Source organism: Haematobia irritans, chromosome 2 (assembly GCF_050003625.1).
Source record: "Haematobia irritans isolate KBUSLIRL chromosome 2, ASM5000362v1, whole genome shotgun sequence".
Classification (NCBI taxonomy): Eukaryota; Metazoa; Arthropoda; class Insecta; order Diptera; family Muscidae; genus Haematobia; species Haematobia irritans.
Window position 1 is genome coordinate 185,093,110 of NC_134398.1, and position 129,974 is coordinate 185,223,083.

At 30.9% G+C, this 129,974-nt stretch overlaps 5 protein-coding genes and 3 long non-coding RNA genes across 10 annotated transcripts; 4 read left to right on the top strand and 4 right to left on the bottom strand.

Annotated features, from left to right (window-relative positions):
* Positions 1-12,744: 12,744 nt before the first annotated feature.
* On the bottom strand, positions 12,745-13,691 carry LOC142224402 (uncharacterized). Its single transcript, XR_012719147.1, has 3 exons — positions 13,396-13,691; positions 13,060-13,301; positions 12,745-12,992 (listed from the first exon to the last, which is right to left on the bottom strand). It is a non-coding gene; the product is annotated as an uncharacterized LOC142224402 (long non-coding RNA).
* Positions 13,692-71,277: 57,586 nt separating this feature from the next.
* On the top strand, positions 71,278-77,648 carry Plap (phospholipase A2 activator protein). Its single transcript, XM_075297011.1, has 7 exons — positions 71,278-72,522; positions 72,578-72,764; positions 72,829-73,031; positions 73,096-73,250; positions 73,317-73,392; positions 76,565-76,707; positions 76,780-77,648. The coding sequence occupies exons 1-7, from the start codon at positions 71,480-71,482 to the stop codon at positions 77,343-77,345; spliced, it is 2,373 nt and encodes a 790-aa protein (XP_075153126.1). The 5' UTR covers positions 71,278-71,479; the 3' UTR covers positions 77,346-77,648.
* On the bottom strand, positions 77,509-78,654 carry LOC142226795 (uncharacterized). Its single transcript, XM_075297012.1, has 2 exons — positions 78,159-78,654; positions 77,509-77,818 (listed from the first exon to the last, which is right to left on the bottom strand). The coding sequence occupies exons 1-2, from the start codon at positions 78,573-78,575 to the stop codon at positions 77,654-77,656; spliced, it is 582 nt and encodes a 193-aa protein (XP_075153127.1). The 5' UTR covers positions 78,576-78,654; the 3' UTR covers positions 77,509-77,653.
* Positions 78,655-80,662: 2,008 nt separating this feature from the next.
* LOC142226796 (uncharacterized) lies at positions 80,663-88,674 on the top strand. Its single transcript, XM_075297013.1, has 6 exons — positions 80,663-81,867; positions 84,165-84,700; positions 84,757-85,091; positions 85,186-85,696; positions 85,755-86,018; positions 88,321-88,674. The coding sequence occupies exons 1-6, from the start codon at positions 80,727-80,729 to the stop codon at positions 88,585-88,587; spliced, it is 3,054 nt and encodes a 1,017-aa protein (XP_075153128.1). The 5' UTR covers positions 80,663-80,726; the 3' UTR covers positions 88,588-88,674.
* Positions 88,589-91,282, bottom strand: IntS14 (integrator complex subunit 14). The gene is made up of 3 exons (XM_075297014.1): positions 91,160-91,282; positions 90,486-91,104; positions 88,589-89,982 (listed from the first exon to the last, which is right to left on the bottom strand). Exons 2-3 carry the CDS (start codon positions 91,033-91,035, stop codon positions 88,712-88,714), a joined length of 1,821 nt encoding a protein of 606 aa, XP_075153129.1. The 5' UTR covers positions 91,036-91,104; positions 91,160-91,282; the 3' UTR covers positions 88,589-88,711.
* Positions 91,283-91,956: 674 nt separating this feature from the next.
* Positions 91,957-92,439, top strand: LOC142224403 (uncharacterized). Its single transcript, XR_012719148.1, has 2 exons — positions 91,957-92,184; positions 92,242-92,439. It is a non-coding gene; the product is annotated as an uncharacterized LOC142224403 (long non-coding RNA).
* Positions 92,440-93,845: 1,406 nt separating this feature from the next.
* Sfmbt (Scm-related gene containing four mbt domains) lies at positions 93,846-120,824 on the top strand. 2 transcript variants are annotated; one of them, XM_075297015.1, is made up of 10 exons: positions 93,846-93,980; positions 99,064-99,319; positions 99,831-100,734; positions 105,588-106,535; positions 106,615-107,058; positions 107,121-107,370; positions 107,434-107,623; positions 107,693-108,023; positions 108,087-108,511; positions 114,736-120,824. In XM_075297015.1, exons 2-10 carry the CDS (start codon positions 99,182-99,184, stop codon positions 115,060-115,062), a joined length of 3,957 nt encoding a protein of 1,318 aa, XP_075153130.1. In that variant the 5' UTR covers positions 93,846-93,980; positions 99,064-99,181; the 3' UTR covers positions 115,063-120,824. The 2 variants fall into 2 exon arrangements, with proteins under 2 accessions (XP_075153130.1, XP_075153132.1); XM_075297017.1 differs by having other exon boundaries at positions 108,087-108,421.
* LOC142226799 (uncharacterized) lies at positions 111,909-113,214 on the bottom strand. Of its 2 annotated transcripts, XR_012719752.1 has the most exons (3): positions 112,715-113,214; positions 112,280-112,651; positions 111,909-112,114 (listed from the first exon to the last, which is right to left on the bottom strand). It is a non-coding gene; the product is annotated as an uncharacterized LOC142226799 (long non-coding RNA). The 2 variants fall into 2 exon arrangements; XR_012719751.1 differs by having other exon boundaries at positions 112,280-113,214.
* Positions 120,825-129,974: the final 9,150 nt, after the last annotated feature.

A 129,974-nucleotide genomic window follows, 5' to 3' on the forward strand; every position in this document is an offset into this window, starting at 1 on the left:
AGCCTTGAAAATTTGAAATTTTTATATGAAAAACTTATTTTGGCAATATCTCCTTAAATATGCGTCCTAGAGCGAAAAGGACGATAGTTCGTGACTACCCCTCAAAAATCAAAATTTTGGTGAAGATCCTTGAAAAATTGAAATTTTTATATGAAAAACTTATTTTGGCCATATCTCCTTTAATATGCGTCCTAGAGCGAAAAGGACGATAATTCGTGACCACCCCCCAAAAATCAAAATTTTGGTGGAAATTTCTCAAAAAAATTAAATTTTTATATGAAAAACTTATTTTGGCCATATCTCCTTAAATATGCGTCCTAGAGCGAAAAGGACGATAATTCGTGACCACCCCTCAAAAATCAAAATTTTGGTGAAATTCCTTGAAAAATTGAAATTTTTATATGAAAAACTTATTTTGGCCATATCTCCTTTAATATGCGTCCTAGAGCGAAAAGGACGATAATTCGTGACCACCCCCCAAAAATCAAAATTTTGGTGGAAATTTCTCAAAAAAATTAAATTTTTATATGAAAAACTTATTTTGGCCATATCTCCTTAAATATGCGTCCTAGAGCGAAAAGGACGATAATTCGTGACCACCCCTCAAAAATCAAAATTTTGGTGAAAATCCTTGAAAAATTGAAATTTTTATATGAAAAACTTATTTTGGCCATATCTCCTTAAATATGCGTCCTAGAGCGAAAAGGACGATAATTCGTGACCACCCCTCAAAAATCAAAATTTTGGTGAAATTCCTTGAAAAAATGAATTTTTTATATGAAAAACTTATTTTGGACATATCTCCTTAAATATGCGTCCTAGAGCGAAAAGGACAATAATTCGTGACCACCCCTCAAAAATCAAAATTTTGATGAAAATCCTCAAAAAATGAATTTTTTATATGAAAAACTTATTTTGGACATATCTACTTAAATATGCGTCCTAGAGCGAAAAGGACGATAATTCGTGACCACCCCCCAAAAAAACAAAATTTTGGTGAAATTCCTTGAAAAATTGAAATTTTTATATGAAAAACTTATTTTGGCCATATCTCCTTTAATATGCGTCCTATAGCGAAAAGGACGATAATTCGCGACCACCCCCCAAAAATCAAAATTTTGGTGAAAATCCTTGAAAAATTGAAATTTTTATATGAAAAACATTTTGGCCATATCTCCTTAAATATGCGTCCTAGAGCGAAAAGGACGATAATTCGTGACCACCCCCAAAAATCAAAATTTTGGTGAAAATCCTTGAAAAATTGAAATTTTTATATGAAAAACTTATTTTGGCCATATCTCCTTAAATATGCGTCCTAGAGCGAAAAGGAAGATAATTCGTGACCACCCCCCAAAAATCAAAATTTTGATGAAAATCCTCAAAAAAATTAAATTTTTATATGAAAAACTTATTTTGGCCATATCTCCTTAAATATGCGTCCTAGAGCGAAAAGGACAATAATTCGTGACCACCCCTCAAAAATCAAAATTTTGATGAAAATCCTCAAAAAAAATGAATTTTTTATATGAAAAACTTATTTTGGCCATATCTCCTTAAATATGCGTCCTAGAGCGAAAAGGACGATAATTCGTGACCACCCCCCAAAAATCAAAATTTTGGTGAAATTACTTGAACAATTGAAATTTTTATATGAAAAACTTATTTTGGCCATATCTCCTTAAATATGCGTCCTAGAGCGAAAAGGATGATAATTCGTGACCACCCCCCAAAAATCTAAATTTTGATGAAAATCCTCGAAAAAATGAATTTTTGATATGAAAAACTTATTTTGGCCATATCTCCTTAAATATGGGTCCTAGAGCGAAAAGGACGATAATTCGTGACCACCCCTCAAAAATCAAAATTTTGGTGAAGATCCTTGAAAAATTGAAATTTTTATATGAAAAACTTATTTTGGCCATATCTCCTTAAATATACGTCCTAGAGCGAAAAGGACGATAATTCGTGACCACCCCCCAAATATCAAAATTTTGATGAAAATCCTCAAAAAAATTAAATTTTTATATGAAAAACTTATTTTGGCCATATCTCCTTAAATATGCGTCCTAGAGCGAAAAGGACGATAATTCGTGACCACCCCTCAAAAATCACAATTTTGGTGAAATTCCTTGAAAAATTGAAATTTTTATATGAAAAACTTATTTTGGCCATATCTCCTTTAATATGCGTCCTAAAAGGACGATAATTCGTGACCACCACCCAAAAATCAAAATTTTGGTGAAAATCCTTGAAAAATTGAAATTTTTATATGAAAAACTTATTTTGGCCATATCTCCTTAAATATGCGTCCTAGAGCGAAAAGAACGATAATTCGTGACCACCCCTCAAAAATCAAAATTTTTATGAAAATCCTTGAAAAATTGAAATTTTTATATGAAAAACTTATTTTGGCCATATCTCCTTAAATATGCGTCTTAGAGCGAAAAGGATGATAATTCGTGACCACCCTCCAAAAATCAAAATTTTGATGAAAATCCTCAAAAAAATGAAATTTTTATATGAAAAACTTATTTTGGCCATATCTCCTTTAATATGCGTCCTAGAGCGAAAAGGACGATAATTCGTGACCACCCCTCAAAAATCAAAATTTTGGTGAAATTCCTTGAAAAATTGAAATTTGTATATGAAAAACTTATTTTGGCCATATCTCCTTAAATATGCGTCCTAGAGCGAAAAGAAGGATAATTCGTGACCACCCCTCAAAAATCAAAATTTTTATGAAAATCCTTGAAAAATTGAAATTTTTATATGAAAAACTTATTTTGGCCATATCTTCTTAAATATGCGTCCTAGAGCGAAAACGACTTTAATTCGTGACCACCCCCAAAAAATTTAAAAATCCACCCAAAACCTAAAAAAATGAAATTTTTATATGAACAACTTCTTTTGCCCATATCTCCTAAACTAAGCGTCCTAGAGCGAAAAGGACTTCAATTTGTGACCACTCCCAAAAAATCGAAAAATCCACCCAAACCAAAAAAAATTTTAATTTTTATATGAAAAACTTATTTATTTATTTATTAAATTTAACTTAGCTTATATAAATATAAGGCAAGTATAAAGAAAAAAAGAAATAGCATTAGCTACAAAGGCTATCAGCTAATCGAAAAACTTATTTTGCCCATATCTTCTAAACTAAGCGTCCTAGAGCGAAAAGGACTTCAATTCGTGACCACCACCAAAAAATTGCAAAATCCACCCAAAACCTAAAAAAATGAAATTTTATATGAAAAAATCTTTTGCCCATATCTCAACTAAGCGTCCTAGAGCGAAAAGGACTTCAATTCGTGACCACCCCCAAAAAATTGAAAAATCCACCCACAACCTAAAATAAAAATTAAATTTTTATATGAAAAATTGAAAAATCCACCCAAAACCTAAAAAAATTGAAATTTTTATATGAAAAGCTTCTTTTGCCCATATCTCCTTAAATATGCATCCTAGAGCGAAAAGGACTTTAATTCGTGACCACCCCCAAAAAATTTAAAAATCCAACCAAAACCTAAAACAATGAAATTTTTATATGAAAAACTTCTTTTGCCCATATCTCCTAAACTAAGCGTCCTAGAGCGAAAAGGACTTCAATTTGTGACCACTCCCAAAAAATCGAAAAATCCACCCAAACCAAAAAAAATTTAAATTTTTATATGAAAAACTTCTTTTGCCCATATCTCCTAAACTAAGCGTCCTAGAGCGAAAAGGACTTCAATTCGTGACCACTCCCAAAGAATCGAAAAATCCACCCAAAACCTAAAAAAATTTAAATTTTTATGTGAAAAATTTATTTTGGCCATATCTCCTTAAATATGCACCCTAGAGCGATAAGGACGATAATTCGTGACCACCCCTCAAAAATCAAAATTTTGGCGATATTCTTTGAAAAATTGAAAATTTTATATGAAAAACTTATTCTGGCCATATCTCCTTAAATATGCGTCCTAGAGCGAAAAGGATGATAATTCGTGACCACCCCTCAAAAATCAAAATTTTGGTGAAATTCTTTGAAAAATTGAAATTTTTATATGAAAAACTTGTTTTGCCCATATCTCCTGAAATCCACCCAAATCCTACAAAAAAAATTAAAATTTAAAAAAAAATTAATTTTTATATGAAAAAAAATTTAATTTGTACTTGAAAAAAATTAATTTTCATATGCTAACTTGTTTTCCCAATATCTCCTAAACTAAGTGGCCTAGAGCGAAAAGGACCTAAAATTGAAATTTTTATATAAAAAAATTCTTTTTTCCCATATCTCCTAAACTAAGCGCCCTAGAGCGCAAAGGGCGTTAATCTGTGACCACCCCTAAAAAATCAAAATTTATATGAAAAACTTATTGTTGGCCATATCGAATTGAACCAAATGCCGTGTAATTTGTGTAATAATAAATTCGATGTTCTTCTTCGTAATTTTATCCCCTACCTAAATATTTGCAGCACAAGAAAATAATAAATGAGGTAACCATATTTTACTCAAATAAGAAATTTATTTTTTGAACAATAAATATTCAACAAAGAAAATCAAAAGGGATATCTACGATGGTTTATAATGGGAAATGGAAGACAAAAGAAAAAGGATACAACATTTTTCATTTTGACTAACAACAAGCCCAGCGGCGTAAGAGACCGCGTACAAGAATTTTAATAGATTTTAGAAAGCGAACAATATCACACACAAATGCAAAATGTGTTTCAAAATTCCCTTGGGTGGAATTGGCACCAGCGTTAAAATCGAGGATTTCTAAAAAGTGGCACCAAAAGAGTAACTCGTCATAAAAGCTGGTGCACTAATCTGATTTTATAAAATTGCCATACTTTTCATATAGAAAAAGTAGTAACGAAACGCCTTTAAGTGTTATATATAAAAATCTGAAATAGCCTTTTTTCTATTTAGATTCTCACTAACCTAATAATCATTTTACATCGATTGAAACCCCTTCTTTGAAATTTTTATACAGGGTATTAATTATCCGATATAATGATTTTTCGTTGCATACTCTTAGGAGGTACACGTGTCTATTTAATACATTATGGTAACAACAGAAAAAAATGCTCGCAAATATATTTATACATCAGTTTAAAACTGTCTTACCTGTTTCATCGCATTGTATAAAAACATGGGTTTTCAGATGCTCCTCAAGAATGTCTTATAGTAAAGTTCCTTCAAAGGCAAGAATTTTCTGTTTCCACTTTGTAAAATAGCTTTCAGGTTCTTCCGTAAGATTTCTGATTGCACTTCCAAAGGGCCAGTTTGACCATTGGGATTTCCATTAGAATTGCTTTCATTGGAATACAATTACATTGTATTTTCGCCTTGTAGTTCCTGCTTCTATTGCTCAATGTGGAATTTGTAAAATATGTTCTACTGATGGGAACTTCTGGTGCCCGTGTCTCTAGTGGGTTTTCAGCAGTGTTACTGTTGACAATTTCTAAAAATTGGCAAAAAAAGTATCACTCAGAGGCAGTACATTCAGTGGCATAAAAAGTGGCACAATTTTTTTAAAAGAAAAAATAAGATTTAAAGAATCTTTTATTGAGGGTTTTGATTTTTGTTATGCAGAATTTTGAAATGTTTTTTTTTTTAATCAAATTGCCTACCATAAAATATTTCCTTCGCATACTTTTAGGTCATTCAAGCTTAAACTTGACGGTGGCATAAAAAGTGACACATTTTTTTTCAAAAGAAAAACTACGAATTATATAATCTTTTATTGTCTGTTTTGATCTTTTTTGTAAAGACTTTTGAAATGTTTTTTAGAATTAGATTTAAACTAATCTAACAAAATTTTTTTCTCTATTTCATCGAAAATCAAATTGCCCACCACAGAACATTTTCTTTGCATACATTTAGGTCATTCAAGCTGAAACTCAATTAATGACATCAGTAATTTTAACGGGATTTGCAGTTAAAATTTATAAAAAAAAAGCTTGAGGCAATACAAGAGATTTTAAAATTTTCTACAGAAAATTTTTTAAAAATTTTATTTCTATAGAAAATTTTTGTCAAAATTTTATTTCGATATAAAATTTTATCAAAAATTTTTTCTATAGAAAATGTTGTCAAAATTTTATTTGTATAGAAAATTTTATCAAAATTTTTTTTCTATAGAAAATTTTATCAAAATTTTATTTCGATAGAAAATTTTATCAAACATTTTTTTCTATAGAAAATGTTATCAAAATTTTATTTCTACAGAAAATTTTTTAAATTTTTTTTATAGAAAATTTTGTCAAAATTTTATTTCTATGAAACATTTTATCAAAATTTTTTTCAACATTTTATTTGTATAGAAAATTTTATCCAAAATTTTTTTCTATAGAAAATTTTATCAAAATTTTATTTCTATACAAAATTTTGTCAAAATTTTATTTCGATAGAAAAATTTTTTCAAATATTTTTTTTTATAGAAAATGTTATCAAAATTTTATTTCTACGGAAATTTTTTTAAAAATTTTGTTTCTATAGAAAATTTTGTCAAAATTTTATTTGTATAGAAAATTTTATCAAAAATTTTTATCAAAATTTTATTTCTATAGAAAATTTTGTCAAAATTTTATTTCGATAGAAAATTTTATCAATCATTTTTTTCTATAGAAAATGCTATCAAAATTTTATTTCTACAGAAAATTTTTTAAATTTTTTTTCTACAGAAAATTTTTTAAAATTTTTTGTTCTATAGAAAATTTTGTCAAAATTTTATTTCTATAGAACATTTTATCAAAAAAATTTTTTGTATAGAAAATTTTATCAAAATTTTATTTCTACAGAACATTTTGTTAAATTTTTTTTCTACAGAAAATTTTGTCAAAATTTTTTTTTCTATCGTTTTGTTTTGTTATTGTTGTTTTCTTTTCCTTTTAATCATTGTTGTTCTTTTTTATTTCAGCTTAAAACCATGCATTGTCTAAACTACAAGTGTAGCTTAACCAACAGAGGAAAAGAATGTTTGTCAAAATTATTTGGGCAAAGCCCTATAGACTGCAAGATGGTTGGATGGACGCACATTTCGGAATTACCACATTCCTCATCAGCATCCTCTACTTGCAGCAAAACTATCAACCCATTATCAGAATAAATTCAGGCAGTTCACTAAACCCAAAAGTAAACCACACTTGAACCTTCCGAAAAAAGGTTTTTGACATGATAGCCGGCTTATGCCGAAATAAATTCGTACAAACATATCTCATTTCCTTTGCCACCGTCAAATCATCGATTTGAGTGCAGTTGGTTGGGTTTATTTTGAGCGTGCTTCCTCTTTTTTTCATTCGTTTTGTTTTGTTTTGTTATTGTTGTTTTTTTTTCTTTTAATCATTGTTGTTGTTTTTTTTTTTTATTTCAGCCTAAAACCATGCATTAACTAAACTACAAGTGTAGTTTAACCAACAGAGGAAAAGAAGAAGAGGAATAGACTGCAAGATGGTTGGATGGACGCACGTTTCGGAATTACCACATTCCTCATCAGCATCCTCTACTTGCAGCAAAACTATCAACCAATTATCAGAATAAATTCAGGCAGTTCAATAAACCCAAGGTGAACCACACTTGAACCTTCGAAAAAAAGGTTTACACGATAGCCGGCTTATGCCGAAATAAAAAAAGAGGAAGCACGCTCAAAATAAACCCAGCCAACTGCACTCAAATCGATGATTTGATGGTGGCAAAGGAAAAGAGAAATGTTTGTATGAATTTATTTCGGCATAAGCGGGCTGTCATAAACCTTTTTTCGGAAGGTTCAAGTGTGGTTCACCTTGGGTTTATTGAACTGCCTGAATTTATTCTGATAATTAGTTGATACACGCAGAGAAGGAACATGATTGTCACAATCATATTCGAAGAGCAAAATAATATGATAGGAGCTATTTTTGCGGCGACCATGTAACATTTTCAATTGCAACAATGTTGGTTCAGTGAACATGGTTCTAAGAAAAATAAAATTGTTCTCATCTAAAATTTTATTTTTTATTGATAAAAAAGAATTTTGTTCGAATCAAAAGACAATGGTCACGATTTAAAATGTTATGGTATTCATCAAAAATGTTTTTCTTCCAGTTAAAAGAACATGGTCGCAAACTAAAATGTTTTGATCTTTATGAAAAAACTTTTTTCGTCTTCGAAAAAAGAACGCCACTTGAGAGAAGAAAACACAAAATAAACTTTATTTATTTTTTTATTTATTTATAAAATAATTCATTGTTTATTTGTATTTATAATGCCGAGCAAGCAAATATCACATATTTTTACACACTCTATTTTGGTTCAATTTAAACAATAAGTATTTATTCCATATTTACTTCGTGCCCATCAAATGTACACACGCAGAAATCATGTAACAGCAAATCAAAGATAAAGATATAACAGGTTGGCTGATAAGTCCCCGGTCTGACACATAGATGGCGTCGCTAGTATTAAATGCATATTATTTTTATATAGTACCAACCTTCAAATGATTCGTGTCAAAATTTGACGTCTGTCAAATTTTTGACGTCAATTAGTTTGTGAGATAGAGCGTCTTTTGTGAAGCAACTTTTGTTATTGTGAAAAAAGGAATTTCGTGTTTTGATAAAATACTGTTTTCTGAAGGGGAAAAAATACGGTGGAAGCAAAAACTTGGCTTGATAATGAGTTTCCGGACTCTGCCCCAGTGAAATCAACAATATTGATTGGTATGCAAAATTCAAGCGTGGTGAAATGAGCACGGAGGACGATGAACGCAGTGGGCGCCCGAAAGAGGTGGTTACCGACGAAAACAGCAAAAAAAATCCACAAATTGATTTAGAATGACCGTAAAATGAAGTTGATCGATATAGCAGATGCCTTAAAGATATCAAAGGAACGTGTTGGTCGTATCATTTATAAATATTTCGATATGCGAAAGCTCCGTGCAAAATGGGTGCCGCGCGAGCTCACATTTGACCAAAAACAACAACGTGTTGATGATTCTGAGCGGTGTTTGCAGCTGTTAACTCGTAATACACCTGAGTTTTTCCGTCGATATGTGACAATGGATGAAACATGGCTCCATCACTACACTCCTGAGTCCAATCGACAGTCGGCTGAGTGGACAGCGACCGGTGAACCGTCTCCGAAGCGTGGAAAGACTCAAAAGTCCGCTGGCAAAGTAATGGCCTCTGTTTTTTGGGATGCGCATGGAATAATTTTTATCGATTATTTTGAGAAGGGAAAAACCATCAACAGTGACTATTATATGGCGTTATTGGAGCGTTTGAAGGTCGGAATCGCGGCAAAACGGCCCCATATGAAGAAGAAAAAAGCGTTGTTCCACCAAGACAACGTACCGTCCCACAAGTCATTGAGAACGATGGCAAAAATTCATGAATTGGGTTTCGAATTGCCCATCGTATTCTCCAGATCTGGCCCCCAGCGATTTTTTCTTTCGAAATCGCGGCAAAACGGCCCCATATGAAGAAGAAAAAAGTGTTGTTCCACCAAGACAACGCACCGTGCCACAAGTCATTGAGAACGATGGCAAAAATTCATGAATTGGGCTTCGAATTGCTTCCCCACCCACCGTATTCTCCAGATCTGGCCCCCAGCGACTTTTTCTTGTTCTCAGACCTCAAAAGGATGCTCGCAGGGAAAAAATTTGGCTGCAATGAGGAGGTGATCGCCGAAACTGAGGCCTATTTTGAGGCAAAACCGAAGGAGTACCACCAAAATGGTATCAACAAATTGGAACGTCGTTATAATCGTTGTATCGCTCTTGAAGGGAACTATGTTCAACAATAAAAACGAATTTTGACAGAAAATGTGTTTTTCTTTGTTAGACCGGGGACTTATCAGCCAACCTGTTAGCATAATGCAGAACAAACAAGTAAGGAAAGTCTAAAGTCTGCACCACTTTGTACATCTAAATTTTCGATACCATATCACATCCGTCAAATGTGTTGGGTGCTATATATAAAGGTTTGTCCCAAATACATATATTTAAATATCACTCGATTTGGACAGAATTTGATAGACTTTTACAAAATCTATAGACTCAAAATTTAAGTTGGCTAATGCACTAGGGTGGAACACAATTTTAGTAAAAAATATGGGAAACATTTAAATCTGAAGCAATTTTAAGGAAACTTCGCAAAAGTTTATTTATGATTTGTCGCTCGATATATATGCATTAGAAGTTCAGGAAAATTAGAGTCATTTTTACAACTTTTCGACTAAGCAGAGGCGATTTAACAAGGAAAATTTTGGTATTTTGACCATTTTTGTCGAAATCAGAAAAACATATATATGGGAGCTGTATCTAAATCTGAACCGATCTCAACCAAATTTGGCACGCATAGCTACAATGCTAATTCTACTCCCTGTGCAAAATTTCAACTAAATCGGAGTGAAAAATTTGCCTCTGTGGTCATATGAGTGTAAATCGGGCGAAAGCTATATATGGGAGATATATCTAAATCTGAACCGATTTCAACCAAATTTGGCACGCATAGCTACAATGCTAATTCTACTCCCTGTGCAAAATTTCAACTAAATCGGAGCAAAAAATTGGCCTCTGTGGTCATATGAGTGTAAATCGGGCGAAAGATATATATGGGAGCTATATCTAAATCTGAATCGATTTCAACCAAATTTGGTACGCATAGCTACAATGCTAATTCTACTCTCTGTGCAAAATTTCAACTAAATCGGAGCAAAAAATTGGCCTCTGTGGTCATATGAGTGTAAATCGGGCGAAAACTATATATGGGAGCTATATATAAATCTGAACCGATCTCAACCAAATTTGGCACGCATAGCTACAATGCTAATTCTACTCCCTGTGCAAAATTTCAACTAAATCGGAGTGAAAAATTTGCCTCTGTGGTCATATGAGTGTAAATCGGGCGAAAGCTATATATGGGAGATATATCTAAATCTGAACCGATTTCAACCAAATTTGGCACGCATAGCTACAATGCTAATTCTACTCCCTGTGCAAATTTTCAACTAAATCGGAGCAAAAAATTGGCCTCTGTGGTCATATGAGTGTAAATCGGGCGAAAGATATATATGGGAGCTATATCTAAATCTGAATCGATTTCAACCAAATTTGGTACGCATAGCTACAATGCTAAATCTACTCCCTGTGCAAAATTTCAAACAAATTGGGCCAAAACTCTGGCTTTTAGGACCATATAAGTCCATATTGGGCGAAAGATATATATGGGAGCTATATCTAAATCTGAACCGATTTCAATCAAATTTTGCACACTCGACTATACGACTAAGTGTTATGTTTGTACAAAATTTCAAGCAAATCGGTTTAAAACTCTGGCTGCTGGGTCCATATTAGTGCATATCGGGCGAAAGATATATATGGGAGCTATATCTAAATCTGAACCGATTTCTTCCGAAATCAATAGGGTTCTATTCTGACCCAAATTAGGAACATGTGCCAAATTTGAAGGCGATTGGACTTAAATTGCGACCTAGACTTTGATCACAAAAATGTGTTCACAGACAGACGGACATGGTTATATCGACTCAGGGGCCCACCCTGAGCATTATTGCCAAAGACACCATGTGTCTATCTCGTCTCCTTCTGGGTGTTACAAACATATGCACTAACTTATAATACCCTGTTCCACAGTGTGGCGCAGGGTATAAAAACAGGTACATTTTTTCAATTACACTTCTCTTTTTTGTGTTCACATAAAACCACGTGCCATTTCTGAATAAATGAATTAATACAAAACACAGTAATTCCATGACTGACGCGCAATATGAAAACCGTATGTACCTACTCAATGTTTTTATAAAATTCGTTTCGCTGGAAGAAAGTTAAAAAATTATATGGTCACGAAAAAAAATGTACATGGTCTTTATGGCCATGTAATGGTTCTAGACATATCTATACCCAACCTATAAAAATACTTTTATCCCTGCAAAAAAGTCGAAAAATTGAATGGTCAGATACATGATTTTCCCGACCATGTAATGGTCTCAAATTCTATCATTTAAATAATATAACATGTTTACGACATTTGAGAACCATTTAAATGCTTATTGCCAGCATAAATTTTTCTCTGCTCGAAAACTATTTTTACAAAGACAAAATACATGGTTTTCGCGACAATTACATGCTCTAGATAAGCATTAAATGGATGCGGTAACCATGCCCGTGAGGTTTTAAGCTGAAATCAAAAACAACAACAATTTTTTTTTTTTCGATAGAAAATTTTGCCAAAATATTATTTGGATAGAAACTTTTGTCAAAATTTTATTTGGATAGAAACTTTTGTCAAAATTTTATGTCTATCGAAAGATTTTTCAAAATTTTATTTCTATCGAAAGTTTTGTTAAAAATTTTATATCTACACACAAAAAAATTTTTTTTGATTTCAATCACGAAAATCGCGGATTCAATCATTTTTTTAATTGAAATGTCTTCAATCACGAAAATGATAGTATCAATCACCCATTTTGATTGAAAACCAACACGATTTTTGATTAAAAATTTAATTGACTTTTGTCACGGAATCAATTAATTGTGTGATTGAATCAATTAAAAACGTGATTGATTTTTAACATAAAATTCAATCACAGTTTTAATTGAATCAATTAAAATTTTAATTAATTTCGCGACAACAATCAATCAACTATTTAATTCATTCAATTAAATAATTAATTGAAATTTGCTATAAATTTCGATCAACAAATTTATATATTGCGACCCCAAAATCGTATTTAGTTTTATTTGAAATAAAAGAAAATGTGTGTTTCTCATAAAACATATTTAATATTTTATTATTTTTTGAATTATGCAATAGACAAATAAATTTGGTTCTTGTCATTTGTGTTTTGTTCTAACATAACTTACAAATACAATTACTATCAATAACAACTATAGGGTGAAAAAATAAATTATATAAATCACTATCTTCCTTATAATAATAACCATGTTAGCATGTTCCTTCTAATATGTAGATGCGCCTAGATTTCCAATAAATCAGCAGCCTTAGTTTTTCTGAAAGTAAACAAAATAATTCGAATTTAATTTTGTTCAATTAAAAGTTAATTTTGTTAAACATTACCTGCATAGAATATCAAGTTCAATTCTTAGTTCCAGGTTGCAGATTTATAATCTTCTTTTGCAGTGGTAGTCTTTTAGCAAAAAAAGGTGTATTAAGGAGCTCGGTAATTTAATTTTAGTAACAATTCCTTTCCAAAATTTCCACACATTGAAATCGTCTATTAAAATTTGAACCACTCAAAGACAAAAATAATGGGAAAGCAATGTAATATTTGGTATTATATTGATGATACTTTGCAAATTCTGGAAATAGGAAAAATATAAATGGAAAATACATATTTTTATTATTTTCGGATATTTTTCATTTTTTTAAATCCAAAAGAAAGAACTTTTTTACCATTACATAATTCAGCTCATTAGTTTATATATCAGATATACTGCTCTCTATTTGGGTTCAAACTGAAAAAGGCAGGTAAAACAAAAATGCAATTTAATGCCAACGCCACTTCGCAACTTCAAGGTGAATCTTCCAACAAACCCATACCGCTCTTGGTTTTAAGAACTAGGAGTGAAAAAAATTTATAATTTTAAGAGATCAATACGGTACCTACTTTTTTATTGCAAACATATTCTTATATATTATAATTGATAAAATGAGGGATTTGATTGGATTGATTGGTCAATTTCACGAAATAAAATTGGTCACTAAAAGAAATGAATAAAAAAATATATTATTTTAGTCCGTTTAATGTAAACAGGCTTTAATGAAAAACGGTATTCACATTTCACAATTTCTTACCAATAAACGTAGATTGTTTTCCATTTTTACAATACCACAAAACACAAACAAAGGTAATTTCAAATGCATTTTCTCATATATTTTTTTCAAACCTTTACCACGTGGCCGTTTGTTGTTGCACACTTTATTTATTTCAACCCTTTGCTATGATTTGTTGTTGCGTTCAAAATATTTATGCACACATTTTGAATGCAGCAGACAGAATGTCGCCAATCATGTTTTTCAATTTACGCGAACAACAAAAACCCGATCGTTCGTTACGAGTTACTTCCACAGACTGATCTCTCCATTATACATTGTTGAATAAATACCCGTTCTCTTGTTCTCTTTTCGCTCTTTCCATCGCTCAAAATTATTCAATTTCAATCACAAAGGTGATTGGATCAATCACATGTGTAATTGGAAACGGGAAAATTTTCAATCACGTTTGTAATTCAAAATTATTTCCGAATTGATTAAAAAAAAAAAATTTTGGTGATAATTTTTTGTGTGTTAGCTTATATATCAGATATACTGCTCTCTACTTGGGTTCAAACTGAAAAAGGCAGGTAAAGCAAAAATGCAATTTAATGCCAACGCTACTTCGCAACTTCAAGGTGAATCTTCCAAAAAACTCATACCGCTCTTGTTTTTAAGGAAGAAATTTATAATTTTAAAAGATCAATACGGTACCCACCTTTTGATTACAAACATATTCTTATATTCTAATATATTTGATAAAATGATGGAGTTGATGGGATTGATTGGTCATTTTTACGAAATAAAATTGGTCACTAAAAGAAATGAATAAAAAATATATTATTTTAGTCCGGTTAATGTAAACAGACTTCAATGGAAAACGGTATTCACATTTCACAATTTCTTACCTTCGATACAAGTAGATTGTTTTTCATTTTTACAATACCACAAAACACAAACACAGCTAATTTCAAATGCGTTCTTTCATATATTTTTTCAAACCTTTACCACGTGGACATTTGTTGTTGCACACTTTATTTATTTCAACCCTTTGCTATGATTTGTTGTTGCGTTCAAAATATTTATGCACACATTTTTAATGCAGCAGACATAATGTCGCCAATAATGTTTTTCAATTTACGCGAAAAACAAAAACCCGATCGTTCGTTACGAGTTACTTCCACAGACTGATCTCTCCATTATACATTGTTGAATAAATACCCGTTCTCTTGTTCTCTTTTCGCTCTTTCCATCGCTCAAAATTATTCAATTTCAATCACAAAGGTGATTGGATCAATCGCATGTGTAATTGGAAACGGAAAATTTTTCAATCACGTTTGTAATTGAAAATTATTTCCGAATTGATTAACACATTGATTGAATCAACTAATATTTTAATTGGAAACGTAACAAATATCAATCATTTTTTTAATTGGTTTTTATTCGGATTTGATTAAATAATTAATTGAATCAATTAACATATTAATTGAATCCGATTCCAAATTCAATTAAGTGTTTAATTGAAAAAATTTTGGTGATAATTTTTTGTGTGTATAGAAAATTTTGTCAAAATTTTATTTCTATAGATAATTTGATCAAAATTTTATTTCTATAGAAAATTTTGTCAAAATTTTATTTCTACAGAAAATTTACGCAATAATTTATTTCTACAGGATTTTTTTATCGAAAATTTATTTATATAGGAAATTTGGTCAGAATTTTATTTATTTAGAAAATTGAAGTACCTCTTAGTTGGAGAGGAATGTTTTGAAAAATCTATCAAAACATCAAGAATTCTACCAATCCAACCAAACAGTAAAACAAGTATATACGGCCGTAAGTTCGGCCAGGCCGAATCTTATGTACCCTCCACCATGGATTGCGTAGAAACTTCTACGAAAGACTGTCATCCACAAATTTCAAAACACATGGTTGTTAAATATCATATACTACCACCACGTACCAAATTTCAACCAGATCGGATGAATTTTGCTTCTCCAAAAGGCACCGGAGGTCAAATCTGGGGATCGGTTTATATGGGAGCTATATATAATTATGGACTGATAGGAACCAATTCCTGCATGGTTGTTGGATACCCTATACTAACATCACATACAAAATTTCAACCGAATGGGAAGAATTTTGCTCTTCCAAGGTGCTCCGGAGGTCAAATCTGGGGATCGGTTTATATGGGGCCTATATATAATTATGGACCGATATCGACCAATTTTTGCATGGGTGTTTGAGGCCATATATTAACATCACGTACAAAATTTCAACTGAATCAGATAAATTTTGGTCTTCCAAGAGGCTCCGTAGGTCAAATCTGGTGATCGGTTTATATAGGGGCTATATATAATTATGGACCGATATGGACCAATTTTTGCATGGTTGTTCGAGACCATATACTAACACCATGTACCAAATTTCAGCCGGATCGGATGAAATTTGCTTCTCTTAGAGGCTCCGCAAGCCAAATCGGGGGATCGGTTTATATGGGGGCTACATATAATTATGGACCGATGTGAACCAATTTTTGCATGGTTGTTAGAGACCATATACTAACATCATGTACCAAATTTCAGCCGGATCGGATGAAATTTGCTTCTCTTAGAGGCTTCGCATGCCAAATTTGGGGGTGTGGCATGCTTTTCTTAACAATACACGTCTCCAAAATGAGAAATCGTTTGAACTGAGTTTCTACGAATCAACATCAGTTTCCGATGTAGAAGTCAATAATTATTCACTGCATTGAATTGTCTAATAATAATGCCTTACGTAGATGACTACCTAATATTTTAGCCTGCAAACAAATATTACAAATAGATATTTTGAAATATCTTCTACATAGAGTAAGTTGTGATTGAATTGTATTCGATTGCTGTAGGAATGAATATTTCAGGCCTTAATTATAAGGGCCCCATGTATTTTCCCTACTTGGAATCTAGTGAACCCAAAGACACCCACGTATATTTTTTATTATTACAAATCATAAATTATATTTCCCAGTCAAAGCTTCATATCCTTAAGGTAGAAAGGATAGAAATCAAAATAGAAATAGAAGTGAGAAAAACAATACATAAGCCACTAACACCACTTTAAAATCTTACCCATTTTACGATAAACTGTCAAGTTTTTTGGTGTGTGGTTTGGAATGTTTGTCATCTGTCTTATCGAGAAAAAAATAAAAAAAAATATGTCACTTTCCTTCCAATTGATAAATGGATTAACTTGTCTCTCCAAATATTGCCATTTCCGCATCATCACAAAATTTTGAAGATTGACTTCAACCTTTTTGGCTGTATTCATACAAAGTCACATATTTTATAATTTTTCTAGGTACATAGGTAGGTTTGTTTTATATTATGAAACAAATATGTCACCTGATAGGTTGGTGCTGTGGTTGCCCCCATATACTCAGATGGAATGAAAAGGTTGATCTGAGTGTATTTGAGTTTTTCGATAAACTTCAATAGTAGAGAATGTGAAAGGGTGCAAAAATTTAATTAAGATAAAAATAAACTAAGTGAAAAGAAAAGGAAACAATGAATGGAGCTTTGACGTGGTATCATCGTCAATTGTCATTCCCAATATATATGATAACATGTGGCTGTCTAAAGGATTTTGAGTATAATTACTTGTTCATAATAATAATATCAAAATGGACTAATTCTATAAGAGAGACTAATTCATTAAGCTGCCACTACAGCCTAATCTAATCCATATAACATACAATTGCCCTTTTGAGGCCTCAAAATGAAGCTTCAAGTCTGAGAATTCTCCTTTCACACACAGAAAACAGATAGGTTGAAAATCGATTATTGTAACGAAAATTGTACATTTACAATCAAATCACAGTTGTGTCATTCATTTTACTTTATTTGCAATCGTTATTTCGTTCCTTCTACCATTTGTTGTTTGTAATACAAGACAATTAGTTGTCTAAACTAGGTTAGATTAGGTTAGGTGGCAGCCCGATTAGACTATTCAGTCCATTGTGATACCTCTCTCTCTCTCTTATCACTGCCCGATTCCATGTTAAGATCAATGACAAGGGACCTCTTTTTTGTAGCCGAGTCCGAACGGCGTTCCACATTACAGTGAAACCACTTGGAGAAGCTTTGAAACCCTCAGAAATGTCACCAGCATTACTGAGGTGGGATAATCCCCCGCTGAAAAACTTTTTGATGTTCGATCGAAGCAGGAATCTAACCCACGACCTTGTGTATGCACGGCGGGCATGCTAACCATTGCACCACGGTGACTCTTGTCTAAACTAAATGCCTCTCTTTTGAAAAATTTTGATCGAATTCGATAGGCACAACCAACCTTATAAAACCTTTGTATATTAACTGTCATTTAGTAGTCAGCACTTTCGTTTGGTACTCACACCCGAATTCCTTTGAATATATTTTTGAAATGTCAATGAAATTACCATCAACGTTGAAGTATAGTGTGTTTTTTTTAATATCAAATAACTAAAGGGGGATACGGTCAAAATTTGGTCAAGGGAAAACGCGTGTAAATCGGTGAAATCGTTTATTTAAAAAATCAAATTAATTTTCTTTTTCAAGTTAAATTAGTATAAAATTCAGGAAAAATATTCAGTTAGGCTTTCGCTTTTCCAAATCCGAATTGCCGGGCCTCACGCTTCATACCTGCCATCAGATTTTGTACAGCCACCTTGTCCACCTTCTTTGCCGCAGAAAGCCAGTTTGCCTTGAACTGCTGCTCGTTCTTAGCAGTTTTTTTGGTCTTCTTTAGGTTCCGATTGACAATAGCCCAGTATTTCTCAATTAGGCGGAACTCTGGCGTGTTGGGAGGGTTCTTGACCTTGGGAACCACCTGCACGTTGTTGGCGGCGTACCACTCCATGGCCTTTTTACCGTAATGGCAAGATGCCAAATCCGGCCAAAACAGTACGGAACAACCGTGTTTCTTCAGGAAAGGCAGCAGACGTTTATTCAAACACTCTTTCACGTAAATTTCTTAGTTGACAGTCCCGGAAGCTATGAAAATGCTGCTTTTCAAGCCACAGGTACAGATGGCTTGCCAAACCAGATATTTCTTTGCGAACGTTGACAGTTTTATGTGCTTGAAAATATCTGCTACCTTTCCCCCTCCTTTTGCCGTATAAAACTCCTGTCCCGGAAGCTGCTTGTAGTCGGCTTTGACGTAGGTTTCGTCGTCCATTACCACGCAGTCAAACTTTGTCAGCATCGTCGTGTAATGCCTCCGGGATCGTGCTTTGGCCGTCGTATTTTGTTTATCATCGCGATTTGGAGTCACTACCTTCTTGTAAGTCGATAGTACGGCTCGTTTTTTGGCTCGATGCACGGTTGTAGACGATACACCCAGCTTATTTGCGGCATCTCGGAGAGAGAGGTTAGGGTTTCGCTTGAAACTACCGGCAACTCTCTTTGTCGTCCCAGCGGCTTCCGGTTTTCGATTTCCCCCCGATCCAGACTTCCTGGCTGTCGACAAACGTTCCCCAAACACTTTAATTACATTTGTAACGGTTGATTTGGCAACTTTTAGCGATTTTGCCAGCTTTGCGTGCGAGTAGCTCGGATTTTCGCGATGCGCGAGCAAAATTTTGATACGCTGCTCTTCTTGCTTGGACGGCATTTTGACAACTGAAGAGTGAATTCCAAAATCAAAATAGGAGCAACATTCTACACACACACACCTTCAAAATGAGAGGTGTTCAGGTTTTTTAAATGCAAAATTGAAAGAAATACGTCAAGTTTATATTGACCAAATTTTGACCGTATCACCCTTTATATACATTTTTTGATTGAAATTTATTGCCCACCACTTAGAGAAGCTTTGAAACCCTCAGAAATGTCACCAGCATTACTGAGGTTGGATAATCCACCGCTGAAAAACTTTTTTGTGTTCGGTCGTAGCAGGAATCGAACCCACAACCTTGTGTATGCAAGGCGGGCATGCTAAGCATTGCACCACGGTGGCTCCAGTCTTTAGTAGATGGATTGATTGATTGAATTTTTGATGTTTTGGAAGATTTTGCAAAGAGGTACTTCATAAATTTTCTATAGAAAAAAAATTTTGACAAAATTTTCTGTAGAAATAAAATGTTGAAAACAATTTCTATAGAATTAAAATTTTGACAAAATTTTTTGTATTGATAAATAAAATGTTGACAAAATTTTCTATATATAAATAAAATTTTTACAAAATTTTCTATAGAAATAAAATTTTGACAAAATTTTCTATATAGTAATACAATTTTGTCACAATTTTCTATAGAAATAAAATATTATAAAAAAAGATTCAACCTATTTCTCGAAAAAAATCCCCACAAAAATCCCCAAATTTATGGAAATTCCCCACCAAATCCCCAAGTGCCCAACTTAGAAATGTCATCCACATTCACGAAAAAATATCCCCAATTTGGGGAAAATCCTCCATACTGGCAACCCTGCTCAGGAATTTCCAAAATTGAGGCCTCATTTCGACGTGCTCTGATATTTCAATGTACGCGCACTTTCAATGGCCCTCTCACTCTCTTTTAATTACTTCCATTCACTCCCTCCCGCTGACTTCGACTAACAGTTATTTTACTGAGACTTTTTGTTTGCCATGGATTTCATCCAGAAACATTCATTTTCGTATGAGTTCAACAGTGAAAAGTTAGTTTACTATTTTTCCGTTAAATCTACGGGATGTAGTTCACTTATTCGCGCAAAGATATTTTATGCAAAATTCGAAATAAAATTTTTTCAATGCGGTAAACGCCGTATTGGATCATCTGATTCTCCTCAAGAGTAAAGTTCTTTAAGGGGCAATATTTTTAAGTTCTCACTCTGAAAAATAGCTTTTAAGTCATCCATAAGATTTACGATAGCAGTTCCACAGTGTCAGTTTGGCCATTGGAATTTCGATTTATAGTTTTTGCATTGGAACTTTTGGTTGCATGTAATATTTTCGCATATAATTTAATTTGCAGTTCCTTCTTCTATTGCTTAAGGTGCAGTTTCAAAAATATATTTCGTTAATGAGAAATAGGGGTGTCCGTTTCTCTAATAGGGTTTCGGCTGCCTTATGCTGGAGAATTTCTGAATAGTGGTCAAAAAATAGGTTACACGCAATAAGAGGTCATACGCTCATTTTAAGCATGTGACACAAAAAGTGGTATAATTTTTCAAAAGAAAAAATATGAATTAAATGATTTTTATTATTATCATTGATTTTTTACTGAAGAAATGTGAATTGGATTTTATTTCCATTTAATCGAAAATCACTCCTTAAAATGGACAATTCGTGAGTGTAGCAGAGTATTCCAGAATATTTTCTTTGCATACTTTTAGGCAATTCAAGCGAGTGGGTTATTACCAGATAAATTAATTTAAAAGCTGTACTACATAATAAAAAAAGTGTCACAAAAATGCAAAAAGTATGACACAAGGTGTCAATGCCTTAAAAACGTACGTGATGTGAGTGGGGTACCGGCAATGCTGGTCTTCGGTTCGCACTTTCTGTACTCAAATATTATTTAAAAAAAAAAAAACAGCCTTTTTATTTTTCCAATACCCTTAAACAATAACCCCTTACTCTATACTAAATTTAAATTTAATAATATACTCTGCCTTGATGTATGCTACAAATTTTTTAATTACTGTTCTCTATAAAAATAAATCCTTTATACTCTTCAAAAATAAAACCAATTTTAATGGCAAACGGGAGATGGGAAAAAATTTTCACGTCAAAAATTAAGATTAAAATCAGCCTGATACTTCAAAATGTCTGAGTAAGCCTAGACACGCAAAGTTTTGTTAATATTTATTGTTACCATTATTGCTTTATGCCGTAATCGAGTTCATGAAGGAATAAACCAGCGTAAAACAAAAAGAAAAATCTCTCGGAACATTCGTTAACTCACCCATTCAAAATGCTCAGCACCATCGTAAAATATGCCATGCAAGCTTAAACCTTAATCAGCCTAAAAGTATGCAAAGAATAATTTACTTATATATATCTGGGCAAATATTTCAGCAAAGGAAGCGAAGAGAAAAATGCGTTGGTTGTTTGGTTATTTAAATTGAAACACACAAACATACACCCACACAAAATAAATGCTTGTAATGAAATCTTTATATGTAAAAATGTTGGTAGGTATTTAAGTTCATATGAAGATATTTGTACATATTTTTCTCAAAATTACGAAAATGCCTCATAGCACGCATCCATTAATCAACTGTTGCGAGAATTGTAACAATTCAACACTAACTTTCAATTACAGCCCATAATCATTCATTAAATAAGGAAAGGGGAAGATGAGTTGCGTTTTATTTTGTCTTTTTTTAAGAGCTCTCCATATTCCAATGGAAACCTTAAAATTTAGCAAAGTCATAGAAACACCTACGCTCCAACATTTTGTTCTAGGGATTCCATAAAAATTTAACCTTAATAAGAAAACTTTATGCAACATATTGGGAATAATGCTATATCATGGAGAATTCAATAAGAAAAAATAGTCTTTCCATGGTCACCTAATTGCAAATTTCTCTGCGGTATATGATTGCCAGTCATGATAGGCATATGGAGTATGTAAAAGGGTATTCGATATTTTATGAGCAACTATAAGGTTATGTTCCAGAATGTTTTATAAAATAGTCAGATGACATGCATTTCGCACTGCTTTTAGAGACAGTTCAATGACTCGGAGTTTTTCAAAATTTGAAGAGAGTTCTATTAACTGGAAATTATTGCCATAATTTCACAACTAATAAAAATGGCACTGAGTTTGATTACCATAAGGTTTATGACCACGGTTACCAAAGTTCCTAGAATTCCACCAAGAAATTAAATTTTTTACTGTTTGGTAGAATTATTGATATTTTGGTAGATTTTGGAAAAATATTGCCATAATTTCACAACAAATAAAAATGGCACTGAGTTTGATTACCATAAAGTTTATGACCACGGTTACCAAAGTTCCTAGAATTCCACCAAGAAATTAATTTTTTTACTGTTTGGTAGAATTATTGATATTTTGGTAGATTTTGGAAAATTTTCCCCTTCAACTAAGATATACTTAAATTTTTATAGAAAAACAATTTTTTCCATAGAAATAAATTTTGTCTTTTGAGATATAAAATGTTGGCAAAATTTTCTATAGATATAAAATTTTGACAAAATTTTCTAGAGTAATAAAATTTTTTAAAATAGAATTTTGACAAAAATTTCTATAGAAATACAATTTTATTAATTTTCTTTTTATTCGATCTTTATCAATACCCAGCAAAAAATCCAAAGGCACAACTTTAAAAGCAATTGCAGAAGATGCACTCCCAATAAAGGATGATACCGTCAAAATTTGGTCAAGGGAAAACGCGTGTAAATCGGTGAAATCGGTTATTTAAAAAATCAAATTAAATTTCTTTTTCAAGTTCAATTATTATAAGATTCAGGAAAAATATTCAGTTAGGCTTTCGCTTTTCCAAATCCGAATTGCCGGGCCTCACGCTTGACACCTGCCATCAGATTTTGTACAGCCACCTTGTCCACCTGCTTTACCGCAGAAAGCCAGTTTGCCTTGAACTGCTGCTCGTCCTTAGCAGTTTTTTTGGTCTTCTTTAGGTTCCGCTTGACAATAGCCCAGTATTTCTCAATTGGTCGGAGCTCTGGCGTGTAGGGAGGGTTCTTGTCCTTGGGAACCACCTGCACGTTGTTGGCGGCGTACCACTCCATGGCCTTTTTACCGTAATGGCAAGATGCCAAATCCGGCCGAAACAGTACGGAACAACCGTGTTTCTTCAGAAAAGGCAGCAGACGTTTAATCAAACACTCTTTCACGTAAATTTCTTGGTTGACAGTCCCGGAAGCTATGAAATGCTGCTTTTCAAGCCACAGGTACAGATGGCTTGCCAAACCAGATATTTCTTTGCGAACTTTGACAGTTTTATGTGCTTGAAAATATCTGCTACCTTTCTCCTTCCTTTTGCCGTATAAAACTCCTGTCCCGGAAGCTGCTTGTAGTCGGCTTTGACGTAGGTTTCGTCGTCCATTACCACGCAGTCAAACTTCGTCAGCATCGTCATGTACAGCCTCCGGGATCGCGCTTTGGCCGTCGTATTTTGTTTATCATCGCGATTTGGAGTCACTACCTTCTTGTAAGTCGATAGTCCGGCTAGTTTTTTGGCTCGATGCACGGTTGTAGGCATCTCGGAGAGAGAGGTTAGGGTTTCGCTTGAAACTACCGGCAACTCTCTTTGTCGTCTCAGCGGCTTCCGATTTTCGATTTCCCCCCGATCCAGACTTCCTGGCTGTCGACAAACGTTCCCCAAACACTTTAATTACATTTGTAACGGTTGATTTGGCAACTTTTAGCGATTTTGCCAGCTTTGCGTGCGAGTAGCTCGGATTTTCGCGATGCGCGAGCAAAATTTTGATACGCTGCTCTTCTTGCTTGGACGGCATTTTGACAACTGAAGAGTGAATTCCAAAATCAAAATAGGAGCAACATTCTACACACACACACCTTCAAAATAAGGGTGTTCAGGTTTTTTAAATGCAAAATTGAAAGAAATGCGTCAAGTTTATATTGACCAAATTTTGACCGTATCACCCTTTATGTTCTTTATTTTAAAAGAACTTCCTGGGTATCTTTTAATTCAATTTTTTATAACTACGTTTTTTCATACTTTTAATGATTAATTTTAACTTTTTTTGTTTCAAATAGGTTAAAAACAGAATAAGAATTCATAAAATGGTAGAAATCATTTAAATTTTGTCGAAAAAAATTCTAATTCCAATCTGAAAAAATTGTGCATTTTTGAAAGTATTTGTAGTCAAACGTTTCCGACAAGTGTTAGAATCCATTAAAATTATAAAAAAAACCAGTAAGGAAAGTCTAAAGTCGGGCGGGGCCGACTATATTATACCCTGCACCACTTTGTAGATCTAAATTTTCGATACCATATCACATCCGTCAAATGTGTTGGGGGCTGTATATAAAGGTTTGTCCCAAATACATACATTGAGATATCACTCGATTTGGACAGAATTTGATAGACTTCTACAAAATCTATAGACTCAAAATTTAAGTCGGCTAATGCACTAGGGTGGAACACAATGTTAGTAAAAAAACCAGTAAGGAAAGTCTAAAGTCGGGCGGGGCCGACTATATTATACCCTGCACCACTTTGTAGATCTAAATTTTCGATACCATATCACATCCGTCAAATGTGTTGGGGGCTGTATATAAAGGTTTGTCCCAAATACATACATTGAGATATCACTCGATTTGGACAGAATTTGATAGACTTCTACAAAATCTATAGACTCAAAATTTAAGTCGGCTAATGCACTAGGGTGGAACACAATGTTAGTAAAAAAAATATGGGAAACGTTTAAATCTGAAGCAATTTTAAGGAAACTCCAAAAAAGTTTATTTATGATTTATCGCTCGATATATATGTATTAGAAGTTTAGGAAAATTAGAGTCATTTTTACAACTTTTCGACTAAGCAGTGGCGATTTTACAAGGAAAATGTTGGTATTTTGACCATTTTTGTCGAAATCAGAAAAACATATATATGGGAGCTATATCTAAATCTGAACCGATTTCAACCAAATTTGGCACGCATAGCTACAATGCTAATTCTACTCCCTGTGCAAAATTTCAACTAAATCGGAGTTAAAAATTGGCCTCTGTGGTCATATGAGTGTAAATCGGGCGAAAACTTTATATGGGAGATATATCCAAATCTGAACCGATTTCAAACAAATTTGGCACGCATAGTTACAACGCTAATTCTACTCCCTATGCAAAATTTCAACTAAATCGGGGCAAAAAATTGGCCTCTGTGGGCAAATGAGTGTAAATCGGGCGAAAGCTATATATGGGAGCTATATCTAAATCTGAACCGATTTTGCTGATATTTTGCAAGTTTTTCGAGACTCATAAAATATTCGTATGTACGGAATTTGAGGAAGATCGGTTGATATACACGCCAATTATGACCAGATCGGTGAAAAATATATATGGCAGCTATATCTAAATCTGAACCGATTTTTTCCAAAATCAATAGGGATCGTCTTTGAGCCGAAACAGGACTCTATACCAAATTTTAGGACAATCGGACTAAAACTGCGAGCTGTACTTTGCACACAAAAATACATCAACAGACAGACAGACAGACAGACAGACAGACGGACAGACAGACGGACAGACAGACAGACGGACATCGCTAAATCGACTCAGAATTTAATTCTAAGCCGATCCGTATACTAAAAGGTTGGTCTATAATTACTCCTTCTTGGCGTTACATACAAATGCACAAACTTATTATACCCTGTACCACAGTAGTGGTGAAGGGTATAAAAATTATAAAAATTATTTATTTGACAAAATATAACACAATTTATTTAATTACATCCAAAACATTGAATTCGGAAGTGATGCAAATTCAGTGCAACGGCTGTTGAAAGGGAGGACTTCCGTCCTATGACAAGCCCATTTTAAATTCATCGCTTCTGCGTCAATTTTGCACCACTTCCGGATCCAAAAAGAACATTTTCATTACTTTTTTGCGACGCTTTTTTTGCTGGGTATATAATGATATGAAATCATATCAGAAATAAAATATTCTATAGAAATAAAAGTTTGACAAAATTTTCTATAGAAATAAAATGTTGACAAAATTATCTACAGAAATAAAATTTCGACAAAATTTTCTATAGAAATAAAATTTTGACTAAATTTTCTGTAGAAATAAAATGTTGACAAAATTAGCTATAGAAATAAAATTTTGACACAATTTTCTATAGAAATAAAATTTTGACACAATTTTCTATAGAAATAAAATTTTGACAATATTTTCTATAGATTTAAAATTTTGACAAAAATTTCTATAGAAATAAAATTTTGACAACATTTTCTAGAGTATAGAATTTTGACAAAAATTTCCATAGAAATAAAATGTTGACAAAGTTTTCTATCGAAAACACATTTTAACAAAATTTTAATTAGAAATAAAATTTTGACAAAATTTTCCATAGAAATAAAACTTTGACAAAATTTTCTATAGAAATAAAATTTTGTCAAAATTTTCTGTACAAATAAAATTTTGAAAAAAAAAAATGTCTATAGAAATAAAATTTTGACAAAATTATCTATAGAAATAAAATTTTGACACAATTTTCTATAGAAATAAAATGTTGACAATATTTTCTATAGATTTAAAATTTTGACAAAATTTTCTATAGAAATAAAATTTTGACAATATTTTCTATAGAAATAACATTTTGACAATATTTTCTATAGAAATAACATTTTGACAAAATTTTCTAGAGTATAGAATTTTGACAAAGTTTTCTATAGAAAACACATTTTAACAAAATTTTCCATAGAAATAAAATTTTGACAAAATTTTCCATAGAAATAAAACTTTGACAAAATTTTCTATAGAAATAAAATTTTGTCAAAATTTTGTGTACAAATAAAATTTTGAAAAAAAAAATATTTCTATAGAAATAATATTTTGACAAAATTATCTATAGAAATAAAATTTTGACAAAATTTTCTATAGAAATGAAATTTTGACAAAATTTTCTGTAGAAATAACATTTTGACAAATTTTTTATAGAAATAAAATTTTGACAAAATTTTCTATAGAAATAAAATTTTGACAAAATTCTCTATAGAAACAAAATTCTCTATAGAAATAAAATTTTGACAAAATTTTCTATAGAAATAAAATTTTGACAAAATTCTCTATAGAAATAAAATGTTGACAAAATTTCCTATAGAAATAAAATTTTGACTAAATTTTCTATAAAAATAAAATTTTCCATAGAAATAAATTTTTCCATAGAAATAAAATTTTGGCAAAATTTTCCATAGAAATAAAATTTTAACAAAACTTTCAATAGAAATAAAATTTTGGCAAAATTTTCCATAGAAATAAAATTTCCATATAAATAAAGTTTTGACAAAATTTTCTATAGAAAAAAAAATTTGACAAAATTTTCTATAGAAAAAAAAATTGACAGAGTTTTCTATAGAAAAAAATGACAAAATTTTCTATAGAATTAACATGTTGACAAAATTTTCTATAGTCAAACAATGTTAAAAAAATGTTCTATAGAAATAAATTTTTGACAAAATTTTCTATAGCAATAAAATTTTCCATAGAAATAAAATTTTGACAAAATTGTCCATAGAAATAAAATTTTAACAAAACTTTCCATAGAACTAAAATTTTAACAAAATTTTCCATAGAATTTTGACAAAATTTTCTATAGAAATAAAATTTTGACAATATTTTCTATAGAAATAACATTTTGACAAAATTTTCTAGAGTATAGAATTTTGACAAAGTTTTCTATAGAAAACACATTTTAACAAAATTTTCCATAGAAATAAAATTTGGACAAAATTTTCCATAGAAATAAAACTTAGAATTTTGACAAAAATTTCCATAGAAATAAAATGTTGACAAAGTTTTCTATAGAAAACACATTTTAACTAAATTTTCCATAGAAATAAAATTTTGACAAAATTTTCCATAGAAATAAAATTTTGTCAAAATTTTCTGTACAAATAAAATTTTGAAAAAAAAAAATATTTCTATAGAAATAATATTTTGACAAAATTATCTATAGAAATAAAATTTTGACAAAATTTTCTATAGAAATGAAATTTTGACAAAATTTTCTGGAGAAAAAAAATTGACAAAATTTTCAATAGAAATAACATTTTGACAAATTTTTTATAGAAATAAAATTTTGACAAAATTTTCTATAGAAATAAAATTTTGACAAAATTCTCTATAGAAATAAAATGTTGACAAAATTTCCTATAGAAATAAAATTTTGACTAAATTTTCTATAAAAATAAAAATTTCCATAGAAATAAAATTTTCCATAGAAATAAAATTTTGGCAAAATTTTCCATAGAAATAAAATTTTAACAAAACTTTCCATAGAAATAAAATTTTGGCAAAATTTTCCATAGAAATAAAATTTCCATATAAATAAAAATTTGACAAAATTTTCTAGAGAAATAAAGTTTTGACAAAATTTTCTATAGAAAAAAAATTGACAGAATTTTCTATAGAAAAAAAATGACAAAATTTTCTAAGGATGTTAATTCTATAGAAAATTTTGTCATTTTTTTTTATAGAAAATTTAAAATTTCCATATAAATAAAAATTTGACAAAATTTTCTAGAGAAATAAAGTTTTGACAAAATTTTCTATAGAAAAAAAAAAATTTGACAAAATTTTCTATAGAAAAAAAAATTGACAGAATTTTCTATAGAAAACCAGTAAGGAAAGTCTAAAGTCGGGCGGGGCCGACTATATTATACCCTGCACCACTTTGTAGATCTAAATTTTCGATACCATATCACATCCGTCAAATGTGTTGGGGGCTGTATATAAAGGTTTGTCCCAAATACATACATTGAGATATCACTCGATTTGGACAGAATTTGATAGACTTCTACAAAATCTATAGACTCAAAATTTAAGTCGGCTAATGCACTAGGGTGGAACACAATGTTAGTAAAAAAACCAGTAAGGAAAGTCTAAAGTCGGGCGGGGCCGACTATATTATACCCTGCACCACTTTGTAGATCTAAATTTTCGATACCATATCACATCCGTCAAATGTGTTGGGGGCTGTATATAAAGGTTTGTCCCAAATACATACATTGAGATATCACTCGATTTGGACAGAATTTGATAGACTTCTACAAAATCTATAGACTCAAAATTTAAGTCGGCTAATGCACTAGGGTGGAACACAATGTTAGTAAAAAAAATATGGGAAACGTTTAAATCTGAAGCAATTTTAAGGAAACTCCAAAAAAGTTTATTTATGATTTATCGCTCGATATATATGTATTAGAAGTTTAGGAAAATTAGAGTCATTTTTACAACTTTTCGACTAAGCAGTGGCGATTTTACAAGGAAAATGTTGGTATTTTGACCATTTTTGTCGAAATCAGAAAAACATATATATGGGAGCTATATCTAAATCTGAACCGATTTCAACCAAATTTGGCACGCATAGCTACAATGCTAATTCTACTCCCTGTGCAAAATTTCAACTAAATCGGAGTTAAAAATTGGCCTCTGTGGTCATATGAGTGTAAATCGGGCGAAAACTTTATATGGGAGATATATCCAAATCTGAACCGATTTCAAACAAATTTGGCACGCATAGTTACAACGCTAATTCTACTCCCTATGCAAAATTTCAACTAAATCGGGGCAAAAAATTGGCCTCTGTGGGCAAATGAGTGTAAATCGGGCGAAAGCTATATATGGGAGCTATATCTAAATCTGAACCGATTTTGCTGATATTTTGCAAGTTTTTCGAGACTCATAAAATATTCGTATGTACGGAATTTGAGGAAGATCGGTTGATATACACGCCAATTATGACCAGATCGGTGAAAAATATATATGGCAGCTATATCTAAATCTGAACCGATTTTTTCCAAAATCAATAGGGATCGTCTTTGAGCCGAAACAGGACTCTATACCAAATTTTAGGACAATCGGACTAAAACTGCGAGCTGTACTTTGCACACAAAAATACATCAACAGACAGACAGACAGACAGACAGACAGACGGACAGACAGACGGACAGACAGACAGACGGACATCGCTAAATCGACTCAGAATTTAATTCTAAGCCGATCCGTATACTAAAAGGTTGGTCTATAATTACTCCTTCTTGGCGTTACATACAAATGCACAAACTTATTATACCCTGTACCACAGTAGTGGTGAAGGGTATAAAAATTATAAAAATTATTTATTTGACAAAATATAACACAATTTATTTAATTACATCCAAAACATTGAATTCGGAAGTGATGCAAATTCAGTGCAACGGCTGTTGAAAGGGAGGACTTCCGTCCTATGACAAGCCCATTTTAAATTCATCGCTTCTGCGTCAATTTTGCACCACTTCCGGATCCAAAAAGAACATTTTCATTACTTTTTTGCGACGCTTTTTTTGCTGGGTATATAATGATATGAAATCATATCAGAAATAAAATATTCTATAGAAATAAAAGTTTGACAAAATTTTCTATAGAAATAAAATGTTGACAAAATTATCTACAGAAATAAAATTTCGACAAAATTTTCTATAGAAATAAAATTTTGACTAAATTTTCTGTAGAAATAAAATGTTGACAAAATTAGCTATAGAAATAAAATTTTGACACAATTTTCTATAGAAATAAAATTTTGACACAATTTTCTATAGAAATAAAATTTTGACAATATTTTCTATAGATTTAAAATTTTGACAAAAATTTCTATAGAAATAAAATTTTGACAACATTTTCTAGAGTATAGAATTTTGACAAAAATTTCCATAGAAATAAAATGTTGACAAAGTTTTCTATCGAAAACACATTTTAACAAAATTTTAATTAGAAATAAAATTTTGACAAAATTTTCCATAGAAATAAAACTTTGACAAAATTTTCTATAGAAATAAAATTTTGTCAAAATTTTCTGTACAAATAAAATTTTGAAAAAAAAAAATGTCTATAGAAATAAAATTTTGACAAAATTATCTATAGAAATAAAATTTTGACACAATTTTCTATAGAAATAAAATGTTGACAATATTTTCTATAGATTTAAAATTTTGACAAAATTTTCTATAGAAATAAAATTTTGACAATATTTTCTATAGAAATAACATTTTGACAATATTTTCTATAGAAATAACATTTTGACAAAATTTTCTAGAGTATAGAATTTTGACAAAGTTTTCTATAGAAAACACATTTTAACAAAATTTTCCATAGAAATAAAATTTTGACAAAATTTTCCATAGAAATAAAACTTTGACAAAATTTTCTATAGAAATAAAATTTTGTCAAAATTTTGTGTACAAATAAAATTTTGAAAAAAAAAATATTTCTATAGAAATAATATTTTGACAAAATTATCTATAGAAATAAAATTTTGACAAAATTTTCTATAGAAATGAAATTTTGACAAAATTTTCTGTAGAAATAACATTTTGACAAATTTTTTATAGAAATAAAATTTTGACAAAATTTTCTATAGAAATAAAATTTTGACAAAATTCTCTATAGAAACAAAATTCTCTATAGAAATAAAATTTTGACAAAATTTTCTATAGAAATAAAATTTTGACAAAATTCTCTATAGAAATAAAATGTTGACAAAATTTCCTATAGAAATAAAATTTTGACTAAATTTTCTATAAAAATAAAATTTTCCATAGAAATAAATTTTTCCATAGAAATAAAATTTTGGCAAAATTTTCCATAGAAATAAAATTTTAACAAAACTTTCAATAGAAATAAAATTTTGGCAAAATTTTCCATAGAAATAAAATTTCCATATAAATAAAGTTTTGACAAAATTTTCTATAGAAAAAAAAATTTGACAAAATTTTCTATAGAAAAAAAAATTGACAGAGTTTTCTATAGAAAAAAATGACAAAATTTTCTATAGAATTAACATGTTGACAAAATTTTCTATAGTCAAACAATGTTAAAAAAATGTTCTATAGAAATAAATTTTTGACAAAATTTTCTATAGCAATAAAATTTTCCATAGAAATAAAATTTTGACAAAATTGTCCATAGAAATAAAATTTTAACAAAACTTTCCATAGAACTAAAATTTTAACAAAATTTTCCATAGAATTTTGACAAAATTTTCTATAGAAATAAAATTTTGACAATATTTTCTATAGAAATAACATTTTGACAAAATTTTCTAGAGTATAGAATTTTGACAAAGTTTTCTATAGAAAACACATTTTAACAAAATTTTCCATAGAAATAAAATTTGGACAAAATTTTCCATAGAAATAAAACTTAGAATTTTGACAAAAATTTCCATAGAAATAAAATGTTGACAAAGTTTTCTATAGAAAACACATTTTAACTAAATTTTCCATAGAAATAAAATTTTGACAAAATTTTCCATAGAAATAAAATTTTGTCAAAATTTTCTGTACAAATAAAATTTTGAAAAAAAAAAATATTTCTATAGAAATAATATTTTGACAAAATTATCTATAGAAATAAAATTTTGACAAAATTTTCTATAGAAATGAAATTTTGACAAAATTTTCTGGAGAAAAAAAATTGACAAAATTTTCAATAGAAATAACATTTTGACAAATTTTTTATAGAAATAAAATTTTGACAAAATTTTCTATAGAAATAAAATTTTGACAAAATTCTCTATAGAAATAAAATGTTGACAAAATTTCCTATAGAAATAAAATTTTGACTAAATTTTCTATAAAAATAAAAATTTCCATAGAAATAAAATTTTCCATAGAAATAAAATTTTGGCAAAATTTTCCATAGAAATAAAATTTTAACAAAACTTTCCATAGAAATAAAATTTTGGCAAAATTTTCCATAGAAATAAAATTTCCATATAAATAAAAATTTGACAAAATTTTCTAGAGAAATAAAGTTTTGACAAAATTTTCTATAGAAAAAAAATTGACAGAATTTTCTATAGAAAAAAAATGACAAAATTTTCTAAGGATGTTAATTCTATAGAAAATTTTGTCATTTTTTTTTATAGAAAATTTAAAATTTCCATATAAATAAAAATTTGACAAAATTTTCTAGAGAAATAAAGTTTTGACAAAATTTTCTATAGAAAAAAAAAAATTTGACAAAATTTTCTATAGAAAAAAAAATTGACAGAATTTTCTATAGAAAACCAGTAAGGAAAGTCTAAAGTCGGGCGGGGCCGACTATATTATACCCTGCACCACTTTGTAGATCTAAATTTTCGATACCATATCACATCCGTCAAATGTGTTGGGGGCTGTATATAAAGGTTTGTCCCAAATACATACATTGAGATATCACTCGATTTGGACAGAATTTGATAGACTTCTACAAAATCTATAGACTCAAAATTTAAGTCGGCTAATGCACTAGGGTGGAACACAATGTTAGTAAAAAAAATATGGGAAACGTTTAAATCTGAAGCAATTTTAAGGAAACTCCAAAAAAGTTTATTTATGATTTATCGCTCGATATATATGTATTAGAAGTTTAGGAAAATTAGAGTCATTTTTACAACTTTTCGACTAAGCAGTGGCGATTTTACAAGGAAAATGTTGGTATTTTGACCATTTTTGTCGAAATCAGAAAAACATATATATGGGAGCTATATCTAAATCTGAACCGATTTCAACCAAATTTGGCACGCATAGCTACAATGCTAATTCTACTCCCTGTGCAAAATTTCAACTAAATCGGAGTTAAAAATTGGCCTCTGTGGTCATATGAGTGTAAATCGGGCGAAAACTTTATATGGGAGATATATCCAAATCTGAACCGATTTCAAACAAATTTGGCACGCATAGTTACAACGCTAATTCTACTCCCTATGCAAAATTTCAACTAAATCGGGGCAAAAAATTGGCCTCTGTGGGCAAATGAGTGTAAATCGGGCGAAAGCTATATATGGGAGCTATATCTAAATCTGAACCGATTTTGCTGATATTTTGCAAGTTTTTCGAGACTCATAAAATATTCGTATGTACGGAATTTGAGGAAGATCGGTTGATATACACGCCAATTATGACCAGATCGGTGAAAAATATATATGGCAGCTATATCTAAATCTGAACCGATTTTTTCCAAAATCAATAGGGATCGTCTTTGAGCCGAAACAGGACTCTATACCAAATTTTAGGACAATCGGACTAAAACTGCGAGCTGTACTTTGCACACAAAAATACATCAACAGACAGACAGACAGACAGACAGACAGACGGACAGACAGACGGACAGACAGACAGACGGACATCGCTAAATCGACTCAGAATTTAATTCTAAGCCGATCCGTATACTAAAAGGTTGGTCTATAATTACTCCTTCTTGGCGTTACATACAAATGCACAAACTTATTATACCCTGTACCACAGTAGTGGTGAAGGGTATAAATATGGGAAACGTTTAAATCTGAAGCAATTTTAAGGAAACTCCAAAAAAGTTTATTTATGATTTATCGCTCGATATATATGTATTAGAAGTTTAGGAAAATTAGAGTCATTTTTACAACTTTTCGACTAAGCAGTGGCGATTTTACAAGGAAAATGTTGGTATTTTGACCATTTTTGTCGAAATCAGAAAAACATATATATGGGAGCTATATCTAAATCTGAACCGATTTCAACCAAATTTGGCACGCATAGCTACAATGCTAATTCTACTCCCTGTGCAAAATTTCAACTAAATCGGAGTTAAAAATTGGCCTCTGTGGTCATATGAGTGTAAATCGGGCGAAAACTTTATATGGGAGATATATCCAAATCTGAACCGATTTCAAACAAATTTGGCACGCATAGTTACAACGCTAATTCTACTCCCTATGCAAAATTTCAACTAAATCGGGGCAAAAAATTGGCCTCTGTGGGCAAATGAGTGTAAATCGGGCGAAAGCTATATATGGGAGCTATATCTAAATCTGAACCGATTTTGCTGATATTTTGCAAGTTTTTCGAGACTCATAAAATATTCGTATGTACGGAATTTGAGGAAGATCGGTTGATATACACGCCAATTATGACCAGATCGGTGAAAAATATATATGGCAGCTATATCTAAATCTGAACCGATTTTTTCCAAAATCAATAGGGATCGTCTTTGAGCCGAAACAGGACTCTATACCAAATTTTAGGACAATCGGACTAAAACTGCGAGCTGTACTTTGCACACAAAAATACATCAACAGACAGACAGACAGACAGACAGACAGACGGACAGACAGACGGACAGACAGACAGACGGACATCGCTAAATCGACTCAGAATTTAATTCTAAGCCGATCCGTATACTAAAAGGTTGGTCTATAATTACTCCTTCTTGGCGTTACATACAAATGCACAAACTTATTATACCCTGTACCACAGTAGTGGTGAAGGGTATAAATATGGGAAACGTTTAAATCTGAAGCAATTTTAAGGAAACTCCAAAAAAGTTTATTTATGATTTATCGCTCGATATATATGTATTAGAAGTTTAGGAAAATTAGAGTCATTTTTACAACTTTTCGACTAAGCAGTGGCGATTTTACAAGGAAAATGTTGGTATTTTGACCATTTTTGTCGAAATCAGAAAAACATATATATGGGAGCTATATCTAAATCTGAACCGATTTCAACCAAATTTGGCACGCATAGCTACAATGCTAATTCTACTCCCTGTGCAAAATTTCAACTAAATCGGAGTTAAAAATTGGCCTCTGTGGTCATATGAGTGTAAATCGGGCGAAAACTTTATATGGGAGATATATCCAAATCTGAACCGATTTCAAACAAATTTGGCACGCATAGTTACAACGCTAATTCTACTCCCTATGCAAAATTTCAACTAAATCGGGGCAAAAAATTGGCCTCTGTGGGCAAATGAGTGTAAATCGGGCGAAAGCTATATATGGGAGCTATATCTAAATCTGAACCGATTTTGCTGATATTTTGCAAGTTTTTCGAGACTCATAAAATATTCGTATGTACGGAATTTGAGGAAGATCGGTTGATATACACGCCAATTATGACCAGATCGGTGAAAAATATATATGGCAGCTATATCTAAATCTGAACCGATTTTTTCCAAAATCAATAGGGATCGTCTTTGAGCCGAAACAGGACTCTATACCAAATTTTAGGACAATCGGACTAAAACTGCGAGCTGTACTTTGCACACAAAAATACATCAACAGACAGACAGACAGACAGACAGACAGACGGACAGACAGACGGACAGACAGACAGACGGACATCGCTAAATCGACTCAGAATTTAATTCTAAGCCGATCCGTATACTAAAAGGTTGGTCTATAATTACTCCTTCTTGGCGTTACATACAAATGCACAAACTTATTATACCCTGTACCACAGTAGTGGTGAAGGGTATAAATATGGGAAACGTTTAAATCTGAAGCAATTTTAAGGAAACTCCAAAAAAGTTTATTTATGATTTATCGCTCGATATATATGTATTAGAAGTTTAGGAAAATTAGAGTCATTTTTACAACTTTTCGACTAAGCAGTGGCGATTTTACAAGGAAAATGTTGGTATTTTGACCATTTTTGTCGAAATCAGAAAAACATATATATGGGAGCTATATCTAAATCTGAACCGATTTCAACCAAATTTGGCACGCATAGCTACAATGCTAATTCTACTCCCTGTGCAAAATTTCAACTAAATCGGAGTTAAAAATTGGCCTCTGTGGTCATATGAGTGTAAATCGGGCGAAAACTTTATATGGGAGATATATCCAAATCTGAACCGATTTCAAACAAATTTGGCACGCATAGTTACAACGCTAATTCTACTCCCTATGCAAAATTTCAACTAAATCGGGGCAAAAAATTGGCCTCTGTGGGCAAATGAGTGTAAATCGGGCGAAAGCTATATATGGGAGCTATATCTAAATCTGAACCGATTTTGCTGATATTTTGCAAGTTTTTCGAGACTCATAAAATATTCGTATGTACGGAATTTGAGGAAGATCGGTTGATATACACGCCAATTATGACCAGATCGGTGAAAAATATATATGGCAGCTATATCTAAATCTGAACCGATTTTTTCCAAAATCAATAGGGATCGTCTTTGAGCCGAAACAGGACTCTATACCAAATTTTAGGACAATCGGACTAAAACTGCGAGCTGTACTTTGCACACAAAAATACATCAACAGACAGACAGACAGACAGACAGACAGACGGACAGACAGACGGACAGACAGACAGACGGACATCGCTAAATCGACTCAGAATTTAATTCTAAGCCGATCCGTATACTAAAAGGTTGGTCTATAATTACTCCTTCTTGGCGTTACATACAAATGCACAAACTTATTATACCCTGTACCACAGTAGTGGTGAAGGGTATAAAAATTATAAAAATTATTTATTTGACAAAATATAACACAATTTATTTAATTACATCCAAAACATTGAATTCGGAAGTGATGCAAATTCAGTGCAACGGCTGTTGAAAGGGAGGACTTCCGTCCTATGACAAGCCCATTTTAAATTCATCGCTTCTGCGTCAATTTTGCACCACTTCCGGATCCAAAAAGAACATTTTCATTACTTTTTTGCGACGCTTTTTTTGCTGGGTATATAATGATATGAAATCATATCAGAAATAAAATATTCTATAGAAATAAAAGTTTGACAAAATTTTCTATAGAAATAAAATGTTGACAAAATTATCTACAGAAATAAAATTTCGACAAAATTTTCTATAGAAATAAAATTTTGACTAAATTTTCTGTAGAAATAAAATGTTGACAAAATTAGCTATAGAAATAAAATTTTGACACAATTTTCTATAGAAATAAAATTTTGACACAATTTTCTATAGAAATAAAATTTTGACAATATTTTCTATAGATTTAAAATTTTGACAAAAATTTCTATAGAAATAAAATTTTGACAACATTTTCTAGAGTATAGAATTTTGACAAAAATTTCCATAGAAATAAAATGTTGACAAAGTTTTCTATCGAAAACACATTTTAACAAAATTTTAATTAGAAATAAAATTTTGACAAAATTTTCCATAGAAATAAAACTTTGACAAAATTTTCTATAGAAATAAAATTTTGTCAAAATTTTCTGTACAAATAAAATTTTGAAAAAAAAAAATGTCTATAGAAATAAAATTTTGACAAAATTATCTATAGAAATAAAATTTTGACACAATTTTCTATAGAAATAAAATGTTGACAATATTTTCTATAGATTTAAAATTTTGACAAAATTTTCTATAGAAATAAAATTTTGACAATATTTTCTATAGAAATAACATTTTGACAATATTTTCTATAGAAATAACATTTTGACAAAATTTTCTAGAGTATAGAATTTTGACAAAGTTTTCTATAGAAAACACATTTTAACAAAATTTTCCATAGAAATAAAATTTTGACAAAATTTTCCATAGAAATAAAACTTTGACAAAATTTTCTATAGAAATAAAATTTTGTCAAAATTTTGTGTACAAATAAAATTTTGAAAAAAAAAATATTTCTATAGAAATAATATTTTGACAAAATTATCTATAGAAATAAAATTTTGACAAAATTTTCTATAGAAATGAAATTTTGACAAAATTTTCTGTAGAAATAACATTTTGACAAATTTTTTATAGAAATAAAATTTTGACAAAATTTTCTATAGAAATAAAATTTTGACAAAATTCTCTATAGAAACAAAATTCTCTATAGAAATAAAATTTTGACAAAATTTTCTATAGAAATAAAATTTTGACAAAATTCTCTATAGAAATAAAATGTTGACAAAATTTCCTATAGAAATAAAATTTTGACTAAATTTTCTATAAAAATAAAATTTTCCATAGAAATAAATTTTTCCATAGAAATAAAATTTTGGCAAAATTTTCCATAGAAATAAAATTTTAACAAAACTTTCAATAGAAATAAAATTTTGGCAAAATTTTCCATAGAAATAAAATTTCCATATAAATAAAGTTTTGACAAAATTTTCTATAGAAAAAAAAATTTGACAAAATTTTCTATAGAAAAAAAAATTGACAGAGTTTTCTATAGAAAAAAATGACAAAATTTTCTATAGAATTAACATGTTGACAAAATTTTCTATAGTCAAACAATGTTAAAAAAATGTTCTATAGAAATAAATTTTTGACAAAATTTTCTATAGCAATAAAATTTTCCATAGAAATAAAATTTTGACAAAATTGTCCATAGAAATAAAATTTTAACAAAACTTTCCATAGAACTAAAATTTTAACAAAATTTTCCATAGAATTTTGACAAAATTTTCTATAGAAATAAAATTTTGACAATATTTTCTATAGAAATAACATTTTGACAAAATTTTCTAGAGTATAGAATTTTGACAAAGTTTTCTATAGAAAACACATTTTAACAAAATTTTCCATAGAAATAAAATTTGGACAAAATTTTCCATAGAAATAAAACTTAGAATTTTGACAAAAATTTCCATAGAAATAAAATGTTGACAAAGTTTTCTATAGAAAACACATTTTAACTAAATTTTCCATAGAAATAAAATTTTGACAAAATTTTCCATAGAAATAAAATTTTGTCAAAATTTTCTGTACAAATAAAATTTTGAAAAAAAAAAATATTTCTATAGAAATAATATTTTGACAAAATTATCTATAGAAATAAAATTTTGACAAAATTTTCTATAGAAATGAAATTTTGACAAAATTTTCTGGAGAAAAAAAATTGACAAAATTTTCAATAGAAATAACATTTTGACAAATTTTTTATAGAAATAAAATTTTGACAAAATTTTCTATAGAAATAAAATTTTGACAAAATTCTCTATAGAAATAAAATGTTGACAAAATTTCCTATAGAAATAAAATTTTGACTAAATTTTCTATAAAAATAAAAATTTCCATAGAAATAAAATTTTCCATAGAAATAAAATTTTGGCAAAATTTTCCATAGAAATAAAATTTTAACAAAACTTTCCATAGAAATAAAATTTTGGCAAAATTTTCCATAGAAATAAAATTTCCATATAAATAAAAATTTGACAAAATTTTCTAGAGAAATAAAGTTTTGACAAAATTTTCTATAGAAAAAAAATTGACAGAATTTTCTATAGAAAAAAAATGACAAAATTTTCTAAGGATGTTAATTCTATAGAAAATTTTGTCATTTTTTTTTATAGAAAATTTAAAATTTCCATATAAATAAAAATTTGACAAAATTTTCTAGAGAAATAAAGTTTTGACAAAATTTTCTATAGAAAAAAAAAAATTTGACAAAATTTTCTATAGAAAAAAAAATTGACAGAATTTTCTATAGAAAACCAGTAAGGAAAGTCTAAAGTCGGGCGGGGCCGACTATATTATACCCTGCACCACTTTGTAGATCTAAATTTTCGATACCATATCACATCCGTCAAATGTGTTGGGGGCTGTATATAAAGGTTTGTCCCAAATACATACATTGAGATATCACTCGATTTGGACAGAATTTGATAGACTTCTACAAAATCTATAGACTCAAAATTTAAGTCGGCTAATGCACTAGGGTGGAACACAATGTTAGTAAAAAAAATATGGGAAACGTTTAAATCTGAAGCAATTTTAAGGAAACTCCAAAAAAGTTTATTTATGATTTATCGCTCGATATATATGTATTAGAAGTTTAGGAAAATTAGAGTCATTTTTACAACTTTTCGACTAAGCAGTGGCGATTTTACAAGGAAAATGTTGGTATTTTGACCATTTTTGTCGAAATCAGAAAAACATATATATGGGAGCTATATCTAAATCTGAACCGATTTCAACCAAATTTGGCACGCATAGCTACAATGCTAATTCTACTCCCTGTGCAAAATTTCAACTAAATCGGAGTTAAAAATTGGCCTCTGTGGTCATATGAGTGTAAATCGGGCGAAAACTTTATATGGGAGATATATCCAAATCTGAACCGATTTCAAACAAATTTGGCACGCATAGTTACAACGCTAATTCTACTCCCTATGCAAAATTTCAACTAAATCGGGGCAAAAAATTGGCCTCTGTGGGCAAATGAGTGTAAATCGGGCGAAAGCTATATATGGGAGCTATATCTAAATCTGAACCGATTTTGCTGATATTTTGCAAGTTTTTCGAGACTCATAAAATATTCGTATGTACGGAATTTGAGGAAGATCGGTTGATATACACGCCAATTATGACCAGATCGGTGAAAAATATATATGGCAGCTATATCTAAATCTGAACCGATTTTTTCCAAAATCAATAGGGATCGTCTTTGAGCCGAAACAGGACTCTATACCAAATTTTAGGACAATCGGACTAAAACTGCGAGCTGTACTTTGCACACAAAAATACATCAACAGACAGACAGACAGACAGACAGACAGACGGACAGACAGACGGACAGACAGACAGACGGACATCGCTAAATCGACTCAGAATTTAATTCTAAGCCGATCCGTATACTAAAAGGTTGGTCTATAATTACTCCTTCTTGGCGTTACATACAAATGCACAAACTTATTATACCCTGTACCACAGTAGTGGTGAAGGGTATAAAAATGACAAAATTTTCTATAGAATTAACATGTTGACAAAATTTTCTATAGTCAAAAAATTTTAAAAAAATTTTCTATAGAAATAAATTTTTGACAAAATTTTCTATAGCAATAAAATTTTCCATAGAAATAAAATTTTGACAAAACTGTCCATAGAAATAAAATTTTAACAAAACTTTCCATAGAAATAAAATTTTAACAAAATTTTCCATAGAAATAAAATTTTCTACAGAAATAAAATTTTTTAAAAATGTTATGCTCAAAATCGAAAATTTTCCATAGAAATAAAATTTTGACTAAATTTTCTATAAAAATAAAATTTTCCATAGAAATAAAATTTTGGAAAAATTTTTCATAGAAATAAAATTTTAACAAAACTATCCATAGAAATAAAATTTTGGCAAAATTTTCCATAGAAATAAAATTTCCATAGAAATAAAATTTTGACAAAATTTTGTAGAGAAATAAAGTTTTGACAAAATTTTCTATAGAAAAAAAAACATGTTGACAAAATTTTCTATAGTCAAAAAATTTTGAAAAAATTTTCTATAGAATTAACATGTTGACAAAATTTTCTATAGTCAAAAAATTTTGAAAAAAATTTCTATGTTAATTCATGTTGACAAAATTTTCTATAGCAATAAAATTTTCCATAGAAATAAAATTTTGACAAAATTGTCCATAGAAATAAAATTTTAACAAAACTTTTCATAGAAATAAAATTTTAACAAAATTTTCCATAGAAATAAGATTTTGACAAAATTTTCTACAGAAATAAAATTTTTTAAAAATTTTATGCTCAACATCGAAATTTGCGAAAAACTGTAGAGGCTCATAACACACGAACGGCAACCAATCTAGCAAAATCGAGAAATTACTTTTCTCCTCTCATCGAGAACATTCGGCTGGGATAAGTGATTTTTTGTGTTGCAATGTGTTGAAGGGTATAATACAATGAGCTTCGTCCGACTTTGAACTTTCTTTACTTGTTTATAAATACATGTACTGAAAACTGTTGGTATCTGCTCGTATTGTGATGGGTATTTATATCATAATTTAATTTATTAAACATAGGACCCACATTTGAATAATAGAATTCAGTTGGCATCAAATGTGCAATTAAGATCGTTTTTGCACCCATCAATAATTACAATAATTTATATCGATCCATTTATGGCATCCCCCACGATAGAACTACAAATTAGTGGTATTAAAATGAGATGTAGTTATATTACTCGGAGTCGACTCTAGAGTAGGAGTCTAGGCTAATGAAAAATGCTGGAGTCGGAGTCGAGCAAAATTGGCTCGACCTCACAGCCCTGATCTTACCACGATTCTATAGAACTGACAATTATATTTCGAGATTTTCCACGAAATAAAATTTCTGGAGAAAAAACATTTAATTTTGCCGCAACTCCAAAATAGGTACGTTGAAAAATAACCAGTTAATTTTAGCATATGATCTCTTTACCCTTAAAACCCCTTGAATTCAAATTCCAATGCCATATTTAAGCCTAACATTCAATGGTTGGCTATTTCACACAATCACCTAAAATTAATTCCAGCATCCATCATTTTCTGTCATCATTTCAACATTTGGTGTAAGCCATAAAGTCTGTTACAGACGAGATATAATAAATCATCCACATTGTATGTTACATAAAGTGAAGAACAAATTAATATCGGTCTCCTAATGGTAGGCAACACTTAACTCATTTTCATTATATACACAGAGACATTAAGGGATTTCATTCCAGAAGAATGTTTATTGTTCATAAGCATTTCAAGATTTAATGTTAAATACTTTCCTCAATTTTCCCTAATCGTTGCCACCAACAAGTTAAATAACATAAACACCTAAGGCCCATAAAAAACAATACAGAAGAGGATTCTTGCAAAGAGTTGTACAAAAACATCCTTTAAATTTTATTAAATGCCATGAAACCTGAACCCTTTTCAAAATACCCAAAAGGCATGAGTGCCTTTCAAAATGGGAGAAAAAACAACCTAGATGGTCTCCACAAATAAAGCATATTTCAAAATTAAACGGAACCATTGGCTATCACAAAATCACACAAATGAAAAAGTAGGCTATGAACATTTTTATGGTCATATGATAGAATAACTTAATACGTGGTACGAGGGTTGCCTTTTATATATCAGGATTGGAGGACAAAAACAAATATTAAGCATCGAAAGTCGCTTTATTCATTTTCAAAATATAACGCATTAAGATCTAATCTTTTTTGCATGCGTTTGAACCAATTGTCACTCTGATTGAGGTATCTACAGAGCATGCATTATGAACGCATCAACCGCTCCTTCCGGTGTCGAAAACTTTAACCTCTCAGTTTATTTTTTACGTGCGGAAATAAAAGGAAGTCATTCGGTCAGGACATAAAATCAATGTTATGAGTGCTCAAAAATTCAATAACCTTAAAATGGTTAAACTCTACGATAAGATAGAGGCGTCGGTTGGCAGATAGCAACACCCGGGTTGTCCAATTGCGAAATATAAAAGGCAATCCACGTAGTTTTCAAACAAAAAGGGTAAACAAATTATAACATTTGCCCTTTGGAATAACAATAAAAGGCAATAATAGGCGCCTTAACATAGAGTGCTTGTATTTCATTGAAACCCCTAGAGAGTAGGCTATGCTTTTGGGCTAAAGAAGGAGTGTATGCATTAAAAATATATCCTATAAAATTTTTTCAAACCCCTAAAAAGTATGAAATGCTCTTTTTTATTTCTTCGAAAGCTCTAAAAGAAAAAAACCGTTGCTTAAATCAAATATAATTGCAATCGTCTGATCCTTTACAACTATTTAAATGTTAAAACCCCTAAAAGTATGTAATGATTTCTTGTTTTTGTTTCCTTTTGAAATATTTGAAATTATGTTATGTTTATTGACTAAATGATACAATCACATTTTAACAAGAATTTCAAATGAAAATAATTTATTGTTTGAATTGTTCATTCAAAATGATGTGCAAGGAATTTTTGCGTTCACACAAAAAAATTTCACGAAAAATTTTCCAATTAAAATTTTAATTGAGTTTTAAAAAATATTCAATTAAAAATTTAATTGATTCAACAAATTCTTTAATTGAAACAAAAATCAATCACAAAAATAATAGTATCAATTAATTTTTTAATTGGATCAATTAACTTTTTAAGTGACCTTCAATTAATTTTTTAATTGATACTATCATTTCTGTGATTGAAGACATTTCAATTAAAAATTAATTGGAACAATTAATTTCGTGATTGAATCAGAAAAAATTTTTTTTGTGTGTTTCTTCAAAAACTCTAAAACCAAAAAGCTATTACTTAAATCAAATATTCAAAATTTCAAAATTTCAATTGCTTGAACCTTTCCAACTATTTAAGTCTTAAACCCCCAAAAAGGTATAACGAAAAAAATTTCACGAAAAATTTTCCAATTAAAATCTTAATTGAGCTTGAAAAAATATTCGATTAAAAATTTAATTGATTCAACAATTTTTTTAATTGAAACAAAAGTCAATCACAAAAATTAATAGTATCAATTAATTTTTTAATTAGACCAGTTAATTATACCCTGCGCCACACTGTGGAACAGGGTATTATAAGTTAGTGCATATGTTTGCAACAGAAGGAGGAAGGAGACGAGATAGACACATGGTGTCTTTGGCAATAATGCTCAGGGTGGGTCCCTGAGTCGATCTAGCCATGTCCGTCCGTCCGTCCGTCCGTCTGTCTGTGAACACATTTTTGTGATCAAAGTCTGGGTCGCAGTTTAAGTCCAATCGCCTTCAAATTTGGCACAAGTTTCTGTTCAGAATTGAACCGAATTGATTTTGGAAGAAATCGGTTGAGATTTAGATATAGCTCCCATATATATATATTTCGTCCGATATGCACTTATATGGATCCAGAAACCAGAGTTTTACCCTGTTTGCTTGGAATTTTCACCAGGAGAACAATAAGTACTATAGTCAGGTGTGCCAAATTTGATTGAAATCGGTTCAGATTGAGATATAGCTCTCATATACATTTTTCGCCCGATATAGACTTATATGGCCCCAGAAGCCAGAGTTTTAGCCCAATTTGGTTGAAATTTTGCACTAGGAGTACAATTAGTAGTGTAGTCAAGTGTGCTAAATTTTATTGATATCGGTTTAGATTTAGATATAGCTCCCATATATATCTTTCGCCCGATTTTCCGACATAAGACCAAAGAGTTCAAAGTTGTAGTCCGATTTACGTGAAATTTTGCACAGGGAGTAGAATTAAAATACTAAGTATGCATGTCAAATTTGATTGAAATCGGTTCAGATTTCTATATAGCTTCCATATATATGCTTTTTCGATTTGGGCAAAAATTACCAAAATACCCACATTTTCCTTATAAAATCGCCACTGCTAAGTCGAAAACTTGTAAAAGTGACTCACATTTTCCTTTATTTCTAATGCATATCTATCGACCGATAAATCATAAATACACTTTTGCGAAGTTGCCTCAAAATTGGTTCAGATTAAAATGTTTCCCGACTTAAATTTTAAGTCTATCTCCGATCTACTTGAAATTTACAGGGACGTGGCAGGAGGTGATTAAATTTATACATAATTTTTAAATTACTATATGATTTTCTGATATCTGGTTGGGGAAGGGGAAAATTGAAATAAACTTTATCGATTTACTTCGATAGAATTTATAGGGACCATTGAGTAGTTGCGAAATTAGTATAGGGTACGTGATAGTCCGATATCAGGTCGGAGTGGAGCGAAGGTGGGGAGAGGGTTCCCTTTTGTCCGTTTTTTTTTCTTAAATTGAAAGTAGAGGGTTGTCCGTAAATGGGAACTCGGTACATAATTTTATGATTTTTGCACAGGCTTCTGCCAGACTTCTTTTTAGTCTTCTTTTTAGTAAAGAGAGGGTTCCCTTTTGTCCGTTTTTTTTTTTTCTTAAGTTGAAAGTAGAGGGTTGTCCGTAAATGGGAACTCGGTACATAATTTTATGATTTTTGTACAGGCTTCTGCCAGACTTCCTTTTAGTAAAGAACTTAAATTTACATGAAATTGGCAGCCAACGTAGAGGGTGCATCATTTTCCAACATTTTAGCAAATGTTAATGTGGTAAAATTTTTTACTACTTTTGCTTTTTCCGATTTATTGGATGGGAAACAGTAATTCTTTGTAGGTTATTATAATATAGTGCTAAATTTTCAGATATGTTGAGGAGAAGGATACCTTTCCTTGACAAACCCCACTTAAAATTCACAAGAAATATAGAAGATTGTCCAACTACTTGAATACAGAACATTATTAAAAAAATTTGGAGGAAAGGGTACACCCTCTCCCGCCGTATTTGTACCTATAAACGAAAAATCAAGTAGTCCGATTTGTTTAAAAGAATTGAAATCTTTTCGAATTTGTTTTCAGCACGAAGGATATAGTTGACTAAGTTAATGCAAAATGTTCACAGAAAAAAGTGAATGCTTGAATCAAATACAAAAATTGTGATTTCAATCATTTTTGTATTTGATTTTCAGCTTATTACGAAAATCATAAATACAATTACCCAAATTGTAAGGTTGTCGTAAAATTATTTTCAAATGAAGGGGTATTTGTGTTGAGTATAAAGGTAATTGGAATTTGTCAAAATTTCCAAATGATTCAGTACTCAATCCAAATACATTGGTATTTAAAATATATAAAGTTTTTCAATTACAGTCGTAATTGAACTGAGTACAATGTTTATAAAATTTTGTAACCTATACAATTACTGTCGTAATTGTGTTTATTACGATGGTAATCAATATAATCTTTGTACTATATGTTATAATCTATATTGGTTTAAGAAAATTATGAAAATACACTCTGAAAAGAGGTTTTATGCTTTTTATTGTAAAAAATGTTAAAAATATATATAACTGAAAATATGGCAGAGTACATGTTTGGAAAAAATACAGAATATTCCTTATAAACGACATATTTAACAGGCTCACTTACAAAGAATAAACAGTTTTTGAATTATCTGTACCACCTGTTGGAATTGGGCTTCCCAAATCTCATTTCTATGTGATTCGTCGTCTTGCTCTTCTGTAATGCGATCAATGTAGAAGCCTCTATTAATTTCAAAATTTTAAAAAGATTTAAAAAAATTTTATATAATTTTACCTTCTGTTGAAGAATTCTGAGAAGAATTGAAGCACGAACTTCCCGTTTTCAAACTAAACACATTTTCCTCTAGGCCACATTTTTGGCAGTCGTCTTTTATCCATTCATAGACCAGTTTGACGCGTACACATCCTAAATGTAAAAACAAAATATAAAGAGTGAATATATCAAAGCATTTTCGCAAGTTTTTGAGTGGCCCAATTCAGGATGTGTGTAAGTTTATACAACGAAAGAATTCATTTACAAATTTTATTAAAGTTTTCAACGAATTTTGAAAATTTTACGAACAACTTTTTACGAATATACGAAATATATACTAAATATATTATATTAACTTTCCATTCTAAAAAGTTCGTGCTGTGAAACATTCGTGATTCGTCGTGATCCCGACTAATAGTCGAAGTCACGAACAATTATTGTGAATCTTTAATCGTATTTGCGAAAACATACATGGATGTGCTTGAGAGAGAGAGAGAGAGAGAGAGAGTTCTTCACACACGATACACTCACAACGAAACTGTTAATTTTTAGGAAGAGAATTCTTTCAGAGTAGTTTCCACAAAAGTTCGCTTGTCAAAAAAAAAAAAACTCGGATTTAGATAAAAGTATATAACATACTTACCTACGATAAAAATAAAATATGATGCGTTATTAATATTTAAACATTTGGAATCGCGATACCGATAGCAATTTTTATTTGCGCGACCATGTACTTAGAAAGTTTCCTAATAATAATAATAATAAATGATATTTTATTGTTTGTATTTATTTATTTTCCGTTACTTAGCAACGTCATAATCAGTTTTGTCTGGCAATTACGCATTATAATTAAATCAATAACTTTTACACTTGGTCCAATTGAACATAGTAATTGATGTGTTGTAAATTCAATAATCGGGGAATTTGGATATTTTTTCCAGTTTTCCATTCAACCAATTATTTTTCTATTTGACTTAATAAAAATCGTACTTGATATAATTTTTTCATTCAATTATGCCAGTAATTGATTTTTATTCTGCTTCATTTTTTTCTGTGTTCCTCCAAATACGCTTCGGAAGGCGCAGCGAAGCGGGCCGGGTTACGCTAGTAGATTATAAATTTTGTCAGATTTACCTAACACATTTGACGGATTTGATATAGTATCGAAAATGTGGATTTACAAAGTGGTGGAGGGTATAATATAGTCGGCCCCGCCTGACTTTAGACTTTCCTTACTTGTTTTTAAATTAACTTTCAATTATATTTTTAATTGATACTATAATTTCTGTGATGGAAGGCATTTCAATTAAAAATTAATTGGATAAATTGATTTCGTGAGTGAAAACAAAATATATTTTAGGCAATGATTTTTTGTATATTTTTTTTTTAATTTTTGTAATTATATTGATTGACCCCCATTTTCATAAAGCTCCGTTAGTGTTCCGTTAACTAACCAACTTTTAAATTGTATTATGGAAGAAGCTGCCATTTTGCATATATATTCCATATGCCAGTTAGGAACTTAACTGACGAAAATTTTCCAGTTAAAGTTAACTGGAGAGAAGATATTTGCAATTTACTTTCTGTTACCTGGCAGTTAAAGCCTAACGGAGCTACATGAAAATGGCCGTGAGTCTTTTTTCGTATCTTTTACGAAAATTTAACAAGAAATTCTTAAGACTTTAATGTATCGTTTTAATTGTTCATTCAAACCCCTAAAAGGTATGCAATATTTTTTTGTATTTCTTGGAAAACTCTAAAACAAAAACAAACAAATCTTTATAATTTCAATCTTCTGACCCTTTACTCTTAATGGGAGACATTCGATTAATCACCCTTGTAACATACATGTCTAGGAAAAGCTTACCAATTTTGGTTAACTAATAATTACTTAGGTCTAAGAAAATTTAATCAACTACACCCCTAGTTGTTGAAGTAGGTGGAGAAACGCAGTTGGCAATTTCAATTTAAATGGAAACCATTAATTAGAGTTTTTCTATTTGAATATATAATTTTTTGCCCAAAATGGTTTCCGTCTACTCGACAGCAGGCATTAACAAAATTTTCATAAAATTTCCATTTAAGAAAAGACTCAAACAGCTGGGAATGTAAAGTTATTTCCTTTAACCGAAAATGCTTCTGGGAGGTCGAAGGATATAAATCACATTTATAAATAACATAAACACACACACACATACATACACACACACAAATATAAGGAAAAATGGTAAAGGGTCGATGGCAGGCTTCTTTACAAGAGGCATAATTTTTGTAATTTAATTGCAACGGGCTCCGTGGTAAGATTAGCGAGATCGTAGACTTTATGAATCGGAAAAGGATCAGGGTCGCTGCGATCCAGTAAACTAAGCTGAATCCCACCTGCATCCTACGCCATTGTGATGTATACAATGTGCTACGAAAGGATCGCACAAGAAATGGAGGTGGTGGCCTGGCTTTCATATTACACCGTTCCGTGCACTATAGACCTATCTCGCTTGTGCCAGACGCTAGTGACCCGTATATAGAATGTATGGGGGTAGCATTCAAGTCTGGAGCTGCCGAGGTAGAGATATACAATGTGTATATACTGCCGGTTGGTAGCTGAGTACTTGACCAGACTCCTCAATTTGTCCTTAGAATCGCACATTATACCCGATGTCTGGAAAATGGGTAGGGTGATTCCACTACTGAAACCAGGCAAAGACTGAAACAAGGCTGAATCGTACAGACCGATTTCCCTTCTCTCGCCAGTAGCCAAGACAATTGAGGCACTACTCCTCTCGAGCCTTGTGGAGAATTTTCCAGCTGCTAGTCATCAACATGGATTCCGCAAAGTACACAAAACGACAACGGCTTTGCATGTCATTTCAGCATTTATAAATAGGGGACTCAATCCAAACCGTGTCACAGGACGGACCTCGTGGCGCTTGACCTATCGAAGGCATTCGATACGGTGCCAGACTTTTAAAGGACATCGAGAACACGCCCCTACCTGCAGAAACCAAAGGTTTGGTTATCTGTGCGGGCGCCAGTCGTACGTCGAATTTAGGGATAGGAAATCAAGACCCCGTAGAGTGAAACAGGGAGTTCCCCAGAGTGGGGTGATATCTCCGGCACTGCTTAACCTCTACCTATGACATCTGCCATCGATTAAACGTCTACCTCGCTAACCTCATCAGTTATTTCACTGCGAGAAACTTGAGGATATCCCCCACCAAATCCTCAGCCACACTATTTACTACATGGGCGGCAGAAGTACGCAGCAAGTTGAATATTAGTGTCGATGGCGAAATGATTCCGACCACAAATTACCCCAGGGTGTCTCCGCAGCACACCCTTGGATCACCTTTATGTGGAGACAAAGATCATCCCTGTGCGTAGACACATCTACATGCAGTATATCCTTACATCCCAGGAACGTAAGGGTTGATATACGCGAGATCCAGCGCTCCAAAGGGGAGCCTCTAGATCAAGCAGCTTACCAGACAGGTTTGAACAGGATTCATGAGGATACTGTAGCTGAAGCGGTGAGAAGCTACAAGGTTAATCCTGTTGTCGGAGTCCGACCACCGCCCTTAGCACCGGAGGAAAGAGAGCTCCCAAGGCAGACTAGGGTAGTTTGGCCCAATTAAGATCAGGCAAGTGCAGCCGCCTCAATTCCTACTTATCAGTGATTGATAACAGCGTAGCTGACGTATGTCCAATTTGCAACCAAGGGCCACACGACACGGGTCATCTTTTCTCTTGCTTAGCTAACCCAACCTGACTTACCACCAGATCACTCTGGACACATCCCACCTTAGTCGCAGAGTTCCTCGATCTGGATACAAGCTGAAATGCCAAAGCGCATAACATAAAAATGGATGAAATCACAATACACTGTTACAACAACAAGGAGTTTAAAAATATTTCAAAACTGAGTAAAGGAGTATTTTAAATTTCATGTCATAGAACATCTAGAAATTATAAAAAAATATGGAAAATTAAAATTTTTGATTTTCAAAATCTATACCTACATTATAATAGGGTTTTATTGAATTGAATTCCCAAGCAAAATAAGAAGTAAAGCTTACTTTTAAGCAATAAAAGGTTTTGCGGGAAGTTTTCAAACAGCTATTCCAAAACAAATAAAAATAATTCTGCATACTTTTAGGCAGCTACTGTTTTATTCCTTAACCATTTAGTTCTTCTTTGTTTTAATTAAGTTCTACAAAATACTGCATTAATTATCTTAACACCCTCTCCATAGGAGGCAATAAAAAACCCAAATGAAAAAATAAATTTGCAAGTACTACTTGTTATACGGTTTGCTTAAGAAGCATACGTACATATGCCACGAGTTATTGAACCATTTCAAAAAATTAACCTTGAACTTGAACTATGGTTTGGAGGAGGAACACAATACAACTGTCAATTACAACGCAAAAATATCGTTTGGAGAAGACAGCAATGCACATTGGGGGATTTTTGTTTGAATTTTGTGAAATATTAGGAGGTATAGAAATATAAGCAGATGGGTTCACACAAAAAAAATTCTGATTCAATCACGAAATTAATTGGTCCAATTAATTTTTTAATTGAAATGTCTTCAATCACAGAAATGATAGTATCAATTAAAAAATTAATTGACAGTCAATTAAAAAATTATTTGATCCAATTAAAACATTAATTGATACTTTTAATTTGTGTGATTGATGTTTATTTCAATTAAAAAATTTGTTGATTCAATTAAATTTTTAATTGAGTATTTTTTAAAACTCAATCACGAAATTAATTGATTTAATTAATTTTTTACTTAAAATGTCTTCAATCACGAAAATGATAGAATCAATAACAGTTTTAATTGGACACGAAAAAAATACTGGATTAAATAATTGATTTCTTAAGCAAGTTTCAATTAATTTGTTAATTGATCCAATTAAAAATTTAATGGATGTTAATTGCAAACGTAAATTATTTTTTAATTAAAAACATAACTATTATCAATTACTTTCTTAAATGACTTAGTGTTTTTAGTTTGATTAAAGGAAATAAATTTTTATTTAAAAATTAAAAAAAATCATCGCTTTTTTAAATGACTTAGTCTTCCGACTTTGATTAAAAAGTTTATTGTATCAATTAATTTTTTTATTAAAAATTAATTTTTTAATTAAAATTTTAATTTAAAAATTTCAATCATTGACTTAATTAGCTTAATGTTTCCATCTTGATTGAAAAGTTAATTGTATCAATTAATTCATTAATTGAAAAAATTTTCAACTTCAATCAACTTTTTAATTGGAAATATTTTTGTGATATTTTTTTCTGCACACAATTGATCCAATTAATTTTTTAATTGAAATGTCTTCAATCACGAAAATGATTGTATTATAATCATTTCATTAAAAATTAATTAATTTGTTTAGAAAATTTCAATTAATTTTTTAATTGATTCAATTAATAATTTTATTGATAAATGACTGCAAAACTGAATTAATTTTTTGAATTAAAAACGTAACTATTTTCAATTAAAAAATTGATTGTTTGAAATACATTTTTATTTAAAAATTTTAAATATTTCCATCACTTTTTTAACTGTCTTACTCTTCCGAGTTTGATCCCGGCAAAGCCATCAATAACACGCTGCACGAAAGTGACTCTGCAGTATTTCGGTCCATTTCCGTCAAAGAGATGATCGACACTTTGATATTTTATAGTGCCAACTTTACAAATGGCCCAGGCATAAAAGTCCAACGGATTGAGATCCGGAGATTTTTGTGCCCCTTGTGCACTAGAAATGATGCGAGGAATCTTTTTAAGCCATTATTGGTTTACGCGTGCTGATCACGATTGAGTCCTGTTGGAATGTCCATACTCTGCGGCCGAAATGTTTGTCTGCCCAGGATTTCAATACTCTCTCTATTCGGCATTTATTTTAGCCACCTGTCGAAGAATGCATCCACTTCTTGGACGCGATGCCACTAGAGTGATCAAAAACCGAGAATTTTGACAATTTTACAATGAAAATATAACAAGTATATGCGTCCGTAAGTTCGGCCAGGTCGAATCTTATGTACCCTCCACCATGGATTGCGTAGAAACTTCTACGAAAGACTGTCATCCACAATCGAATTACTTGGGTTGTGGTATCTTAAAACTTCTTAACATCGTTTTCTAAATTGTGAGTTAGTCCATACGTGGTATATATTAGACAAAAAAGGTATGTATAGGTAAGTCTACAAATAGTTACGAATCGATATGGACTTTTGCACGGTACGCAGAGGGCCAGAATTGAAATATGGGGGCCGCTTATATGTGGGCTATATACAATTATGAACTTGATATGGACCAATTTTTACGTGATTGGGGATCTATTTATCTGAGGGCTATATATAACTATAGACCGATATGGATCTAGTTAGGCATGATTGTTAACGGCCATATATTTACTAGCACAATGTAACAAATTTCACCTGACTCGGATGAAATTTGCTCCTCCAAGAGGTTCCAAAACTAAATCTCGGGATCGGTTTATATGGGGGCTATATATGATTATGGACTGATATGGACCACTTTTGACATGGTTGTTAAATATCATATACTACCACCACGTACCAAATTTCAACCAGATCGGATGAATTTTGCTTCTCCAAAAGGCATAGGAGGTCAAATCTTGGGATCGGTTTATATGGGGGCTATATATAATTATGGACCGATGTGGACCAATTTTTGCATGGTCATTAGAGACCATATACTAACACCATATACCAAATTTCAGCCGGATCGGATGAAATTTGTTTCTCTTAGAGGCTCCGCAAGCCAAATCGGGGGATCGGTTTATATGGAGCTATATATAATTATGGACCGATGTAGACCAATTTTTGCATGGTTGTTAGAGACCATATACTAACACCATGTACCAAATTTCAGCCGGATCGGATGAAATTTGCTTCTCTTAGAGGCTCAGCAAGCCAAATCGGGGGATCGGTTTATATGGGGGCTATATGTAATTATGAACCGATGTGGACCAATTTTTGCATGGTTGTTAGAGACCATATACTAACACCATGTACCAAATTTCAGCCGGATCGGATCAAATTTGCTTCTCTTAGAGCAATCGCAAGCCAAATTTGGGGGTCCATTTATAGGAGGGCTATACGTAAAAGTGGACCGATATGGCCCATTTGCAATACCATCTGACCTACATCAATAACAACTACTTGTGCCAAGTTTCAAGTCGATAGCTTGTTTCGTTCGGAAGTTATCGTGATTTCAACAGACGGACGGAAGGACGGACATGCTCAGATCGACTCAGAATTTTACCACGACCCAGAATATATATACTTTATGGGGTCTTAGAGCAATATTTCGATGTGTTACAAACGGAATGACAAAGTTAATATACCCCCATCCTATGGTGTAGGGTATAAAAACCTAATACCGGTTGTTTGGGGGCCTTGTAAACACCTGTTCTATCGGTCCACCGAAAATGGGATTTTCACGAAAACCGGCAATCGGTGTAAGAAGATAAACCGGTCCATCGTTTTTTTTCGCACCAGTTTTGATCACTCTAATTGCCACTATCACGTTAACGACAATTGGTGCGAGAAACGGTTTATTCACATATTTATTTTATTTTATTTACATTTAAATGCTAGAGGGCTCTAACGATAGCCATTTGCGATTTTCCAGTCAAATAAAAAGCATCACGGATCACAACTTTATTTCCGAATGCAATAGATCAAAATTCTTTTGTAACCTCGTAAACAATAAAATGAATTGTCAGTGGAATAAATCTGTCAGCTATCAGAAGAGCGGTTGAGAAATTAGAGAAACCTAAAGTTGGTGGCAATGCATATCAGAAACCCTTTATATGATCAGGTTTTACCGAGGGTTTCAAAACTTCCTTGTAAAAAAAATGTATTTTTTTAAAAATCTGGGATTGAACTTTTAACATTCTCCCCACCTTTATGATTATGTACACATTGTCAACGAAAAAACCACCAAATCTCCCACTGTCTATGGATATACGAAATATGATACTCTTAAAGACAGACTGAACAAAAAAATCCATGACATTGATATAGCGTGTGCAAAAAGAATTTCACTCGTCTCCAATGTTGAAAGCTATATAAGCGAAGTGGTTTGCTTTTGTTTTATTACCAGTGATTAAGCAAGACACACATTTAAATGAACTTTTGTTAGACACGTCAGGCTTATTTACCACCTGCTGAAATGCAGGGAATTCCTCTGACTTTCGACTCTACCACGCGTGTGTGTTTATACACCACCTAAAAGCGGATAATGATTAGTGACAGAAATTATAGCCTAAAAGTATGCAATAAATAAATTCATATTGAGTATTTACATACCACAATGTATAATATCTGTGGTAAAACAATAAAAAATAAAACTTTTTGTTGTTGTTTTATTAAGTTGTTGTTGTATTTTTATACCCTGCGCCACACTGTGGAACAGGGTATTATAAGTTAGTGCATATGTTTGCAACACCCAGAAGGAGACGAGATAGACACATGGTGTCTTTGGCAAAAATGCTCAGGGTGGGCTCCTGAGTCGATATAGCCATGTCCGTCTGTCCGTGAACACATTTTTGTAATCAAAGTCTAGGTTTAGTCCAATCGACTTCAAATTTGGCACAAGTATGTGTTTTGGCTCAGAATAGAATCCTATTGATTTTGGAAGAAATCGATTCAGTTTTAGATATAGCTCCCATATATATATTTCGCCCGATTTGGACTTATATGGCTCCAGAAGCCAGAGTTTTACTGTAATTTGCTTAACATTTTGCACAAGAAGAACAATTAGTACTATAGTCAAGTGTGCCAAATTTATATATATATATATATATATATATATATATATATATATATATATATATATATATATATATATATATATATATATATATATATATATATATATATATATATATATATATATATATATATATATATATATATATATATATATATATATATATATATATATATATATATATATATATATATATATATATATATATATATATATATATATATATATATATATATATATATATATATATATATATATATATATATCTTTCGCCTGATATGGACTAATACGGTCCCAGAAGCCAGAGGTTTACCCCAATTTGGTTGAAATTTTGCACTAGGAATACAATTAGTAGTGTAGTCAAGTGTGCCAAATTTTATTGAAATCGGTTCAGATTTAGATATAGCTCCCATATATATCGTTCGCCCGATATACACTCATATAACCACAGAGGCCAATTTTTTACTCCGATTTAATTGAAATTTTGCCGAGGGAGTAGAATTAGCATTGTAGCTATGCGTGCCAAATTTGGTTGAAATCGGTTCAGATTTAGATATAGCTCCCATATATAGCTTTCGCCCGATTTACACCCATATGACCACAGAGGCAAATTTTTAACTCCGATTTAGTTGAAATTTTGCATAGGGAGTAGAATTAGCATTGTAGCTATGCGTGCCAAATTTGGTTTAAATCGATTCAGATTTAGATATAGCTCCCATATATATGTTTTTCTGATTTCGACAGAAAGGGTCAAAATACCAACATTTTCCTTAACATTGTGTTCCACCCTAGTGCATTAGCCGACTTAAATTTTGAGTCTATAGATTTTGTAGAAGTATATCAAATTCTTCCAGATCGAGTGATATTTAAATGTATGTATTTGGGACAAACCTTTATATAGCCCCCAACACATTTGACGGATGTGATATGGTATCGAAAATTTAGATCTACAAAGTGGTGCAGGGTATAATATAGTCGGCCCCGCCCGACTTTAGACTTTCCTTACTTGTTTTAACGTAGGTTAGGTGGTTATTTTGAATATTTATTGCTTTACGTTTTTGTTTTATTGCATAAATAATCTTGTCTATAGTGGATTATTTGACTTTTATTGGTGTGTGGCTTAACTTGAATTTGGTAAAACAAAATTTATGGTTATTACCACACCAAACAAATACTTTTCGATATAAATAACGTAGTTTGGACAGTTTAATAATTTCAGACATGAAGACATGTTTTTCTTTGTTTTACAATAGATTTGGCCAGAAGCACAGAAATTACAATGAATGATTGTTTTGGAAAAATTAGCTGATTAGGCTAGATTTGGTAGATAGAGAAACAAAATATTTTGTTTTATCAATAGGTGCTAAACCTAATTTTGAAAATTTGAACTGAAGTTAAAAAAAATTATTCAAAAATTGAATATATTACACACAATCACGAAATTTATTGATCCCATTAATTGAAATGCCTTCAATCACGAAATCGATAATATCAACCACAGTTTTGATTGGTCATAAAAAATATTTGATTAAAAAATCAAATTAAATGATTTGAAAATTTTTAGTAATTATACCCTCCACCATAGGATGGGGGGTATATTAACTTTGTCATTCCGTTTGTAACACATCGAAATATTGCTCTAAGACCCATAAAGTACATATATTTTGGGTCGTGGTTAAATTCTGAGTCGATCCAAGCATGTCCGTCCGGCCGTCTGTTGAAATCACGCCAACTTCCGAACGAAACAAGGTATCGACTTGAAACTTGGCACAAGTAGTTGTTATTGATGTAGGTCGGATGGTATTGCAAATCGGTACACTTTTACGTATAGCCCCCATATAAACGGGCCCCCAGATTTGGTATGCGCAGCCTCTAAAAGAAGCATATTTCATCCGATCAGGAATCTGAAATTTGGTACATGATGTTGGTATATGGTCTCTAACAACCATGCAAAAATTGGTCCAACTCGGTCCATAATTATATATAGCCCCCATATAAACCGATCCCCAGATTTGGCTTGCGGAGCCTCTAAGAGAAGTAAATTTCATCCGATCCGGTTGAACTTTGGTACATGATGTTGGTATATGGTCTCTAACAACCATGCAAAAATTGGTCCATATCGGTCCATAATTATATATAGCCCTTATATAAACCGATCCCCATATTTGGCTTGCGGAACCTCTTAGAGGAGCAAAATTCTCCAATCCGGTTGAAACTTAGTACGTGGTGTTAGTATATGGTCTCCAACAACCATGCAAAAATTGGTCCATATCGGTCCATAATTATATATAGCCCCATATAAATCGATCCCCAGATTTGGCTTGCGGAGCCTCTAAGAGAAGCAAATTTCATCCGATCCGGCTGAAATTTGGTACATGATGTTGGTATATGGTCTCTACCAACCGTGCAAAAATTGGTCCAACTCGGTTCATAATTATATATAGCCCCCATATAAACCGATCCCCAGATTTGGCTTGCGGAGTCTCTAAGAGAAGCAAATTTCATCCGATCCGGTTGAAATTTGGTACGTGGTGTTGGTATATGGTCTCTAATAACCATGCAAAAATTGATCCATATAGGTCCATAATTATATATAGCCCCCATATAAACCGATCCTCAGATTTGGCTTGCGGAGCCTCAAAGAGAAGCAAATTTCATCCGATCCGGCGGAAATTTGGTACATGATGTTGGTATACGGTATCTAACAACCATGCAAAAATTGGTCCAACTCAGTCCATAATTATATATAGCCCCCATATAAACCGATCCCCATATTTGGCTTGCGGAGCCTCAAAGTGAAGCAAATTTCATCCGAAATTTGGTACATGATGTTGGTATATGGTCTCTAACAATCATGCAAAAATTGGTCCAACTCGGTCCATAAGTATATATATAGCCCCCATATAAACCGATCCCCAGATTTGGCTTGCAGAGCCTCAAGGAGAAGCAAATTTCATCTGATCCGATTGAAATTTGGTACGTGGTGTTGGTATACAAAAATTGGTCCAACTCGGTCCATAATTATATATAGCCCCCATATAAACCGATCCAGATTTGGTTTGCTGAGCTTCAAAGAGAAGCAAATTTCATCCGATCCGGCTGAAATTTGGTACATGATGTTGGTATATGGTCCCCAACAACCGTGCAAAAATTGGTCCATATCGGTACATAATTAAAGGGTGATTTGTTAAGAGCTTGATAACTTTTTTTTAAAAAAAAACGCATAAAATTTGCAAAATCTCATCGGTTCTTTATTTGAAACGTTAGATTGGTCCATGACATTTACTTTTTGAAGATAATTTCATTTAAATGTTGACCGCGGCTGCGTCTTAGGTGGTCCATTCGGAAAGTCCAATTTTGGGCAACTTTTTCGAGCATTTCGGCCGGAATAGCCCGAATTTCTTCGGAAATGTTGTCTTCCAAAGCTGGAATAGTTGCTGGCTTATTTCTGTAGACTTTAGACTTGACGTAGCCCCACAAAAAATAGTCTAAAGGCGTCAAATCGCATGATCTTGGTGGCCAACTTACCGGTCCATTTCTTGAGATGAATTGTTCTCCGAAGTTTTCCCTCAAAATGGCCATAGAATCGCGAGCTGTGTGGCATGTAGCGCCATCTTGTTGAAACCACATGTCAACCAAGTTCAGTTCTTCCATTTTTGGCAACAAAAAGTTTGTTAGCATCGAACGATAGCGATCGCCATTCACCGTAACGTTGCGTCCAACAGCATCTTTGAAAAAATACGGTCCAATGATTCCACCAGCGTACAAACCACACCAAACAGTGCATTTTTCGGGATGCATGGGCAGTTCTTGAACGGCTTCTGGTTGCTCTTCACTCCAAATGCGGCAATTTTGCTTATTTACGTAGCCATTCAACCAGAAATGAGCCTCATCGCTGAACAAAATTTGTCGATAAAAAAGCGGATTTTCTGCCACTGATTTTGGTAATAAAATTCAATGATTTGCAAGCGTTGCTCGTTAGTAAGTCTATTCATGATGAAATGTCAAAGCATACTGAGCATCTTTCTCTTTGACACCATGTCTGAAATCCCACGTGATCTGTCAAATACTAATGCATGAAAATCCTAACCTCAAAAGAATCACCCTTTATATATAGCCCCCATATAAACCGATCCCCAAATTTGGCTTGCGGAGCCTCAAAGTGAAGCAAATTTCATCCGAAATTTGGTACATGATGTTGGTATATGGTCTCTAACAACCATGCAAAAATTGGTCCAACTCGGTCCATAATTATATATAGCCCCATATAAACCGATCCCCAGATTTGGCTTGCGGAGCCTCAAAGAGAAGCAAATTTCATACGATTTGGCTGAAATTTGGTACATGGTGTTGGTATATGGTCTCTAACAACCATGCAAAAATCGGTCCAACTCAGTCCATAATTATATATAGGCCCCATATAAACCGATCCACAGATTTGGCTTGCGGAGCCTCTAAGATAAGCAAATTTCATCCGATCTGGTTGAAACTTAGTACGTGGTGTTAGATATGGTCTCTAACAACCATGCGAAAATTGGTCCATATCGCTTCATAATTATATATAGCCCCCATATAAAACGATATTTGACCTCCGAAGCCTCTTGAAGGAACAAAATTCATCCGATCTGGTTGAAATTTGGAACATTTCGCTAGATAACAACCATATAGCCCCCAAATAAACCGATCCCCATCACAGAAAAATTTTATTGCCATAGAAAATGTTGTCAAAATTTTATATTTCTATAGAAAATTTTGTCAAAATTTTATTTCTATAGAAAATTTTGTCAACATTTTATGTCTTTACGAAATTTTGTCAAAATTTTATATTTCTATAGAAATTTTTGTCAAAATTTTATTTCTATAGAAAATTTTGTCAGAATTTTATTTCTGTAGAAAATTTTGTCAAAATGTTTCTATAGAAAATTTGTGAAACACTTCATAGTTTGAAAGGAATATTTTGCAAAATCTTCAAAACATCAAGAATTCTACCAATCTACCAATCTAAAAAAATCTGCCATTTTTGGTAGACTGGTGTTCATAATTGTATAAAGCCTTCATATAAAGCGACCGCCACACGCAGAGAAGAAACATGATTGTCACAATCATATTCGAAGAGCAAAATAATATGATAGCAGCTATTTTTGCGGCGACCATGTAACATTTTAGCCTGCAACCATGTTGGCGCAGTGAACATGGTTCTAAGAAAAATACAATAGTCTTCATCTAAAATGTTATTATATTGATAAAAAGAATTTTGTTTCCATTAAAAGACAATGGTCACGATCTAAAATGTTATGTTATTCGTCAAAAATGTTTTTCTTTTAGTTAAAAGAACATGGTCACAACCTAAAATGTTTTGATTTTTATGAAAAAACTTTTTTCGTCGTCGAAAAGAGGACGCCACTCGAGAAAAGAAAACACAAAATCAACATTATTTATTTGTTTTTATTTATTTATAAACTAATTCATTGTTTATTTGTATTTATAATGTCATGCAAGCAAACATCACATATTTTTACACACTCTAGTTTGGTTCAATTTCAACAATAAGTAATCATTCCATATATACTTCGTGCCCACCAAATGTACAAACGCAGACATCATGTAACTGCAAATAAAAATAAATGATACCATATAGCAAAATGCAGAACAAAAAACAGGTACATTTTTTCAATTACACTTTCCTTTTTTGTGTTCACATAAAACCACGTGCCACTTCTGAATAAATAAATTAACACAAAACACAGTAAATCCGTATTCTCCGTCCATTCCAAGAAACAACACACGACTGACGCGCAAAATTAAAATCGTGTGTACCTTCTCAATTTTTTTTTATAAAATTCTTTTCGCTGCAAACAAGTTAAAAAATTAAATGGTCACGAAAAAAATGTAAATGGTCTTTATGGCCATGTAATGGTTCTAGACATGTCTATACTTAACCTATAAAAATACTTTTTTCCTTGTAAAAAAGTAAAAAAAAAATTGAATGGTCAGGTACATGATTTTCCCGACCATTTAATGGTCTCAAATTCTATCATTTAAATGATAGAACATGTTTGCGGTATTTGAGAACCATTCAAATGCTTATTGCCACCATACATTTTTCTCCGCTCGAAAACTATTTTTACAAAGACAAAATACATGGTTTTCGCGGCAATTACATGCTCTAGATAAGCATTAAATGGATGAGGCAACCATTTTTCAATTCTGGCTCTATAATTACCGCACAAAAGTTCATATCGGTTCGTAATTATTTCTTCCGTATATATTCAAGAACTGAATATATACGTATTTAATCGACATTTCTTTTATCTACAATTTAGAAGATGATGTTAAGAAGTTTTAAGATGCCTTGCCATCGGCCGCAACGGAAGTAATTTAATTGTGGATGGCCGTCTTTAGTAGAAGTTTCTATGCAATCCACACTCAGAGAAGGAATATGATCACCTCAACCATGTTTCGAGAGCAACATGTTATTTTTGGACGGAGAACATGTAACATGTTTGCGGCAACCATGTTATTTTCTCAAAAAGCGTATGTCTGACTTCGGCAACCATGTATATGTTTGCCGAGAAAACAATATTTTTGCGACAAAAATGTTCCATGGTCACCGTCCAAAAATAATATTTTGCTCTTAAAACATGGTTGAGGTGATCATATTCCTTCTCTGCGTGCATGGTGGAGGGTACATAAGATTCGGCCTAACCGAACTTACGGCCGTATATGCTTGTTTTTTAATTGAAAAATTCAATTGACGTTGATTGCAAAAATCAATTAATTTTTTAATTGATTCAATAAAAAATTTAATTTATGTCGATTGGAAAACTCAATCAGTTTTTTTAATAGATTCAATTAATTATTTTGATAAAATTTTCAATTGAATCGGTCAAACAATTAATTGAGTTTAGCAATCGACATTTAAAGAAAATTAATATCAACAAAAAAAAATTAGTTTGTCTACAATTTCATTGCTCGCAAAAGAATGATATTCCTTCACCACATGGTCCGGAACCGAATATTATAACCTCTATTGGCATTATCTTTTCATTATCTCCTTCATAAATTATAAAATATTTTCGTTCCACATGAAATTGAAATTTTATTAAAGTCCCCTTTGATCTCTCGAAATGAGCATTTACCTGAAAACATCAACAAATTCAAAATAAACATTGTAAAAATATATTACAAGGTTGCGTATTCTCAAAAATACGCAAAATCGTTTATAAATCATATCATTTTTTATTTTCTTTTTTTTTAGAAAGTAAACAAAATTTTATTTTTACAGAGAAATGCACCCCCGTTTTTTTTTTGCTTAATTTAGTTTGCATAAATTATATCAAAATGAAATGAACATATGCACATATTATTCGGCAGATAAGTGGATGGATGATTCATTGCAGTAGTTTTTGAATTGAAAAACAAATGGTGAAATTCATACACAAAGAATTTTCGATGGAAAATTAAAGAAAAAAGCCCCAAGTGTATATGTCAATAAAGTTTTAGAGACGATTCTTTTCTATGGAAATAAAATTTTGACAACATTTTCTATAGAAATAAAATTTTCACAAAATTTTCTATAGAAATAAAATTTTGACAAAATTTTCTGTAGAAATAAAATTTTGACAAAATTTTCTATAGAAATAAAATTTTGACGGAATTTTCTATAGAAATAAAATTTTGACAAAATTTTCTATAGAAATAAAATTTTGACAAAATTTTCTATAGAAATAAAATTTTGACAAAATTTTCTATATAAATAAATTTTTTAAAAAACTTTTCTATAGAAATAAAATTTTGACAAAATGTTCTATAGAAATAAAATTTTGACAAAATTTTCTATAGAAATAAAAATTTGAGAAAATTTTCTACAGAAATTAAATTTTGACAAAATTTTCAATAGAAATAAAATTTTGACAAAATTTTCTATATAAATAAAATTTTGACAAAATTTTTCTATAGAAATATAATTTTAACAAAATGTTGTATAGAAATAAAATTTTGATAAAATTTTCTATACAAAAAAAATTTACAAAATTTTCTATAGAAATATAATTTTGACAAAATTTTCTATAGAAATAAAATTTTCTATAGAATAAAAAATTTTGACAAAATCTTCTATAGCAAGAAAATTTTGACAAAATTTTCTATAGAAATAAAATTGTGATAATCTATTCTATAGAAATAAAATTTTGAAAAATTTTCTATAGAAATAAAATTTTTGACAAAATTTTTCTATAGAAATATAATTTTAACAAAATTTTCTAAAGAAATAAAATGTTGACGAAATTTTCTATAGAAATAAAATTTTGAAAAATTTTCTATAGAAATAAAATTTTGACAAAATTTTCTATAGAAATAAAATGTTTGACAAAATTTTCTACAGAAATAAAATTTTGACAAAATTTTCTATAGAAATAAAATTATGACAAAATTTTCATAGAAATAAAATTTTGACAAAATTTTCTATAGAAATAAAATTTTTGACAAAATTTTCTATAGAAATAAAATTTTGACGAAATTTTCTATAGAAATAAAATTTTGACGAAATTTTCTATAGAAATAAAATTTTGACAAAATTTTCTATAGAAATAAAATTATGACAAAATTTTCTAAAGAAATATAATTGTGACAAAATTTTCTACAGAAATAAAATTTTGACAAAATTTTCTACAGAAATAAAATTTTGACAAAATTTTCTATAGAAATGAAATTTTGACAAAATTTTCTATACAAATAAAATTTTGACAAAATTTTCTATACAAATAGAATTTTGACAAAATTTTCTATAGAAATAAAATTTTGACAAACATTTCATAGATATAAAATTTTGACAAAATTTTCTATTGAAATAAAATTTTGACAAAATTTTCTATAGAAATAAAATTTTTGACAAAATTTTCGACAGAAATAAAATTTTGACGAAATTTTCTATAGAAATAAAATTTTGACAAAATTTTCTATAGAAATAAAATTTTGATAAAATTTTCTATAGAAATAAAATGTTGATAAAATTTTCTACAGAAATAAAATTTTGACAAAATTTTCTATAGAAATAAAATTTTGACAACATTTTCTATAGAAATAAAATTTTGATGATTGTAGATAAAGTTCAACGAATGGTCTCTGCGAATCTTAGGTGCATTTAGAAAGAGCTACAGATACCCTAAATGTCATGTTGCATCTATAGACATTAACTTACCTTAGATATAACTAAACTTATAAGAACATACATTCCGCTCGAAATTCTATTTTAATCAACTAGTTAACATTTATTGTATTAATTAAATAATGAATAAAATTTAATTTTTTGACACAAGAGAGAAAAATCTACCAAACAATCTATTTTTCATGTTACACATTCCTTTTTCTCTGAGGGCTTTATTGTAGTCCTAGCTTTTTCCATCGTTCATTTATAGTTTAGATTAACTTTTATGTTTCCCTTCCATTACAATGGTGTTTTCCCCCTAGGATGATGTATGAAGAAGAAAAAAGCGCAGTTGTTATGGATAAAGTTTTTTACTTTTTTCCGGTGAAAATTTGATACTAGATGAAAATGCTCCATTTTCTGTTAGTTGTCCCCACCTCACAAGTGGTTTGGGACTGAATGGATGACATTATTGCAACATTTACACCATCACTGTGATGGTGGTAACGGTGGTGGTGATGATGGTCATGATGACGACGATTCTGTTCAAAACTTTTGACGGTTGTTGGCTGTCTATCTGTCTCCTTCAACTAACGAAGGAAAGTGCTTTAACGTATCATTTCTTTTATGACAACCTCAATACTCAAGCGGAATTAGATTTTATTCTAGAATTCAATTTTTTTTTCTTGAAGTTGATAAATGTTTTGAATTTGTTTTATCGTATTTGTATCGTAAGGGATTTAGGGAGGAGATCGGATGAGAGGGTGTCATGTGTAAACAGTAAAAATTATTCTTCAGATGAGACACAATCACTATTCTTTATATATTATTAAAATATTTGGTATGGCTAGCGAAAATTTGGGTCATAGGTTTTTACGGCAGGATCCGCATCATATGGGTGCCGGGATATGCCGAAATAACGTAAAGGCGATAAGAGCAAATCCCACAGAGGCATCGCGGGACCGTTTGCCACTCTAGCCAAAAAATAATCTACCAAAGTTTGGAGAAAATTTTACCACAAAACTACCAAACAAATATTTTTATTTCTATAGAAACGAACAAAATGTTATTTCTATATAAAAAATTTTGACAAAATTCTATTTCTATAACAAAATTTCCCTAATATTTTATTTCTACACACAAATTTCCTTAAATGTTATTTCTAAAGAAAATTTTGTCAAAATTTTATTTCTATAGAAAATTTTGTCAAAATTATATTGCTATAGAAGATTTTCTCAACGTTTTATTTCTATAGAAAATTTTGTCAAAATTTTGTTTCTATAAAATTTTTTTTTACAGAAAATTTTGTCAACATTATATTTCTATAGACAATTTTCTCAAAATTTTATTTCTATATGAAATTTTCCAAAATTTTATTTCTGTAGAAAATTTTGTCAAAATTTTATTTCTATAAAATCTTTTGTCAACATTTTATTTCTTTAAAAGTTTTGTCAACATTTTATTTCTATAGAAATTTTTGTCATAATTTTATTTCTATAGAAAAATTTGTCAACATTTTATTTCTATAGAAAATTTTGTCAAAATTATATTTTTATAGAAAATTTTGTCAAAATTTTATTTCTATAGAAAATTTTATCAAAATTTTATTTCTATACAAAAAATGTTTCAAAATTGTATTTCTATACATTTTTTTTTTAATTTTATTTCTATAGAAATTTTTGTCATAATTTTATTTCTATAGAAAATTTTGTCAAAATTTTATCTCTATAGAAAATTTTATCAAAATTTTATTTCTATAGAAAATTTTATTTCTATAGAAAATTTTATCAAAATTTTATTTCTATAGAAAATTTTATCAAACTTGTATTTCTATAAAAAATTTTATCAAAATTTTATTTCTATACAATATTTTTTTCAAAATTTTATTTCTATAGAAATTTTTGTCATAATTTTATTTCTATAGAAATTTCGGACAAAATTTTATTTCTATAGAAAATTTTGTCAAAATTTTATCTCTATAGAAAATTTTGTCAAAATTTTATTTCCATAGAAAATTTGTGAAAAATTTTATTTGTATAGAAAATTTTGTAAAAATTTTATTTCTATAGATAATTTTGTTAAAACTTGATTTCTATAGAAAATTTTATCAAACTTTGATTTCTATAGAAAATTTTGTCAAAATTTGATTTCTATAGAAAACTTTGTCAAAATTTTATTTCTATAGAAAATTTTGTCAAAATTGTATTGCTATAGAAGATTTTCTCAACATTTTATTTCTATAAAAAATTTTGTCAAAATTTTATTTCTATAAAAAATGTTGTCAAAATTTTTTTCTACAGAAAATTTTGTCAACATTATATTTCTATAGACAATTTTCTCAAAATTTTATTTCTATATGAAATTTTGCAAAATTTTATTTCTGTAGAAAATTTTGTCAAAATTTTATTTCTATATAATCTTTTGTCAACATTTTATTTCTATAGAAATTTTTGTCATAATTTTATTTCTATAGAAAAATTTGTCAACATTTTATTTCTATAGAAAATTTTGTCAACATTTTATTTCTATAGAGATTTTTGCCATAATTTTATTTCTATAAAAAATTTTGTCAAAATTTTATTTCTATAGAAAATTTTGCCAAAATTTTATCTCTATAGAAAATTTTGTCAAAATGTTATTTCTATAGAATATTTTATCAAAATTTTATGTCTATACAAAATTTTTTCAAATTTTTATTTCTATACAATTTTTTTTCAAAATTTTATTTCTATAGAAATTTTTGTCATAGTTTTATTTCTATAGAAAATCTTGTCAACATTTTATTTCTATAGAAAGTTTTGTCAAAATTTTATTTCTATAAAAAATTTTACCAAAATTTTATTTCTACACAAATTTTTATTTCTATACAATTCTTAGTTCAAAATTTTATTTCTATAGAAATTTTTTTCATAATTTTATTTCTATAGAAAAATTTGTCAACATTTTATTTCTATAGAAAATTTTGTCAAAATTATATTTTTATAGAAAATTTTGACGAAATTTTATTTCTATAGAAAATTTTGTCAAAATTTTATTTTTGTAGAAAATTATATCAAAATTTTATTTCTATAGAAAATTTTATCAAAATTTTATTTCTATACAAAATTGTTTCAAAATTTTATTTCTATACAATTTTTTTTTCTCAAAATTTTATTTCTATAGAAATTTTTGTCATAATTTTATTTCTATAGAAAATTTTGTCAACATTTTATTTCTATAGAAATTTTTGTCATAATTTTATTTCTATAGAAAATCTTGTCAACATTTTATTTCTATAGAAAATTTTGTCAACATTTTATTTCTATAGAAAATTTTGTCAAAATTTTATTTCTATAGAAAAGTTTATCAAAATTTTATTTCTACACAAAATTTTTCAAATTTTTATTTCTATACAATTTTTTTTTCAAAATTTTATTTCTATAGAAATTTTTCTCATAATTTTATTTCTATAGAAAAATTTGTCAACATTTTAATTCTATAGAAAATTTTGTCAACATTTTATTTCTATAGAAAATTTTGTAAAAATTATATTTTTATAGAAAATTTTGTCGAAATTTTATTTCTATAGAAAATTTTGTCAAAATTTTATTTCTATAGAAATTTTTGTCAAAATTTTGTTTCCATAGAAAATTTTGTCAAAATTTTATTTCTATAGAAAATTTTGTCAAAATTTTATTTCTATAGAAAATTTTGTAAAAATTTTATTTTTATAGAAAATTTTGTCAACATTTTATTTCTATAGACAATTATGTCAAAATTTTATTTCTATAGAAAATTTTATAAAAATTTTATTTCTATACAAAATTTTTTCAAAATTTTTGTCATAATTTTATTTCTATAGAAAATTTTGTCAAAATTTTATTTCTATAGAAAATTTTATCAAAATTTTATTTCTATAGAAAATTTTATCAAAATTTTATTTCTATAGAAATTTTTGTCATAATTTTATTTCTATAGAAAATCTTGTCAACATTTTATTTCTATAGAAAATGTTGTCAACATTTTATTTCTATAGAAAATTATGTCATAATTTTATTTCTATAGAAAATCTTGTCAACATTTTATTTCCATAGAAAATTTTGACATAATTATATTTTTATAGAAAATTTTGTCAAAATTTTATTTCTATAGAAATTTTTATCAAAATTTTATTTCTATAGAAAATTTTGACATAATTATATTTTTATAGAAAATGTTGTCAAAATTTTATTTCTATAGAAATTTTTGTCATAATTTTATTTCTATAGAAAATCTTGTCAACATTTTATTTCTATAGAAAATTTTGTCAACATTTTATTTCTATAGAAAATTTTGACATAATTATATTTTTATAGAAAATTTTGTCAAAATTTTATTTCTATAGAAAATTTTGTCAACATTTTATTTCTATTTACATTTTAGCTGGACAGGAATATATTTTGCAAAATCTGCCAAAAACATCAAGAATTCTACCAAACAGTAAAAAATCTACCATTCTACCAACTGTGGCAACCGTGATCGTAAAGGTGGGTATTACGTTCGAGTTTAGCCGCTAAAAAAGTCACTTTTTCAAGATTACCTTTCTTTAATAATCCATTTTAAGGAATACAATCTTTGTGAAAATTTGCTGTGGGCTATTCCCCATCAAGTTATAATGAAATCTGCAACAATGTAATATGTATAATTTTATGCCTTTTTACTGATTTAGTTTTCACTTTAGTGAAAAAAAGACGATTTTAGCGGCTAAACTTGAACTTAATGCTCAACTCACAACTACGAGTAAGAATATGTTTTGTATTTTCCCAAAATATTTATAAAAGGCATATCAATAAACAAAGTATTTACTTATTGCATTTAGTAGCTTTTCAGAATATGGACGAACATACAAATATGTGTTTTTGTTTATTTGTCTTCAACTATAGTTTTGCACATTCAATTTCACTCCGATAATCGAATTTTGAAATTTACCGGTTGCTCTGTCAGAAACAGGGTGACAGAACTTAGATAATAAACATTTGTATCACCCTGCAATATTCACATACAAACTTGGCAATTCCAAATAAGATACAAAATTATAAATTGGCAACACCTCAAATACAAATTGACGAAAATGACATTTCACGTTACAGGGCTGCCAGGTTTCGAAAACCGAACCAAATCATAAAATAATAAATTTATATGCCCTTTCAAATTAAATTACAAACAAGAGAATAAAATGCATGATAAATGATATTTTTATATACATAAAGAATAAATTAAAAAAGAAGAATTAAACGTAGCATATTTGTAGCGTTACTCTTGTTTATTGCAAATTACCATAAATTTAATTACTACGGCAACCCTCCCAGCTAAAAGTTGGCTAATCATTGGCTGCCGGGAAATTTTTTGCGACAACAATAGGTGTCTGATTTTGCAAACTACATAGATCTCGATAGGAGTGTACACTTGCTTGAGGTTTTCCGCGATCGCGTCCCGTATCCTTAAGCGAATAGGAAAATAGAAATTTATATTTATTTGCAATAAAGAAAAGCGGCAACATTCAACAATGGCATCAACATCCTCTGCGGCTTCGCCAACTTTGGATGACTACAAATTGAGTTGTGAATTGGTAGGGCATAGTATGGATGTTCGTTCAGTGTGCTCTGCCGGTTTATCAGAAAGTGGTCAAATGATTGCATCAGGTTCAAGAGATAAGACTACAAAACTTTGGAAGCCCCTTGATAATACCTTCATTGAGGCGGTAACATTACAGGATCATAAAAATTTCGTATCCTGCGTATTTTACCATGAAGGAGAAGGTTGGCTTTGTACGGGTAGTAATGATGCCACTGTTTGTATATATCAAGAGAATGCCATAATTCCTATACTCACATTGAAGGGACATGAGGCCACAGTTTGTTCCATAGCAGCGGGAGTGGAAGGTCATAGCATAATAACAGGAAGTTGGGATAAAACTGCCCGTATTTGGACTATAGATGAAACAGGAAACTATACTTTCGTAGAGCTAAAAGGTCACGAAGCTGCAGTTTGGGCAGTGGCTTCGATGCCCGAGTCAAAGAAATTCGTTACAGGATCAGCAGACAAGAGTATATGCTATTGGAATGTCAAAGGAGAAAAGCTGCGTCTACTCAAAGGACATACGGATTGCGTGCGAAGTATTTTAACTCTAAGCAATGGAGGCTTAATATCGGCGGCAAATGATGCTACCATACGTTACTGGAATGACGATGGAGAATGTGTCCATGAAATGAATGGCCACACAAACTATATCTACTCGTTGGCCCAATTAAAGGCATTGGGTGATAATTGTGTGGTTTCATGTGGAGAGGATAGTACATTGCGTATGTGGGATATAACGAATGGGCAGCCCATGGGTGAACCTATTATTCATCCAGCCCAATCGGTATGGTCAGTCACATGCCTTCGTAATGGCGATATTGTAACAGGCTCTAGTGATGGCATTGTAAGAGTCTTTACCAGAGAATCTTCCAGAGTAGCTCCTGAATCAGTTCTCAAAGCCCACACGTTGGCTGTGGAAACCAGAAAGCAGCAAATGTCGGAAAATTTGGGAGGCGTCAAGAAGACAGAGTAGGTTTATTTCATCTTCTTGTTTATCATTCATAATTTGTTTCTTTTCGAACAGCCTTCCTGGCCCCGAATCTCTGTTGACCAATGGCACTCGTGAAGGGCAAACCAAAATGGTTCGCTATCCAGATGGATCAGTAAAATGTTATATGTGGGAATTGGGAAAATGGAAGTTAGTGGGTGATGTTACTGGGGCATCTGGAGCCACTCAGGAAACTTCGGGCAAAAAACTACACGAAGGAAAGGTATTCAAAAATTTTAATTAAGCTAAATGGAGATATGGTTTTACCATTTATCATTTATCTCTAGGAATATGACTACGTATTTTCCGTAGACATTTCAGACACTGAACCACCGCTGAAACTCCCCTATAATCATGGTGAGGATCCTTGGCATGCTGCTCAAGCTTTTATACATCGACATCAATTGCCTCAAGCCTATTTGGATCAGGTGGCCAATTTTATCATTAAAAATGCAGATGGTGCTCCTGTACAAACGGCCACAAATACTGGGTAGGAGTTGAATAGAATTTCTTATGTTCTTTTGTTTTATGAAACAGAAATTCTTTTATTATAGCGCCTATCAAGATCCTTTTACCGGTGGTAATCGTTATGTTCCCGGTTCCACCAATAGCAATTTCCAGTCTGCTGGCAATTTAGATCCCTTCACTGGTGCATCAAGCTATAGCACTGCCCAACAAACTCCAAAAGTTGATGTAAATTTTGTTAAAGGTCAGTTTGGGTTTTCCAAAAATTGAAGGAAATTTTTTCAAATACTATTTTTGTTTTTGTTCATAGGAGAGAAGCATTTTCCTGTAAGCAATTATTTGACCTTCGAAACATGTGATCCCACAAAGGTTTTGGAAAAATTAAAGTAAGTTTTGTTGTATTTATTAATAACTTGGCAAAAGAAAGTCACTAGAAAAGGCAGCATACCAAAAAGGTCTGAAGTAGAGGTGTGCACGTGAGGAATATTTTACTCACGCTCACGGCGGAAATATCTTACTCACGCAGGGTATTGTTTGGTAGGCATCACGCACACTCACGAAAAGAAGACTTTTACTCACGCACGAAAATGTCGTGACTCACGAAAATACCGTGACTCACGAATAATTTTATGAGTAATTTACCTGAGGGACGTGTCTGAAATCGTGATCACGATTAAAATCGAGAGCGTTATTAAACTCTTAACATCCTAGGGTCACTTAAACTGCAAATGAATTTAACTTTTAAGCGTTTTATGTTGGAGAGGGGGAATATTTTCGTGAGCGTAATTCGTTACTCACGCACACTCACGAAGATATTGTTTTCGTGACTCACGCTCACGCACGACATTTTGACTCACGCGTGAGTCACGACAATTTCGTGTCACGTGCACACCTCTAGTCTGAAGAGGATTCATGACAATACTGTATTGGAAGCGGGTAACGCACTAAAAGCGCTTAATAATGAGGAACCTCTAACTTGTGAAGAATGCTGGGCTGCGGATTGCTACTGACTTTATCTCTAAGATACCGGAACAGCATGAGTCCTAAATGATTTTGGGGGAGCAACATTGCGACCTACTCACCAACCAGAACCTGATTAAATCACAGGAGACAAATCATATTCACACCTGCCACTTCCGGGACGGCTGAGAGAATAAGGTCGGCATTGCACACGACAAGGGTTCAGATGGCAATCTCTTTACCTGAATCCAGCAATGCAACATGAGTTCCCGAGTGAGTGTGGACATTCGCCTCACTTTACAAAATCTCTTCGCGAACATAACAGATCCAACACATTACTATGCCTCTCATCCAATAGAGGCAGTTCGCTTCCTCGATCTGGATGTAGACGCTTAATACATCGAACTCAATTAAATAGTCTATTCCTAGCGGCTACAACAACAAAGTCGCATAATCAATTGGACGAGGAATAGACTTAAAGCTCACATGAATAGAAAGCTTGTGTGAAATTTAATGCTGTGTTGACTAGTAATTCACATTGAGCAGTGACAGTACTTCTGCTCCAGTGAAACCCATGCCAATGTTTTATTGGTATAGTGTTCTGAGAAACTGGGGAATAACATTTCTTTCAAAATTTACGCAACAGTATCTAGAAAACTAAACTGCCTCCCAAGCACGGTTGCCACAGTTGGTAGAATTCTACCAAAAATGGTAGATTTTTTTACTATTTGGTAGTTTGGTAGATTTTTTATGTTTTGGTAGATAGCCTCCAAAAATTTCCTATAGAAATAAAATTTTGTCAAAATTTTCTATAGAAATAAAATTTTGTTAAAATTTTCTGTAGAAATAAAATTTTGTTAAAATTTTCTGTAGAAATAAAATTTTGTTAAAATATCTAATTATACAACTATTTTTCGAAAAATAATTGTATAATTAGATATAATGCATTTGGACGTCAATTGCCTGTTTCGGTATCAGGCTAACATGAAATATAATTTTGTTAGAATTTTCTACAGAAATAAGATTTTGTCAAAATTTTCTATAGAAATAAGATTTTTTTTTTATTTATTTATTTATTCATTTATTTAATCAACCAACGCCCTATAGATTTTGTCAAAATTTTCTATAGAAATAAGATTTTGTCAAAATTTTCTATAGAAATAAAATTTTAGTAAAATTTTCTATAGAAATAAAAGTTTGTCAAAATTTTCTATAGAAATAAAATTTTGTCAAAATTTTCTATAGTCTATAGGGCTTTGCCCAAATAAATTTGACAAACATTCTTTTCCTCTGTTGGTTAAGCTACTCTTGTAGTTTAGTCAATGTATGGTTTTAAGCTGAAATAAAAAACAACAACAATGCTTAAAGAACAAAACCAACAATAACAAAACAAAACAAATGGAAAAATAAAATTTTGCCAAAATTTTCTATAGAAATAAAATTTTGTCAACATTTTCTATAGAAATAAAATTTTGTCAAAATTTTCTATAGAAATAAAAATTTGTGAAATTTTTCTATAGAAATAAAATTTTGTCAAAATTTTCTATAGAAATAAAATTTGGTCAAAATTTTCTATAGAAATAACATTTTGTCAAAATTTTCTATAGAAATAAAATTTTGTCAAAATTTCCTATAGAAATAACATTTTCTATAGACGTTTTTGGTAGTTTTTTGGTAGAATTTTTTTTTACAGGGTCAACACTATCTATTTTCCAAATGGAGGAATTTCATTCATATTTCAGCATATTCGTGGTCTGGGCCAACTGTCATTGAGCTCATGGCGTTCGCAATTGTTTGGAATACGTCGATGAACGTATCTAGAAATTCTGAGGGTGATAAAGTTTTTCTTGAGGGGGCTGAAACCCTTATTGTAATTTAACCTATATCGGCCCATGACTTACAAAATTGAGCAAAAATAAATAAAAAAAATAAACCCTCCACCCAGAGGCGTTTCTACGTTTATGAGTAGATATTTCTGACGCTGAAACTGCCCTATAATCGTGGTAACGGACCTTGGTGGTATGTTACCCTAAACGAGCTTTCCAAGTGTGACGGTTTGCCAGATTTCAATACCGGGACAAGACTCTCTCTTGTTTATTCATATTTCAACATATTCGTGGCTTGACCGCCTGCGCTAATTGCCATTGAGCTCATGACGTTCCCAATTATCTGGGGTACGTCCATTAATGTATTTTAAGAATTTTTATACTTCAGTGTGTAGTGACAAATCGTGAATTGGTTTTAAAATTCTGGGTGGTGCTACAATTTTTCTTAAGGGGGCTAAATCTTACCGCAGAGACCTTTGTTCGGCGAAGTAAAACATACACCTATAATTCTTGTAGGAGCGTCTCAAAACTTCTAGGACCGTACTAAATTTATTGTTATTGTGATCTGATGTGGGGTTTTAAATTACACCTTTTCCAAATGTTCCTATTTTAGAAATTAAAACCGTACTAAATTTGTGGTTATTATGATCTGAATTGGGGTTTTAAATTACACCTTTTCCAAATGTTACTATTTTAGAAATTAAATTCCTACAAAAAAAAGCACATTATATGGCAAGCAATTTTCTACAAAATTGTTTCTATTTTTTTGCAGAGAATTTAATAAGAAATTACCAGCTGCCAATGAAAAAGTTTCCGATACACTTTTAGAAGCTTGTATCAAGCTAACCGAACCAGAACCTGAAGTTGAGCAAACATCGATAGAAGCCTTGCAAGTTTTATTACGGTGGCCTAGTGGTAAGTAAATGTGTACAAAAAAAACCAAAACTGCAATAAAATGTTCAATTTTTGTTTTCTTTCTCACTGCAGAACTACTATTTCCTGTGATTGATATTGTTCGTTTAGCTGTACGCAATGAATCGATTTTCTCCATACTAAATACATCAAATTTCCTGGATTCTCTACTGAAACATATAACAACCTCTGCACCCAATCAATTGATGATAATAAGAACTTTGGCAAATAGTATGAAACATGCGGCTGGCCGCCAACAAATTGATGTTCGTTTAGCCCCATTGGTTGAGCATATCAATAGCATTAAAACGGGTAGCAATAATTTGCAAATAGCCATTGCTACATTCTATTTAAATCAAACCGTAACACAGACTACAAGCTTGGCAAATGGTGATAAATGTAGAATTCTTACAGAAGGCTTAATTGAATTTTTAAAATGGGCCACTGATTTGGAGGCATGCTATCGTTGCATACAAGCATTGGGCAATATGACAACAACACCATTTGGTCAAGAAACTTCAGCTTTGGTGATATCTGTGGATTATGTTATGGATAAATTACGTGAATTAACCAATACACCACATGTGGAAGTATATGCCAAAATCAATAAGGCTGGATCGGCATTACTGGCAGCATTTTAATGGCTAGTAATTCTAATGTGTGTGTCGATAAGCTTGGACTATATTCAAGCTCAAGTGTCAAAACAAAAAAATGCCTGCTATACCACTCCTAGCCGTTTTTAATTGCTGCTCCTCATTTGTATCATCAAAAAGAGATGAATATTACTAAATAAAAAATCACATGTTTATTTAACTTTTTTCTAAATTTCTATATTAGTTTTTTTTAACATAAATTTTTCATATAAGCCGATTACTCATAGTTTTGTTTATATTTAAATACACATATAAATTTTTTTAATATAGATTTATGGAATATATTGCGTATATCACTACTTTTCTTCTTTTTCCACATCCATTGTGGCATCACTAGTGGTTGGTTTTCGTTGACGTATACGTTGTAAAAGTTCTTCCTTCCATCGTTCTTCGGGTACACCTTCAGCCCAAACAGGCACTCCGACATTTGGTAAAGTGAAATTAGCCATGGCGTTTAGGATCTAGAAAGGGGCAAAAATTATAAATGAAATCAATTCCAGAGTGGTATCTGTGTGTCTTATGTTATGGTCGCACTGGGCAAATATTTTACAGAAATCGAAAAAGAATCGGTCGCCCCAGCCAAACCAACAAACACTTTGAGCTCATATTGGATATATAACATCATGGTAGGATTATTTTACAAAAACCGTATCCAGATATTTGGAAAACGTTTCTGGAGAAATGTTTGACATTCATTTTGGTCAAATATTTGCATAGTGTGACCTTAGCCTTTCAGGACATTTCTACCAATGGTTGGTTGGCAGTGTGTGGAACACGTCCACGTAAAACAAAACAACTTACCTGTTGTGTTTTGTTACTATCTAATTCTATTTGTAGTTCCTCTGGCCTTGGTTGACTCCACACTTCACGTTCAATTTCCGAATCGATACTTTCTATTGGAGGTAAATTTGGATCTCCATGAGTCACTTCTGCATTTTCATATGACTCCTCCTCCTGGTTGTTTCCCTCAATTGGAATAGTTTGTTGTGCTCTATTGAATCGATTGTGTTCGTCAATAATTTCATTCTCATATTCTTCATCTTGTAGGGCTATACTAGTTTCCATTTCCCCATCAACCATAGATAATGGTTGATAGCCATCATAATTGTCTTCTGACTCATCACTTTCATCACTAGGAATGATGGGAGGATTTTGTGATATATGGGCAGCACGTAAATTATCATCACCTGGATCATTTGGTAGTTCTGGAGCACCCATTCTGTTTGTTGTGTAGTAGGTTTTTCACAAATATGAGGGTTCAACTTTTGTTATTATTTTTCTTTTTATTTACAGTTGCATTCACTTTAAGTTGATAACACCACCGAAATTAGTGTCAAACGTTGGGTGCGAGACGTGCGTACAAAACGTAACGTATCGTTATAACGAGCAATAATTGAATAACGGAAATTTTAGAATTAAAAAAAAAAACGGAAAACAGTAAGTACGAACGTTGCATAAACAAAATGTTTTTTTTACCCAAGATTTTGGAATAAATGGGATATATAGATCCCATTGACGAAGGTGGTCCGATAAACACGACGATCAAATGCTTATATCCGAAACCTTTGAGTCCAACGGAAACATTAGTTTCCGATATAAGAAACTTAACGTTAGACAACAAAAAACTTTTCTTGAGACATTTAACCCTCTAATGCCCAATACCGCCTTTAGGCGGGCTTCAATAAATAAGGAAGCTTTTAGTAAAACACACCTTACGACAACAAAAATGGGTAAAATAAAAAGAAAACTTAGTTGAAACTGTTCAAGAGACTTTGCAGCATATACTGAATTTTACCGTATAAAATTTCCTTGTTTAGTTTTCTTGCTTTTGTGTCGATAACATTAAATATTTAATCAGCTGTTCAAAAAAATGGGGCGTTAGAGGATTAAGCCCAGAAAGCTAAAATTACTGGAAGTTATGAAGATTTTATCTGCAAAAAATTTGTGAAAATTTTATTTATATAGAAACTTTAGCCAAAATTGTATTTCTATAGAAAATTATGTCAATATTTTATTTCTATAGACAATTTTTGAAAAATGTTACTTCTATATAGAAAATTTTGTCAAAACTTCATTTCTATAGAAAATGTTGTCAAAATTATATTTCTATAGAAAATTTTGTCAAAATTTTATTTCTATAGAAAAATTTGTCAAAATGTTATTTCTATAAAAAGTTTTGTCAAATTTTTACTTCTATAAAAAATTTTGTCAAAATTTTTGTTTTTTATAAAAAATTTTGTCAAAATTGTATTTCTATAGAATATTATGTCAATATTTTAATTTTATAGAAATTTTTTGAAAAATGTCATAACTACAGAAAATTTCCATAGAAAATTTTATTTCTATAGAAAATTTTGTCAAAATGTTATTTCTACAGAAAATTTTGAAAAAATTTTATTTCTTTAGAAAATTTTAACAAAAATTTTATTTCTATAGAAAATTTTAACAAAAATTTTATTTCTATAGAAAATTTTTTCAAATTTATATTTCTATAATTTTTTTTTATTTCTATAGAAAATTTTGTCAAAATGTTATTTCTGTAGAAAATTTTGCCAAAATTTTATTTCTATAAAAAATTTTCTCAAAATTGTATTTCTATAGAAAATTTTGTCATAGAAAGAGTATTATCGAAATTTTATTTCTATAGACAATTTTGTCAAAATTTCATTTCTATAGAAAATTTTGTCAACATTTTATTTCTATAGAAAATTTTGTCAAAATTTTATTTCTATAGAAAAATTTGTCAAAATTTTATTTCTATAAAAAGTTGTGTCAAATTTTTATTTCTATAAAAAATTTTGTCAAAATATTATTTCTATAGAAAATATTGTCAAAATTTTATTTCTATAGAAAATTTTTTAAAAATTTTATTTCTATAAAATTTTGTCAAAAATTTATTTATATAGATAATTTTGTCCAAAATTTTTTTTCGTAGAAAATTTTTTAAAAATTTTATTTTTGTAGAAAGTTTTGTTAAAATTGTATTTCTATTGAAAATTTTGTCAAAATTTTATTTCTATAGAAAATGTTTGCAAAATTTTATTTGTATAGAAAATTGTGTCAAAATTTTATTTATATAGAAAATTTTGTCAAAATTGTATTTCTATAGAAAATTTTGTCAAAATTTTATTTATATAGAAAATTTTGTCAAAATTTTATTTATGTAGAAAATGTTGTCAAAATTTTATTTCTATAGAAAATTTCTGTCAATTTTTTTTCTATAGAAAATTTTCTCCAAATTTTATTTCTATAAATAATTTTGTCATTTAAGGCTTTTTAAACTTCAAACAAAATAATTTCCTAACCAATTTTATGAATTTTTGAAATATAATTTTAATTTAAAAAAATACTCCCTACTTTAATTCTACAATGCCACGTAAATCTCGTAAAAATTCTATCAAAGATATTGGCGGGGGAGACAATGTGGATCAACCGCAATCTACAAAAACTGGAACTCGTATTTTTCTATATCTACAACCAAAAGCCATTTCCTATCCCATTGTCGATGATGATGTTGCAGTAGAAATAGAATTGGAACATCCCAACCCCATAACGAAACTATGCGATCATTATACACCAGAAAATGTAATCCATTTGGATGAATTCATAGGAGATAAACCAACTTTTTGCATAACTATCATACAAGATGATATCGAGGCTTGTGAGACTCCTCTCTCTTTGATACTCTATGAAAATGTTGTGCAATCATTTACGAAAGAAAATGACCCGAACAATGATAATAAAGATGAAAAGGAAGATTTCGAGGAAGCAGTGGAAGAAGAGGATGAGCTGGTAATAATTGAAAGAAAGCCTGTGGCCCAAGGATATATAGATCTACTGGAATTTTTTACAAAAACAAGATACCGTTCCAATTACACTGTCTTTCTCTATCCCTTGCCTAATTCCATTCATCGTTTGACCTGCAAAATGGAATGGGAAATATATTCATTACATCCCCTTGTGAAACATATGAAATTTTCCAATATCCTCTATCTCTCTTTCAATTCAATCTATAATTTGGATGATGACATCATGGATACTAGTGATGATCTTGTAGCACGCTTATCTCTTTTATCCTACACACCCAATGAAATGATGCTATATGATAAGATACCCATTTGCCAATTTAGAGCATTCTCCAAGCAATTGATGGGAGATCAGATTTTAGATGTAAAATGGGAAAAACTTAAGAATAGGAAAATTGGCAATGAACATAGTATGAGCATAATGGCATCCGAAGCCAAAGTCAATATACAGTATGTTTTCCAGGACTTATTAATGAGTGAAGATGTTGATTTCAATACAGCTGATATTGACAGTAATATGGATATGGCCTTGGTGTGTAATTCTTTTCATCGTTATATATTAACTGAGTCCATGGAAAAGGCTTTAGAAGATATTATGGCCTTTAATAAGTATCGTATAATAGTTGAATTGTTTCGAGAAAAAGATCCAACAGTAATTTTATTACAAGGTTATATTAATCTGTCTATCTTCATGTATCCTCAAGGTAAGTGGCACAGAAAAAATATCAAAATTTTTCCAATTAAAATTTTAATTTAATTTTAAAAAAATATTCAATTAAAAATTTAAGTGCTCACAAAAAAAAAATGTCCTGATTCAATCTATAGAAAATTTTCTCAAAATTTTATTTCTATGGAAAATTTTCTCAAAATTTTATTTCTATAGAAAATTTTCTCAAAAATGAATTTTTTTTTATAGAAAATTTTCTCAACATTTTATTTCTATAGAAAATTTATTTCTATAGAAAATATTGTCAAACTTTTATTTTTATAGATTATTCACTCAATTTTATTTCGGTAGAAACTTTTGTCAAAATTTTATTTCTATAGAAAATATTGTCAAAATGTTATTTCTATAGAAAATTTTGTCAAAATTTTGTTTCTATATAAAATTTTATTTCTATAGATAATTTTGTCATTTTAAACTTTTGAAATTTCAAACAAAATAATTTCCTAACCAATTTTATGCATTTTTGAAATATAATTTTAATTTAAAAAATTGCTCCTTGTTTTAATTTAATTTTATTTCTATAGAAAATTTTGTCAAAATTGTATTTCTGTAGAAAATTTTGTCAAAATTTTATTTCTATAGAAAATTTTTTCAAATTTTTATTTTTATAGAATATTCACTGAATTTTATTTCTGTAGAAACGTCTGTCAAAATTTTATTTCTAAAGAAAATAATGTCAACATTTTATTTTTATAGAAAATATTGTTAAAATTTTATTTCTATAGAAAATATTGTCAAAATTTTATTTCTATAGAAAATTTTGTCAAAATTTTATGTCTATAGAAAATTTTGTCAAAATTTTATGTCTATAGAAAATCTGGGTAAAACTTTATTTCCAAATATTGTCAAACTTTTATTTTTTAGAATATTCACTGAATTTTATTTCTGTAGAAACGTTTGTCAAAAATTTATTTCTAAAGAAAATTTTGTCAAAATTTTATTTCTATAGAAAATGTCAACATTTTATTTCAATAGAAAATTTTATCAACATTTTATTTCTATAGACAATTTTGTCATCATTTTATTTCTATAGAAAATTTTGCCAAATTGTATGTCTATAGAAAATTTAGTTAAAACTTTATTTCCATAGAAAATTTTGTCAACATTTTATTTCTATAGAAAATTTTGTCAACATTTTATTTCTATAGAAAATTTTGTCAACATTTTATTTCTATAGAAAATTTTGTCAACATTTTATTTCTATAGAAAATTTTGTCAACATTTTATTTCTATAGAAAATTTTGTCATCATTTTATTTCTATAGAAAATTTTGTCAAAATTTTATTTCTATAGAAAATTTTGTCAACATTTTATTTCTATAAAAAATTTTATTTCTATAGAAAATTTTGTCAAAATTTTATTTTTACAGAAATTATCTCAAAATTTTATTTCTATAGAAAATCTTCTCAAAATTTTATTTCTATAGAAAATTTTGTTAAAATTTTATTTCCATAGAAAATTTTGTCAACATTTTATTTCTGTAGAAAATATTGTCAAAATTTTATTTCTATAGAAAGTATTGTCAAAATTTTATTTCTATAGAAAATATTTTCAAAATTTTATGTCTATAGAAATTTTTATCAAAATTTTATTTCTATAGATAATTTTGCCATTTTAAACTTTTGCAATTTCAAACAAAATAATTTCCTAATCAATTTTATGAATTTTTGAAATATAATTTTAATTTAAAAAATTACTACTTATTTTAATTCAATTTTATTTCTAAATATAGAAAATTATCTCAATTTTTTTTCTATAGAAAATTTTGTCAAAATTTTATTTCTGTAGAAAATTTTGTCAACATTTTATTTTTATAGAAAATTTTGTCAAAATTTGTTTGTACATAAAAACCATTGCGTTGACTAAACTACAAGAACAGCTTAAGAAAGTATTGTCAACATTTTATTTCCATAGCAAATTTTGTGAAAATGTTATGTCTATAGAAAATTTTGTCAACATTTTATGTCTATAGATATTTTTTGTCAAAATTTTATTTCTATAGATAATTTTGTCATTTTAAACTTTTGAAATTTCAAACAAAATTAAAATTAATTTTAATTTAAAAAATGACTCCTTATTAGTTAATTGTATCAATTAATTTTTTAATTGACTTTGGTGATTGATATTTATCATTTCTGTAATTGAAGACATTTCAATTAAAAATTAATTGGATAAATTAATATCGTGATTGAAGACACAAAATATTTTTCTCTGTGCAGTCAATCACAGCCATTGTAGTACTTTATTTTCATTATATTCTTCATTTCTTTCCAGTCTCCAATTGCAGTTTTGCCATTGAGATGAGACCACCAGGATACCAAAAACCTGTGTTACCAACCCCAAAAGATTTCTTAATGCCCAAATCATCGAATAAAAAGGGAAAACGCAAAGGTTCTGCATCTACCATAGAAGGAAATAGAATATCGACTCCTTTCAAGGAGAAAGTGCCGTTTGCTATTATCCATATAGGTTTGGATAAATCCATAACGGATCCAATTCAGGACATTATTGATAAACCTACAACAAAAGCCCACAGTTTAGTTAGGTATTCCCCCATGTATCAACAAGAGCAACAACGACGATACTCATCACAACCATTATCGGAGTATATTATAGACGAATTGTATTGTGGATTTGATAAAGCCATTGTTGGCATGATCGATTATATTCTTCGAAATAATATTAAATCAGCTGAAGACAACAAACAGTTCTTTTGCTCCCAAAAGGGAAACCTTACCAATAGGATATTACGTTTGGTAGCAGTTGATTTTAATAGACGTCGGAATACTAAGACAAATCTCGAATTTATGGTATATGAAATGTTTTAGTAAAGTTCTGGGTAATTTATCTTGTTCTCCTTCTTTAGAATCTCATGACTTTGGTTTATGAAGAACTATTACAACGCTCCTATAATATTTTAATACAATGTAGTTCCAAAGGCATTGGAAATTGCATCATGTCCGAGGAACAAGATCAAAATGCTATAATTACTCAAATCAATACCGCTAAATTTCTATATGAAGTGGGTAATTTAGAGATGGTCACATATATAATTCAAAAATTGCAGGAGGAATACCGGGATAATATTATATTGAAATTCTATATATTTCTGTATGATATGGAACGCCAAGATTTTGTGGCAGCTAAGCGCTATTTGGATAAACCATATAAAGAAAAGTATACTCAAGGTTTACTGCTAATGTAAGTAGGCTTCAGAAAACTTTTTTCATACAGAATTTATGAGCTTTCATTCAATACCATCAACAATAAAATCCTAATTCATTTATTTTACCAGAAATACAATTTCATTATATATCATCTACAAATTGGAACAGAATGATCCTAATCAATCGAAATACGCAAAAGAAAATCTAATCCAAGCTTTAGAACAATTTTGTGAACTTAATCACCAGAATATATCGACGTGGATTCTTCTGTATTGTGTTTACAAGCAGCATAATTATCTCGCCGGAATGGAATATTGTCGTTGGAAATATGAAAATTTATACAAAAATTGTTTGTGGGAATTGCCAATAATCCCACAAAGTCTTTGGGAAATTTATATGCCATATGAAATTAATTGCAAATCTATAAAATCAAGCCACTTCTATAAAGTTGTTAATTTATTTTTGAAACTTGGTCTCTATGAATTTGCTGAATGGATTTTTAATGAAATCATTGGCGAAGTGATAGAAGTGGAAAAATATTTTATGATCAATACATTCAAGATTTTTTCAAATAAATTAGAATTGAAATTTCAGATGAAAACGTTTCCAGTCGAAAAGTTTTTGAATTCTATGATTTTGGTAAGTTAGGTTACTCTTTGAGAGTTTGAGGTAAATTAATATGTGGTACAAATTTTAGCAAGCTACCTTATCTCAAGTTAATGGAAATTTGGAATATTTTCGTAGTGGGCCATCGGAAATTGCTTTGAAAAATTATTCACAAATTTGCTTTATAGAAAATTTGGAGAATTATGGACCATTTAGTTTATCCATAATACGCTATGCATATCAAATGATGGCCCAGAAGGACTATGCCAAAGCTAGAGAAGCATTTTCGTTATGCCCCAAGTCTGCGGGATGTTGTCTCATTGTTGCTATTGGCAAAGGAAAAGCATGCTATAAGGTAAGCACAAATTAAGCATTTTCGTTATGCCCCAAGTCTGCGGGATGTTGTCTCATTGTTGCTATTGGCAAAGGAAAAGCATGCTATAAGGTAAGCACAAATTAAAGGAAGTATAAAGACACGTTTGTAAATACAACAGAAAAATCATCTAAAACCCACCAATAAAAATTGCAAAGGTAAAAACAAATCATTTTAAAATTTTTAAGGGCAAAGTCGAAACTTGGAAAAAAAGTTAAGTTTCGACTTTTTTAAAGTTTAGAAATCGATATAATCCCACCAGTTCGTTGTTGTAGTCAAAGGTAAGATACGATGAGCTAAGGCTGGCAAGAGAACACAGATCGCGATGTGATCAAGACTGAGGTTATCAAGGGTCAAGAAACGCGTATATTTTTTTCGTCGAATTATTCAACTTTGGAATAAAATCAAACTGTCAATATTTTCATATTTTGAAAAAGTCAAAAAGTCTACACTTTGCTTTTCATTCCAATTCCTACTACAGCCCTTAGGGTACAAAAGTTTTAATTGAAATAAGCCCACAATTCGACAAGCGTCAAAAATCATAGAAGTCGGAAAACTACTTATTCAATTTAGCAAAACAAAATAAAACAATTAACATTTTCAAATTTTGACAAAGTCGAAAAGTCTACACTTTGATTCTACTACACCCATTAGGGGACACAAAGCATCTAAAGTTGTCTTTCCAAAAATCGCAAGTCAAAAAAAAAAATGACTTTTCAAATTTTTTAAGGAAAAGTCGAATAGTAGAGGTCCAAGTTTAAAAAAAACGTTGAAGCGTCGACTTTCCCAAATTTTGGAAAAGTCTACACTTGATTCTCATTGCAATCCCTACTACAGCCATTAGGAGCTTAGTGGCTTAAATGAAACAAGCGCAATTCAGAAGTCGATATCATTTTACCAGTTCACTATTGTAGTGGGAGTTAGGATACGAAGAACTAAGGCTATCTAGAGAACCTAGACCGCGCGAGGTAATGTGGAATCAAGTTTCGAGAAACACTTCAATGTTTTCTTTTCATCTCTGGTTTATTTCTATAAAAAAAATTCTTAAAATCTTATTTTTTTTTTCAAAATTTTATTTCTATAGGAAATTTTATCGAAATTTTATTTCTATAGAAAATTTTGTCAATTTTTTTTTCTATAAAAAAATTTCTTAAAATTTTATGCCTGTAGAACTTTTTTTTAATTTTTTTTTCTATAGAAAATTTTGTCAAAATTTTATTTCTATAGAATTTTTTTTTTTATAGAAAATTTTGTCAATTTTTTTTTCTACAAAAATTTTGTCAAAATTTTATTTCTATAGAAAATTTTGTCAAAATTTTATTTCTATAGAAAATTTTGTCAAAATTTTATTTCTATAGAAATTTTGTCCAAATTTTATTTCTATAGAAATCTTGTCAAAATTTTATTTCTACAGAAAATTTTGTCAAAATTTTATTTCTATAGAAAATTTTGTCAAAATTTTATTTCTATAGAAAATTTTGTCAGAATTTTATTTCTATAGAAAATTTTGCTCAAAATTTTTTGTCTGTAGATTTTTTTTTCAAAATTTTATTTCTATAGAAAATTTTCTCAAAGTTTTCTTTCTATAGAAAATTATCTCAAAATTTTATTTCTTTAAAAAATATTTTAAAAATTTTATTTCTAAAGAAAGTTTTCTCAAAATTTTATTTCTATAGAAAATGTACTCAAGATTTTGTTTTCATAAAAAGGTTTCTCAAAATTTTATATCTGTAGAAAATTTTCTCAAAATTTTATTTCTATAGATTTTTTTTTCTTCAAAATTTTATGTCTGTAGATTTTTTTCAAAAATTTATTTCTATAGAAAAATTTGTCAATTTTTTTTTCTATAGAAGATTTTGTAGACTATAGAAAGTTGGTCAAAACTTTATTTGACAATTTTGTCAACATTTCATTTCTATAGAAAATTTTGTCAAAATTTTATTTCTATAGTAAATTTTTCAAAAATTTATTTCTATAGAAAATTTTCTCAAAATTTTATTTCTAAAGAAAATTTTCTCAAAATTTTTTTTCTAGAGAAAATTTTTTCAAAAATTTATTTCTATGGAAAATTTTTTCAAAATTTAATTTCTATAGAAAATTTTATTTCTATAAAAATATGTGAAGTACCTCCGACTTGGAGAAGAATAATGTGTAAAATATACCAAAACATCAAGAATTCTACCAATCTACCAAATAGTGAAAAATCTACCATTTTTGTTAGAATTCTACCAATTTTGACAACCGTGACACTAATTCTCAGTATTTTTGTATACTATCATTACAGTTAAATGACTTGGACGAATCAGAGAAAGCTTTTGCTGATGCCACTCGCTGTGGACTATATTTACCCAATGTATGGGCCTATTTGGCTTTAATTAATTTAAAGAAAGGAGAAAATTACAAGGCTTTGGAATGTTGGAAATATGCTCGCTTGAATCACAATGAAGATATACATGATGAAATTTTGCAAGAATTAAATTGTATAAACCATGATGATATTAATCTCTACATAGACTTACCAGATTTGAAAATGGGAAATAAAATTGTATAACTGTGTTTTTGTTTCGTAGTACTTATGAAACATCTATCTATTAGTTTCTTAATAAATTTATAAAACAATTTTATATATAAAACTTAATATTACATGCAAATATTCTAACAATACTCTGCAAAAACTAATAAGCAAAACTTCCTCCAGGTGGAACAGCTGGGGGTGGAACGCCTTGAGCTGTGGGATTTACTGTCTGTACGGGAACAGGAACAATGGATACTTTTAAATCACGATTTGAAGGTTTTCGAAGCTCAATGGAGGCATGTTTCAATTGTATAGCACATTCAGGATTAGCATTAGCATTTAAAGCAGTCAGATTTATGGCTTCTTTATCAAATAGAGTTGCCATGGCTTCTAATAGCTCCACAAAACCAATGGAGAGAGCCGCTCGCCGTATACGATTTAATTCCTTATAGAAATGTTGTGTTTTCTCAGGCATTTTTTTGGCATGACGCAAAACCTTTTGAATGTCCGACTGTAAACTCACACGATTTATCCATACTACACAGCTCTGTGAATAGGATCGTTTATCGGCCTTTACAGGAAAAGCGGCTGTATCGCCTGGCAATAGATCTTCAGCAAAACCAAGCATTTGCAAGTCGCCCAACCATGGGATAACATTATTGCCTGGTGGTAATATATTCAACATCAAATTCGATTTCTTTTTACTATCGGCATAGGAATATAAAAATCCAAACCATGATTTACTGGAATTTAATAGAACTAATGCTGCTAAATTTTCCACTTTGAGAGCCCCATGTAAAAGGACACACATAGATTCCTTTTGCATTTCATTAAGGGGACCAGTATTTGTAGGATTTTTATCACTGCCCTCCTCTGTTGTTTGACCCGTCTCATCGTTATCCTTTACATCTTTGGTATAAAAATCCCGTATTTCCAATTCCAATTTTTCATATTCATAGTTGACATTATTCACATCTAACTTTGGTGTTTTATCTGTGGATGATATTTTGGTAGCACTACCCGATTTATCCGATGAACGGCGACTTGGTTTTTCTCTTTCAATTTTCGGTATAATTAAGTGACGACTTAAAGACGATGGAGAACCTATATCCGATAATGATAAATATCCACAAATTTCTAATTTGTTGGACAATGTTAAGGGTGGGGTTTTATCATTATCCGCAGGTTGATAGGGTAGAGGTGGAGGCCATAGTAATACTGGGCATTCCAAGCGAAAATAGCCACCACATTTTAACGTTACTTCATATGGCTTATAATTGGCTTCACACAATTTTTCAATCATTTCAAACATTGCCGTACGACCCAGTTCACTTTTATGCCCACTACTAACGGTTGTCTTTAAAGATTCACTTGATGCTGTTTCCGTAGTATTTTCAGCATCTTTGGGGGCTTTTGTCATGTAAAGTTGTCCTTAAAGGGAATAGCATATTAGGGGGGAAGATATTCAAAAAAAAAAAAAAAATTATGGACTTGAAATTAAATTATTACCTATAAATTGCTTAAATGTAGGCTTAAAACTTCCCTAAACACCAAAAATTCATTATTGAGTTTACGGACGCATTGATTGAATTACGAGATCTGCGGTTTTTCGATTTGTTCCCCGTTCATTTATGGTATATTTTGAGACTGATTTATCTAAAAAATTATTTTTGCGATCTGGTAAACCGATTTTGGTAGTTTGAATCAAAACCCAATCACAAATTCCAGAATTTATAGCCGAGACAAAGTAACGCTTTTGGTAGTTTTTGAAAAAATTCGAATCTTCAACGGTTTATCAGAAAAACATTTTTGAGAGTGTCATATCAAATTTTTATCAATTATCAATTTTATACCTCCTATGCCTCACCCAGCATTCCCAATTCGATATCCAACCCATTTGATCTTCATAACTGTAATATCAAGGGACCACTTACCTTTGATACCGGTCAAATCCAACAATTGCTGATAAATTCCCACAGCTCGGGTAAAATAACTATCACCATGAACACCCAAACAAATGAAATTCCATTTTACTGGTTTTAGAACTTTAACCCAAGAATACTCGGCATCATTTTCTTTGCCAACGTAGTTTTGTAAAAATGTTGTCAACGAAGTGTTACCGAATCCCAAGCCACAATCTGTAAAAACTATCACTTGACATTGGGATTGTGTGCCCCAATTGCTGGTGAATATTGTGGCAACATTTTTCATTAGTGTCATCAAACATAGCTTGTCCACAGGTTCAACTTTCTTAACCACTTGTTTAATTTGATCATAGTCTCGAGTAAAATCCACTTTCAATTCACAACTACCGCTAAACGTTAGTAAAGCCACATATTCCAATTTTGAAATATTCGATAAATATTCCAATAGTTGTGATATACCTTTTGCGGCTAATTGCTGGTATGTAATAGGATTTTCACTGCGTCCCGGAATTGTACGAATCATGGAGAGGGAAACATCTAAAGCAATGATGGTGGGCATGTTGGATGTTGTGGAAGCGGTATCACGTCGGGATTCCTCAAATAAATTTATTGAGTATGCTGCTAAATCCTATGGATAAAGTATATTTTAAACTTGGTTTGAAAAGTATCTTCCATACGCTCACCTGTGGAACAATACTTCGCCAAGAACCCGGTCCGTTCTGCTAAAAATCTAAACAATGTTCAGTGTTGTCAATTAGCTTTACTCAAAGTAAGAAGAAGAATGTGTGATGGTACACAACTAAATTCGTACTCAGTGTTTACTTATACGTGTACCCTGTCCGTATTGTACGAAAGTGTTGAAGCAATAAAGCCTTTCTAAATGTGTAGATTGGCGGAATATATCATCTTTTAGTTTAATGGTACCCAATACCATGATAAATATCAAGTTATGATTGTTGAGAAAATTTCGTTCTCAGCTAAAAACAGACAGGCTGAACTCTAATTTAACTATACCTCTCAGATGTTTTCCAAAACTTCATAGATGGTAGAACTCCCCTGCCAACATTCTGAGAATCCCCAGCACGCCGAAAACAATCGTATACGACATCCAAAACTCGTCGTAAAAGCGCCGTCACTATTGAGAAGTTGTACCACACCAAGTTACTACAAAAAAAGTATATTTTGTGAAACACCAAGCGCAACTAGCTTATTATAATTTATTTAAATATAAACGAAAACAAAGTGCTGAATGCGCTTTACAGACTATAAGTTATTCCGGACGGAATGTCGGTGTTTGTATAGAATCTTACAGTGTGTCGGATCGATACGACTTGTCGTCGATGACTAAATAATCGGTAAATGTGTTATCGATCCCATAAACATGCAGCAGTGTCGATTATGCTTTCGGGATTAACTTATAAAATGCACAATATATGGGATATGTTCGACACGAGCACTGTCGTCCGGACCCTGCCAGCATTTCAAAGTTCCATTTCAACCTCATCGTTACCACAGACTCGTAAATGTCACTTCAACCATCATGAAAAGGTACATCAAAAAGTACATGCAAGTAATTTGCCATCCCTACTGTTAAAAAAGCCATTTTTTTTTGTGAAACGCCAAGCGCAACCAGCTTGTTATATTTTAATTAAATAAAAACGAAAATAAAGTTCTGAAAACATAGATTATACGCTTAAAATTGTGAAAGGTATATTGGTGAACAATTTGGTGATTTTCCAAATGGAATAAAGTGATTGTTTTTCAGATATTTTACAGACACGCTGCCTCCATGGAATTAAAACACTGGTTGATAGACGCAGCAACATGTAACTCGCTACTTGTAACTCAACATCATCATTAATGCCAAAAATTATGTTAAATGTAATGTGATAGTGGTATAAATGTTATATTTTTAAGAATTTGTAAATGTTTAATCAAATTAATAAATATCTAAACAAACGTGTTTTACTCGACCACAATGATTCTTTTACAACTATCTTAAAATGCACTTTTTCTGATTGTTTGGAGGGTCCCTTATTGGCGTCGTTCTAAATTGATCTATAAAGGCACCTAATAATTGCACTCATGCGAAACATTTTTGTAGTAACTTGGCGTGGTACAACTTCTCAATAGTGACGGCGCTTTTCCGACGAGTTTTTGATGTCGTATATGCTTGTTTTCGACGTAGTGGGGATTCTCAAAAGAGTCCCCAAATTCAAAAAATGTTGGCAGGGGAATAACTGATTGACCTTTATATCGAATACTTTTTGATTTATAGCCAGTTTTGTAAAAAAAACCTCGAAAATAGACATGCGTATATTCAATACGCTTTCAAACATTTTTTCAAAGAATTACCTTAAAATTCAATTTGAGAAATTGTTGAGAAAATCGCGTTCCCAACAAAAAACAGACATTACCCTCAACAGTAGAATTCAACACGTTAGCAACAATTTCTCAACATATTAGCAACAACTTTTCAAACTAAATTTCATTTTAATGCTTCAAACCTATTGGAAAATTTGTTGAAGGCAGGCAGTTTGTAGGGCCATTTGAATTAATGTTGAATATGGGATTTACTATCAAATTGATATGGTGTTACATGTGAAAAATTCTCATCCTTGTTGTTGTTGGGTATTTACTTAACGATTATTTACTCGAATAACCGGTTATCCCGTTGCAAACCGGTTACTTGCTATTTCGACTTTTTACTGTTTTATTTTTGATTTTAACTTAGTACTCACCTTCAAAATTAATTCTCTATTGAGCCAAAAAAAATTGAGTGGTATAGCTAAACTAGAGATACTCCATTTTCAGCTTGAAAACTGAAGTCAGTACTTACCTATAGCAATAACTTCGCAAATTGAAATTATTTTAATTATTCAAACATATTGGAGAATTTGTTGAAGTAAAGCAATTTGCAAGAACAGTATGGTAGGGTAGTACCCACCTATACGTTGACAACTTCTCAGCGTACTTACGAAAACGCTTTTAATTTAGGAACACACTTACGCTAAGCGTATTGACGTCGCGCTATTTCAATTTGCCAAACAAAAAACGCCGTTGCAGCAGAATCGACTTTGTTCTCAATTTGGGTTATTAAAAGTTTTGGATTAAACAGATTTTAGATTATTTCGCTTATTAGCGCCAATAATATTATTGTTAATGTTTATGCATATTTTGCATACATATAAGTTCCATCATCACCCCCCTCACCATATCGATTATACGTCCGACCAACACATTTTGAGCGGCGTCAATTTTTACGATGCCGGTCCCGATATATGTCCTGAGGGAATATGATCGTCTAAGGGAGGGAGGGGGTTGTATGAGGGTATGCTTCTTTACTTCTTCTTCTTCAGCTAGCGCAATTAGGTGGAATCGTAGTAGTGGAATTGACGATATTTTACAAGCAGAGACTTTATATCTTTTATTTCGCTAATCAGCGCCAATATTGTTAATGTTTATGCATATTTTGCATATACATAGTGTATTAAAGTGAAATAGGTGAGTAATCTAATGAAAATAAACAGGACATTGCCAACTTTTTTCACTCACAGGTTTGTTGAGTATACAAAAACACACACGGTCTGGTTTGCTGAATTTATTTTATTCCATTCTACCTTTGTTTTGTAGAAAATTACTTTAAAATTATGGATTTTGTGTAATGGTAATCAATTCATGTGTTTTCCAAAGTGGAAAACATGCCTGTAAAGGTTTGAAAAATGGCAAGAACATAATTGGTGTAAGTGGTAAATCTCCACCCCTTAGTCGTCACCACCTGCCTCGCTTAGACTTGCCAAAATACGGAACAACGCTCATGCGAAAATTAGTAGGCCTATAGCGAGATGTTTTTGACAGAGCTTTTAAGCTGGTCTAAGCTGTCATATGGCACCTTTGACCAAATATTTGATCAAAATGAATTTTGGCCAGGAGTATTTCCAAAGAGAACTGATACCGTTTTCAGTACTCCTACTTGATGTTGGATATCACTATGCAACACCAAATATGTTAATTTGATGGTGGCGACAAATTCTCTTTCTATTTCTATCAAATATTTACTCCTACTTGATGTTGGATATCACTATGCAACACCAAATATGTTAATTTGATGGTGGCGACAAATTCTCTTTCTATTTCTATCAAATATTTGCCCAGTTTGACCATATGCGAATAAGTGTGCGAATGCCAATATGAACTAAGACCTTCGGTGTCATGTCTCTCACTGTATTTTAAGAACTTTCTAAGGCTTGTAGAATGAAATGTACAGAACCAGCTGACATGGTCGGCTTGCCGGACTCACTCCTCATGTCCTATTCCTTGAAAAAATTCTGATTGTTATTTCTTTTTCGTCATAAAAGTTTTATTAGATTTGTTTTTATTTATTTTTTTTTGAGGAGTAAATAAACCCAGTGTCACCACTAAGTCGGTCCATAGCTATTAAATATAGCTAAAGCAAAATATAAGTCTTATTTCACATCACGTTGACATGTTCTGTTAGCTTTTTTATGGGTTCTGTTCGATTTCCATACTATTTTTCTGGGAAATGTTTAATAACTCCAATTTTTTTGGCGCCATCTAAAGGTATTTTCATAATAAAAATGTAAGGAAAAAAGGGGAAATATTAGTAGTCAAAATCAAACAGTCCATTTAACAACTTTTTGAAAAATTGCAATAGTAGGATTACGGCTTTTTCTGAATATAAGAAATTACTTTCAAATTTGAAGAAGTCGATTTTCAATAATATTCGCATTTAAAGAAAACAAAAAGTCTATTTTTGAATATGACTTAAATAATTTTTCCTTACGATATAGAGATTAGTTTGTCATATAACTTTGTTCGATATTCCAATGTCCGTCAGTCGATTTTCGATTAAATCCACAATAATTTGATATCACAAATTTGAAGATTATGCGAAACTTTATCTCATATCTTGTCGATGAGTGCAGTGATTTACGACCATTGCAGGCTTAAATGCCGTCTTTGAAAAAGATGTTGGGAATGAAAAATAGCGTTCTAAAAAAATATGGGCCAATAAAAAAAATTATGTCCTTAAAAGGCTAATTCTTACTCTTGGTACATTGAATAGGAATCAGTTAGGTTTTAGAGGATGATAACAATTATTGAATCCACTTAATATCCACTTAGTCCCCTATAGGTCCATAGTGATTCCTCGAGGTATTTTTCTCAACTTCTTCAGAAAAAAATTTTTGTGTGTAGAGTCTTCGTAACTTCCAGGCCAGACCCCACCTGCAAATATCATCTAAAGGTAAACCTTGTTTAAAGCATACAACAAGGTGTGCCTTTAGAGTGATTCTATTCTATCCATAATAGTAGGGATTATAAAGAATCAAAAAGTTACGGTATGGTCACACTGGGCAAATATTGGACAGAAATCAAAAAAGAATTCGTCGCCACAGTCAAACCAGCAAACATTTTTAGCTGATATTGGATATGTTACATCACAATAGGAGTATTTTCCAAAAATGGTATACAGATATTTTTTTTTTAGTTTTTTATTTGCTCGATTTTGTAATTTGAAGCCATGGGCCGATATAGGTTAAAGGGTGATACGGTCAAAATTTGGTCAATATAAACTTGACGTATTTCTTTCAATTTTGCATTTAAAAAACCTGAACACCCCTTATTTTGAAGGTGTGTGTGTAGAATGTTGCTCCTATTTTGATTTTGGAATTCACTCTTCAGTTGTCAAACTGCCGTCCAAGCAAGAAGAGCAGCGTATCAAAATTTTGCTCGCGCATCGCGAAAATCCGAGCTACTCGCACGCAAAGCTGGCAAAATCGCTAAAAGTTGTTTGTCGACAGTCAGGAAGTCTGGATCGGGGGGAAACCGGAAGCCGCTGAGACGACAAAGAGAGTTGCCGGTAGTTTCAAGCGAAACCCTAACCTCTCTCTCCGAGATGCCGCAAATAAGCTGGGTGTATCGTCTACAACCGTGCATCGAGCCAAAAAACGAGCCGGACTATCGACTTACAAGAAGGTAGTGACTCCAAATCGCGATGATAAACAAAATACGACGGCCAAAGCGCGATCCCAGAAGTTTGACTGCGTGGTAATGGACGACGAAACCTACGTCAAAGCCGACTACAAGCAGTTTCCGGGACAGGAGTTTTATACGGCAAAAGGAAGGGGAAAGGTAGCAGATATTTTCAAGCACATAAAACTGTCAAAGTTCGCAAAGAAATATCTGGTTTGGCAATCCAACTTTACCTGTGGGTTGAAAAACAGCATTTTCATAGCTTCCGGGACTGTTAACCAAGAAATTTACGTGAAAGAGTGTTTGCTGCCTTTCCTGAAGAAACACGGCTGTTCCGTACTGTTTTGGCCGGATTTGGCATCTTGCCATTACGGTAAAAAGGCCATAGAGTGGTACGCCGCCAACAACGTACAGGTGGTTCCCAAGGACAAGAACCCTCCCAACACGCCAGAGCTCCGCCCAATTGAGAAATACTGGGCTATTGTCAAGCGGAACCTAAAGAAGACCAAAAAACTGCTAAGGACGAGCAGCAGTTCAAGGCAAACTGGCTTTCTGCGGCGAAGAAGGTGGACAAGGTGGCTGTACAAAATCTGATGGCAGGTGTCAAGCGTGAGGAAGAATAATTAAGAAAACAATGGACATCTGGGCTCACATGATCAAAGATTCTACGAGAGTATATATATATCTAACTACCCTATTCACTGCAAGATTCACTCTCAACGTGTTAACTCCGCTCGTTCCAGAATAAACCTCGAGGCAATATAAAAAATTGGGCATGATAAGAGCATGCGCTAAACGTTCCTTAACAAACCGTGGTAGTACCAAATCTGTATTGTACAATTGCCAGAGACAACAGTTGTACGTGCAACCACGCTGTCAACATGAAGATTAAACGATAGCTTATTTCGAAATTGCTCCAGGAAAACAGTTTGACACTCATTTTGGGCAAATATTAGCCTAGTGTGATCATACCCTTAGACATTTCCATTTGTTTTTTTGTTTATTTTTATCTTTTTATTTATTATTATAATTTTTTTTTTTGGGAAAAATCGACTTTGCGACTGTCCAACATTTTTTAAATTTTCAAGCTATCCTTCCATGCAACGTATATCGGTTGATATGTATGCCTTTTAAATTAATTTCTGCAATCAATGCTATCGTCTAATGATACTCTTAGATTTAAAGTTGAATTTGACCAATATCAAAAGTCGATAAATTGGCATGAATCAATTTCAAAATGGCCGCTTCGGTTCGCTTCAAAAAGTCTATTTTAGGCTATGGCTCTGTAAGCCAAACTTTAAGGTGGGTCCCACAAGGAATATAATCATATTAACATCTTTTTTCACATTTAAAAAAAATAATTTTTGCCTTCAAACATGAAATTAATTGATTCAAATTTTAATTGAAATTTCTTCAATCACAGAATATGATAGTATCAATCGTCAAGTTCAATTAAAAAAATTAATTGATACAATTCAACCTTTAATTGACACTATTAATTTATGTTATTTGATTTTGTTTCAATTAAATAACTTGTCGAACAAATTAAATGTTTAATTGAAAAAATTTTGGTGATATTTTTTTGTGTGCAATTCGTTATGAATTCTTGAATACAGTCGCTGTATTCAGTATCCGAGTAATATGATAGTTACAATTAAGTTTACGATCCCATTACATGGCCCAGACTAAATATAGAAAAAACCCGTCCAGAAACGAGCTTCATGTGCTTAAAATTTTCCGGTCCAAGGGTCTGTTAACTTTAGTTCATTCATCATGAGTTCTTATTGCTATTGTTGAAGTCTGATAATTATTTAGCTCATTTTGATTTCGCCCTTGCTTCAACATTTAATATTACAGATTATATTTTTCGGATTTAGGTTAACAGCTGTTGTTAAAGTATGAAACTGTGCTACACAGGGCTGCAGTCCATCGTTTGATACATACAGTGCACTCGCGGTAACGTGAACTAATTAAAACCAAGCGAGTTCAAGTTAGCGAAAATGTTCACGTTAACGAACTTAAGCGAATTTCAGAACAAAACATATCTATATTCGGGAGGTTTACACGTTCTAGCGTGATAGTCTTTTATTTTTGTTATTAGTAATATTAAAAACTCAATTTAATTTCATGAAAAAAAAATTAAAAAAAAGATCGGAAAAATATCAGTGGGTATGGAATTATAACGCAATTTAAATTAATAATTAAAATTCACGAAAAAAGCCAAACTAGATCACTAAAAAATTCCGTATGTGTATTTGAAATTGTACTTGGCATTGTGAATCTGCTTTTAACGTCAAATTCCATGTTTTTCAGCATTACTGAGTAGTTAGTGTATGAAAAAGCGTGTTCGTGTTATGTGGTGTTCACGTTAAACGGAGTTCACGTTACCGCAAGTGCACCGTATTTCTGTACACTAAATACTTTTGTATCAACTTCTACATATTTATAATAATACATCGATTGTTATTATGTCCATGTTTGTGATATTGAATTTTACCTATTTGTGAATTATATCTTTGTGACAGATTTTTAATTCGCACAAAAATACAAACAACAAAAATATTATACATTTCCTAAATTTTCCTCTTTTCAGAAATTCCAACTATATAATTCCACAAAAAACATCTTGCATGCAGATTGTATTAATTAATTTGAGAATTATCTAAATGTCTTATTGACATTTAGTACAAATGTAACTTTAAGAACAAAATATGAATCCCTCTGAACTGAGAATGATGTGGATGAGTCAATACAATCCGGAACGTATGTCACTCGAGGATCCAGCATCATTTTTCAATCCAACCGTTGGTCTTTCTGTAATGGACGACATGTCACAGCAGCAATCTATGGTAAGAACTTTGCAAATAATAAAAAAAAATACAAATTTTTAAAAATTTCCATAGAGTATCATATAATAAATCCACCACATCCAATTACTCTCTTTTTTTTTGTTACCTACCTATTAGTACCTCAACGACGAATCATTTAATTTCCTTTCCACTTTATTTAATTCATTTTTTTATTTGTATATTATATATTTTTCAAATACTTTCATTTCAAAATTTTATTTCTCTATGTGTTTTTTTCTTTGTTTCTTTTCATATTCGGTTCGATATTTCCAAAAAACCAAAATCTACGTTTATTTCAAAAATCAACTTGGCTGAATAATTTTTGCAATGTACACAAACCAAATACAAAAAACAAACAAATTATTAACCAAAAATATTACCTTTCCCTCCAAACAATAAATAATTTTTACTTTGTGTTTATAATACTACTACAAAAACAAATCTACAAATCGTGAATTTTGATTTGTGTTATCGTAAAATATCAAATTAAAATTTATAAACAAAATCAAAGCAGGATGTAAATTCTATGATGAACATAGTTGGGGGGGATTTTAATAATCAGGCTGCTGTTGCTGCCGCAATGGCAGCTCAATCTGTGGCCCTTGGTGTCCAACCCACACTATTGACAACTAATACAAATGATATCTATAATTTTGCCCAAATGGGTTTAACCCAACAACTACTGCAACAATCGGCCGCTGCAGTTTTCCAAAATTATGGCAATTTAGAGGATAATACCAACAATAGTGTATCGGCAGCAACAACGGCCAATTTTAATAATGCTTTAAATGTAGCCGCCGCTGCGGCAGCAGGAGCTGGTGGTATTCTAGTGAACAGCAATGGTAAACCAATTACAACATCGCAATTCTTAGCTGCAAGTAATGGTGGAGCAGTTGCAGGACAAACACAGCAGCAGCAACAGCAACAGCAACAAAACCAACAAATATATGATCAGATGGATGATGGTACTGCCAAATTTGGAGACGAAACATCAGATCTTACGCCCAAACAGGAAATCATTAATATCGATGATTTTGTAATGATGACCGATTCAAATTCATACGACGAAGATGGCGATTTTATTAATGGCAATGACAAATCTACAAGTGGTGGTATTGATATCACACAACCCCATGGTGTACATGACAACGATCTCTTGATGTCAATGAGTGGAAAGCATAAACTGTTAAATGATGCTGCTGCAAATCGGAATATTATGTCTGGTGGTACACAATCAACTTCATCAATTGGCGGTGGAGTTGCAACAGGTACAGGTGCCACATCCAGTTTACGTTCGCAGCGTAAAACCCGTAAAATAGAACCGGTCAATCGTCCAGGTTTAGTTTTAAAAACACCAATTGCCTATAAGGGCAATATCGATCCATCGGTTATACCTATACAAAAAGATGGCATGGGTAGGTTTGTTTGTTTTATTCATTTCATTTTTTATTATTATTATCATTTTTCCAATTTTTTATCAGGAAATCTAACAGAGGTAGTTTTACTTTCAAAATTTTATTTGGGATTTGAAAAATTTTAATTTTTTGGTTTCATTACCATTTATGCGTCCTCCAGACTATAAGTTTGTCTGTGTTTGTAAAGAATCTTACAGTGTGTCCAATCGATATGAATAGTCGGCGATGACTAAATAATCGGCAAATGTGTTATCGATCCCACAAACATGCAGCAGTATCGATTATGCCTTCCGGCTTAACTTATAATGTGGCCAATATATGGAATATGTTCGACACGACCACTGTCGTCCGGATAATCTTATAGTCTGCACGGCGCATTATACACCCAAAACAAATATGTCTGCTAATTGTTGAGTGTGAGCAATTTTCCACATATAATGGTTTATAAACCGATGCACCCTTGAAATAAAATATATTTTAAAATCTTGTGTAATAAGAAAATCCCCATGATAGCAAGAAGAATTTTTGATAATTTTTTTAATTGACCATTTTTGAATATATTATCGCAATTACACCCACCACCATAGGATGGGAGGTATACGAACTTTGTCATTCACCGAAATAACTCACCGAAATATTGATCTCAGACCGCATAACGTGTAGGTAGATAGGGAGCCACCGTGGTGCAATGGTTAGCATGCCCGCCTTGCATACACAAGGTCGTGGGTTCGATTCCTGCTACGACCGAACACCAAAAAGTTTTTCAGCGGTGGATTATCCCACCTCAGTAATGCTGGTGACATTTCGGAGGGTTTCAAAGCTTCTCTAAGTGGTTTCACTGTAATGTGGAACGCCGTTCGGACTCGGCTATAAAAGATTCCATGTTATTGAGCTTAACATGGAATCGGGCAGCATTCAGTGATAAGAGAGAAGTTCACCAATGTAGTATCACAATGGACTGAATGGACTGAACATAACCTAACCTAACCTAACCTAACCTAACCTAGGTAGATAGTATCAATTAAAAAATTTATTGATACTATTAATTTTTGTGATTGATTTAATTGAATATTTTCTAAAACTCAATTAAGACTTTATTGGAAATATTTTCGTGAAATTTTCGAAACAAGCTATCGGCATGATCTTTGTAGAATACCTTCCCAGCAAAAACTCTTATTACCCGGTAATCTTGTAGGTAAGCCTATTTGAAAATTACCAACCACTTATTAATTGGCATCGGTTCGGATTACATTTACATACGCATGTCCTAGGAGGAAAGTATTTCTCCCCAGGCATACTATGAACATACCGTACTATGAACATATCTGTCATCTTGCCTATATATTCAATATGAATATTAGGAATTTAACTGCTTAAAATTGTTCAGTTAAAGTTAACCGGAGAGAAGATATTTGCAATTTATTTTTTGTTAACTGGCTGTTAAAGCCTAACGGAGCTGCATGAAAATGACCGTTAGTCTTCCGTGTTTGACTAAAAAGTAAATTGTATCAATAAATTTTTTTAATCACCAATTTTAAAATTTTCTATCATTGTCTTAATTAACTTAATGTTTCTATTTTGATTAAAAAGTTAATTTTATCAATTATTTTTTTAATTGAAAAAATGTCCAACTTCAATCAACTTTTTGATTGGAAATATTCTGGAGATATTTTTTCTGTGTTATGAGAGTTTAATTTTAATGGGTTAATATAGCAAGCGTCTCAAGACAATTGTCCACTTTTGAGAGGTGTCTCGTTTTTAGAATGTCCAAAATTGAGTTTTTATCATTGTACCTAAAAATCCTACAGTAGACAATGGATTGGTGCAAATCATTTATAAACATTTGGTCCCAAATAACTAGCCTGAGCCAAACCCTATGACTGCCCAAATAATACAGTTTGTATATTGATGCCCTCATTTCAGAGTGCACTAAGTCGACTTAGCATGTTTTGATGGAGTTCGCTGTTTTTTATTCGGATTGATGTGAATTGCATCCTGTCAAAAGTTCGAATTTATTGGACATTTCTATCAAAAGTTATGGTTAATATTGTACTTAGCATGTGACTAAAGTTTTAAAAAATGTCCAACCCAAAAAGGGCAAAAATGTTTGTTCGGTCTAAAGTGGTCTAAGTCATTTTTAGCTATGTTCTATATAAAAAATATGATTTTAAAGCCGAAAATAAGGGAATTTCTATCTTATACGGGTTTTGAGAAATTTCAAAAAACACAACTTATTTCTTTTTTCCTGTAAAATTCACTTTTTAGACTTAGCGATAAAAAGTTTGAAAATAAAATTCTTTATTTTGATCTTAAGCTTGGCAAAATAAAGAATTTTATTTAAACTGAAAAAGATCGAATAAGAAACAAATAAATAGAGTTTGAAACTCTAATTCCCAGTGAGGCGTGGTGTACACAGACTCCGGGGAATAAAATATATATAGATTTCTACACTGATGGCTCCAAATTGGATGGACAAGTGGGTTTCGGAGTATATTCTAAAGATCTGGAACTTCGAATAGCGAAAAGATTTCCTAATCACTGTAGTGTTTTTCAGGCTGAAATATTAGCAATAAAAGAGTGGCGAATTGGCTGAGAAGTAATGTTCCAAAAATTGTTGGCATTAATATACTCAGGCAGTCAACCTGCAATAAAATCCTTGGACTCTGTGTTCCTTTACTCGAAAACGACAATCTCTCAACGAGATGGCTGGGCAGTACAATATTCACCTAATATGGGTGCCTGGCCATAGGAACATACCGGGGAACTGTCAAGCAGATGAGTTAGCAAGGCTAGGAACTACCTTACATATTCCAGGGGAACTAGAATTTGTTGGTATGTCTCTGGCAACCTGAAAGCTCTTACTGCGTGAGAAGGCCGTCATGATGACAAATGTTCGATGGGAGAATTGCAAGAGTGGTAACGACACCAAGCAAATATGGCCCCATTTAAACTTGAACCGCACACTAGATATGCTAGTGTTCTCAAGACGTCAGATATCACTTCTGATATCTGCTATAACGGGTCGCTGCCTGATAGGCGAACTATTGGTGCGAAGTATAACGACTATTGTATGAGCTGTCATGATGAGGAGGAAAAGGAATCAATTAAACACCTCTTGTGTGAGTGTCCTGCATTTTGTGTAAGGCGTAAGCAAATTTTAGGGGCATATAGCTTTAGATTACTGGCGGACCTGGAAAACGTTAGCTTAAGCAGTCTGTTAATGTTTTTGGAACAATCTGGTTGATTCAACAAAAGAAAATAATAGAAAAAGTTCAGTGGTTGAAACTAGAAGTACCCATATGTAATAGGTACTTTTAGTTAAATGTGGTATCACAATGGACTGAATAGTCTAAGTGAGCCTGAAACTACATCGGGCTGCCACTTTAACCTAACCTAACCTAACCTAACCTATGAGCTGTCATGATGCTGAGGAAAAGGAATCAATTAAACACCTCTTGTGTGAGTGTCCTGCATTTTGTGTAAGGCGCAAGCAAATTTTAGGGGCATATAGCTTAAGATTACTGGCGGACCTGGAAAACGTTAACTTAAGCAGTCTGTTAATGTTTTTGGAACAATCTGGTTGATTCAACTAAAGAAAATAATAGAGAAGGTTCAGTGGTTAAAACTACAAGTGCCCATATGTAATAGGTACTTATAGTTAAATGTGGTATCACAATGGACTGAATAGTCTAAGTGAGCCTGAAACTAAATCGGGCTGCCACTTTAACCTAACCTAACCTAACCTAGCGCACTTTGGAATGTAGACATCGATATGATAATCCGGAAATCATTATTTAACCCTTATACTACATTGGGTATTAGGTCGTATTTTTCATCACCGAATTTCTTACTTTTGGATTATAATTAAAAGTTCTTACTACTCAGCATGAATTCAGCATATGTTACCAATTAATGCACTGAGTGATAGAAATTGTTAATTATATTCGAACAGTAAGATATGCGGTGTTGAAAAATACGATATGGGTCATCAAATGACCCCAACGTAGCTTTCAAACCTTATTGAAAGCCTTACCTTGCTATTCAAACTGTCGTATAACATTAGGAGTGTATTCCACTAGATTTGTAATTTTGAATAAGCCCATAAGGAATCCATGCTGACAATGCAAAATAGAGTAAACGCTATGAGATGTTCTTATATCCGTTAATTACTTTACCAGAGTAAATTCGGTGACTTCGTCAAATGCATCCATTGACAATTCAACTCGAACCTTGCCTCTGGTGGTATTTGCCTTTAGCAATTTTACAAATTTTAAATTTTTCCTTTGCCAAGTCAAATCAAATCGATTTGAACGCAATTGGATGGGTTTTCAGCTGAATAAATATAAAGATGATAAGATTTTTTATAGAAAATTCTTTCCAAAGTTAATTTAAGGGTTTTTTTTATTTAGATTCCACAGAAATTGTCGACATTTCCATTTAAAAAAAGTTTTTATAGCGAATATGGATTTAATATTTTTTTTTTCAAATTTCTTTTTTTTTTACAAAAAAATATTTTACAAATACGTGCGAAGCCTTAAGGCGTGTTTGCAATCGATTTTTATTATTCATAAAACAAGTATGGTTTTTATAATAATTTAATTAAAAATATTCTTAAGTTTAATTTTTGTAGAAAATATTTAAAATCGTCAAAATATGGTTTTAATAGAAATTCCATTGAAATTTCACACAATTTTGTTGAAATTGAATTTTCCCATAACATTAGGTTTCACAGAAAAAATTTCGATATTTGGAATAACTGTTCCTTGAATCAACCAACCATTGGGAAAGGACAAAACAATGAACATCATAAGCTTCAACTAATATTTCACATTCTTTGTGTGCTCTTTTTTTAGCCGTCTGTGAACGTTGTGGGGCTATAGGTGTTAAGCATACATTCTATACAAAATCTCGACGATTTTGTAGTATGGCATGTGCCCGTGGTGAATTATATTCGTTAGTGGTGAATAAACAAGGTTATACAACACAGCAACAACAGGCACTTTTCAATATGGAAAATAATTTCAATGAAAGCAAAATGCAACAACAACAACAGCAGCAGCAGCAGCCCAATAATGATCAGCAATCTTCAGCGGAGGGATCACAACAGACACAACAACAAAATGATGTGGAAATGGCTTTACGTGGAGCTCATATAAAAAATGCCAACTATCGTTTTCGAATTACGGATCAATCAAAAATAACACAAATTAATGGTTTAGGTGAACCCATAGGTGGAAACCAGACAAATAATAACAATAATAATAATAATGTTAGTGCACTTAACACTGAGACCACAGCTTCCACGGCGGCTGCATCCAATCCAACATCGGCTACCGCAGTTGGATCAACACCCCAAACAGCTGGCAATACTGGAGTACAATATGCTGCAGACAGTGAACAATTGGCAGAAATGACTGCCACTCCCAAAGCTCTACGCATGTATCGTGATGTCATGCCACAAGATGAGTTACCGCAAATACCAAAATATGATCGTCTTCCAACACCATGTCCACAAATGGAAAAGATTATTAGTATACGAAGAAGATTATATGATCCCACGCATTCATATGATTGGACGCCGCGTTTAGCCCGTGAGGATTTCTATGCAGCACCTGTAACATGTTTTCATCATGCACCCGGATGTGATGTATGGGATAATTTGGGCATCGATATGAAGGTTGAGGTGGAGAATACAGATTGTGATCAAGTTGAAGTTATACAACCCGGTCAAACACCGCATTCATTTTGGGTGGCTACAATACTGGATATTCAGGGCTATAAAGCCCTAATGAGATACGAGGGTAAGTATAATAAATGTGATTTGTGAATATAACTTTGGTAAGGTTTTATCGAAATCGTCTTATCTTCCTTCCTGTGTAGGCTTTGAAGATGAAGCCCATGATTTTTGGGTGAATCTTTGTAATTCTGAAGTTCATGCTGTTGGATGGTGTGCCACTCGGGGCAAGCCTTTAATACCTCCTCGATCCATAGAAAATAAATATAAAGATTGGAAAGATTTTCTAGTGACAAGGCTTTCGGGAGCCCGTACATTGCCATCAAGTTTCTATAATAAAGTCAATGATAGTTTACAGTCAAGATTTCGTCTTGGTCTTAATCTTGAGTGTGTCGACAAAGATCGTATATCGCAAGTGAGATTGGCGACAGTGACAAAAATTGTTGGTAAACGTTTGTTTCTGCGATATTTCGATTCAGACGATGGCTTCTGGTGTCACGAAGATTCTCCCATTATACATCCAGTGGGATGGGCAACAACTGTGGGTCACAATTTGGCGGCACCTCAAGATTATCTTGAACGAATGTTGGGTTAGTCTCATGTGAAATTTGATTGCAAGTAAACAAAAACCATAAATCCGTTTTTTTTGCAGCTGGTCGTGAGGCCATGATTGAAGTACATGAAGATGATGCCACCATAGAACTATTCAAAATGAATTTCACTTTTGAAGAATACTATATGGAGGGTAAAGCCAAGACATTTGTTGAAGGCATGAAACTGGAAGCTGTTGATCCTTTAAATCTATCCTCGATTTGTGTGGCCACCGTTATGGCAGTTCTAAAATTTGGTTACATGATGATACGTATCGATTCATATCAACCAGATGCTACAGGATCCGATTGGTATTTTAAACGAAAATTTTAAAAATTGCTTGGTTTTTATTTGTATGTTTTTTGTTTTTATAGGTTTTGCTATCACGAAAAGTCTCCAAATATATTTCCTGTAGGTTTTTGTTCGGCTAATAATATTACCTTAACACCTCCCAATGGTTATACAGCAGCTAACTTTACATGGGAATCATATTTGCGTGATACAAATTCAGTGCCAGCTGGTTCACATTTATTTCATCGCACTGTACCAAATCATGGATTTGAGGTAGTTGGAACTTATTCATCCAAACTAAATCCTTTTTTTTTGCTATAAAAATTATGCTTCTTATTTCAGGTTGGCATGAGCTTGGAATGTGCTGATCTTATGGATCCACGGCTGGTATGTGTGGCAACAGTTTCTCGAGTTGTCGGACGTCTTCTGAAAATTCATTTTGATGGTTGGACCGATGAGTATGACCAATGGCTGGATTGTGAATCGGCTGATATATATCCAGTTGGGTGGTGTGTTCTAGTCGGTCATAAACTCGAAGGACCGCCTGCACCAGCGCCGGCAGCTCCAAAAGCTGCACCAAAACCCAAATCCCAAAAGAAACGCAAAAAGAGATCCCTACCAGCTGGTATGAAGAATGCCAATACATCATCCCATGATAGCACAGCACCTCAAGGTTTGGATTTAATTAATTTTAATTGCATATATTTTGTGACTAATATCTCGGCTTAATTTTCAGTTAAAACTCGTACAATAGCTTTAAAGACTACACCCCATCTTCCCAAGCTTAGCATAAAATTAGAACTTAAACCGGAGCATCACAATCCCGCCTTTTATGATAATGTCAATGCTGCACATGATCCATTGGACGACGAAGAAGACGACGACGATGGTGATGAATATGATGAAGATACCAATAGTATGGTATCAAATCAATCTTCCTCACATCAAATGGATACATCAATGTTAAGTCAAACAACTGGAAGTACAGCTTCGTCATCATCGTTGCTAAAGAATCCTGCGGCTATTGCAGCCAATGCATCGTCAGCCTCAAATAGTGGTAACGATAACAAAGTACGTAAGACAAAAAAATCGAATTCGGTTAAGAAACCCCAATCACCTGCACCGCCTATTGCGACACGTAAAGCAACTAGTTACATTGGGGTAAGTGGTAGTAGAACCCTGTAATAGTGCGTCTCTCCTCCCTACGTGTAAAGAAATGGTTTCGGGCATTAAAGCAAGCATATCAGCATATAAATAACCGAATCATTTTCTTTGTATCATCTCTCATTCCACCACTCAAAATTCATATATTACCCTTCATTTCTATTTTTGTGTTCAACAGCATGTTGTGGTGAATATTTTGCCATTTTTTTTATTATATTCCATAAATATTCAGATCGAAAATATAGAATGCTTGCATGTTTCCTTTAGAGAGGAATATCAAATAGATCCATTAAATTGGTTTCAAATGAGAATACATCCATCTTTACAAAAAATATTCCAAGATAACGAATTCACTCTTATTTGGATTGGAAGACTTGTTTTATACACTACTAAGGCGTAGCTTTTATGATTCCAAATGAATAACGATTTTCCGAAAAATAACAAATATTTCTTATTAAAAAAAAATATAAAATTATCTTATATAATAATATAGGTAGAATGGGCCATCGAGTCCAGTTTTGACGAATTCAGATAGGTCAGTTTGATTCGATTTGATTTGCAAAACCTAAATGTGAACAAAATGAGCTCTTTATTGGTATTGGTGTTACAGAGGGTTGTTGACATAAGTGATGAATTCCATTCAATGGGTAAAGCAAGCATCATCGGCCACAGAAAAAAATATCACCAAAATTTTTCCAATTCAAATTTTAATTGCATTTCAAAAAATATTCAATTAAAAATTTAATTGATTTAAAAAATTGTTTGATTGAAACATAAATGACTTTATTGGACCAATTAATTTTTTAATTGACTTTGGTGATTGATGCTTTCATTTATGTGATTTATGTGAAACATTTCAATTAAAAATTATTTGAAGCAATTAACTTAGTGATTGAAGGCAAAAAATATTTTTTTCTGTGTAAAGACAATACGCCAAATCCACAACAAAATTACTTGTGTTATAGTTCAGAGTTAGGCCAGGAGAAGTGTAACACAGTGGGTCAGAGATTTTGAACTTTCGTCGATATATAGAAAGACCTATATATACAATTTGTGCAAAAAAAAAAAATTAATTAAAAATTCCCGCCATAGTTTTTATTGCAAATTCAAAATTGAATATTACATACATACATATTTTGCATTTACTTTAAATTGCCACCGTGGGGCAATGGTTAGCATGCCCGCCTTGCATACACAAGGTCGTGGGTTCGATTCCTACTTCGACCGAACACCAAAAAGTTTTTCAACGGTGGATTATCCACCTCAGTAATGCTGGTGACATTTTCAAAGCTTCTCTAAGTGGTTTCACTGCAATGTGAAACGCCGTTCGGACTCGACTATAAAAAAGAAGGTCCCTTGGCATTGAGCTTAACATGGAATCGGGCAGCACTCACTGATAAGAGAGAAGTTCACCAATGTGGTATCACAATGGACTCAATAGTCTAAGTGAGGGGCTGCCACCTAACCTAACCTACCCAGCAAAAACTAGGTAACCACATCTCATTACAATGGTCATTACCAGGAGTAAAGCTGCCACTGCGGCGATGTAAAATGGCTAACTGGTAATGACAATAATAAATTCTTCTCGGTAATTTTGTTTATTTCTACAATATTCGTCATTACTCCCCATATTTTGATCCATTGTAATCGGCGAGAGAAGTCAATATTTTCGAGATTTGGTTTCCTGAGACAATAAGTGGCTATATTGCAAGCTTTGGTATATTTACGAATAAGTGACTACATATTAAGTGATTATATGCTTTAAAAGCACTACTTATTTCATGGCCGAAGGTAGGCCTGGAGGGACGTACTTTCCTCCTAAGTGGTTATTATTTTCTAAATAGGATTACCAACAATATTACCGGGTAATGAGAGTTTTTGCTGGGCATACTCTGAATAAAACATCAATCAAATGAAACCATTTTGATTTCCAATGAATTCTTTTTCAAATCAAATGATAATTTTGTAATTTTGAATGAAATTTTGACATTTTAACATTTAACATATGAAAATGTTTGATAAAAAACAGCTTGGATTTGGGTATAGGCATAGACCAATAGACATCTCAAGTGAATTCACAGCGCTGTAGTTTGTCTGCACATCGTAGAGGGCTCTTTTACGTCTGCATTTGAGTGATTTTTAATTTGGCTTTAATTTGTTTTCTTTCCTTTGTTTTCTTGATGAAACACCAAATATTGTAAAATCATATAAAATTCTATACATCCACACCTTTTTTGTAATGCAAATTGACTGATTTGTACGGTAATCGTTTTCCAAAAAGTAATTGAGTCACTTGACTGCGCAATTGAGTGGAATGACTGCACACTGCAAATAAACAAAACCATGGAGAATTATCAAAGTATGTCTTTATATTTTCTTGGTCTATGGTATAGGTTTTGGAAGAAAATCCAGAATTTATAGTTTTATTTTTTGCATGTGCTTATATGCTATTTCTGCTAAATGGGCACAATTTAGGTGTATATATCGCAACTTTTTGACTTTTATGTAATGGAGAAAAAAAAAATAAAAAAAATTGAGAAAGTTAATAGTTTTGGGCCTAGGATTTTTTTCAATTGTTTATGGAAAAATAATATGAATTGAAACCTTTATAACATTTGGATGGTATACTAACTTTGTCATTCCGAGTGTAACACATCGAAATATTGGTCTCCGACCCCATAAATTATATATATTCTGGGTTGTGCTGAACTTCACAACGATGTCCGTCTGCAAGTCCGTATGTGGAAATTTCGCTAACTTTCGAACGAAACAAACTATCGACTTGAAACTTGGCATAAATAGTTGTTATAGGTGTAGGTCAGATGGTATTGAAAATGGGTTATATCGGACCACTGTTAGGTCCGATGTAAACCGAACCCCAAATTTGTCTTGCGGAAGCTCCTGGAAGGTCATATTAGCCGATCCCGAGATTTGCCTAACGGAGACTCTTGGAAGAGCAAATCTCATCCGATCCGTTTGAAATTTGGTACGTAATATTAGTATGTACTATGTCAACCATGCCAAAATTGGGACATATCAGTACATAATTATATATATAGCCCCAATATAACCCGATCCCCAGATTTGGCTTGCGGAGCCCCTCGAAGGAGTAAGTTTCACCTGGGGGCTAATCACGGCATTCGATATCGAATTCATAATCGCCCGTGTAAAAATTGGGGGATCTGATTTGATATGGTTAGATCTGAGCCAAGATATAGTCAGATCTGAGCAGATCCGAAAAATGGTTATATCTGCTCAGATCTAAATACTATGAAATTGGATCTGATCAGATCTCAAAAATGAGACACATCTAATCAGATCTAATTTGATATAATTGTATATTATTTGATACAATTGTATCTTTCGAGATCTTTCAACACATAAAATCCCATAATTTGTATATAAAATGAGATCAATTGTTTTATTTAATAATACAGACAAAAAGTATGTGCATAATAAATATGTTTAATTTAAATTGATCCATCAAAGCTATTTAAGAGTATTGACAGTTGAGTTAGAGTGTTGTCCAAGGGTTTTTTCGTTTGTTTCTTCTGCTTTGGACTTAGACACGCGACTAAAGTATTACAGCGTTAAGACAATCTGCAATGAAATTAAGTAAAAAAACAATTATTAAACAAATATAGGAATAAACAAATATGGGAATATATTGAACTATGTAAGCAAGTATTAGTATTGTTTTGGATCATTCTTCTTTAAGTTGCAATACAAATTGCCATATAATTTTATGTTGCTTTTAATACTCACATTTAAAGTGTATTCGGAATTAGGTTAGGTATAGCGATAGGATGTTATTTTAGGCTCATACATACTATTCAGACCATCATGACATCACAGTGATCAACATCTTACTTATCACTGACTGCTGCTCGATTCAATAATTAGCTCAATAACATGGGACCTCCTTGCTATAATCGAGTCCTATCGGCATTTCACGTTGCGCTGAAACAACTTAGAGAATCTTTGAAGCAGAAATGTCACCAACATTACTGCGAGGATATAATCCACCGCCGTAATAATTTTTGGTGTTGGTCGGAACTGGGATTGAACCCGTGACCTTTTGAATGCAAGGCGGGCATGTTAACCAGTACACCACTGAGGTTTCATTTTTTTCCAAATCTAGAAGATAGTAAAACAATATGAAAATGACTACTAAGGAAATAACAAATACAATCTACTTACCTACATAATCTCCGCAATAAAGGAAACGATATACACTTTATCAAAGGAACACATTTAAAACAATTATATTAAATTTCTTAATTTTCTCAGCTAGTCTGGCGTTAAATTTGTTTAGAAGTGATGCCCCTGACGGCGTTGACATTTGACATAATGGCATTGAAGTTTAGACGTGTATTTTAAAAATCTTTTTAACTTGTTCATGATTTTTTTTTATGTTTTGGACCGTATTTAACCCCATATAGTCAGATATGATGTTATATCTACCATATCTTATTAGATATAGTGCTATATATGGTCCTATCCAAGCATATATTATTAGATATGCCAGATATAATTAGATATTATACTATATATGATGAGATCTGCAATTATATCTAACCAGATCTAGCACCATATATAGCATATCTGTGCATATCTAATTATGTCTGAACCAATATCTGAGCAGATCCAATTAGACCCAATTTGATATTATTAGATAGGATTGGATCCTCCAATTTTTACACGGGCGTATCGAAAAAATTGTCGATACGATTAAAAGTTTGGATCACGTGATTCGATCGAAATTTGATGCAATTTCTTAAGCGTTGCCAACAGCAAAAAACGAAGCAGAACAAAATGAAATGACAAAATTAAGTTAGCGTCACAAAATAGAATGTAAAAAAAACATGTTTTTGGAGGTTTCAAAGTAAAAAGTAAATTGTATTGCATTATATCTTATGGACCCATACATTCCTCCGAATTCCTTCCTAATTGGAGGATGAGATGAGTATAAAATAATTCGGCGACAAATAGCACATTGTTATTGGTGTAAGTACATGGGTTTGAAATGGTGTGCACTGTTAGAAAGTCAGGCTCAATGGACGATTTCGGAGGACGAAGGAGGCGTTCAAATGGAAAATAATTTTTGGCATGCCAACGTCAATTCTATCACTTTACAATTGTCTGCCGTCTTAAATTTTTTTTGCGAGTGGAAGCCTTCATAATTCACTATTCTTACAAGGTGGTCCAGAAGCGTTATGTTGTCACGGAATGGTACGGTATTTGGTTGATCACAATCTCTTGGATATCGATCTTGCATGTGCACTTTATATATGGTTCTTTGCCAAGCTAGGATGCTCGCTCCCGAACTCGACTATGACCAATTTTTGTTTAACTTTTATTGGAGTTGCATTAGTCCTAAATATTCAAAATATGTACATTATATGTAAATTTACTACAAATTAGCAACAATTCGAACTAAAACTAATATATTTACTATTCCTATATGGCAAAAACAATGTAAAGAACAAGTGAAAAATGTTTTACGATTGCAATTTACCAATCAAAAAATTGTCGATCAAAAAAACTCGATATTGACTCCCGTGATACGGAAAATTTAGATTTCGATCAAAAGTTCTCGATATCGAATGCCGTGATTAGCCTCCTGATTCGGTTGAAAGTTAGTACGTGGTATTAGTATATGCCCTCTAACAAAATCATTAAACTTAAACAAAATCATTTATAAGGTCCAAATCTCGCTAACTATTACAGATATTGGCACACACATGCGATTTTGTAGGGATTTACAAGTTCTATCCATCAAAGAGAAAATGAAGGCCAGCCCTTGGACCCACAAACAAAAATTGCAAAATTATTTCCAAAAAAAAGTGTTTTGAAACCACTGTGCGCCACCGCCTGAATACTCCATTTGTTGTGGTCATGTCCATATATTTTCAATATTTATTCTCATCGAAACCAATTGTACATATTAATTTATCGGGCCCATTAGATATTTTACAACTGGCAGCATATATACGACTATCTTGAACCATTGTCATTTATAAGCATAATCATTTACATGTTCAATATTACAACGCACTGTTATTGGCATATACAACCAATCAACCTCATCCCAATCATCATAGTAATAATTATTTAATAAAATAACTATCAAATATCTTTAATAATAATTCTTTATATATAATATTTAAATTTATCATCTTAATCCAACCCACTTTTCTTCCCCTCCCACCCATATATAGAACTCTTCGGTGAGCAATACCAAATATATACCACGTCTTAGTGATTGCAGTGATAATGAGGGTAATACTGAATTAATGCCAGATACATGGAATGTCTATGATGTATCACAATTCCTGCGTGTCAATGATTGTACAGCACACTGTGATACATTTAGTCGTAATAAAATCGATGGTAAACGTTTATTACAATTATCCAAGGATGAAATTATTACATTGTTGGGTATGAAGGTGGGACCTGCATTGAAAATCTACGATTTAATACAACAACTGAAATGTAAATTAAATCCTGGCAAGTCTCGTATGCACAAAAATAATAAATATTTATAGTCCAATATGAATGATACGAATGGTAATAGTAAGTGTAGTAATACTAGTAATACAGCTAATGCAGCAATCACCTCCATCAATGCTGCAGCGTCGTCCTTCTCCTCTTCTCCATGTTCCAATAATCATATTAACAACAACAGCAACAACAACAACAAGACCAATGCAAATACAAATAACAACAGCAATGATATTCTTAATACAACCAATGTTAGCAATGCCAATACCACAACTACAATTAAACTTAATTGGAAATTATTTATAAAATGATTTATTCTATTAAGTTTATATCGAAATGAATTTCATTGTCGAACGTGTTGTCATTTAAAATATGTTAACATTTTCAAATACTGTTTTACCCATTCATATTTAAGAATTGTCAATTATTTATAGTGTACTAGATCCTACTGCCGATTTTTTTTGTCATTGTCAATATTTTCCTTTGTTTTTAGATAAAGTGTGGAATTATTTCGTCGAAATTCATTGATATCAAAAATCTTAAATTAGGCTATAAAATCTCAATAACCTATTAATTATTCGAAAATCTCAATGTGAATAAGGATTGTTACTAAGCCCATTATATCGATTTTCCCTGGAGAATCAAAAAGTCGACATTTCGTTATTTTCAAAATTAAAAAAGCCAATATGTCGGATTTTCGATTTTTTTCGATAAAGTTTTATCAGTTGATCTCTATTTTTGACAACATGAAAATCAATTTTACTAATCAGTAAAATTTAATTCGATGGTCGAAAAGTTCAAAAATTGATTTTGTGATGAAAAAAAAAATCGATTAGTCTACTTCGTCTTTATTTAAGAAAAGGTCGTTTAGTCAAAAAGTCGATTTTCGAACTTTTTATTTTTTTTTTAAATTCAGAAAAAAATTACTTTTAATGTCCAATATCCCAATGTGAAGAGGTATTGATAATAATCCCATTATATCGTTCTGGGGGTTTTATTGAAAATATGAAAAGCCAAGGTTTCGATTTTTTTTCAAATCTTTTTGAGTTTTTTCCAAATTGAAAAGGGTTTTCGACTTTTTAAATTTTGAAATGTCGACTTTAATTTTTGATGAAACATAAAGATCTGCATTCACCTATAAAATAAAAGTAGTTTTTCGATTTTTTTCTTTAAAGTTTGATTAGTCAACCACAATAAATAGTCGATTTTGGCCAATTTGAAAAGTCGATTAGTAAATTGTTAACTCCATAGTCGAAAAATTAAAAAAAAAACGGTTAGTCGATTTTGAGAGGATAAAAAAATAGATTTATTAGTGGACTTTCGACATTGTAGAACAATCGACTTTATAGTCGCGAATTTTGAATTTTTGATGAATTTTCAACATAAAAAAGTCGACATTTCGTTATTTTCAAAATTAAAAAAAAACAATATGTCGGATTTTCGATTTTTTCCATAAAGTTTGATTTGTCGATTTTGACCAAAATGAAAAATTGATTAGTAAAATTTAATTCGATAGTCGAGAAATTCAAAAAATATAGTCTACTAAAATAGTCTACTTCGACTATTTTTTAGGAAAAGGTCGATTAGTCAAAAAGTCGATTTTCGATTTTTTTAATTCAGAACCAATCTACTTTCAATGGCCAAATTTCCAATGTGTAGAGGGATTGATAATAACACCATTATTTCGATTTCATCTGGGAATTTTATTGAAAATATCAAAAAGCCATGGTTTCGATTTTTCTCAAATTTTTTTGAGTTTTTTTTTCCAAATTGGAAAGGTTTTTTCGACTTTTTAAATTTTGAAATGTCGACTCCATTTTTTCAAACATAAAAATCTTCAATTCTCCTATAAAATTTAGTATTTAGTCTTGTGATGTAATATATCCGGCTGACGAGTCCTTCTCTGTAGCTGGTTACATCCCTCTGCCTCTACCCCGACATGGTGCGGATCATGGTGTGTACACTGTCCCTAGTTATAGGCCCTCACGGTCGGAAGGGGCGGAAAAGTGGGCGATGGGACCGTTCGAAAAAAAAATAATAAGGGTAGTTTTTCGATTTTTTCTTTAAAGTTTGATTAGTCAACAACTATAAATAGTCGATTTTGGCCAACATGAAAAGTCGATTAGTAAATGTTAACTCGATAGTCGAAAAATAAAAAAAAACCGTTAGTCGATTTTAAGATGATAAAAAATCGATTAGTCGACTTAGAATTGTTTTGAACAAAATCGATTTGTTGGGAAGGTCGATTTTCCAACTAATGTCGCGAATTTCGACTTTTTGATGAATTTTTAGCATAATAAAAACGTGAAACAATTTTAGTACATTTGAATTTCATAAGATGGGTATTAAGTTCTAGTTGAGCCGCTAAAATTGTAATTTTTTCACGATTACTTTTCATTAATAATCCATTTTAAGGAATACAAACTTTGTGAAAATTGTGCGGATCATGGTGTGTACACTGTCCCTATGTTATAGGCCCTCACGGTCGGAAGGGGCGGAAAAGTGGGCGATGGGACCGTTCGAAAAAAAAAATAATAAGGGTAGTTTTTCGATTTCTTCTTTTAAGTTTGATTGACTATAAATAGTCGATTTTGGCCAATATGAAAAGTCGATTAGTAAATGTTAACTCGATAGTCGAAAAATAAAAAAAACCGTTAGTCGATTTTAAGATGATAAAAAATCGATTAGTCGACTTAGAATTGTTTTGAACAAAATCGATTTGTTTGAAAGGTAGATTTTCCAACTAATGTCGCGAATTTCGACTTTTTGATCAATTTGTAGCATAATAAAAACGTGAAACAATTTTAGTAAATTTGAATTCCATAAGATGGGTATTAAGTTCTAGTTGAGCCGCTAAAATTGTAATTTTTTTCACGATTACTTTTCATTAATAATCCATTTTAAGGAATACAAACTTTGTGAAAATTTGCTTTGGGCTATTCCTTATCAAGTTATAAAAAAATTTGCAACAAATATGTATAATTTTATGCCTTTTTTACTGATTGAGATTTCACATTAGCGGCTAAACTTAGTACTCACCTATAGTCGAAAAATTCAAAAAATCGATTTTGAGATGAAAAAAAATCGATAAATCGACTGACTTTTTTAAGAAAAGATCGATTAGTCAACAAGTCGATTTTCGAATTTTGTATTCATAATTTGAGCTTATAGAAGGTTCTATAAAATAACGCCCAAAGAAAGAAATTCCAATGAAATAAGTCCAATGATATATTCTTGAAAATCATTGTGAAAATCTGGTAATTCAATTTTTAATTTATGGAAAGGTAGATTTTTCGACTTTTACATTTAGAAAAAATCGAGTTTTAATGTCGCCAATTTCGACTTTTAGTAGAATTTTTAACATAAAAAGGGCTCACAAAATCGAAGTCGGCTTTTCGTTTTTTTTCGTTAAATTAATCGATTTTTATGACTATAAAAAGTCGATTAATCGATTTTGACGACTTATGAAGAGGCGATTAATCGATTTTGACGACTTATGAAGAGGCGATTAGTAAACTTTAACTTGATAGTTGAAACCTTATAAAATCGATTAGTCGATTTTGAGATTATAAAAATTCGATTATATTTCAACATAAAAAAAAAATTTTCAACATAGAATTATTGGCGGGTTTTCGTTTTTATTGCTTTAAAGTTGAATTAATCGATTTTAGTCACTATAAAAAGATTATTACTCGATTTTGACCATCATCAAAAGTTGATTTTAGCTCGATTGCTGAGAAATTCAAAAATCTTTTAGTCGATTTTGAAATGACTAAAAGTCGATTAATTTTCAACATAAAAAATGTTGGCTTTTCGTTTTTGGGTTGAAGTTGGATTAGACTATTTTAGTCTATATAAAAAGTCGATTAGTTTATTTTAATCCACATCAAAAGGCCATTAGCAAATTTTAACTCAATTGTCGAAAAATTCAAAAACTTTAATGAGGTGATTCCCCTATAAAATCAATGCAGATTTTTCGTTATTTGCGTTAAAGTTGGATTAATCGATTTTAGTCACTTTAAAAAGTTGTTTACTCGATTTTGACCATCATCAAAAGGCGCTTAGTAAATTTTAACTCAATTGTTGAATAATTCAAAAATCGTTTTGTCGATTTTGAGATGACTAAAAGTCGATTATTTTAAACATAACAATTTTTTTTAACATAAAAAGATGCCGTTAAAAGTGTTCTCTTTTACGAGAAGTTCAAAATGAAGTTGGATTGAAGTTCGACAGTATATCGCTGTTTCTATATAAGAAAAATAAATGCATGCAATTTTGAATTTCGAAACAAAGTTTTCAAGTGTGATAAAAGTCGAATATTTTTTGGCATATCATAGGTGTAAACAATTAAAACATGGAGATAAAAACTGAGTCTAGTTTCTTTGGACCAATTTTAAAAGTCACTATGTAGATTTTATATATCATTAATAGATGGTCTTTTTATATTTATTCATTCCCCAAAAGGCATATAATTAAAAAAGTCATAAGAAATCAATTAGTCGAATTTAAAGAAGACATTTTTTTTCGACAAAGAGATATAATTTTTAATTCTTAAAAATTTTGTATGCTTGGAGATCTATTGAAAGTCGGTTTTGGCCAATATTAAAACTGGTTTAGTCGATTATTGGCCAGTGAAAAAAAACTGTTAATATATATATGTCGTTTTTAATTAAATCATTACAATATAACGAAATGTTTTAATGCTATTTTTCGAAAGTCGAATTTTGATCACTACTTAATATCTAAAAATTAGAGGGATGTAATATATGCATGTTTCCTAAAAACCCAGATTTTTTTTAACACAAAGACATAAAAAATCAGTGCAAACGTTTGACCTTTAAAATGCCGAACAAATTTGGACGAAATAACTCTACCTCGTTAACTTTATCCAACTCCAACTTTTGCATCAAGGCCATTGCATTCTTTTGAGATTAAATATCTGTGGTAAAAATAAGTAGAATTAAATTGCTGCAAGGGTACCTCAATAGAATTGATTTAGTAATTTCCTTGGAAAATATGATATTCACTTCAATTAAACCGAATAAAGTTTCGATGAGATTTTTTATATCGGCAGTATTTGGCTGGAGTTACATTTAAGGTCTTTTAAAACAATATTTCTTACAGTTGATTGTGTTGATAACTCTCCAAATCCAAATCCCCCTTCCATTTCTTTATATACAAATAATTTATCACATCTGTTGTGTTTGTTAACTTTGCTCACAATGGCAACAAAAAAAGAAAAACACTAAACTACACATATACATATTCAAAAGTAATGTATTATTACTTAAAACTAAATTAGCCTTTTTTAAATAAATATCTCTAAAATCTCATAAAAATAATATTCTTAAGTTAATAGTATAAGATCTTTGCCAATATTACAAGTTATAATTGCCCACACACAAATACACCTACAGAAAACACACACACACTTCAATCACATGCATCTCCTTCATTTATTTTTAATAAAAAAATTGTTACTGCTTTTACAAAGTATATATAAAATAGAGTTAAATGCATATTACCAACCTATACAAGATTATCTCATAAGACACATTTCTATACTAATAACAACAAACAAAAATAATATATATTATGTATATATATTTTACTTTTATTATTATTATAAATTACTTTTAAGATCCTTTTACTGCATACATTCAATATGTATAATTTGTTAAAAAGAAAATGCAAAATAGATCATTAGCGAAAACAAAAAAAAAAAAGAAATGAATTCAAATGCAATGAAGACCATAAATTTCATCATGTACAGCAGAGCAAAAAAGAAAACAAATTATTTCTTTTATATATTTTTGTTTATTTTCAATATTTGGTTATTCAGGTAGTGTAGATTCGAAAGTAAGGCAAAGTCCGTTGATCACTCGAAAAAAGTCAACCCTCCAGGGCACTAAAGCCAATTTAGCTATATTTTAGTCCATGAAATATTATTAAATTTCTCCTATAAGAGAACTTTTCCTTGACTTTAATATTTTTATTTTTTGCTTTCGTTGCTAATTACCTCTAGAGGCTTTGAAGTTTTATTGATGTTAATAAAGCTTTATATCTTCCTACTTTTCTGTCTCTACTAAATTAAGAATGGAAGTGCGAGAGGATGCAAATATTTCTGTAGACTCTTGGGTGTCGAAATAACCGATTTTTAAAGGTGGCTTTCAGTGTTTATACGAAATCCAAATTTTTGAAACCGGTTAAAATAGACAAAATAAAAATCAGTGAAAATAAATTTTAAACACCTATTTTGTTGTAAAAAAAACAAAAAACTAATAATTGTTATAAAATGAGCAAGTATATGCGGCCGGGGCTTAGATAACCACTTCTATAGAATAAACATTTTGACAAAATTTTTTATAGAAATAAAATTTTGACAAAAATTTTCTGTAGAAATAAAATTTTGACAAAATTTTCTATAGAAATAAAATTTAGACAAAATTGTCTATAGAAATACAATTTTGACAAAATTATCTATAGAAATAAAATTTTAACAAAATTTTCTATAGAAACAAAAGTTTCTATAGAAATAAAATTTAAACAAAATTTTCTATATATAACAAACATTTTCTATAGAAATAAAATTTAAACAAAATTTTCTATAGAAATAAAATTTAAACAAAATTTTCTATAGAAATAAAATTTAAACAATATATAGAAATAAAATTTAAACAAAATTTTCTATAGATATAAAATGTTGACAAAATTTTCTATAGAAATAAAATTTAAACAACATTTTCTATAGAAATAAAATTTTGACAAATATTTTCTATAGAAATACAATTTCAACAAAAATTTTCTATAGAAATAAAATTTAAACAAAATTTTCTATAGAATACTAGAGCTCTATTGATTGAATTTCTATCAACATGTTGTCCAGAAGGGCGTTGGTTGATTAAATAAATAAATAAATAAAGGAAATAAAATTTTCTATAGAAATGAAATGTTGACAAAAATTTTCTATAGAAATACAATTTTGACAAAATTTTTCTATAGAAATAAAATTTTGGCAAAATTTTCTAGAAATAAAATTTAAACAAAATTTTCTATAGAAATACAATTTTGACAAAATTTTTCTATAGAAATACAATTTCGACAAAATTTTCTATAGAAATAAAATTTTGACAAAATTTTCTATAGAAATAAAATTTTGACAAAATTTTCTATCGAAATAAAATTTTGACAAAATTTTCTATAAAAATAAAATTTAAACAAAATTTTCTATAGAAATAAAATTTAAACAAATTTTTCTATAGAAATAAAATTTTGACAAAATTTTCTATAGAAATAAAATTTTGACAAAATTTTCTATCGAAATAAAATTTTGACAAAATTTTCTATAAAAATAACATTTAAACAAAATAGAAATGAAATTTAAACAAAATTTTCTAAAGAAATAAAATTTTGACAAAAATTTTCTATAGAATTACAATTTTGACAAAAGTTTTCTATAGAAATAAAATTTTGAGAAAACTTTCAATAGAAATAAAATTTTGACAAAATTTTCTATAGAAATTAAATTTTGACAAAAATTTTCTATAGAAATAAAATGTTGACAAAAATTTTCTATAGAAATACAATTTTGACAAAAAATTTTCTATAGAAATACACAAAAATTTTCTATAGAAATAAAATTTAAACAAAATTTTCTATAGAAATAAAATTTTGACAAAATTTTCTATAGAAATAAAATTTAAACAAAATTTTCTATAGAAATAAAATTTTGACAAAATTTTCTATAGAAATAAAATTTAAACAAAATTTTCTATAGAAATAAAATTTAAACAAAATTTTCTATAGAAATACAATTTTGACAAAATTTTTCTATAGAAATACAATTTCGATAAAAATTTTCTACAGAAATAAAATTTAAACAAAGTTTTCTATAGAAATAAAATTTTGACAAAATTTTCTATAGAAATAAAGTTTTGACAAAATTTTCTATAGAAATAAAATTTAAACAAAATTTTCTATAGATATAAAATGTTGACAAAATTTTCTATAGAAATAAAATTTAAACAAAATTTTCTATAGAAATAAAATTTTGACAAATATTTTCTATAGAAATACAATTTCAACAAAAATTTTCTATAGAAATAAAATTTAAACAAAATTTTCTATAGAAATAGAATTTAAATAAAATTTTCTATAGAAATAAAATGTTGACAAAAATTTTCTATAGAAATACAATTTTGACAAAATTTTTCTATAGAAATAAAATTTTGGCAAAATTTTCTAGAAATAAAATTTAAACAAAATTTTCTATAGAAATACAATTTTGACAAAATTTTTCTATAGAAATACAATTTCGACAAAAATTTTCTATAGAAATAAAATTTAAACAAAGTTTTCTATAGAAATACAATTTCGACAAAAATTTTCTATAGAAATAAAACTTAAACAAATTTTTCTATAGAAATAAATTTTTGACAAAATTTTCTATAGAAATAAAATTTAAACACAATTTTCTATAGAAATAAAATTTTGAGAAAACTTTCAATAGAAATAAAATTTTGACAAAATTTTCTATAGAAATTAAATTTTGACAAAAATTTTCTATAGAAATAAAATGTTGACAAAAATTTTCTATAGAAATACAATTTTGACAAAAATATTTCTATAGAAATACACAAAAATTTTCTATAGAAATAAAATTTAAACTAAATTTTCTATAGAAATACAATTTTGACAAAATTTTTCTATCGAAATACAATTTTGACAAAATTTTCTATAGAAATAAAATTTAAACAAAATTTTCTATAGAAATAAAATTTTGACAAAATTTTCTATAGAAATAAAATTTAAACAAAATTTTCTATAGAAATAAAATTTAAACAAAATTTTCTATAGAAATAAAATTTTGACAAAATTTTCTATAGAAATAAAATTTAAACAAAATTTTCTATAGAAATAAAATTTAAACAAAATTTTCTATAGAAATACAATTTTGACAAAATTTTTCTATAGAAATACAATTTCGATAAAAATTTTCTATAGAAATAAAATTTAAACAAAGTTTTCTATAGAAATAAAATTTTGACAAAATTTTCTATAGAAATAAAGTTTTGACAAAATTTTCTATAGAAATAAAATTTTGACAAAATTTTCTATAGAAATAAAATTTTGACAAAATTTTCGATAGAAATAAAATTTTGACAAAATTTTCTATAGAAAGAAATCGGATAAAAATCACCTTGTGTAGAAGCCCAAGAAGTCAAATCCGGATATCGGTCTATGCCGAACATCTTCATCTTCGAACTTTACCTACCTGTGCTCCCTTTGAAAACGAGATTTTGTATATTTTTAATTAAATTCCACAATGAAAATACTCGAAAATCGGGGTTTCGGATTAACCGAAAAATGCCATTTTCACTATCCAGGTTCGGTTTTTGTAATGGAATCGGGTTGACCGGTTAACCGGCGTCCGTTTGGACACCCCAAGTAGACAAACCCCTCGTCATTGCATTACTTTGCCATTTGTCCCTGTTTACCATAGTTGGCCCTTTTTCGTTTATAGGCGTTGTATTCATTCCAGGGTTTCTTGCAACTATGTTGCGCTTGAGATCAAGATTTGTACGAAAGTTTACGAGACCGGAACCTTCATGTATGCAATGCGAAGGTTTATTTATTAATTTCTAAAAGCTAATGTGTATTTCCTGTCATGGGAAGAACTTCTGATGCCGTTTTCCTAATTTTAAATCATTTTTAGCGCTTCTCCTCCAATTGGAATTCATAAATTTTCTAGAACAAATAAAAGAAAATATAAAATAAGAAATTTGTTGGATATTTTGTTCATAATTTTAAATGTTTTTATTTATTCTGATAAATCTATTCCACTCAAAGTAATCTCCAAGCCATTAATACCAACGTTTTTCCAACTATTGTACCAGTTGTTAAAGTCAATTTCCGGAATAGTTGCAATGTCTTCAAAACACAGAAAAAAATTTCACGAAAATTTTTCCAATTAAAGTCTTAATTGAGTTTTAAAAAAATATTCAATTAAATATTTAATTGATTCAACAAATTTTTTAATTGAAACAAAAATCAATCACAAAAATTAATAATATCAATTAATTTGTTTGGATCAATTAATTTTTTAAATGACTTTCAATTCATTTTTTAATTGATGCTATCATTTCTGTGATTGAAGGCATTTCATTTAAAAAATTAAATCAATTAATTTCGTGATTGAATCAGGAAAAAAAATTTTGTGTGAATGGTTTCCAAGTGCGAGCGATTGTGTGGAGACGATAATAGTCATAATAAACTTAAACAAACCAAACAATCAAGTAATCTCCAGGAGGGCTCTGAAGGATGCCATAAGGAACATATTTGCATTATTAATGCAGCGGAAAGGTAAGTTCGAAAGGACTAAACTAAGATCCATCACTGGAAAAGTCGAATCTTTCAAAAACTTGAACTGTTTACATAAAAACAATTCTGCAAGTGAAATTTTTAATTGTTTGTCGTATATTGTAGATGAGCATTTAATTTTTAATTAATTCTTCTCTATTTGTTTTTGGCTTTTAACTTCAAGCATAATGCGAATAATTTTTTTTCATGAGTAACATGCTATCTTATAAAGTTACATTCATAGAATCAGTTTTTTCATAAAACGAATCCAAGAAAAAATAATAGTTGTAACTTTATTTTGATAAAACAAAGGTGAACACATAAACAAGAAATTAAACAAAATTTTGACCAAGCTTGTAAATCCCAGTACATAAATAGAAGAAATAAAATTGTATGTAGATATATAAATAATATAATCAATCCTCTTCCCAGCTAAAAGTGTTTTTTTATTGCAAAAACCAATATAGAATTATTAAATATGATAAAAAAAAAACTTTATAAAAATTATTATTTACGAATATTAAGAAAGAAAAAGTCCTATAAGAGAAAAACAAAATAAAACACAAAATAATGTATATTATATAAAAAAAAAAATACTAAATATATTTGACTTTCGTTTTTATTAAAATTTTACGATATATAACCATATTTCGACTAGACGCAAAAATACATGTCTGCACAGAAAAAATTCACGAAAATTTCTCTAATTAAAATCTTAATTGAGTTTTAAAAAAATATTCAATTAAAAATTTAATTGATTCAACAAATTTTTTAATTGAAATAAAAATCAATCACACAAATTAGTAGTATCAATTAATTTTTTAATTGGACCAATTAATTATTTAATTGACTGTCAATTAAGTTTTTAATTGATACTATCATTTCTGTGATTGAAGACATTTCAATTAAAAAATTAATTGGAACAATTAATTTCGTGATTGAATCAGAATATTTTTTTTTTTGTGTGTGTTCTGTGTCATCACACCTCTCAAAAAGTTAATTGTGCTGACTCACACGTGAGAGCACTTTTATCGGACTTCTAAAGGGAAAATGGAAAAAAGCTGATCTTTTCTGGAATGCATTTTTATTTGCTGTAAAAACAATTCCTAAACATCCCAGCAAAAAAAAACCCAAAAAAATAGTGAAACATTTCTTTTTGGATCCGGAAGTGGTGCAAAATTGGCAAAGAAGCGATGAATTTAACATGGGCTTGTCATAGGACGGATGTCCACCATTTCAACAGCCGTTCCACTGAATTTGCATCACTTCTTAAGATGTGATCCGAATTCAGTGCTTTGGATGTGAATTACAAAATTTAGTGATATTTTGCCAAATAAATAATTTTTATATTTTTGATGATTTTTAATGCATTCTAACGCTTGTCTGTAACGTTTGACCTCAAACATTCTCAAAAATTCCAAGTTTTTTGGAATGAATTTAGCATTTTTTTACCGAAAAAAATTTAATAATTTGTACCATTTTATTAATTCTTACTCTGTTTTAAATCTATGTGAAACAAAAAACAGAGTTAAAATTACCCATTAAAATACGAAAAAAGCAAGTATAAAAAATTGAATTAAAAAAAATTCCCTGTGTACTTAAAATAAAGAATATCTTTGGAAGAACATTTTTGGAAGTACTTTTACAGTTGTGCCTTTAGAAGAACTTCCTGTGTAAAAATGTGTAAAATATATATAAGAAAGAAAAATACATGAAAATATATTCGTATCTGTTCTAGTACACACATGTATCGCTTTCATGAGATGTCACACTTAAGAGGTGGTCTGGACTACACTTTACACCGTCACAGGCCTGAAAAATGTACACGAACATTTTTTCTGTGTGGATTAAGTGTAAAGCTATCGTATGCAAAGTTGGGCGATTTTTAACACAAATAAATAATAAATTCTGAAACTTTAATGTGTTTTTCTATATTTTTTCACTTTTTATTGAGAAAAGAAAAAAAGAAAAAATTTTGAATTGAATTGCCTTTGTAAATTTCAAGAAAAATTGAGAATTTTTGTTTTTTTTCAGTTTTAGAGGAGGTCCTCCTCCCCGACCAAATATCGAAAAGTGATGTAACGTATCTAGTGTAAACGTCCCAGAAAATGTCAAGCAAATTATAATCCCAATTTTCAAAAAGCAGGGCAAGTGGCGGCCTCTCATCCGTCCAAATATCACAAAATGAGGTATCCAATATTAATATCGTAACCTCTCCCCACGTACTCTGTAAATTTCAAGTAACTTTGAAAATTTTAATTGTTTCTCTGTATCTACTTAAGAGAAGCGAATATCTCCCTACGCCCTTTTTCTCCCCTACCAAATATTAAAAAATCTGGAATCTGATATAAATTTCATAACCTCACCCATTTTTTCCGTAAAATTTCAGTCGGAGGATTTTAGTTTTGTTGTCACTACCAATTTTTCTCTCAGGGAAGAGTTTCTCATTTTCAAAGTTGGTTTAGAATAAGGGGAAAGGGAAACCAGAAAAAATACCCGGGGAGATTGATACTATCGTTTTCGTTATTGAAGAGATTTCAATTAAAACATTAATTGGACCAATTAATTTCGTGATTGAACATGAAAAAAATTCTTTTTTGTGTGTAAATTTTTCATGTCTGTGGCGGTTTGAGGTGTAAAGGGTGATACGGTCAAAATTTGGTCAAGGGAAAACGCGTGTAAATCGGTGAAATCGTTTATTTAAAAAATCAAATTAAAATTCTTTTTCAAGTTCAATTAGTATAAAATTCAGGAAAAATATTCAGTTAGGCTTTCGCTTTTCCAAATCCGAATTGCCGGGCCTCACGCTTGACACCTGCCATCAGATTTTGTACAGCCACCTTATCCACCTTCTTCGCCGCAGAAAGCCAGTTTGCCTTGAACTGCTGCTCGTCCTTAGCAGTTTTTTTGGTCTTCTTTACACACAAAAAAATTTCACGAAAATTTTTCCAATTAAAATTTTAATTGAGTTTTAAAAAATATTCAATTAAAAATTTAATTGATTCAACAAATTTTTTAAATTAAACAAAAATCAATCACAAAATTAATAGTATCAATTAATTTTTTAATTGGATCAATTAACTTTTTAATTGACCTTCAATTAATTTTTTAATTGATACTATCATTTCTGTGATTGAAGACATTTCAATTAAAAATTAATTGGATCAATTAATTTCGTGATTGAATCAGAAAATTTTTTTTGTGTGTAGGTTCCGCTTGACAATAGCCCAGTATTTCTCAATTGGGCGGAGCTCTGGCGTGTTGGGAGGGTTCTTGTCCTTGGGAACCACCTGCACGTTGTTGGCGGCGTACCACTCCATGGCCTTTTTACCGTAATGGCAAGATGCCAAATCCGTCCAAAACAGTACGGAACAACCGTGTTTCTTCAGGAAAGGCAGCAGACGTTTATTCAAACACTCTTTCACGTAAATTTCTTGGTTGACAGTCTCGGAAGCTATGAAAATGCTGCTTTTCAAGCCACAGGTACAGATGGCTTGCCAAACCAGATATTTCTTTGCGAACTTTGACAGCTTTAAGTGCTTGAAAATATCTGCTACCTTTCCCCTTCCTTTTGCCGTATAAAACTCCTGTCCCGGAAGCTGCTTGTAGTCGGCTTTGACGTAGGTTTCGTCGTCCATTACCACGCAGTCAAACTTCGTCAGCATCGTCGTGTACAGCCTCCGGGATCGCGCTTTGGCCGTCGTATTTTGTTTATCATCGCGATTTGGAGTCACTGCCTTCTTGTAAGTCGATAGTCCGGCTCGTTTTTTGGCTCGATGCACGGTTGTAGACGATACACCCCGATACACCCAGCTTATTTGCGGCATCTCGGAGAGAGAGGTTAGGGTTTCGCTTGAAACTACCGGCAACTCTCTTTGTCGTCTCAGCGGCTTCCGGTTTTCGATTTCCCCCCGATCCAGACTTCCTGGCTGTCGACAAACGTTCCCCAAACACTTTAATTACATTTGTAACGGTTGATTTGGCAAGTTTTAGCGATTTTGCCAGCTTTGCGTGCGAGTAGCTCGGATTTTCGCGATGCGCGAGCAAAATTTTGATACGCTGCTCTTCTTTCTTGGACGGCATTTTGACAACTGAAGAGTGAATTCCAAAATCAAAATAGGAGCAACATTCTACACATACAAACACCTTCAAAATGAGGGGTGTTCAGGTTTTTTAAATGCAAAATTGAAAGAAATACGTCAAGTTTATATTGACCAAATTTTGATGGTGTGACACCTCACGAAAGCTATACACGTGAATACCAGAACAGGTAATTTCCCAAATAAAATGGAATTAAATCATGAACATTTTTGTGCGATTTTTTTTACAACTTTCGACATGGATTAACTCAACAACAATGTATCGATGAACTTAACTGCCCACGTGTTGGTAAAATTTATTCTCTCAACACATATTTTTTTGTATTAAAAATAAGACTTGCGAAAAGTTGATTTCTAAATATTATTTTATAATGGCCCATTTTTGTCCGGCGGAGGCTGATAGAAAAATTGTTGTCTCCAGTGGCGGCGGCTTGATGACTAAGCTTATATAAATTCGTATATTCGGCGGCGGTGATTTTTCCATTAAAAAATCAAAT

What these genes read in the sequence shown, in the direction of transcription:
- IntS14 (XM_075297014.1), bottom strand. Translation starts at nt 91,035, where the DNA reads ATGCCCACCATCATTGCTTTAGATGTTTCCCTCTCCATGATTCGTACA. An exon ending in GGATTTGACCGGTATCAAAG is followed by an intron (nt 89,983 to 90,485) that starts GTAAGTGGTCCC and finishes ATTCCCTTTAAG; the next exon opens with GACAACTTTACATGACAAAA.
- Plap (XM_075297011.1), top strand. Translation starts at nt 71,480, where the DNA reads ATGGCATCAACATCCTCTGCGGCTTCGCCAACTTTGGATGACTACAAA. An exon ending in TGATGTAAATTTTGTTAAAG is followed by an intron (nt 73,251 to 73,316) that starts GTCAGTTTGGGT and finishes TTTTGTTCATAG; the next exon opens with GAGAGAAGCATTTTCCTGTA. An exon ending in TTTATTACGGTGGCCTAGTG is followed by an intron (nt 76,708 to 76,779) that starts GTAAGTAAATGT and finishes TTCTCACTGCAG; the next exon opens with AACTACTATTTCCTGTGATT.
- LOC142226795 (XM_075297012.1), bottom strand. Translation starts at nt 78,575, where the DNA reads ATGGGTGCTCCAGAACTACCAAATGATCCAGGTGATGATAATTTACGT. An exon ending in ATAGTAACAAAACACAACAG is followed by an intron (nt 77,819 to 78,158) that starts GTAAGTTGTTTT and finishes GCCCCTTTCTAG; the next exon opens with ATCCTAAACGCCATGGCTAA.
- Sfmbt (XM_075297015.1), top strand. Translation starts at nt 99,182, where the DNA reads ATGAATCCCTCTGAACTGAGAATGATGTGGATGAGTCAATACAATCCG. An exon ending in TATACAAAAAGATGGCATGG is followed by an intron (nt 100,735 to 105,587) that starts GTAGGTTTGTTT and finishes CTCTTTTTTTAG; the next exon opens with CCGTCTGTGAACGTTGTGGG. An exon ending in GATGCTACAGGATCCGATTG is followed by an intron (nt 107,371 to 107,433) that starts GTATTTTAAACG and finishes TTGTTTTTATAG; the next exon opens with GTTTTGCTATCACGAAAAGT.
- LOC142226796 (XM_075297013.1), top strand. Translation starts at nt 80,727, where the DNA reads ATGCCACGTAAATCTCGTAAAAATTCTATCAAAGATATTGGCGGGGGA. An exon ending in TTTTGAATTCTATGATTTTG is followed by an intron (nt 85,697 to 85,754) that starts GTAAGTTAGGTT and finishes TACAAATTTTAG; the next exon opens with CAAGCTACCTTATCTCAAGT. An exon ending in AAGGAAAAGCATGCTATAAG is followed by an intron (nt 86,019 to 88,320) that starts GTAAGCACAAAT and finishes CTATCATTACAG; the next exon opens with TTAAATGACTTGGACGAATC.